Genomic DNA, 121,896 nt, shown 5'->3' on the forward strand with positions numbered 1-121,896 from the left:
ACAAAGAAATTCCTCCCTCCTCCCAGCTCAGCATGATGGAAAACTTACTCTAAGTAGGTGAAACCAAGAACACAGGCTACTTCTTCCCCCAGCTCTATATTGTATATAGTTGAGGGCTACCTCTTCCCCCAGCTCTATATTGTAATTAGTTGAGGGCTATTATATCTCCTTGGAAGGGGTAAGTTGCCAGTGTTTCTCATGCCCTCCAGCTCCACGCTGTAAAAGCTCTACTTTGGGCAAGACTGGCTGATAAATCTAGGGCTCACTTCCTACAACCTAGCCCCCACCCATAGGGCAGAAACTCTGCCTCGGCCATGGCAGGCTGAAAATACTGGAGCCTGTGTTACTCTGGCCTCAACTTGCTCATGGGGAAGAGATTCTATACAGGAAAGGCAAGCCTAGCAGACCAAAAGCTACTGCCCTGTCCAGCACTCTGCTCGTAAAACAGAATTGTCATCCTGAGCTAAGGGGGCCACTATCTCTGCCTGAGTTTCCTGAGCTCCAGAGCAGTGGTACAGAGGTTTTGCCCAAGGGGAGAGGCAAGCCGTAGATACAGAGGCCTCTGACATTTTCTCCAAGAAAACACTTTATGTGGAACACACTGTGGGAACGTTCAAGAGGGCATTCTCAAAAACAATGAAGATTTCTTGGTTGGTAAGCAATTAAGAGGAGCCTGGGAACTCCATTCAAGCAACAAGCTGTACTGTAGACCAGCTAGAAGTGCGTGGTGGCTCACGCTTGTAATCCAAGCACTTTGGAGGCCAAGGCGGGGTGGATCACCTGAGGTCAGGAGTTCAAGACCAGCCTGACCAACACGGTGAAACGCCGTCTTAAAAAAAAAAAAGAAAGAAATGTCCTGGAGACGACCAGGGAAAGCATCAGCTAAAAGCCCTCTTGGTGTTAGACTAAGCCTCAAAGACTGTCCTGAAAGATTACCCTTGCAAAGGGGCCCAAATTTAATGTACAAGACCGGAGCAATTTATATCTTCAGGGCGCTGTCAAACAATCAGCCAGCAGTTGGTGGAGGTTAACAGCTGGATGTGACACCATAGCAGGCTGACAACTTAATAAAGAGAAAAGGTAAAGAGAAAACGAGACTTTTTTTTTTTTTTTTTTTTTTTTTTTTTTCAGATATAGTCTCACTCTGTCGCCCAGGCTGGAGTGCAGTGGCACAATCTCAACTCACCGCAGCCTCCCACTCCCGGATTCAAGTGATCCTACTGCCTCAGCCCCTCGAGTAGTTGGGATTACAGGTGTAAGCCACCACACCCTGCCTGAATTTGACTCTTGTAGGCACCTCGCATAAGTGGAATCATGTAGTATTTATCCTCCTGTGATTGGCTAATTTTACTTTACATAATGACTTCAAGTGTCATCCATATTGCAGCATGTGTCAGATTTTTTTTTTTTTTTTTTTTTTTTTTTGACAGGGTCTCAATCTGTCACCCTGGCTGGAGTACAGTGGCACGATCACAGTTCACTGCAACCTGACCTCCTGGGCTCAAGCAATCCTCCTACCTCAGCCTCCCAAGTAGCTGTGAGACTACAGGAGCATGCCACCATGCCCAGCTAATTTTTTTTTGAACTTTTTTGTAGAGACAGGGTCTCACTGTGTTGGCCACGCTGGTCTTGAACTCTTGGGCTCAAGCAATCCTCTTGCCTCTGCCTCCCAAAATGCTGGGATTACAAACACGAGCCACTGCACTGGCCAATTTCATCTCTTTTGAAAGCTGAATAGTATTCCATTATTTGTGCTTACCAATTTTATTTATCCATTCATCCATCAGTGGGTATTTGGGTTGTTTCCCTCTTTTGGCTATTATGAATAATGCTACCATGAACATTGGCGTACAGATATCTTGAATCCAATTTAACTTAAATACCATGTCTGCATTGTGGATGGTATAAGAGATAATTATAGAGTAGCACATGGGAGAACAGTAAAAAATGTAATAGTTGGCCAGGTGCAGTGGCTCAAGCCTATAATCCCAGCACTTTGGGAGGTCGAGGCAGGTGGATCACTTGAGGTCAAGAGTTCAAGACCAGCCTGGCCAACATGGTGAAACCTCATCTCCACTAAAAAAACACCCACACAAAATTAACCAGGCATAGTGGTGCATGCCTGTAATCCTAACTACTCGGGAGGCCAAGGTGGGAGGATCCTTTGAACCCAGGAAGTGGAGGTTGCAGTGAGCCAAGATCATGCCACTATGCTCCAGCCTGGGCAACAGGGCAAGACTCTGTCTCAAAAAATAAACAAAAAAATGTAATCCTTATGAAATGATTTTAATGTCATTAGAATAACTATAATCACACTTCAAGCCTGAGATATCACAGATATTATTGCTTTGGTCCACAGGGTTTCTCAACCTGGCACTACTGACATTCAGAATAATTCTTTGTTGTGAGGCTGTCCTGGGCACTGGAGGGTGGTTAGCAGCATCTCCAGCCTCTACCCACTAGATGGCAACAGTACCCCTGTGGTCGTGACAACCACAGACATTGTCAAGTGTCTCCTGGGGGATGAAACTACCCCCAGTTGAGAACCACTGGTTTGGGATGGGACTGAATAAGGTATTTAATTTTAAAAGTTGAGTCAATTTAAGGAAATTATTAAGTAAATAATAAAGCAGAGAGTACAGAGATAGGATCAAAATTATCAGTGTGGTTTGCAGATGCCTGGAGTTGGGAATGTTTGCTCTGCAACTATGCAAGGATATCCAAATACCCAAGGGCTGAGATGAAGCCATTAACTAAGACTGTAGAAATTCACTCAAGGTGGGGGCAAAAATACTAAGGGAAGAATAGTAGAGAAAGTTATAGTATAGAGTGTCAAACCCTTTCTAGTATTAGATGTCTTGCTGAGTAAAAAGTGTTTACTGTCTTGTAAATTAATTTAAATATATGATAAAACAAAATAGGGGTCTCTGGAAAGATGGAAAAAAATTTTTTTTTTTTGAGACAGAGTCTTGCTCTGTCACCCAAGCTGGAGTTCAGTGACACGATCTCAGCTCACTGCAACCTCCGCCTCCTGGGTTCAAGCCATTCTCCTGCCTCAGTTTCCCAAGTAGCTGGAACTACAGGCGGTTGCCACCATGGTAGGCTAACTTTCGTATTTTTAGTAGATACGTGGTTTTGCCATGTTAGCCAGGCTGGTCTCAAACTCCTAACCTCAAGTGACCCGCCAGCCTGGGCCTCCCAAAGTGCTGGGATTACAGGTGTGAAACACTGTGCGTTGCCTGTTTTTTTTTTTATTTTTATTTTTTATGCTGCCTCTTGCCTTCTCCAGAAATTGTTTTAAAATTGCCCAATAACATAAAATTATGTAGGAAAGGGTATATGATGTGCTTATTTAATGCACAAGTTTTATTGACTCCTTTGCAATGAATAGCATGAAGGACTCAATTTTTTTTTTTTTTTTAGACGGAGTTTCACTCTTGTTACCCAGGCTGGAGTGCAATGGTACGATCTCGGCTCACCGCAACCTCCGCCTCCTGGGTTCAGGCAATTCTCCTGCCTCAGCCTCCTGAGTAGCTGGGATTACAGGCACAAGCCACCATGCCCAGCTAATTTTTTGTATTTTTAGTAGAGACGGGGTTTCACCATGTTGACCAGGATGGTCTCGATCTCTCGACCTCGTGATCCTCCCGCCTTGGCCTCCCAAAGTGCTGGGATTACAAGCTTGAGCCACCGCCCCCGGCCATGGACTCAATTTTTATTGCTGCAATTAAGGATGACATCAGGAAGAGGAATGCATAGTGACTAAGAAGAAGTCATCGTTAGCCAGACACCTGTCAGACACTCTGCAAGTATCTGATTACAAGACTAGAACACCTTTTCATCTGTGTGTATATGTGTGCATGTGTAATGTGCGCATGTGTGTGTGTGCGCGTGTATTTCACGAGCACTTTTAGTGCTGGGTCCTATATATGTAAGTATAAATATTACCATAAAATGTGTCTTCCAAATTGGGACTATTTGGAGTCACCTGGTGGGAGGGAGGGCACTATTAAAATTTTGCCAGGACAATAGGCATAAGCCAGGACTGTTCATCTTATGATTTCACTATGGACAACTCACATGTAGCTTAAAAAAGCAGCCCAAGCCGGGCGCGGTGGCTCAAGCCTGTAATCCCAGCACTTTGGGAGGCCGAGGCAGGTGGATCACGAGGTCAAGAGATCGAGACCATCCTGGTCAACATGGTGAAACCCCGTCTCTACTAAAAATACAAAAAATTAGCTGGGCATTGTGGTGCATGCCTGTAATCCCAGCTACTCAGGAGGCTGAGGCAGGAGAATTGCCTGAACCCAGGACGCAGAGGTTGCAGTGAGCTGAGATCGCGCCATTGCACTCCAGCCTGGGTAACAAGAGCGAAACTCTGTCTCAAAAAAAAAAAAAAAAGCCGGGTGCGGTGGCTCAAGCCTGTAATCCCAGCACTTTGGGAGGCCGAGGCGGGTGGATCACAAGGTCAAGAGATTGAGACCATCCTGGTCAACATGGTGAAACCCCGTCTCTACCAACAATACAAAACATTAGCTGGGCCTGGTGGCGCATGCCTGTAATCCCAGCTACTCAGGAGGTTGAGGCAGGAGAATTGCCTGAACCCAGGAGGCGGAGGTTTCGGTGAGCCGAGATCGCGCCATTGCACTCCAGCCTGGGTAACAAGAGTGAAACTCCGTCTCAAAAAAAAAAAAAAAAAAAAAGCAGCCCAAATCACAGACAAGTTTATTTTCCATGATTGTTTTCACTGGCTAGCAGAAAGCCTTTCCTAATAACAAAAGGACCAAATTTTTGAATTTCATCATAGTTTGTCCTCATGGAACTCTTGCATGATGGAACTTAAAGCCTCTAAACAAACTTTGTCTCCGTTACCAATAAGAAGCCAGACAGTAGACCTGGTTACAGGGCATTTGAACCCCCTGCCTAGACTGCACGCAGACTGCCCTGCGTGTGACAATAAAGACACAACATCAGATCCTTCAGACTGTACCATGTCGTGACTGCAGGGATACTTAATGAACATCCAGCCTGCAGCTTTCAGTGTTATTCTCTTGGTCCCATCCTTTCCATTTCCCTTACAATGATTACACTCATGAAGTCTCATCTCAAAAGCCTTAAATCCATCCTCAAAACATTTTTGGTAATGATATTCCACAGGAAAAGCTTCTTGCACCAGGTGTTGAGATTTTGCTAGAAAAAAAAAATCCTGCATGTGTTGGAGAGTGTGTGTATAGGAACTCTCTGTACTTTTCACTTAATTTTGTTATAAACCTAAAACTGCTTTATTTATTTATTTATTGACAGAGTCTCTCTGTTGCCAAGGCTGGAGTGCAGTGGTGCAACCTTGGATCTTGGTTTACTGTAACCACTGCCTCCGAGGATTAAGCAATTCCCCTGTCTCAGCCTCCCGAGTAGCTGGGATTACAGATGCAAATCACCACGTCCTACTAATTTTTATATTTTCCTTAGAGACAGGGTTTCAACATTTGGCCAGGCTGGTCTCGAACTCCTGGCTTCAAGTGATCTTCTCAGCTTGGCCTCCCAAAGTGCTGGGATTATTGGCATGAGCCATGGCGACTGGACCTAAAACAGTTTAAAAAATAAAATATATGTTTTCTAAAAATCCTGAATCCCATGATCACTACTTCTGAGGGCTAGAAAATGAGTGAGGACCTTACAGGAAGGTTCTGAAATGGGCTCCTATCATTGCTATGGCAAGCATTTATTACACATTCTTAGGTATGTGCCAGACTCTGTTTGATGGACTTTGCATCTGTGAACTCATCTGCCACTCAAAGGAGCCCATGAGACAAGCACATTACCGTCCTCTGCACTTTACAGAAGAAAGTGGGGCACAGAGATGTGCTGTAGTTGCCCAAGGTCACACGGCCAGGAAGGATGGAACCAGGATTCAAGCCCCAGCAGCAGAGGTTCCAAATCCCGTTCCTCTGAACCATCCCTCAAGGACACAGAATAACGAAAGTGACAAACTGAGTGAATTGCTGATTTTCTCTAAAAAGAATAAACAGAGCACATTATCTGCTCCAACCGCTGCTTCCTGCTGTCTCCCAGAATACCCTGGGGACTTTCTCAGGTTAGGAAATCCTGCAGAGGCCTCAGTTGAGTTAGAAGCACTTCTATTTTAATCAAGTCCTGCAGCTTTAGCCATCCCAGAAGGTGACTGGGGTGTATCCTCTCCCTTGCCCTTTTTTTTTTTTCTTTTTGAGACGGAGTCTCACTCTGTTGCTTAGGCTGGAGTGCAGTGGTGCAATCTCGGCTCACTGCAACTTCTGCCTCCCAGGTTCAAGTGATTCTCCTGCCTCAGCCTCAAGAGAAGCTGGGACTACAGGCGCCCGCCACCACACTTAGCTAGTTTTTGTATTTTTAGTAGAGACGGGGTTTCACCATGTTGACCAGGATGGTCTTGATCTCCTGACCTCGTGATCTACCCACCTCTTCGGCCTCCCAAAGTGCTGGGATTACAGGCATGAGCCACCGCGCCCGGCCTGCTCTTTTTGTAAGATGGTACTGCCATAGTTTTGGAAATTCACTTTACAGCCACAGCTCAAGCCAACATATCTCAGGCCAAGGCTCACCAAATCCTCGATCCAATGGGCCACTAAAAGGCAAAAATAAGTCCATTTGGTCGCCAAAATGGCCTCCCTCAGAAATGATTATAGAATGAAATAATACGATTAAACAGAATATGGCAAGACTGCAAGCAGAGGGGAGGAAACAGAAACCAGAGACAATTAAGAAACAGTTCTGCATGCTGGAAAATGATAATGGATCATTCTTTCATTCTTTTTTTTTCTTTTTCATCTCAGTCTGTGATTCAGTCTTTCTGGTAATAGATCATTCTTTAAGCCTGCCAGAGCTGCAGAGAAGATGCCCATGTCCTTTCGCTCTTCCTCCTCTTCCTAGGCTCAGTCTGCACCTCTTTTCGAGCCTCTGTGACACAGTTATGTTTTAGAATTCCTGAAGTAGATAGACATCCTTTTCTAGAACTGTTGGCTGAACCTGTGTTCCTGAGATGGGAGAAAAGAGCCATTTCCACAATGGTGAGCCCATCTGCAGTCTGCTCCTAACAGCTGCTTTTCGTGGCTCTGAATCAAGTTGGAGAAATCATCCTGGATCTCTGGAGCCATTCCAAGCTTTTCAGGGCCTAGCAAGACATGGCAGTCTCCCTTAGCAAACAAAGGCAGGAGCAAACCAGTATTGGGCTGGGCCTATTTCCCTAGCATGCATGCAGCCACGTGTATGGCTAACAAGCAGCACTGTTTAAAGACAAGAACCAGAAAACTGTGGATCATACCAAATGTGTGCATAGGTATGTGTACGCACCTTCCCACAACTAGTAACAAATCTTTTTCTTTTTTTCTGAGATGGAGTCTCACTCTGTCATCCAAGCTGGAGGGCAGTGGCACTATCTCGGCTCACTGCAACCTCTGCTTCCTGGGTTCAGCCTCCTGAGTCGCTGGGATTACAAGCGTGTGCCACCACACCTGGCTAATTTTTGTATTTTTAGTAGCGATGGGTTTTCACCATGTTGGCCGGGCTGGTCTGGAACTCCTGACCTCAGGTGATCCTCCCATGCTGGCATCCCAAAGTACTGGGATTACAGGCTTGAGCCACCATGCCCTGCCTATTTTTTAAATTATTAATAATTTTTAATTGACAATATTTGTTTATATTTATGATGTACAACATGCTTTATTAATTTATTTATGTTTGTTTATTTGTCAAACAGGGTCTCACTCTGTGGCCCAGGCTGGAGTGCAGTTGTGCAATCACAGCTCTCTGAAGCCTCAACTTCCTGGGCTCAAACAACCCTCCTGCCTCAGCTTCCCCACTAGCTGGGACTACAGGCATGCACCACCACATTGGGCTAATTTTCAAATTTTTTGTAGAGATGCGGGTCTCACTATGTCACCCAGGCTCCACCTCAGTCTCCCAAAGTGTTGGATTATGGGCATGAACCACTGCGCTGGTCCATGTTTTGATGCATGTATACATTGTGGGATGGCTAAACCAAGCTAGTTAACATACGCATTATCTTACATACTTATCCAGTGATAAATCTAAAGCTCTTGTGTCGGAAGTCCAAACTGTTGTAAGTCAGAGGCAAGATGATGCGGTTCATCACTCATGGAGTTTGCTACTGAAGCCTGGGTTTTTCTTTTCCAACATAAAAGAGAATACAGAGGAATACATAAACACTGAGATGAAACCTTTTATTTTTCAAGGTAACATGACAACTGAATGAACAGAGCAACAGCAAAAGATTCTTCCTTCTCCTTCACTCTGATGTACTATGAGTGTGAGTTCATTCAAGGGCAGACACAAGGGTCTGGGGCTACATTCAGGCCTGAAAGGCTATTTCTGTCCACACTGTGTGATGTCTACAGCTTCAGAATGGGGAATGGGCTTCAGGGGTCTCTGACAGATGTATCTCATGCAGTGATTTCTGGTACAGTGCTGATCAGTCTTCAAAGGCTGTTATTTGGTCACGCTCCATAAAACTTGAGCCAGCCCATTTTTCCTTGTCACAATCCTGAAATATGTTGGGAAAAATTTACATGGCAACAAACATCACTTCCCTTCTTGGCTAAGTCGCTCCTCTCATTTCATCTCCTGCCCTATAGGGCCTTGGTAGGCTGGCCTTGCCTGCCCGACAGGGTTTGCATTTCAAGTCGCTTAAGTGTTCTATTCTTGGTACACGGCATGCCATTGCAAAAGCAGTTTCAGGCTCATAGAATTTTAGAAATGGGCCTAGTTTCCCAGCCGGATGGGGTGAGTGGGTGAAGAATCAGCCTTGATTGAATGCCTTTTGAGTGCCAGGAACTGTTAGCATCTACCGGAGTTTATTTAATCTTCTCATCAGCTACTATTGTTACCCTCGGTTGCCAAGTGAAGAAATCAGGGAGCATGCAAAAAGCTTTAGTGACTTGCCCAAGGGCACAACAACCGGTAGGAGCTTCAATTCCAACCCTAGTTCAAAGGCTACCTGCTTCCAGGCGGCCTCCAACTGGGTTGGTTAAGGGCTGAAAGGGCCGTGGGACAGTAACTGAGGCCCATACTGCCCAGGGCGTCCCCATCCCCCATTTGGGGCTGGAAGAGGCCAGACACCGCTGCCTCCACGACTTTTCCTCGCCTTCGGGTTTGGTGACTCACGACCCTTCTTCGTCTCTCCCAGGACATGACCTCAAATTTCACCCCCTGTGAAATTTGAGTACATGTGAATCAATCAGTCGGCCTGGACCCACCAGAGCCCCGCAGCTGAGCTACCAGATGACCTCCTTCCTCTGCGCCCCAGTCGACAACTGACCTTATCCAGCCCTCTAAAGCAGCTTGCGGTCACAATTACCCCTCTCTTCACCCGCCCCCACAACATCACACACGACTCATCTTGTAGCCCTCCTCTCCTCTCCCCGCCCACTCCGCCGTGGCTTTATCCAATGGCGTCTGGGTCCCCGGACTAAAGACGTCAAGTGTAACTAATTGCTGAGGAGCTCTTCTCAAAGACTCCCGCCTTTATTCTGAGGAGCAGCTTCGTTGACCAATGGATTCTCTTCTAGAGGCAATAAGCGCGCGGGGCAAGTAGAGAAGCGGCTCAACTGCCCAATGAACAGGCGGTTTCCGTGGTTGGGGGCGTGGCAGAGGCGGTCGTCAGGGGCGTGGCAGCAGTTGCTTGGGCGGGGCCGGTAGCGGCGGGAGCTGCACTGGCCAGGGGTTCCGGCTGTATATCCATGAGCGCCGCCGGCAGCCGCGGAGATTCAGGGACCGGACTGGAGGCGAGCTGAGCATCTGTAGTCAATAACACGCAGGTAAAGTCACGGCCGAGCGAGCTCCGCGGAGTCGGGATAGCACCTCGGACCCGGCGAACCGAATCCTCGAGCCCCGAGGTTCCCGGCGCAGCTCGGCCCATCACGCCGCAGCCTGAGGGGATCCTCGGATTCTGGGGTGAGGTCCTCGGGGGCCTGTTCTCTGGCGCCGCGGGGGTCCCCAGGGCTGGCTTGCCCAGGGGCGGGGGCAGCCCAGATCGCGGCAGGGGATACGCCTTCCTGAGCCCTTTGTCCCCTCCTGCCCGAGGAACCGAGGTTGGGGACAGCTCCGACCGCGGCCTCTCTGGCTGCCATCCCCCACTTGGTGCCCACCCTTGGGGCGTCTGGGGTTTGGGGAGGGGTCTGTCAGTTCAGGCTTGGGAAAGAAAGTCCGGGATCCGCCCCTGGAAGGAGAGGGCCGAGGAGCCTGATTACAGCCCCTGATACCCGATAGGCCTCTGCGTTTCGGGGCTCCAGGGGCACACCCAGTGCCGGTGGGTTTAAGTTCTGGGGAGGCAGCTTTTGACCTACTTGCAAGCATATTTGCAGAGTTCGGTCCGGCGCCCGGCACTGTTCTAGGCACTTCGTGGGCTTTTCCCACAGCTAAAGCTGTCCAGCAGCGCAGGAGGCCGCCTGCCAGGCCAGGCAGCTGGCGCCTCGACCTTGGTAATGTCCAAGCAGTGGCGGATGACAGCTACCTGTGCGAGATGCTTAGAAAGGAAGGACTCCCAGTGGAGGACCGCATGGCGTGTCTGTAAGGCCCTTCTCTCTTCCCACAGGTGCACTCTAGGTGACCTTTAATGCCTAGCTAGAGAAGAGTATTTCTGGGGGTCCATTAGGTTCCAAGTGGCTGTTGAATTCACCCACCATGAATTTTGAGGTTTCAGCTCTCAAGAGTGGGCGTTAGCAAAGAGACTGGATTATACAAAAAGAGGTTTATTTAGCCACTAGGAAACGTAATTTGAACTGCCATGGACCTCTCTCTCTTACTCCTCCCGATTCCTCTATTCTGGTGGCTGGACATCCAGTTTGTCAGTTTCACCTGCATTCCGGTAACCAAATCCAAACGCAGCTTCCAAGAACAGGCTCCGCAGAGGGACCTGGAGAGTGCAGGTTTGGCAGAGTCAACGAGATCTGTTTCCAGAGCTTTTCGAAGGCCATTTCCTTACAGCCACATTAAGCAGATCCAAAAGAGAAACCCAAACCCTTCACTACCCTCTGTCATTTGCCTGAATAGAGAGAACATAATAATCTTCTAAAGGTCAGGAAGCAGAGCAAGAATCTTAGCACAACTTGCTCTGCATTTTAGGATGAATTAATCTTTGAATAGCTACTCAGAAAGCAGACCAGTCCGTATACTGCTGGTAGCCAGCATAGACTTGTGACATTTTAGAACTGAAGGCCCCTTAGATACAGCTCATCTCTGTATCTAATTAGATAGACTCTAATTCAGTCTCTTCAATGCACAGGTGAAGAAACTGAGGCCTGGGGTGGTCACAAGGCTGATTGGTCATCACAGACCAATGACTAAGGGTTGATCTCTTTACTTTAGATCTAGCCAGTGCATGACTTATTTCACTCCAAGCTTAGTTAGCTCATTCTCAGTGTTTTAAGTTCTATGGCAGCCCAGAGAGGTTGGGAGGATAGATTTTGGTGCCTGAGGGCCTGAATCCTAGTCCTGCCTCTTACTGGGTATGCAACGTTGGGCAAGCTACCTAACCTCTCTGTGCGTCTGTTTCCTCACCTCTAAAACAGAAATAATAATGATACATTAGAAGGTTGTTTTGAGTTACTATACCTGAAGAATTTAGAACAGTACCTGACACAGGGTTAGCACTATAGATTTGCTAGATATGATATTCTTTTTCCTTTTTATATATATTTTTTCATATCCACCATCCAGTATTTCCTATCAGGAGCTAATTCTCCCCCCAGTCCCCTTCTCCCAACCCCCCAATTCATTAATCATATTCCAGATTTCATTTTAACACAGACATCAGCAGGGGTTTCCAAGTCAGGTTGCATTTTATATCTTACTTATTTATCTGATTCAGGTAATTCAGTTTCTATGTTAGCTCCCCCCTTGCAGTTACATTCTTCTTAGGCTCTGAACCTTTTTAAACTCTTCTTAAAAGCAGGCAGTGAGTGGGGTGGGAATCCCTCAAAATGGTGAAGTCCTGGATGATACCAGTGTCCGTGGTGTCCTTCCAAATATGTATTCCCTCTCTTCAGCCCTCCTCCCCAGTGATCAGCGTGATGCAGCTTGATTCTAAATGGATGAACATTTTTAGATTAAGATTTTATGAGCCACCGTATAAAGTGCTTTCCGGAAGTTCAGGGATCATGTGTCAACTGCATTTAAGCAAGTTACTTAGTCATTCGAGTAGGGGAAGCACCAGCAGCGCCTGCCTGGCCTGGCAGAAGCAGAAGTGTGTGACTGATCCGTGCTGGCAATCTAGCTTGTTCACTGGTTTATCTGCGTTTTTCCTGTTCTTTTCCAGAGCTTGAAATAAACCAGACAGCAAGTACAATGGAATGGTCTTTTTCCTCTCATTTTACGGGGGTCATTGGCTTTCTTCCTTTTTTACTTTCACCTTCATTTCCTTTATTGTCTTCATGGGTCTGACAAATAGCTACTACCACTGTGCCGGCCAATTCCCTTTTGATGAAAAGATGCCTGCCACTTCCATTTTTTGCAGGAATCCAGTGAGTTACCTTTGATTTTTCTCTCCTGTTTTTACTTGTTTTCTAGATTGAACCAAGATTATTACTTCATTAAATGGCACCTTCTTATGCTTTATTTTTCTTGAGTTGATTCTGAATTTGGTTTTTGTTTAGGCTTTTCTAGAGATCAGCCATTTTAGAATAATAGTTTTCATTTCTTTGCTTGTATGTTAATATGCTTGTGTGTTAATATGGGCCCCTTTCTTTCTCACTCTCACTCTGTTTTCTCAACATTTTGGTGGAAGGGCTTCTCATTCGCTGTTACTCATTGCTTTGAGCATGAACACCTTCTCCTGGTAATCTCTGGCAGGACCCATAACCTCTGTAGTGGTTCCCACGGCCCTTGTTCAGAGCTCCTGGCCTGAGCAGGAAATAATTTCTTTGGTCTTATTGGAGACGGGGTAGAGTCTGTCTTATTTTTGGCCTAAAATCTGGCTCTTTTAAAAGCCCCGGCAGAGAGACATTTCCAATATAATGGAATTTCGTGTGACAGAATTTCTGCTATGACCTATAGCTTAGTATAGTCAAAAATAGTATTCCCATTTTTATTACGTTATGAGTTTTGAGTACTCCCTGACCAGTTTCAGAGTAAAGACGATGTGGGGCATGAGGTGTTTAAGCCTTTCTGTTTCATCTTGGGCTAAGCTATCCCCAGCAACAGAGCAATGAGAAGTTCAGGGTGCCTCTTAAATGTCTGGTGTTAGGATTTTATAGCAGCTTTGCATGGTTCAGCATTTTGGCCTGTGCATGATTAGGACATTTTTAAGCCCTGTGCTGCTGTTTCTTTGTTGATACCACACAGGTGCTAACGTTACCTCCTTTCAAGATTATTTTCATATCTGCAGATTTCTTTTTTTTTTTTTTTGAGACGGAGTTTCGCTCTTGTTACCCAGGCTGGAGTGCAATGGCGCGATCTTGGCTCACCGCAACCTCCACCTCCTGGGTTCAGGCAATTCTCCTGCCTCAGCCTCCTGAGTAGCTGGGATTACAGGCACGCACCACCATACCCAGCTAATTTTTTGTATTTTTAGTAGAGACGGGGTTTCACCATGTTGACCAGGATGGTCTCGATCTCTCGACCTCGTGATCCACCCGCCTCGGCCTCCCAGACTGCTGGGATTACAGGCTTGAGCCACCGCGACCGGCCCAGATTTCTTTTTTGTTGTCTTGTCCAGGCATCATGTTTTTGGATTAAACGTTTTCTGTTTGTAAAATGGTTGGTGTGGACAGATGATAAGCCCCACTGTTACCCCTGAGGCTTGTGGACTGGGCCCAGTTGGGTGAGCGGCATGTTACATACCGACCCATCGCCTGATCTTTTGCAATAGTTAAATAGCAGACAAGTGAAGAGCTTTGCGAGAAGTGGAACATTGACACCCTTGGGTCTGCCTGATTTCTGATTTTCTTTTGTGGTCTTTAAGTGGAGTTTCATTAAGTTCAACAAATTGAGCATCTGTTATGTGCCAGGAACACAGTTGACCAGATTAACAAATGTGTTTGGTTTGTTTCATAAAAACTATTTTGTTTTTAAATGGTTTTAATTAGAAATTTAAAAAAAAAGGCCGTGTGTGGTGGCTCAAGCCTGTAATCCCAGCACTTTGGGAGTCGGAGGCGGGTGGATCGCGAGGTCAAGAGATCAAGACCAGCCTGACCAACATGGTGAAACCCTGTCTCTACTAAAAAATACAAAATTTAGCCGTGGTGGCGGGCGCCTGTAGTCCCAGCTACTTGGGAGGCTGAGGCAGGAGAATTGCTTGAACCCAGGAGGCAGAGATTGCAGTGAGCCGAGACTGCACCACTGCACTCCAGCCTGGAACCTGGCAACAGAGTGAGACTCTGTGTCAAAAAAAAAAAAAAAAAAAAAAAGAGATCGAGACCATCCTGGTCAACATGGTGAAACCCCATCTCAACCAAAAATACAAAAAATTAGCTGGGCATGGTGGCGCGTGCCTGTAATCCCAGCTACTCAGGAGGCTGAGGCAGGAGAATTGCCTGAACCCAGGAGGCGGAGGTTGCGGTGAGCCGAGATTGCGCCATTGCACTCCAGCCTGGGTAACAAGAGCGGAACTCTGTCTCAAAACAAACAAACAAACAAAAAACAAAAAAAAAACCCCAACATATTCTGCACACCACCCCTTTTTGCAGAAATAGTAGCGCACTGTATACATGCTATTTGGAACCTTGCCTTTTTCACTTAATATTTCTTGGCAGTGTGAAAAGAGCTTCCACGTCATTTTTTATGAAGGCCGTCTATTTTAGATATCTGTTTTCTGTTTCTAAGGATGCTAAAAAACAGTCTTATTTAGGGAGCAACGTTGCTGGAAATCTTAAAGATCTTGTGGATATTTGGAGGCAATTTTTTTTTCCTATGTCCTCCAGCCCTAAGCCTTAGAAGAGGCTGGGGGAGGTGGAGGGTAGCCTCTGAAGCTCAGCTGTGAAGGGAGAGCTGGGGCTTTGGTAAGTGAGGAATGCATTGGTCCTTGGGCCCTTCGCCTTGCCCTCTGTGCAGAATGTGATAGAATTTCCAAGGGAAGTTTGCTGTTTGCTCTCTGTTCTCCAGAGTAGTGTCCTGGCCTCCCTAAGTCACATTTCCAGCATCTTTTTTTTTTTTTTGAGACAGAGTTTCACTCTTGTTACCCAGGCTGGAGTGCAATGGCGCGATCTCGGCTCACCGCAACCTCCGCCTCCTCGGTTCAGGCAATTCTCCTGCCTCAGCCTCCTGAGTAGCTGGGATTACAGGCACACACCACCATGCTCAGCTAATTTTTTGTATTTTAAGTAGAGACGGGGTTTCACCATGTTGACCAGGATGGTCTCGATCTTTTGACCTCGTGATCCACCTGCCTTGGCCTCCCAAAGTGCTGGGATTACAGGCTTGAGCCACCGTGCCCGGCTCCAGCATCTTTTTTTTTTTTTTTTTTTTTTTTGAGACGGAGTCTCTCTCTTGTCGCCCAGGCTGGAGTGCAGTGGCACGATCTCAGCTCACTGCAACCTCTGCCTCACAGGTTCAAACAAATCCCCTGCCTCAGCCTCCCAAGTAGCTGGGATTACAGGTGCATGCCATCATACCCTGCTAATTTTGTATTTTTAATAGAGACAGGTTTTACCATGTTGACCAGGCTGGTCTCGAACTCCTGACCTGGGTGATCCTTCTGCCTTGGCCTCCCAAAGTGCTGGGATTACAGGCATAAGCCACCATGTCAGGCCACATTTCCAGCATCTCTGTTGCATGTCATCCTGTCTCCTGCACCACAGCATCACTCCACTTGTCCTGCCTTTGGGCATCCAAGAGGAAGCCTGCTCTTTGTCACAGCACTTTCTATTTGAGTAGCTTTAAGTGTTTCACTCCTTTTCTCTCACCCCAGGAAAAACTAGCTCTCACACCTGCTCCTCTGTAAAGTGTCTTCCCCAAACCAATACATATTTTTTGTTGCTCTCCTTGAAAGTATTTCGCAAGATCTCTAAACCACTTTAAACTTCTAAGGTCTGAGCCTAACCTGGCCTCACTAATGAAGGCTTCCACTGTTGTTGACACTAAGCAGAAGTTTTCAAGGTTCTTCATATTTGAACTTTCTATGGCTAGGCTTGTGTTTTAAATAACCACACTGTTTTAAACATGTTCTTATAGTCTTCACTGGCTCCCAGGTCTTGCCTTTTGGGTTTTTTTCCTCTCTCCTTTGAATGTGCCTTAACCTTCATCATCCTTATATTTACCTCTGAGTCTGGTTTAGAGCCACCTGGAAATTGAATGAAATCTTCAGTCTATTAGTCAGTCAGCCTAATCTAGAGTCCTTACTTTCTGGTCTTTGCTCATTGCTGAGTACCCACATTATTAGTCAATTGTACCACAGATACTGTGTTACATAAAGTGAGGAGAGGGAGGTGGCGTAATCAGTTCCACTTTTTCCAGTCTTCCTTGGATAAAAGAGAAGCTTTGAAAGGTTGCCTCTCTGTGTGCACAGTCACGTTGGGATGTGTTTGTGTAGTGTTTAGTCATGTCAATGAAGGCACTAAAAAACAAAAATCAGGAAGTCCAACATGAATTGCTAAAGTTTGATTCTTTCAAGTAAAGAAACACAGCTGGGTGCAGTGGCTCATGCCTGTAGTCCCAACACTTTGGGAGGTTGAGGCAGGTGGATCACCTGAAGTTAGGAATTCGAGACCAGCCTGGCCAACATGGGGAAACCCCATCTCTACTAAAAATATAAAAATTAGCTGGGCATGATGGTGTGTGTCTGTAATCCCAGGTACTTGGGAAGCTGAGACAGGAGAATCGCTTGAACCCAGTAGACAGAGGTTGCCATGAGTCAAGGTCGCACCACTGCACTCCAACCTGAGTGACAGAACGAGACTCTACAACACCAATAAAACAGATAAGGAAATAAAAAAGCCCTGTCATCTAAAAAGAGATATTTTAGCCTGGGCGTGGCTCACACCTATAATCCCAGCACTTTGGGAGGTGGAGGCAGGTGGATCACTTGAAACCAAGAGTTCGAGATCAGCCTGGCTAATGTGATGAAACCCCGTCTCCACTAAAAATACAAAATATTAGCTGGGCATGGTGGTGCACACCTGCAATCCCAGCCATTCGAGAAGCTGAAGCAGGAGAATTGCTTGAACCTGTGAGGCAAAGGTTACAGTGAGCCAAGATGACATCACTGTACTCTAGCCTGGGTGACAGAGCAAGACTCTGTCTCAGAAAAAAAAAAAAGGAGATATTTTCGCACCAAAAATGTTAGAAGATCAGTATCTCAGTAAAGAACACTTTCTAACCAGAACATATTTAGCTTACGAAAAAGGTTGAGTTAATGACCATTGAATTGTGGCGGTTGGGACGGCCTAAAGTAGAGCATTCTACTCAAGGAAAGGTTCCTCTTTTGCAGTTTCCTTAAACAATGCTGGTTACTCTTTTGCTGGGAAACCAGGCCATTGATTTAGTTTAGTTAACCTAGCAGCAGCAGCATTTGCTGGCGCTTTGTGCCCAGTGTTTTAGGTGACACAGACTACACAATGTGGATATGCAATTGTAGCACCTTATACTGATGTGAACCGATGCTGGAAATTGTTCTTTGACTCCTGAAGTCTGAATTTGTCATGTGTGAAGTGCCACGTTTTAGTTCTTAAGGACTGAGGAGTGGGAGGGGACTGAAGTGAGACCTCAGCAACTCATTGGAACTAAATAAGGCTCTTCAGTGGTATTTACACATCAGTTCTTTGGAAGCATGTAGTTAAACTTACTAAATCCATGATTTATTATGCCAGGTAATGGCCCAGATGGCTTCTGAGATACAGTGTGACTTCTCCTCTGAGTCCCCACCACACTTTTTCCTCCTGTAGCCCCGCCACATTCACTTTGTACTGTGGGTTTTCCAATCCAGGGCTGAGGATGTGTCCTTGAGGCTCCTTAGGTTCTCATTAGATGACGAACACCGGCTTTTTGGTTTCATGTTAATGATAATTGGAAATGTTTTACTTGCCTGTCCTGGAATGTTGGGATACTAATTATAATATCAAGGTCCACCCACACAGTCTCAGTGCTTCCCCCATTTGTATATGACTTTCTAATGAATTGAAGGCAGCTAACCCTGCTATAGAGAAAAATACAGAGATGGAATTGGTGCAGAAAAGATGTGATAGCATCAAGTGAAGTCAAATGATACCACACAGCACTGTGTAAATGAAGGCTGTAGCAGGGGTCCCAGCAAGAAAAGGGGTGTGAGAATGGACTTGTCACACTGTACCTGGCAGTGTAGGCTCTCAGGACCTGAAGGACCCGCTCAGGAAATACTGACATTGTCTGCAGGTATTTCAGGCCTGAAAAATGGCATTCATCTCATTACATTAATGTAGCTCATCTGAATTTTACTGTTTGAGTAATTTTGTGTTTTTATAAATGTGGTTGGATCTCTGTAATTGTAAAACTGCTAAAGAAAGTGTATGCTCTGTACTGAGTACTATTTGTACTGTTCATGCATTTTAAGAAATAGTATAAAGCCGGGCACAGTGGGTCATGCCTGTAATCTTAGCACTTTGGGAGGCCGAGGTGGGTGGATCACCTGAGGTCAGGAGTTCAAGACCAGCCTGGCCATCATGGTGAAACCCCATCTTTAAAAAAAAAAAAAAGAGGAGAAAAGAAATAGTATAATTAATAGTTGGATAAAATTAGTTCAATTTAAATTTAAGAATCGAACACAAAGTAATTTAATCAGGGGCATCTGGCAGGACTAGTTATTTCCCTCAGAGGAAGCCATGTGGTACCTGAGTTTGAAAGACCGCAGTGCAGGAATCTAAGCTCTGGGAGGCAGACAGAGGTTTCCAGTCATGTTTGTGTCATTCATAGGGCTCCTTTCCATGTGTTGAACAGTTTAGAAATATTAGCTGAGTTCAAAAGTTAGTTGACATAATTGATTTTCTGCCTTGAGATCCTGGAAGTGATAAACTCATTTGGAGAACTTAAAAAACACTCCCAAGGAGAGTGACAAAAATTATGGGTTTGGGGAAGACACTTTACAGGGGAGCAGATACAAGTCATCACATCTGTTTGTACGTGCTGCCAACACTTAACCTTCCACATTAATGAAAGGAGGCCTTCCAAAACTAATTTCTCTGGTTCTTTTTGTATGTTTATTTTTGGAGTGAGTGATAAAGTTTTCTTGTTGATATTTGTGTGACCTAAACACTTGCCAGAATTGTGGCAGCTGGCAGCAGCCTGAAGTTTATTTTTTACAGGTGACTCCTCAGCTCAGGGACAGTAGAGGCTTGATTACAGCGGAAAGTTGGGGTGAGCTTGGGCCTTAGTGACTAGTAGGACAGTTTGTCATATTGCTAAGTAATCACTGATTCATTTATTAGCTTTTTATTCTGGGAATTTTAAAGACACACAGAAGTAGAAAGAATCATGTAGTGAACCTCCATGCCACACAAAACTCACCACCAGCTTTAACAAGAGTCAACTCATAACCATGCACATTTACTTGGTCCTCCAAGCTACTTCTCCCATCTTACATTAATTTTGAAATAGATCCCAAACATCATATAGTTGCATGTATAAATATTTCTATGATAGTTCTTTTTTTTTTTTTTTTTTTTTGAGATGGAGTTTCGCTCTTGTTACCCAGGCTGGAGTGCAATGGCCGCGATCTCGGCTCACCGCAACCTCCGCCTCCCGGGTTCAGACAATTCTCCTGCCTCAGTCTCCTGAGTAGCTGGGATTACAGGCACGCGCCACCATGCCCAGCTGATTTTTTGTATTTTTAGTAGAGACGGGGTTTCACCATGTTGACCAGGATGGTCTCGATCTCTTGACCTCGTGATCCACCCGCCCCGGCCTCCCAAAGTGCTGGGATTACAGGCTTGAGCCACCGCGCCCGGCCTCTATGATAGTTCTTAAACATAAAGACTCCTTTATTAAACAGCCATTATTTCTCTTTGAAAAATTAACAGTAGTCCTTTAATATCATTATCATCATTGTTCAAATTTCCGATTGTTTAAAAATGGCATAAGTGTTTTCCTCCTTAAGCTTAATTTCTTTGAATTACGATTCAAGTAAGGATTAGACATAATGATTGATTGCTCTACCATTTATGTCTCTTTTAAGCTACAGATCTCCTTCCTTTTCTTCTTTTCCCTGTAATTTGTTGGAGAAACTGGGTAGTTTGTCCATTAGAGGTATTTATTTACTTTTGAACAGATAGTACATTCATGTGGTATGGCATTCACAAGGTAAACAGAGTGGAAAACCTTCCTCCCAAGAAGCAGTCAATGGTATTAGTATCTTGTTTTTTTTTTTTTTTTTTTTTTTCTGAGACGGAGTTTCGCTCTTGTTACCCAGGCTGGAGTGCAATGGCGCGATCTCGGCTCACCGCAACCTCCGCCTCCTGGGCTCAGGCAATTCTCCTGCCTCAGCCTCCTAAGTAGCTGGGATTACAGGCACGCGCCACCACGCCCAGCTAGTTTTTTGTATTTTTAGTAGAGACGGGGTTTCACTATGTTGACCAGGATGGTCTCGATCTCTCGACCTCGTGATCCACCCGCCTCGGCCTCCCAAAGTGCTGGGATTACAGGCTGAGCCACTGCGCCCGGCCTGTTTTTGTTTTTTTGAGACAGAGTCTCACTCTGTTGCCAGGCGCTAGGCTGGAGTGCAGTGGCACAATCTTGGCTCACTGCAACCTCCGCCTCCCGGGTTCAAGCAATTCTCCTGCCTCAGCCTCCCGAGTAGCTGGGACTACAGGCGCACGCCACCGTGCCCAGCTAATTTTTGTATTTTTAGTAGAGACAGGGTTTCACTGTGTTGGCCAGAATGGTCTTGATCTCTTGACCTCGTGATCTGCCTGCCTCGGCCTCCCAAAGTGCTGGGATTACAGGCTTGAGCCACTGCATCCGGCCATATCTTGTATATTTTTTCAGACATCTTTTATGTGTGTATCTATATCTCTTTTCGTTCTTTTTTATATAACTGGTAGCATATTGTACATGTTGTTCTGCTCCTTGTTTTAGTCACTTAACATGGAATTATACATGTTAGCAAATTTCTTTTTTTTTTTTTTTCTTTTTTGAGACAGTCTCACTCTGTCGCACAGGCTGGATTGCAGTGGCAGGATCTGGGCTCCACCTCCTCATTTGATCCTCCTACCCCAGCCTTCCCAGTAGCGGGGACTACACCACACCCTGCTAATTTTTATGTTTTTTTTTTTTGTTTTTTTTTTTTGTAGAGATGGGGCTTCACCATGTTGCCGAGGCTGGTCTCAAATTTCTGAGCTCAAGTGATCCATCCACCTCAGCCTCCCTAAGTGCTGGGATTACAGGTGTGCACTATGGCACCCAACCAAATTTTAGCAAATTTCTACATATATTATTTGGCATCCTGTTACTTTTTCTCATGTATCCAATTATGTCAGTACTATTTTCTAAAATTGAGGGACATACATTATTCCTAGGATTATGTGATTGCACTAAAGCTCTCACAGCTGAGAAATGTTCTTTTTTCTCATTTGTTCAGGAGGCATTTATTAAGCCCTTTCTCTGCTGGATACTGTGCCAGACTCTGCCCTGAGGAGCCTCCCTGGGGCCTGGACACCATGTGCCCCACTATGGGCCACAGAAGGGGCTTTCTACAGTACTAGCTGAGCTTCCAGCCCCTTACAGCTCCTTGTGTGGCCTGAACTGTATTCACCCTGTAGACATTAGCTTCTCAGGTTCCAAATATCCTGGTTGCAGTTTTCTCCTCTATTCTGATCATGTAAATAAAGTGCTTGCTCATTCCTGTCAGTGATGTTGACAAATGTACCCTTCTAAATAGTGAGATAGGAAATGCCAAGTAGATTATAGCCAAGGATATTTTTCCCAATTTAGAAAACATAGTTGCTTTTCCTCCGTCTATCATTAATATCACTTATCAGTCTATTTATTGACTCTACATAGAAATTCTGGATGTTGCACTGAAATTGCAAGAGAAATCAGCACTTTGCCACAAAAGAGCTTATAAGGGGAATGCAGATTTCTTTAAGTCTCTCTATGGATGGGCAGAGAGGCCTTATAGAGCTTCTGTAAGACTAGAATATCAAGTCTGAAGTGGTCAGAATCTATCCAGCTCTGCAAACAGCCTATAAGATGGGTGGGTGCTTTGCTTCCCTGTATTCCTAGAGCCTTACCAGGGCCTGGCACAGGGAGGGCCCCTGGGCCTCAGTTTCCTTGCTTGCATTAATAGTAACTGACAGCTGTTGTGAGCACCAGATGAGGTGGATGTACTTTGTCAGTAAACTAGGCCCTTAGTGTCCACTGTCGACACAAATGCATTCTGTGACATGTTTGAGGAGTAAATGAGGTAATGTATTAAAATCACAAACACTTTATAAACTATAGAGCTATACAAATAGGACAGTTTATTGTTATCTAGCTTTGTTCCTTCATTTAAAATTACCATGATTTAACCAGGCTTAGCGACTCATATCTATGATTCCAACACTGCGGGAGGCTAAGGTAGAAGGATCACTTGAGGCCAGTAGTTTGAGATCAGCCTTGAAAACCTAGTGAGACTCTGCAACAACAACAACAAAAAATTTAATTAGCCAGATGTGGTGGTACATACCTGCAGTCCCAGTTACTCGGGAAGCTGAGGCAGGAGGATCACTAGAACCCAGGAGTTCAGGGTTGCAGTGAGCTATGCTTGCACCAGTGCACTCCAGCCTGGGTGACAGAGCAAGAGTTTGTCTCTATAAATTTAAAAAAGTAAAAATAAAAGGCTGGGTTCAGTGACTCATCCTTTAATCCCAACACTTTGGGAGGCCGAGGCAGGTGGATCACTTGAGGCCAGGAGTTCAAGACCATCCTGGCCAACATGGTGAAAAATACAAAACGAAGCTGGGTGTGGTAGCACATACCTGTAATCCCAGCTACTTGGGAGGCTGAGGCACTAGGATAGAATTGCTTGAACCTGGGAGGCAGAGGTTGCAGTGAGCCGAGATCACTCCACTGTACTCCAGCCTGGGCAACTGAGCGAGACCCTGTCTCAAAAAAAAAAAAAAAAGAATAAATAAAAAATAAAGACACAGTGATTTAAAGATAACAGTATCAGAGCCAAAAAGCAATACTAGATCCTAGGATGCGAGTCTTTGATCCCTAACTTACGGTTCACAGATTTAGTATTTTGTCTGGGCAAGCTAGTAGAGGAAATAATGGTCTGTAATGGGAGAAGGAATGTGTGTGTGATCCATATGTTTATCTGTAGAAGATACTTAAATTAGCATTGGTCATGATTGCTCATGGGCAAGGCAAGACCAGACTAACCAGGCTTGAGGATCTAGACATTTGGCTCTGGACTGGGATCTTCCAGCCTTGGTGAATGAAGTCTCTCCTTTGTCTTCTCTGGTGAGCATACCACTGCCAAGTTCACATTGTGTTGTTAATTTTTTTTTTTTTTTTTTAAGAGACAGAGTTACCCAGGCTGAATACAGTAGTGCAATCATAGCTCACCGTAGCCTCCAACTCCTGTGCTCAAGCAATCCTCCCACTTGCCCAAAGTCACGTGACTAGTAAAAAGTGTAGCTACAGTTCAGGTCAATACTGTCTGTCTCCAGTAGCCTCTCTACCCCACCACCAATGCAGACCCACAGAAAGCATCTCAATGAAGCAGAAATCTTTGTGGAAATATTTTTCCATTTTCCTTAGATGTTAAAAAGGAATCTTATTGGGCCGGGCGCGGTGGCTCAAGCCTGTAATCCCAGCACTTTGGGAGGCCGAGGCAGGTGGATCACGAGGTCAAGAGATCGAGACCATCCTGGTCAACATGGTGAAACCCCGTCTCTACTAAAAATACAAAAAATCAGCTGGGCATGGTGGCACATGCCTGTAATCCAGCTACTCAGGAGGCTGAGGCAGGAGAATTGCCTGAACCCAGGAGGCGGAGGTTGCGGTGAGCCGAGATCGCACCATTGCACTCCAGCCTGGAAACTCCATCTCAAAAAAAAAAAAAAAAAAAAAAAAGGAATCTTATTTTATAATTTTACCAACCTCTTAATCTATGTTAAACTACAGTTAATTGTATTAAAATTTATATTTTCTGGACCAAATAAGCTTATGTCAGTTGGAAAATACCACAGACAATTTTGTTGCATTGTATCTGGAGAGAACAGCAGAAATCATGAGTCTTCTAATAGTATTTCAGTATTTATCTGAATGTCAACAATCAATGGGTAGATTTCCATGTACCTTCTCTCTGGGGGCCTTTCCTTTCCTCTGCTTCCTCCAACATCTTGTTTTATCTTTGAATATATTTCCTTATTGGTGAGACAGCAGTTTCTGTGGTAGATCTGTATGTAACTCTTTGAGCCCGGTGAGATGTTCTTGAGAAAGTATGAAAGAAATATGCCTTGGGACAGTAACTCCTCTGAGCAATGGAAAGGGAAAACTTTCATTTTTGGATGGATAATTATCTGCCTGAACTTTGAGATGTTTTTTAAATATCCAAAAGCTGCTGACAGCTCAGGCCACAGTGAACTTCTCTCCTGATGTACAGTGGTGTAGCAATTACTCATAAAGGCCTGTACCTCTCCGCCTCATGTAATACTCTCCTGGTAAGAAACTTCTGAGCTGGGCGCGGTGGCTCAAGCCTGTAATCCCAGCACTTTGGGAGGCCGAGGCGGGTGGATCACGAGGTCAAGAGATCAAGACCATCCTGGTCAACATGGTGAAACCCCGTCTCTACTAAAAATACTAAAAATTAGCTGGGCATGGTGGTATGTGCCTGTAATCCCAGCTACTCAGGAGGCTGAGGTAGGAGAATTGCCTGAACCCAGGAGGCAGAGGTTGCGGTGAGCCGAGATCGCGCCATTGCACTCCAGCCTGGGTAACAAGAGCGAAACTCCGTCTCAAAAAAAAAAAAAAAAAAAGAAACTTCTGTTCAGAGAACCACAATGGTGATGTTTTAGGCTAATGCCACAGACATAGTCAATCAGTAAATATTTACAGAGTGCCTAGTATGTACTCAACACCCTAAATTTAAATTTGTGTAGAACTTAGACATGAGGATTGTATTACAAGTGCATAGAACAGAAACCCCAACAGAGACATGAATCATCACTTTTACGTGGAGATGAGACTAGCAAATTTTCTAGTTACGAAAAGGTAGTTACATGGCATGAAGGTGAGAAATGGTATGATTTTTAGAGCCTGGAAGAGTTGGGCCCCCAGTGAATATCCTCGTATAGTTCAGCAGATTGTACAAAACCAGTTGGATGCCATCAAAGGCTTACATTGGGGCTCAAATGGTGAAAGCCAGGGCTGGTCCAACATCGCCATGAGTCAGGTTACATGTAGCCAGATAAATGCTTCTCACACCTATGGCCTCACGTCAGTCCCTCACATGAACAACAGTGCACAGCCCTACGCACATAGCCAGGCAGCACCTATGGGGCATCGTCTTCCAGACTGACATCTGGAATCCCCATTGTAAGTAAAGCGCTGAAGCTTCATTCCACAATGACTCACTGCCACTGCTCCCAAACACATCCCTCTTGTCCGTCTGCCTATTTCCTGACAGCCCAACATTCTTGGGCCCTGGCTTAAATGTGAGCCCAGCCTGATGTATGCATCCACCCTTCCTTCTCACCTTCTCTGTTCCATCTCTTCCAGTGGTTCTCAGCTACGAGTCTACCTCCTCCTTCTTTCTGCCTGCTTTGCTTGAATTCCTCCAGTGTTTGTAGTTGGTATTTCAGAGTACTTTAGTACTTCGTTGATACTTTGATGCAACCTAAAGTTGGTACTTTAGTACTTCATTATATACAGATGTGTTGTACTATTTTCCAATCATTTTATGGATGCTGTATATTATACTTCTTTCATAGCCCCCATGGAGGTTAGAGTCATATCTTTGGTCCCTATGGGGAGTGAGGTGGAATGTCAGGAGGGCATAGTTTACAAAACACCCTCCCAGTGGGACTGATGCCTTTTCAGCGGATTCTGTCATCTTCATTTGCAAGCCACTGCTTGATCTATGAGGGTGCTTCCTTCTTATGCCAGTGAATTAATTTTTGGTAAGCGGGGTAATTTTCTTTCCCAGTCTCAGAGAAACACTTCTGCCATTTGTGATGAAATCATCTTCCTGGATGGCCAGTTCCTTGCCTCCCAGGAAACTGATGAGGAGGCAAGACAAATGTATTAGGAAAGCCCAGCAGAGGAAAAGCTCCTGTGGAGTGAGCGGCATAGCTGTCTGCTTCATGTAGGGCACTCCTGCTCTGTAGTGTAGAATATTTTTTAGGTGGACTAGAGGTGGACTCAGAGCAAATGCCTGCCTGATACAGGCAAAGTTCACACGAAAAACAAAGAAGGCTGCTGTAGAAGTTGGGACTACAGGTGCACGCCACCACACCCAGCTAATTTTTGTATTTTTAATAGAGATGGGGTTTCACCATGTTGGCCAGGATAGTCTTGATCTCTTTTTTTTTTTTTGAGACGGAGTTTTGCTCTTGTTACCCAGGCTGGAGTGCAATGGCGCGATCTCGGCTCACCGCAACCTCCGCCTCCTGGGTTCAAGCAATTCTCCTGCCTCAGCCTCCTGAGTAGCTGGGATTACAGGCAAACGCCACCATGCCCAGCTAATTTTTTGTATTTTTAGTAGAGACGGGGTTTCACCATGTTGACCAGGATGGTCTCGATCTCTTGACCTCGTGATCCACCCGCCTCGGCCTCCCAAAGTGCTGGGATTACAGGCTTGAGCCACCGCGCCCGGCTAGTCTTGATCTCTTGACCTTGTGATCCACCGGCTTCGGCCTCCCAAAGTGCTGGGATTACAGGCGTAAGCCACTGCTCCTGGCCTACTCTTTTTTATAAGAAGGTACTGCCATGGTTTTGGAAATTCACTTTACAGCCACATCTCAAGCCAACATATCTCAGGTCAAGGCTCACCAAATCCTCGATCCAATGGGCCACTAAAAGGCAAAAATAAGTCCATTTGGTCGCCAAAATGGCCTTCCCCAGAAATGATTGTAGGATGAAATAATACGATTAAACAGAATATGGCAAGACTGCAAGCAGAGGGGAGGAAACAGAAACCAGAGACAATTAAGAAACAGTTCTGCATGCTGGAAAATGATAATGGATCATTCTTTCATTCTTTTTTTTTCTTTTTCATCTCAGTCTGTGATTCAGTCTTTCTGGTAATAGATCATTCTTTAAGCCTGCCAGAGCTGCAGAGAAGATGCCCATGTCCTTTCGCTCTTCCTCCTCTTCCTGGGCTCAGTCTGCACCTCTTTTCGAGCCTCTGTGACACAGTTATGTTTTAGAATTCCTGAAGTAGATAGACATCCTTTTCTAGAACTGTTGGCTGAACCTGTGTTCCTGAGATGGGAGAAAAGAGCCATTTCCACAATGGTGAGCCCATCTGCAGTCTGCTCCTAACAGCTGCTTTTCGTGGCTCTGAATCAAGTTGGAGAAATCATCCTGGATCTCTGGAGCCATTCCAAGCTTTTCAGGGCCTAGCAAGACATCGCAGTCTCCCTTAGCAAACAAAGGCAGAAGCAAACCAGTATTGGGCTGGGCCCATTTCCCTAGCATGCATGCAGCCACGTGTATGGCTAACAAGCAGCACTGTTTAAAGACAAGAACCAGAAAACTGTGGATTATACCAAATGTGTGCATAGGTATGTGTACGCACCTTCCCACAACTAGTAACAAATCTTTTTCTTTTTTTCTGAGATGGAGTCTCACTCTGTCATCCAAGCTGGAGGGCAGTCGCACTATCTCGGCTCACTGCAACCTCTGCTTCCTGGGTTCAGCCTCCTGAGTCGCTGGGATTACAAGCGTGTGCCACCACACCTGGCTAATTTTTGTATTTTTAGTAGCGATGGGTTTTCACCATGTTGGCCGGGCTGGTCTGGAACTCCTGACCTCAGGTGATCCTCCCACGCTGGCCTCCCAAAGTGCTGGGATTACAGGCTTGAGCCACCATGCCCTGCCTATTTTTTAAATTATTAATAATTTTTAATTGACAAAATTTGTTTATATTTACGATGTACAGCATGCTTTATTAATTTATGTTTGTTTATTTGTCAAACAGGGTCTCGCTCTGTGGCCCAGGCTGCAGTGCAATTGTGCAGTCACAGCTCGCTGAAGCCTCAACTTCCTGGGCTCAAACAACCCTCCTGCCTCAGCCTTGCCGCCAGCTGGGGCTACAGGCAGGCACCACCACACTGGGCTAATTTTCAAATATTTTGTAGAGATGGCGGTCTCACTATGTCGGGAGGGCATAGTTTACAAAACACCCTCCCAGTGGGATTGATGCCTTTTCAGCGGGTTCTGTCATCTTCATTTGCAAGACACTGCTTGATCTATGAGGGTGCTCCCTTTTTATGCCAGTGAATTAATTTTTGGTAAGTGGGGTAATTTTCTTTCCCAGTCTCAGAGAAACACTTCTGCCATTTGTGATGAAATCATCTTCCTGGATAGCCAGTTCTTTGCCTCCCAGGAAACTGATGAGGAGGCAAGACAAATGTATTAGGAAAGCCCAGCAGAGGAAAAGCTCCTGTGGAGTGAGCGGCATAGCTGTCTGCTTCATGTAGGGCACTCCTGCTCTGTAGTGTAGAGTATTTTTTAGGTGGACTAGAGGTGGACTCAGAGCAAATGCCTGCCTGATACAGGCAAAGTTCACACAAAAAAAGAAAGAAAGAAGGCTACTGGTGGGCTGGGGTGGCAGGTGAGATTGCCCTTGTGCTTTAAAGAAGGCTGAGGAAACTTAGTCCACAGTGGGAGGCAGGAGTGAGGCCTGGAGCGACCCTGGAGTATTTGTGTTGGACGATGGGAGAGAGGAGCATTTGAGGGCATGACCTTACTTCTGCCCTTGAAAAAGCAATCCACTGAACCCTAAAACACGTCAACCCAGAGGGCTTCCTTTTGAGTTTTTATTTTTTAGATCATTCAGTAACCTTAGTGCAAAGATGTCATAAAGCCAAGCTCAGGACTACTTGGGGACCAATTCCCATGCTCCTCATGTGTAAAATTCCTTAGCAGTTGCTTTGAAACTAATGTTTTTCTAATCTTGAAATATTTAATAAAGCAGCTTTCTGCTAAAGAGCCCAAAGCATTTTACAAACCTTATCTTGAGGATATCTGCATATTTTATCATTATAAGTCATTTTTTTAGCCTACAGAATTTCACCTTCTTTCCTTCAGTAACATGTAATATATCCTCCCTTCTCCCATTTTATAGAAGAAAAACCAAACCTTTGTAATGTTTAGATAATTCACCCAGGGTCACTTGGCAGAACCGGGAATCAAATGCAGGTTCTCTAGTTCCAAAACCTTCATCCCTGTGTCATTCAGTTATATTACATGGACTCTTAAACTGAGCCTCAAAATCCTCCAAAAGTGCAAGTGACCTGCCCAGAGCTGTACAGCACAGAATGTTCAGAGGGGTGGGGGGTGTAATAACTCCAGATGTCACTGGAGACAAGTAGTGTAGACACATAAATGGGATCCCCGCCCCTTCTGACATCCAGAATCCAGAATCTCTGGGTCTTTCCACTTGAGTTGTGACCTACGAGTAGGGGGCAAAGCTCTTTAGCTCTCGTAGCAGGACTGATGGCAGAGGCTGGGCAGAGCTCCTTGGAGGCCCAGTGTTGAGGCTGGCATGTTCAGTACCAGATCGGTGCCTATCTCACAATACCCCTTCCTCATGTCAAGCACAAATCAGTCCTTCATCTTTGTCTGCATTTAGTTGGTAGCATTTGTCTCCTAAGACTTGGTCACAAAGGAATCCATGTGACCTTCAGGACTTCTGTTCTAAACTGGAAAAAGATGCTGTATCTACTTAGTGTCTGAGGTATTTATAAAACAGAAATAAGTAAAGCCTGCCTTGAAATGCTGTGCATACCAGGTACTGTTGCCCCCAGAACCTTCTCTCAGGCTTGGAAGGGCAAGAAGCACAGAGCTTTTCCTGCTGTCTATCCCTGTGTAACAGGCCGAGCCCTGAGAGGTGCTCTTGCTCCCAGGTGGCAGAATTTAGCATCAGAGAGCCGCACAACTGAGAGAGATGGGTGGATGAGTGACCTCAACTCTAGCCAGCTGGGGTGAGTGGGCCAAGCAAGTCTCTCCTTTGGCAGGTAAGGAGAGGGGCTTGGCCGGTTGGTCGTTGGTCGGATTTCCTCAGTATGCCTGCCATGGTGAAATGCAAGATTGTTAGAGTTATAATGGGCCGCTCGTGTTAATGCTCTCTCATTGAGAGCCCCAGAGTGTGTTTTAGCCAAGTCTTCGGGGCACTGGGAGGCTTGGGAAGCCAGAACAGGAAGAGGGAGTCCCAGTTATTTTTGTTTTCTCATTACCTGAGAGTAGCTGTAAGTCCTTTTCTGTTGCAACTCTGGGTGAAACGTTCTTTGCCTGCCTGAGGGCGTTCCCTGGGGTGAGTGGTTCTTCAGGTAAGGGTTTCACCAGGCACTGGGTCTTGCCTTCCCACCCACCTCTCCATTTCCTCCTTCCGGAAGCTTGTTTCCAGATGTAGAAGAGTGGGTGGCATCTGTACTATTCCCAGGACATGCCCAGGACAATCAATCTGGAGATGCCCTCTTCTTCCGTTGTATCCTTCTCTTAAAAATTCCGGTAAACTAGGCGCTTGAGTTCATTGGGTTCTGATAAACTGTGATTTTGCTTTTGATATTACAGTATTTAATTATGGTACAGATTTTTAAAAATACAATGTTTAGGACAAATGTCACTATTCAAGTGCCTGTTCTCTTAGAAAGTCTGGAACCTCCCTAGAGGAAACATCTGGCTTAGGATTTTTTTGTTTGTTCTCAGGTATGGATTGATGGTTTCTCAGTATAAGAGAAAATTTTGGCTGTGATTTTACTAAGTGCTTTACCCATTTGTTCTCTCGTAGACAGTACTATTCTTTCAGCAGGGTTATTTGCTATTGGGAGAGGCCAGCCTCCCTTCAGTATTTTAGTAAGGGCACAGGAAAGTGCCCAATTAAATGCTCATGTTTAACTGGTGACTCAGTCTTCAGATATTTTTAGTTTGGCAGCTTGCTTTTGTGGAAGCTCAGGGCTTAGTAGCCATTTCTGATATTTAAATGTGAGATTCCTGTTTTCCTGCATTGGATAATTTTACTCCTCCTGAGAACTGGTAGACCATTTTCTGAAATTCCAACCGATTGAGTGTGTGACTTTATGACTTTGTGGAACTGTTTATGGGACATGATGATCACCACTTATTATCCGGTGATTTATTAAGTCTAACATGGTTCCATTTTGGAAGAATCAAGAAGAATGTGTCCTGGGTTTAATTTAAAACTCACTGGTGGAGGCCCAAGCAGTCAATCAGCCAGAGAGTTCATTGCTAATGAGACCTGTGTTAGTTAGGAAGGAGTATGTTTTGTAGTCGTTTCTACCTGTCAACTTAGGTTATTTACCGAGGCAAAATGGAGGAAAATTTAATAGTGAAGATGGTAATAGCGAATATTTTGGGGTACTTACTGTATGTCAGGCATTGTTTTAAAATGCTCTTTTTTTTTTTTTTTTTTTTTTTTGAGACAGAGTTTCGCTCTTGTTACCCAGGCTGGAGTGCAATGGTGCGATCTCGGCTCACCGCAACCTCCGCCTCCTGGGTTCAGGCAATTCTTCTGCCTCAGCCTCCGGAGTAGCTGGGATTACAGGCACGAGCCACCATGCCCAGCTGATTTTTTGTATTTTTAGTAGAGACGGGGTTTCACCATGTTGACCAGGATGGTCTCGATCTCTCGACCTCGTGATCCACCCGCCTCGGCCTCCCAAAGTGCTGGGATTACAGGCTTGAGCCACCGCACCCGGCTAAAATGCTCTTTATGTATTAACATGTTCAGTTTACAGATGATGTTGAGAAGGATTAAGGAACTTGCCCCAGGACAAACACTGTAGCTGGATTTGCCACTGGCTGTCTACCGCAGGACTGTACCCTAAACGAAATTTACTTCTTCAGCCAGATGGAATTGGAACAGAGAAATCCTTTAGGGGTTTGGTTTGGTTTTCCTTGAGAGGTATTTGCCTTAGGACCCATAAGTATCAAAGCTTATTATGTTAGGTCCTTTTGGGTTGCAAGAAAGAGAGATCTTCCCCTTTCCCAGATGTCTGGGTCTCTGAGCTCCCTCACTTTGCTGATAGCTGAGAGGAAAGAATGGTTCTGACAGCTGAATCACAGGGACAAGACAAACCACTAAGTATTTGTTCGCAGAATGCAATTTGTATTGTGTTCACGAGTCATCTGTGGGTGTTCGTGTCAGTTAGCTATCATCTGAATTGATTGGAGCTTGTCTGAGTAACAAGGGGCCTTACAGAAGAATGTGGTAAACAGTCCGTTCACTCTTTAAGGACAGGAACGTGGAACTCCTGAGTCATGAGAGGTGATTTGGGCATATTCTTTAACCATTCTAGAAGCTAGAAGTTTGAAAACGAGGTGTTGCGAAGTTAGTTTCCTTAGGCTCTGAAGGCAAGGCTATCCCCGCCTGCCTCTTGACTTCTGATGGCTGCCAGCCATCCTTGGCATTCCCTGCTGTAGATACACGGCTCCAGTCTCTACCTCTCTCTTCACATGGCCTTCTCCCCTATGTATCTGTGTCCAAATTTCCCTTCTTCCAAGGACACCAGTCATGGGGTTAGGACCCTCTCCAACCAGTACGACGCCATCTTCACTTGATGATATCTGCAAAGACCCAATTCCCAAATAAGGTCACATTCACTGGTTTCAGGTGGATGTGAATTTTGGGGGTTACTGTTCCGTTTGCTACACCAGATAACGGGTTTCCTGTGTTTGAGGTCTCTCTGCTCAGTTTGTTCTTTCTTTCTGGACTATGAGTTATGTACTGTCAGTGAATATTGGTATTCCAAGGCTGAAAGCATCACCATGCAGGTGGAATGAATATGATGAAATTGTTGGCACAGCTGAAAGAAAAAATATAACTGTTTAATTTATTTGAAGAAAGAACAAAGGCCCTGAGCATCATTAGTTCTTATGAATTTTACTATGAAGTAGGCTGGCGCATGGCCGTTTTTCTGTTACAAAGTACAGTGATAGTACAGTGATAGTTTTTTCCTGTGCTCTTTAGCCAACGACTGCAATTCTATCCCTAGAATCTCAGACATTTCTAGCTAAAAGAGACCTTTGGCATCATCTACTTTTTTTTTTTGAAAGTTCTTTTTTTTTTTTTTTGAGACGGAGTTTTCGCTCTTGTTACCCAGGCTGGAGTGCAATGGCACCATCTTGGCTCACCGCAACCTCTGTCTCCTGGGTTCAGGCAATTCTCCTGCCTCAGCCTCCTGAGTAGCTGGGATTACAGGCACGCGCCACCATGCCCAGCTAATTTTTTGTATTTTTAGTAGAGACGGGGTTTCACCATGTTGACCAGGATGGCCTCGATCTCTTGACCTCGTGATCCACCCACCTCGGCCTCCCAAAGTGCTGGGATTACAGGCTTGAGCCACCGCGCCCGGCGGCATCATCTACTTTTAATCTAACCTTCTCATTTTACAGATGGTCTTTAGGGCCCAAAAGGATTAAGTGCCTTGGTTCAAGGTCATCAGCCAGGAAGGGGCAGAGCAGACACCGGGACCCAGGTCTCAGAGCCCCAAGACTGGAGCTTTTCCTAGTGCAGTGGTGATTTCTCGCTCTATCTGCGCCTCCATCTTAAAATAATGCTTTTAGCCGGAGGAGAGTAGAAAGAGGCGAGGGAAACACAGCTCAGGTGGAAATACCAGTCAAGCTTGTCTTAGAGACCAGGGTGACACTGGGATTTCCTTTAGTGACTAGATGCTGGGCTTATGGCAGCACCTTGGTTTTTTCTTTATTAATGCAGAGACTGTAAATGGAATTCTGACTACCATTTACAGCACCTAAATCCCATTCATAAAATGCAGGGGAGGTGTGGGCCAGCCAACAGTGGAGGGATTGTCGTATGTACACAGGAAGCCCAGCCTATCATGGAGGTGGAGCTGGGTTTGGGGTGGTGGTAGGGAGATGCTTCCCTTTCATCTGCAACCTACCAGCCCTTCAGCTGTTCTCTGTGACTTCTTTTCCCTATCTAGGCTGCCTGGTGTTCATTTTAACGGGATTTCACCTGCCTGGAAAGTGGGGCGGGGCACACGAAATAATACCATGGGATCAGAGTTTGCTGTGTCTAGACCAAGTTTAGAATATTAAAATTTAGTTGCAAGTCAAACTTGGAAAAAAAGAATATCATAAAATAAAATACAGCAAGACAAAGTAAATGTGAAAATTTTTCTTCTAAAATTACTTAACTCCTCATTTAATACCTTTGTATATGCACTGTACACACACACTCATACTAACACATGCTTCTACATTTTATACGGTTGTCCATGGGGGATATCCATGGGGGATAGTTCCAGGTCCCCTGCAGATGCCGAATCCACAGATGATCAAGTCCGATATAAGCTATGCGTGTCCTCCTCTGTACATTCTAGATTACTTATAAGACCTATTTCAAAGTAAATGATGTATAAATAATTGTTATACTGTATTGCTTTTATTTAAAATTTTTATTTTTTTTCTTTTCATATTATCTTTTTTTTGAGACAGATTCTCACTCTGTCACCCAGGCTGGAGTGCAGTGGTAAGATCTTGGCTCATGGCAACCTCTGCCTCTTGGGTTCAAGCAATTCTCCTGCCTCAGCCTGGGATTACAGGCACGTGCCACCATATCTGGCTAATTTTTTTGTAATTTTTGGTAGAGATGGGGTGTCGCCATATTGGCTAGGCTCATCTCAAACTCCTGGCCTCAAGTGGTCCATGCATCTCGGCCTCCGAAAGTGCTGGGATTACAGGTGTGAGCCACCGCACCCAGCCTTATTGTTGTCTTTTTTTTTTTCTTTTTGCAAATATTCTTCATCTGTGGTTGGTTGAATCTGCAGTTAAGGAGGGACAGCTATACTTCATTAACTAAAGCTGGGTTCTAGATCTCGCTGCTCCATGAGTCCTTCCTTGCTTAATTTTTTTCCTGGACCAATGATTCTTTTTTTTTTTTTTGACAGAGTCTCGTTATGTTGCCCAGGCTGGAGTGCAGAGGCACAGTCTGGGCTCACTGTAACCTCTACCTCCTGGGTTCAAGCAGTTCTCTTGCCTCAGCTTCTCGAGTAGTTGGGACTATAGGCACACACTGCCACAGCTGGCTAGTTTTTTATGTTTTAGTAGAGACAGCATTTCACCGTGTTGCCCAGGCTGGTCTCGAACTCCTGAGCTCAGGCAAACCACCTGCTGCAGCCTCCCGAAGTGCTGGAATTACAAGCATGAGCCACCACACCTGGCCAGATTATTCTTATCTAAGTTTCTAAAGTACATACAGCCTTAGCATAAATTTCTTTTCTTCCTGGTTAAAATGAGAATTTACTTAACTGCCATCCTGCGAAATGCTAGGTGCACAGGAGGTAGTCAGGTACTTAATTAAGCCTGCTGAAACTCAAGGGGGTGTCCCCAGGGACGTGCAGAAGTGACCTGTTCCTCAGGACTTCAAGCAGAAGCCTTGGATCGAGGCTGTGGGGTTGGACCACAATAATTATAAATCTCTCATAGGATTGCCTTCCCTGAATTGAATTGAATTTTAAAACCTTCGAATTTTTTGAGGGTTGAGGAAATTAATTCTCTACTGCATTTTTAAAAAAAAGTTGTGGGAGGACATTGTCTATCAAATCACTCAAGGTCCCCTTACATAAAGTCCCACATTTTTTTTTTTTTTTAATAATTTTTTGCCAGATAAGCCTTGTTTCTAGTGAGTATCTGTTATGCCCCTGGGTGTAAGAGCACAATATATGTTAACTCTCTTTCCATTTTGGAAACTATAGGTCTGACTGGGTTCCCCCCCACCCCCACCTACACTCCCCTGAAGTCAGAAAGCTCAGATAAATTAAAAGTATCATCACAGCCAGGTGTGGTGACTCATGTCTGTAATCCCAGCACTTTGGGAGGCTGAGGTGGTTAGATCACAAGGTCAGGAATTCAAGACCAGCCTGGCCAACACGGTGAAACTGAATCTCTACTAAAAATACAAAAATTAGCTGGGTGTGGTGGTGGGTGTCTGTAATCCCAACTAGACAGGGGCCTGAGGCAGAGAATTGCTGGTCTTGTGTTGCCACATCTTCTGATTTTATTTCCAAGAGAAACCTGGGAGGCAGAGGTTGGAGTGAGCCAAGATCACACCACTGCACTCCAGCTTGGGTGACAGAGCGAGACTATGTCTCAAAAACAACAAAAAAAATTAAAGCATGATCACATGCATTAAAGCTTTATCACATACATAATTATGTGTGTTGACATATGTATTTTCTAGTTTTAAAAAATTTCTTAGATTTTCTTAGTTGCTATTTTAAAGCTTTGTTCTAATAATAAAAAATATTTATAGTTATGAATTCTGGGAAATAAATTGCGAACACTTATAACCAATGATTTTAGTTTTCATAAAGATTGAGTATATCATATTTCCTTCTGTATCTTTAGAAATTGCCAACTAAAAGAGTCTAGAAGTCACAGTGACTTCAACTGTTGATTCTCTCATGTAAAAGAAGTCCTAAGATAGGCAGTCTGGGTCTGATATGGGGGCTCCATTAAGTTGTCAGGAACCCAGATTTCTGTCTCTCTGCTCTGCTGTCCTCTTCATGGGGCTCCTAGAGTGACCTCAAGGTCACGTCATGGCCCAAGAGGGCTGTTAGAGTTGCAGCCATGTTTTCTGCATTCCAGGGACACAGGAAGGGAAAAAGGCAGACAAAGGGTGCACTCCCTGCCCTTTAAGGAGCCTTTTCAGAAATTAGATCAACCCCTCCAGAGCTGACCAGAATTTAGTTACATGGACTCACCTAGGTAAGGGAAGCTGGGGTATGTAGTATTTTTCAGCTGGGCACATTTCACAGGTTTTTGCTAGTATGGATGAAGGGGACACTTACATTTGGAAAGGAGTCAGCGGTCTAACACATTGTCAGATCTTTTACTATGCATAAAGATTCAGTAAGGGTGTTTTCTTGAAGCTGTCTCAAATAGTTTGTGGAAGATCGAGAGATCGAGACCATCCTGGTCAACATGGTGAAACCCCGTCTCTACTAAAAAAAAAAACACAAAAAATTAGCTGGGCATGGTGGTGCATGCCTGTAATCCCAGCTACTCAGGAGGCTGAGGCAGGAGAATTGCCTGAACCCAGGAGGCGGAGGTTGCGGTGAGCCGAGATCGCGCCATTGCACTCCAGCCTGGGTAACAAGCGAAACTCTGTCTCAAAAAAAAAAAAAAATAGTTTGTGGAAAGAGTTCAGGTATAAATAAACCTCAGTGAAAATATCAGTCAATAAAAGGCGCTACATCTCGTTATCATATCAGCTTTGCCACTGCCTTTGCATCATTTTTTCTAGGACTTTTTTATTTATACATATACTGATTGTTTACTTCTAAAATACTAAGTCAGTACAGACCTATTCAGGGCTAGAAGGGACCTTAGATGCTTTTCTCCAAGGGTTGCATGTTCAGATGCTTACGGGGACCATTCTGGCACCATATATGATGAAAGCAGGCGGGGTCTGTGGTGGGGAAGTTGTGGGGACTGTGGCTACCTGGAGAGAGCTCACCAGGTCTGAAAGGGGCAGCCCTGCTCAGCTCTGTCCATTGTTGCCTTGTGAGAATGCTGGCCCTGTGTTGGCACATCTTCTGATTTTATTTACAAGAGAAACCAGAAATGTAGATTTTTTTTTTTTTTTTTTTTTGAGATGGAGTTTTGCTCTTGTTACCCAGGCTGGAGTGCAGTGGCGTGATCTCGGCTCACCGCAACCTCCGCCTCCTGGGTTCAGGCAATTCTCCTGCCTCAGCCTCCTGAGTAGCTGGGATTACAGGCACGTGCCACCATGCCCAGCTAATTTTTTGTATTTTTAGTAGAGATGGGGTTTCACCATGTTGACCAGGATGGTCTCGATCTCTTGACCTCGTGATCCACTCGCCTCGGCCTCCCAAAGTGCTGGGATTACAGGCTTGAGCCACCACGCCCGGCCCAGAAATGTAGATTTTTATCTGAAATCTCCTGGTGTTAATAATTTGGCAACAAAAAATTGATTTTTTTTTTTTTTTTTTTTTTTTTTGAGACGGAGTTTCGCTCTTGTTACCCAGGCTGGAGTGCAATGGCGCGATCTCGGCTCACTGCAACCTCTGACTCCTGGGTTCAGGCAATTCTCCTGCGTCAGCCTCCTGAGGAGCTGGGATTACAGGCATGCGCCACCATGCCCAGCTAATTTTTTGTATTTTTAGTAGAGACAAGGTTTCACCATGTTGACCAGGATGGTCTCGATCTCTTGACCTCGTGATCCACCCGCCTCGGCCTCCCAAACTGCTAGGATTACAGGCGTGAGCCACCGCACCTGTCGAAAATTAATTTTTTTAAAATGCCAGCTGAATGCAACACCACCCCATGGGCTCCAGTTTAGGATCTTTGATCTGGCTCATGCCCTGTTTTTCATTTGTCAGCCAAGCCTGTGGGGTCAGGTGGCCTGTGATGTGGCTGGAGACTTTGCTCTTCTAGCCCCACCTCGCCACAGCCTGGCCCTCTATGACTAATTTGTTTCAGAATAGGGACAGATAATAAAAGTTGGAAGTTGAGCATGACTGTTCTGATGGTTAATTGATTATTTCCTTCACCTGGCTTTGATATTCTTCTGAAGTTATTTTGGTGTGGTGGAATCAGAAAAAAAACTGGGCTTGAATCCCAGCCCTGCTGTTTAAAGCTGTCTGACTTTGGGCAAGCCTCTGGTGTCTCGTGTATCTCCCATACCACCCATTTTCTTACTTGCCTCTCTTCCTCTCTTGCTTACCTGCCTTCTAGTAGCACAGCATGGTGATTAAAAGGAGGGTCTCTGGGGCCAGATATGAAACTGGCTTTTCTACCTACCAGCTATATGACACTAGACAAGTGACTTAAACTTTGTATGCCTCAGTTACCTTGTCTATAAAATGGGGTAATAATAGCATGTACTTCATAGAGTATGGGAAGGATTAAATGAGCTAGCATATGTCAGGTGTGAAGAACAGAGCTCAGCACATAGATAGTGCTGCATCGACATTGGCTGTTTCCCCCAAGTTCTTTCTTTTGCTTCTGCTGCTTTAGAAGCCATAGATCTTTTAGCAACTTCTAACAGTAGTTAGAAGTTCTGCTGGGGGGGGCCCATCTCAGCAAACACTTAGCTTCTGGTGCTTCTCAGCAGCCAGCCTCTGGCCCCACCCTGAACAGAGGCCCTCCAAGCGATGCAGTCCCCTTCCCATTGCTTTTGGCTCTGTTCAGTTTCTGGTACCTTGTTTTTGAGCCCATCTGTGCCCTGTTACTTTTCTCAGCTCATATTTTTTTTTTTTCTGTCCTTGCTGTATATTTGGAAAAGAACAAATAAGTCGACTGGCTGTGCTGTCTTGATCTCAAGCCTTGCTAAGTTATTTCATTTGTCACACGGAGATGATAGCTGTCCTGTTAGGCGTTTCTGGAGATTATGTATGAGAAAAGGTTCAAAGCAATGTAAATTGCCATTAGCCAGAATCAGGAACACAGCAGAAAACTTGTCCTGGAAACCAGAGAGAGCCTGTCAGTCTTGGTGGATTCACAAAGCCTTCCTGCAGCAGGCTTGTTAAAAAGGCCAGTCGTTCAAGAGGGTGGCATACATGTTAATGAAAGAAATTGTCTTTTCTCTAAATACTTTAAATGCAGAGAAACTTAGACTGTGCTTACGTTTCATTTCAGTTGCTTCTTTTTCATTCATTAAAACATTACCGCCGGGCGCGGTGGCTCAAGCCTGTAATCCCAGCACTTTGGGAGGCCGAGGCGGGTGGATCACGAGGTCAAGAGATTGAGACCATCCTGGTCAACATGGTGAAACCCCGTCTCTACTAAAAATACAAAAAAAATTAGCTGGGCATGGTGGCACGTGTCTGTAATCCCAGCTACTCAGGAGGCTGAGGCAGGAGAATTGCCTGAACCCAGGAGGCGGAGGTTGCGGTGAGCCGAGATCGCGCCATTGCACTCCAGCCTGGGAAACAAGAGTGAAACTCTGTCTCAAAAAAAAAAAAAAAAAAAAAAAATTACCATCCAATCTTTTTAACTTTTAGGTTAGTTTGAATGAGAGATCTGACTGACCAGCCCAACTATACAACTCTTCAAGGAAAATCGTATTTGCAGTGAGAAGAATAAATAACATTGGTATGTATTGCTGAGACTCTTATTTTTGCTTCTCCTCCCCTTAAGTTAGGAAGCAGTGAGTAGAAGTCGGAAGGGAAGGATTTCTTTTTTAATTCAGTAAGCCCACCCCAGACCAATAAGGAAACTAGTAAAAACTACGTGTTGCATTACCCTGTTCTCTTTCCAACAAAGGTGATGAGGAAGAACTTCCACCTCGGTTCCACATTAGCGACATGTAGTCAGAGAATTTCTGGTGGGTTTTACTTTTGGCCCTCCACTAGAATGTGGAGACTTCAAAGCCTATATTAACAAGCTGCATCATCTTGGACATTGTTTGGCCTCAGTTTGGCATCTGTGGGAGGGCTCCAACAAGGTGAGGAATGGGAGCCGCAGATGAAACTCCTGAGCATCTCAGTGCAGTGCTATTAAAGTTTCAAACCCTCTCCCCAGAAAACTGCTCATGTGCACAAACTTTCATATGATTTCAGCGGGTTCTTAGATCCTAGGATTCCATAGGGAACCCACGGAACTGAAGTTAAGGATCCTTTTTTTAGGGGTTTATAGATAGCTTTCAGTAGATATGACTCCAGGAGAAAGGGGGCATGTCACCAGAAGTTTTTTGTTTGTTTGTTTTTTGTTTTGAGATGGAGTTTCGCTCTTGTCCCCAGGCTGGAGTACAATGGCACAATCTTGGCTTCCTACAAGCTATGCTTTCTGGGTTCAAGAGATTCTCTTGCCTCAGGCTCCCAAGGAGTTGGGGTTACAGGCATTCGCCACCATACCCAGCTAATTTTTGTATTTTTGGTAGAGTCGGGACTTCACCATGTTGGCCAGGCTGGTCTCAAACTTCTGACCTCAAGTGATTTGCCTGCCTCAGCCTTTCAAAGTGCTACAATTACAGGCGTGAGCCACCACGCCCAGCCCAGAAGTTAAGTTTTAAGAAAACTGTCTCCTCACAGAAGTTCAGCGTAGCTGAGAGTGTATTTATAGTCTAGCCTGGATTTGAAATTGTGTCAGGTAAGTTTTAAAAAATCCTTGTCTTTGCCAGGTGTGGCTCACACCTGTAATACCAGCACTTTGGGAGGCTGAGGTGTGCGAATCAAGAGGTCAAGAGATTGAGAGCATCCTGGTCAACTCGGTGAAACCACATCTCTACTAAAAATGCTAAAATTAGCTGGGTGTGGTGGTACATGCCTATAGTCCCAGCCAGCTGGGAGGCTGAAGCAGGAGAATTACTTGAACCTGGGAGGCAGAGGTTGCAATGAGCCGAGGTAACACCGCTGCACTCCAGCCTGGTGAAAGAACGATACTCCGTCTCAAAAAAAAAAAAAAAGAAAAAGAAAAATCCTTGTCTTGCCCTGATGGTGGAAGTCTAGTTACGGAGTTGTGGTCTTAGATTTTCTTTCATTATTGAATTGGGAATCCCTGCCAGAGAGTGTCTGCCAAAGTGACTATGAGTTTAGAAAAGAGTTTTTGAGTCTTCTCTGGACTTGCTGTAGGTCTCAGGATAGTTTGGTCGGTTACGCTCCTAACACAGTTTTTGGAAATTGTTTTGTCCTGCCAATTCTGTGTCTATCACTGGCTACCAGAGCTCTCATGGTAACTGTTTTTAGCAGAGGCTACTTGAAACCATTTCAGGGTTAGCTGTTGCCATAGCTACCTTGGCTGTGAGAGTTACCATTTTCTCTTTTTTGTTAGCTTGTGGTTTCCCTGATTTTTAAGTTAACAGCTGATGTCCTGTTTTTCTGCCAAGCAGCAAGGAAAATACTGGATTTTTGTTGCTGTTACTTTTGTTGTTGTTGATGTTTCATTTTATATGTTTGGAGGTGTGTGTGTGTGTGTGTGTGTGTGTGTGTGTGTGTTGTATATAAGGTAAAGTTACTTCAAAAGATGAAATATTGGGAGAGCTTGGGAAAAGCGAGATAAGCTTATACATTTTCTGTACTCCAATTTTAGATTTTGGCCTAGTGGTCCAATTTGCTCTACTTTTAACCTAATTTTGGACTAATTACCTTTAACCTAAATTTGGACAGTTAAATAGCCTCTGCAGGGAAAAAACAAAAGCAAAAACAACAACAACAACAAAACTAGCCAAGCTGCATTTCACACCTGAAACCCTTAGAAGCCAAAACTACTGTGACCTGGGCTGAGTCTGACGCAGACTCCAGCACTGGGGAGGTTGTGGGAGCAGATGGCTGAGTCAGGCCGAGGTTGCTTCATCTCAGCCTGTTGTGCAAATAAAGGGGTGAGGCCAGCAGGCAATACAACCACACCTGGTGGCACCAGTAGTCTCATCCGCGTTTCTGTTCAACGCTGTAAACATAACACACACACACCTGGGGCACCAGGTACAGGTTAAGTCTACAGAGAGGAAAAAAAAATGACCTGTCAACAACAATCAAAGTGCTACCCCTGTCCTGTTTCTGCCTCTTTGACTGATCTTATTTTTCCCCCTCTGAGGAAAGACACTATTCTCAGCATTTTTCCATTTGCTCATCTTAGAAATGCTCATCAGAGTATAAAAAGAAAAACACATAGTCCTCCGTTTTTCTGTGCTCAGAACTGTTGGTGATTTGGATTATGGCCAGTTGATTAGGAGCTGTAAGGTGCAGGCAGTGTCTGCCTGGGAGGACCCTGTGGATACGTCTGAATATGGCACACCATTGCAGTGTCTCTTAGCACACCATGTGTCTGTAGTGCGGTGGACACCACCCCTCCTCACTGTGCTTATAAACTCAGACCTGTGCCTCTGCTCCCCAGATCAAGATGAATGCCATGCTGGAGACCCCCGAGCTCCCCGCTGTGTTTGATGGAATGAAGCTAGCAGCAGTGGCTGCTGTGCTGTACGTGATCGTCCGGTGCTTGAACCTGAAGAGCCCAACAGCCCCGCCTGACCTCTACTTCCAGGACTCAGGGCTCTCACGCTTCCTGCTCAAGTCCTGTCCTCTTCTGACCAAAGAGTGAGTAGACCTCATGCCCTGTATATGCTCACCTGCAGATGTATTTGGCTTTGTGTGATGTTCAAAGAAGAATCTACTCCCAACATGTCCTTAAGGCATCAGTGGATATGGCGTCACTGGTGTTAAAATAGCCACAGTCTGAATGCAGTCTAGTGTTTGAATCTGGAAGGGCAGGAGAGAATCAGATCTTTGTTGCCTGAAACACCCTTTCCTCACAGTGTGATGTGATTATCCGTGACAGGAACTTTGCAGAAAATTGTTGTCATTTGTAGGTAGATATGGAGAAGTTGGACAACATTCTAGTCCTTTAGCAAATGCTTTGCTGCCAGTTCTAGGATGGAGAAACTATCCTAACCCAAAATAATTAATAAGCAAAAAAGCACAGATCCATTAGTTGAGTTTTCTCCATCTGCCTCGTTGAAAAATGTACCAAGCATTAGCTAAGAGAATGCACTTAAAGAGAGTGCTTTGTCTCAGTGAACCAGGTTTCCCTATAGAAGCCCAGATCTGTGTTTTGTTTGTTTGTTTTGAGATAGAGTCTCACTCTGTCGTGTTTGCAGTTAAAAATCAACTCTGTAAAGGATGTGCACAATATATGTTTTGAAAATCATCTGGTATTTTCATACTTGTATTTTGAATGTTTCTTTTTTCTTTTGTTTTATTTATTTATTTGTTTATTTTTATAAACAGGATCTTACTGTAGCCAGGGCTGGAGTGCAGTGGCATGATCTCGGCTCACTGTAACCTCTGCCTCCCAGGTTCAAGCGATTCTTCTACCTCAGCCTCCCCAGTAGCTGGGACTACAGGCATGCGCCACCACACCCAGCTAATTTTTGTATTTTTTGGTAGAGGCGGGGTTTCACCATGTTGGCCAGGCTGGTCTTGAACTCCTGACCTCAGGTGATCTGGCTGTCTCGGCCTCGCAAAGTGCTGGGATTACAGGCATCAGCCACCATACCCAGGCTGCATTTTAAAAAATAAACTTAATTTAGGCCGGGCGCGGTGGCTCAAGCCTGTAATCCCAGCACTTTGGGAGGTCGAGGCGGGTGGATCACGAGGTCAAGAGATCGAGACCATCCTGGTCAACATGGTGAAACCCCGTCTCTACTAAAAAACAAACAAACAAACAAACAAAAAAATCAGCTGGGCATGGTGGTGCGTGCCTGTAATTCCAGTTACTCAGGAGGCTGAGGCAGGAGAATTGCCTGAACCCAGGAGGCGGAGGTTGCGGTGAGCCGAGATCACGCCATTGCACTCCAGCCTGGGTAACAAGAGCAAAACTCGGTCTCAGAAAAAAAAAAAACAAAACTTAATTTAGATAAATCAATAATTCGGACTGGCTACTGTCATTTGCACCCACTTTGAGCTTTCAATTTGGGTAGGACTCCTAGGCCCAGTTCTTTTGTCATCTCATTTTAGAGAGCTCTTAAAATCCAAAGTATTTAAAGCCCTGCAAGTTTCTGTGCAGATGAGTGCAAATTTCCACCCAGCACTGGTTCCTGGGTCATTAGAGGGAGGAGGCCATGCAAAAGCTGCTGTTGCCCAGGCTCCAGAAAAACATCATGTAACGTTTGATTCCGTACTAATTGTTCGTAGTGTAAAGGAAAGCTGATTGTGGCAGTTGGTTTATCTCCTTTACTTTTTTTCCTTAAAAAAAATCATCCGGAGACATTAAGCCCATCGGTTTCTCTTTGCTTTTTTCCTTCTCTGGCACATTTTCTTGGTGAGTCTAAGTTGTGACCTTGAAATGGCTCCCACCCACCTCCTGTTATGGAAGTGCATCCCCAGCCCTATCTCCTTGGACCTGGTGGCTGTGTTGAGAAAATTAGCATTAGCCTGATCCACGGGCATCAGCACAGAGTCCCCTGGTCATTAGCTGATTGCCACCCTCTCTCCTGGTACCTTAACTAGGGAGGGGTGGAGGTCAGCCTAGGTTAAAGGCAGACCTGGTGATTGTTTAGGAGTTAGCTATGGTTTGAAGGTGTATGTGAAGGAACAAATAATCCAGAACCAATTTATTTCCAAAACCTCTCCCTCATCTCTCTTAGGGCATGTTGGAGAATTGCTTAAGCAGCTAAATTCTAACCACCTGAGTAGTCTGACTTGAACTTGACAATTAAAGGGCAGAAAGATTCACTTTATTGCCCCTCCATCCTTCCACTCACCTCTTATTTCTGATTTAGATTCTAATTTTAGGAATCCCTGTATCCTACGTCCATGTCTCATATCACCAAAATATTTTCACGTTACTACTCTCTTTTGTCTACATTACTACTGCATTTGAAATTTGTTGAGTACCTTTCATAGACATTATACCATTTAGTCTTACCAACCTTGAGGTTGGATGCATTTTTCCTTTCATTTTAAGGACGAGGACACTGGGAATAGCAGAGAGGGAAACTGAACCCAAACTGGAGTGTGACACCAGGGTGGTTGCCGTCCTATCTGTGGGGAAGTGAACGGGGACTTTTCTTGGGTACAGGTGAGAGAATCGAGGCAGAGGCCAACCCCTGACTAGAGTCTCTGGGTGGCCTTTAATTCCCATCTGACCCTCTATTTCTGTGTCTCCATCAGAAGCTACTGTCCCCCGTGGTCTTTTTTTGTGTTACATGTCTGTAACAACCTCCCATGTGTTGGAAGCTGAGGGCAGGAAACACATCTGTTGGCAGGGAAAGTGCTTCTCCTGGGACTGTGAAGATTTTCTTCCTACAAGGAAGCCTATCTACAGCCTTCCCAAGCACTCGCCTGGGCTAGAAAGTTCTGTTAACTGATTTACAACAAGCTGTCTGTTTCAAAATAAAAAAAAAAAAGAGAGAGATAGCACTTACAGATAATGTTTGTGTGCTCTACCTTTTCCATTTAAAAAAATGAATATACATTAAAGTTTTTATTCAGAAAAAAGATTTGTGTCATGATCTAGATTTTTGTTATAATTCTGAACTGAGCTTTCGTCAGCTTGTTTCACTAAGAGCAAACACTTCGTGAGAACCAAAAATGAATCACTAGGTAAATATTGATCTGTTTCTAAGTGAACAAGAGACAAGGCATTCCATTAAAGCAAAGTTTTCCTCCAGACATTAAAAGATTAATTTATAATGTACTTTTGGGTAAATAATCGTAAAACAGATTTTCGAATTGACCTTAATGCTAAGAGGGGAAAACAATAATCCCTGCTCCCATAGCATGCTTCCGATGTTCACCTTTCATCAGTATTTTTTCTATACCAGAACCAAGAGGAAGGACAAGTCCTAATTCTGCACGTCATAATAACCAGCTACCTGCAGTCAGAATTACTGAATAATACTGACAGCTCTATCACCGAGGCTGGAGTGCAGTGGCACCATCTCAGCTCACTGTAACCTCCACCTCCTGGGTTCAAGCGATTCTCCTGCCTCAGCCTCCTGAGTAGCTGGAACTACAGATGCCCACCACCACACCAGGCTAATTTTTGTATTTTTAGTAGAGACGGGGTTTCACCATGTTAGTCAGGCTGGTCTCAAACTCCTAATCTCGTCATCTACCCCTCAACCTCCCAAAGTGCTAGGATAACAGGCATGAGACACTGTGCCTGGCCCTATAGCTCTTTTAGAATTTGTCTAACAAGCTTTTTTTCAGTTTTTACCAGAAAACCTCCCACATGAAAAAAAAATTATAATTCTACCTGGGGATAATGCACTATTAATATGTGGGCGATCATCCCTGTGGCTTTCCTTTTGTTTATACTTGCCCCCACAAAATCATGGTGATACATATTGTTTGGTAACCTGCTGTCACCAAACCATGATAAACACTACCATGAACATTCACCCATGCTGCTACCTATCTGCTTACGTTTGATTTTGTATAGCTTCAGAATCCTGTCATTCATTCAAATTTCCTGATGGCTGCTGGCAGCAGTTGGGTAGAGAAAGAGCTTTGAATTGAAATTTGGACTAGGATGCAAATCTTGGTCTTCTGTCTCTAAACCAGCCACCGAACCCTGGACAAAATGATAGCCCCTCTAGTCCTTGGTTTCCTTCTGTGTAAAATGAAACAGGCATGTCTCCCACTGTGCCCTTCAGCACTGACATCTTCTGATTCTGGTACCCTTGCTTTGTAAGCAAGCATCAGAGTGGTCTTTTAGGGGAAGGACCCTGGGAGAGGATCCCAGACTGTAGGGTAAAGAGACTGGTTTTCTTGTGTGTTTGTCCTCTTCTAGCTATTCCCAGCCCCTGTACTGCTGGACAGGCTGGCCCTGTTTCCCTTCGGCTTTTTTTTAAAGTACTTTTTAAAGCTATCATTTATATACAGTAAAATGTACAAATCTTAAGTATATAGCTCAAGGACTTTTACATATGTATTCAGCTGTGTAACTACCAGTCCCTTGGGTGTTTTACAAAGATGTACCATGACCTCCCTGCCTGTGACCCACCCATCTACCTACAACTCAAGTAGCCAATACTACTTGAGTTGGCTTCCTCAAGCAGGCTAGCAGCTGAGGCAGGCCTACCTGTCCAGCCTCATTACTCATAGCATTCTCTCATTGCCCATGAATTACCTGACCCTTGGGCTATTGTCCCCCCACTATCCCAAATCCCCTGTTTTCTCAGCACCAAAATGCCTCTTATCCTATAAGAAAACTTAAATAGCATCAATTCTGTTTTTAAGACACAGGGTTGTCTGCTGCCCAGGCTGGAGTGCAGTAGTATAATCATAACTCACTGTACCCTCAAACTCCCAAGGTTAAGCTATCCTCCTGCCTCAGTCTCCCAAGTAGCTGGTACTACAAGTGTGCACCGCCATGCCCAGCTAATTTTTAAAGTTTTTTTGTAGAAATAGAGTCTCACTATGTTGCCCAGTCTGGTCTCAAACTCCTGGCCTTTAAGCCATCATTCCACCTTGGCCTTCCAGAGCACAGGATTTCAGGTGTAAGCCTCTGTTTCCTGCCTTAAATAGCATTAATTCTGAGATCCTATTCTCTAACTTGCCCCTCTAGTCCTCTTTAGCCAGAATGAGCCCCTCTTCCATCTTCCCACCATGTTTCCCCAGCTTGTAACTTCTGTGTCCATTTAGAGTGTTCCATCTTGTTTTATGAGAATTTGTGTCTCTTTTCTTTATCACTGGAATATATACCCCAAATCAAGAGCTGCATACTTGGGGAGACAGAATAGGATTCCTGGTGGGTCCAGATCTCATGTACAGTGCCATTCTGTATCTTGTTTTCCGTAAACTGGTGTTAAGTGACAGATGTTCTCCTTCTGGCAGATGCCATGTGTGCCTGCCCAGGAGAAACAAACTGCAGTGTCTCCAGCTTGTTCAGTGGTGCTCCAGGGAATCAGCTGTACTTTCAGCTCTCACAGAGCTTTGTTGATTGGGGAAGGCTCTACTCTGTTTCTGGAAGATTGTTTTATCAGTCTTAGATTAAGGCAGAACAAACCCAGGCATATGCATAGGGCAGTTCGCAGCCTCTCCTTCCCGATGGGCCTGGCTGAAGTTTTCATCACCTGGTCCCTGTTGGAAAGTAGAGACAGGCAGCAGGTGCCCTGTCTCTGGAAGCCTGCTATTAAAATGTGTACACTCCCCTGCGGGAAGCCAGGCTGCTGCTTTTCACTCATTAGCAAGCTTACCAGTGTGGGCTGCCTTGTAGCTAAAGATGAAGGCATTTAGGAGGAGTGTGATGGAGGGCTTAGCTAATAGGCCTAAAAACAGAGAGTTGAGTTGTTATTATAATTATAAAAAATTATAATTATAAAATATAAAATTATAAAATTATATAAAATAAAAAATTATATAATTATTATAAAAAAATATAATTCTACCCATATTAATATGTGGGCGATCATCACTGTGGTTTTCCTTTTGTTTATACTTGCCCCCACAAAATCATGGTGATACATATTGTTTGGTAACCTGCTGTCACCAAACCATGATAAACACTGCCATGAACATTCACCCATGCTGCTACCTATCTGCTTACGTTTGCATCCATCTTCACTGGATGCAAGAGACATCTAGAAGCCCCTGCAGAGTCCAGAGAAGGGAGGCAGTATGATGAAAACCACAGCCACATGTCTGTAGGTACTTCCTTCCCCAGAGATGAACGTATAATCACTTTCTTCTGCAACCAGCTGCCACCTGTATTAATAACTGGACATTATTGTTCTTTGTGGATTTGAGAAACACCTGACGCTTAGGGATGAGAGGCACCCACTAAACACCAAGCCAGAAATAACAGTTGATTATCCTATGCCGTGGGACCCTCTCTGAATGGTCCTCCTGGAAACTGCTTCAGGTAATCGTAAGAGAAGGCAGGAGCCCTGTGGCCCTTCCACAGACCATAATGGACTCATCTCTTGTGGTTTTCCCCTTTTCTCTCTTCATTCACCAGCAAACTTCAAACAGGAATCCTATTGGAATGCTGTTCTCATCATAATGTGTCCAAACCTTTAATTCCCTGCCGGTAGTCATCCATCAATCTTGGTTAATGTACATTTGAGGATCTACTTCTCTGAGATTCGTTGTGGGGAGGGGTTTTTAAAAGATCATTTTTTTCAAGATTTTTCTTTATGAAAATTTTCTAGAGGCACTTTTTAAAATCAGTTTCCTTACAAATGTGGTTCCTAATTTTTTTTTTTTTTTTTTTTTTGAGACAGTGTCTCACTCTGTTACCCAAGCTGGAGTGCAGTGGCACACTCATGGCTCATGGCAGGCTCAACCTCTGGGCTCAAGAGATCCTCCCACCTCAGGCTCCCAAGTGTCTGGACCCAAAGGTGCACACCACCATGCCTGGCTAATTTTTAAAAGTATTTTTGGGGCCGGGCGCGGTGGCTCAAGCTTGTAATCCCAGCACTTTGGGAGGCCGAGGCGGGTGGATCATGAGGTCAAGAGATCGAGACCATCCTGGTCAACATGGTGAAACCCCGTCTCTACTAAAAATACAAAAAATTAGCTGGGCATGGTGGCGCGTGCCTGTAATCCCAGCTACTCAGGAGGCTGAGACAGGAGAATTGCCTGAACCCAGGAGGCGGAGGTTGCGGTGAGCCGAGATCGCGCCATTGCACTCTAGCCTGGGTAACAAGAAGGAAACTCCGTCTCTCAAAAAAAAAAAAAAAAAAAAAAAGTATTTTTGGGCCGGGCGCGGTGGCTCACGCCTGTAATCCCAGCACTTTGGGAGGCCAAGGTGGGTGGATCACGAGGTCAAGAGATCGAGATCATAGTCTCGATCAAATTAGCTGGGCATGGTGGTGCGTGCCTGTAATCCCAGCTACTGAGGAGGCTGAGGCAGGAGAATCGCCTGAACCCAGGAGGCAGAGGTTGCGGTGAGCCGAGATCGCGTTATTGCACTCCAGCCTGGGTAACAAGAGCGAAACTCGGTCTCAAAAAAAAAAAAAAAGAAAAGAAAAAGTATTTTTGTAGAGACAGAGTCTCACCGTGTTGCACAGGCTGGTCTCAATCCCCTGGGCTAGGGATCCTCCAGCCTCAACTCCCAAAGTGCTGGGATTACAGGTGTGAGCCACCACACCCAGCCCCTAATTATTTCTAATAAAGCAGAGCAAATCTGCTTTTGATTATTCGCTCAAACCCTACCAACTCCCTCTTGCTGTGGTACATACTTCTCAATAGTAAATATCCATTTTTCATCTGCCCCAAATAAAAGCTCAGTTTTGTGTGCACAAATACTGTATTTGTCATAGATATATAAAATATGCTATTTTTGTCCTAGTGTACCAAGGAAGTATTAAATAATTAGAAGTACACTACAGAAAAGCACTAATTCATATCTCTCTCTGATAGTGCAATATATGGAGTTATTTTCTAGATCTAAAGAGCATGGGACTCCACATATGAAACGGCTACTCTATCCATTTTCTTCTCTGCTTCCTTGTTATAAAGCTGTTTCTTTGCGGAGGCAGTACCAATACAGAGGCTGGGGTTAGGAGCTTTGAGATGGACAGTTGGTGTTTTCTCAATCTTAAAGCATCAGTCAAACGCAATTCACACACTCCCTTTCAGTCAGATTGCCACCCTAGCCCCCTCCTAGGTAAAAATTCTGGAGCCAGCACAGCTTATTTATTTATAGCAAGTGAAAGCTGAGAAGAATTTCATTATCTTGGACTTAAATTTCTTTTAATTCCCTCTTGCTCACAGACATTCCACATCAGATTTAGATCCTTTCCTTCTTGGCTGAGTACCAAAGCTTTGTCCTTTTCACAGGATAAACTCCTAATTGCCAAGAGTCTTAATTCCATTGACCTGATTTTATCCGTTTTAAGAGTTGTGCAAATATTTCTGTGGATATTTCTGGTGAACTATTAACAATTGATTGGCAGAACTCTAGTGTTCTGATGTGCTTATTCTGTAGCCACCAGACCTTCAGAGCACATTCACCTGCAAACTTATATTGTTAGAAAATTCCTGAAAAATGAAAGACCCAAAATCATCTTGATTGAGGCTGAGTATTAAGGACTAGCCTCAATAAGTCAGAATTTCAGGCAATTTCATCTTAAAATTCTCATGTTTCTGGTGAAATAGCCCAAACCAAAACTGTCAAAGTAAGAAAATTAAACTGCTGACCCTGGGACATTCTCTTTTATTACTTGGCTGACCAGACCATTCCAATTTGCTCAAGACCGGAGCATGGGACTGTCAGTGCTAATATCAGGGAATTCCAGGGGAAACAGGGATGAGTTGTTCACCCTCTTGACTACCCACTATCTTGGATGTTGCCTGCCTGCCTTGTGGCTGCACTAGCAGGTCATTTATGCAAGAGACCAGCCACACCGGGAAGAAAAGTGCCGCCATCTTTGAGTTCTTTTGTACCAAATCAAGATAATCAAGTCTGAGTCTGCTACAGAATTCATCCACCTTCTCTAACCTAGATACAGATTGTAGCTTCTTCTTAAAGACTTTATGCCTTCTTATAGGAATTGCTGAAGGCTGAAAGATCTTAAAAAAAAAAAAAAAAGTTTCAGAATCCGAAATAGTCGAGACTCCCTTGATTTAGTTCAGATGGAAAAAGGCTCATCTCTCCTGTGCTGTACATTCTTTAAAACAATCAATTCCAGTGTCCAAAAATGTATGACCCTTATACTGCACTATTCATCATACCGAGTTGATTCTTCAGGGCCCAACTATGTCTCCAAAAGAGCAAAGGAAGTATATGCAACTGATCCCATCACATGGTGCCAGATCCAGCACATGTGAATGGCGAGTGGGCCTTGGCTCCACATGTAAGTTCCTGTTTGGGGTCACCCCTCCGTGTCAGTCCTTCCCAGGCTTGACTTCAGAATCCACCTGGGTCCAACCATTCATCCTTACCTTTTAACTTAAACCTAATTCGCTTTATAGGACTTTCATGGAATCAGATCTACTTTTATACTCCTTCTCAATGTGTGGTTGACTGAAAATTGCTCCAATCTCCAGGAGCAGGAAATGGATCTTGTTTCCTAGAAAGTGTAACCAACTTTTATCAGCCTCTCATGTTTTACTGACCCTGTGAATACAGAATTTGCCAATTTTGATCTCAAATCTTCTTTTTCTCAGCCTGCTTCTCAGCATGCCCCCCTTCACTATTATAGCACACTTTGTACTACAAAATAGTATACACTTCGTTGGTAAAATATAATTAAGACAGTAAACTGACTTGGAAAGTATATTCTGGAGGGTAAATAAGAATTCTTCCTAAACTCTCAGTGCCAGTGTTGCCATCCGGCGATGTGGAGAGTTAAGAGCTTACTACTGGCGAGGTGTGGTGGCTCAAGCCTGTAATCCCAGCACTTTGGGAGGCCGAGGCGAATGGATCACTAGGTCAAGAGATCGAGACCATCCCGGTCAACAAGGTGAAACCCCATCTCTACTAAAAATACAAAAAATTAGCTGGGCATGGTGGCGCGTGCCTGTGATCCCAGCCACTCAGGAGGCTGAGGCAGGAGAATTGCCTGAACCCAGGAGGCGGAGGTTGCGGTGAGCCGAGATCGCACCATTGCACTCCAGCCTGGGTAACAAGCGAAACTCCGCCTCAAAAAAAAAAAAAAAAAAAAAAGAGCTTACTACTGTTTATACTTTTCTTTGAAGCAGCAGTGAGTGAAGTGACTGGCTTTAGAAGCCCAGTCTTCTTCAGCAGCATCAAGAATACTTCTCTGCAAATGGAGTCTCCTTGGGAGCCTGAGCTTTAGGGTCAGAATTTATTAGATGGTGTAATGTTTACTTAGGGAAAGTATTTTCCTGAGTTTATAATGAAATCTTCCCCTCCATGAAAATCTTGAAAGCTGTCACTCATACAGAAAGCTGTAGTCCTTGAAGACTTGATTTTATGCATGATTGGATGAGAATGAGAAGCCAGTGCTGTTGCTACCCCCTGACTGTTGGTATTCAGGCTGAGAAGTACCCTCTACCAAGTACCAAGGGCTGGGTACTCCTCAGAGGCCTCCATATGCTGGAGGTAGCTGCCTGCAATGTAGTACCACGGTGAGCCATGCAAATGAGCCAGCATCGTGGCAGCTTGTGAACCACCCTAAGGCTACCTGGCTTCACTTTCTAATCCTGGAGTGAGGGCTCTGGGTCTGCGTGGGTGCATGGCATCAAGCCAGACGGCTTAACTTCTGAGGTAGCCATTATAAGAGTCTGTAATCTGAAACATTTGGGAACCCTGCCTGGAGGTCAGTGGCTGATCCAGAACCATCTGTGGCCTCCCAGGAAGGGAGAGATTTGTGAGAAACAGCAGGTTATATGTTTTTCCACCCTTCCACTAAGTACTAATGCCGTTGCCATGACCAAACTGACTTTCCTGTGATATGTAGCACCAAATCCTCCCGCTGGCAAAACCCTGAAATGGTGTTTGCAGCCAGATCACAAAAGCTTGAACAGTTTGCTTTACAGGACTTGCATGGAATCAGATCTACTTGTATTATACCCAGAAACTCCTTAAATGCTTTTATTAATGTAAAGCGAGAAACTCCATAAATGCTTTTTAAAATATTGAAGCCTGCCAAGCCACGATAGTATGGACTTTCCCTTCCTTGGGATTTGAATAAAGGAAGATTCTTCTCCGTGAATGTGTGTACATAGAAAATTAGTCAAGTAGTAATACTTAGTAACCGGCTCTTCCAGTCTGTTTACCATCTGTATACCATACTCAGCCCCTCCTATATCACTCATAGTACTTGTTCTCACATTTTCATCTTCTCTACGGAATCCTCAGGCCTTCCCAAATCGTAGCTCTTGAAGCATCCCTGACTTTTACCTGTTTCTGTTTCATTGGCTCTTACCAAAAGACAGGGGTGGAAACTATAACTTTCCACATGTGTATCTCTTGTCACGCCTCAACTGTATTCTAGAGGCTTAAGGACAGAGACTGTCTAAAAATTTTCTGTCTTCCCTGTGGGTGCTGCTTCTCATAGAATCAGTACATACTAACTTTAGTAGAGTCTTTTGGTAGGAACATGTGATTGACAGAGTAACTCAGGTAAGTGATAAAGGAGTTCAAAGAAAGAGGAGATATAACTGTGGTGGCTTGGATGATGAGGTCTTGCATAATCCTGAAAGATTAGTTGGCTTTGGATAGATGGGACAGTAGGAGACAAGGCACAGATGTGGGTGTGAACATAAACCAGTAAAATCAGTTATTTAAACAAGCACTCACAGCAGAAAACCGGCTTTGCTGCCCAAGCCAGCACTTTCACCCATTCACCTTTGTCCTTTTGTCCTGTGGGCCTTCCACCCAGGCAGCAAGATAAGAAGGTGGCAGAGGCCTTGCTGTCATTGGCACATAATTACATTGTCACTGCTTTGCCCTGACCACAGACGCTCTGTTCTTATCTCCCAGTTCCATGGATCTTCATTTGGCTGGACTTTGATTATCTCTCTTGTAATTCCCAAAAGTGACCTTGGTGCTGCTTGCATCGTGTTTGGCCCTGCCACCCAGTCTGTCCTTTGCTAACAGTGCCCTTTGATTTTGTTTGCTAATGGGCTTTGGGCCCCATCTCTGGTCTGGTCTCTACAGTTGCTTCCTGGCCAGCTCCTCGCAAGGTCCCTATGCCATGATCTGGTGAGCTGAGAGCTGTCTGATTGTATCAGAGAGCCCTAGGGTCTATGGGCGGAGGAAGAGGAGATCAGATCATGAGGAGTCTCAAATTCCTGGAGAGGAACAGTTTGGGCTTGATCCTGTGAACACTGGTGGTAGGTGGTAGGAAAGAAAGGGAAGCATGGGACAAATTCCAGAGGTGTTCTGAGGTAGAATCAGTGGTATCCGTGGAAAATGGAATGGCCTTGGGCATCAGAGGAAAGGGCCGAATCACAGATTATGCTGAGGTTACTGAGTGGTTGAGAGAATAGAGTCATTGACAGAAATAGAGAAGTCAAATGGGGAAGCTGCTTTCTCAGGGAAAGCTGTTTACTTTGGGGCTTGTCCACAGGATGTGCACATGGGCATGTACATACAGCTGTGGCATTAGAACTCAGGTGAGAGCTCGATGTGCAGATTCCAGATCAGCTGCAGGTAGGGGACGTTGTGGGGGTGGGCAGAGAGACACACTGAGGACTGATGGCTGAGGCAGGCCATGACTAGGACGGGACGAAGAGCCAGGGACAGGCAGTCAGAAAGGTGAGGGAGAAGCAGGAGCCTTGAATGTCGTGACAGCCAGAGAAGGAAAACATTGAAGAAGGTGTCAGAAACTCAGGAAGGATGAGTGCTGACCAAAGCCTTTGGCCAGAAAGGACCAGGGATTTTTAAGAATGTGTTTTCAGGAGTGAGGTGAATAAACAGGTCAGCACAATAGCAACCAAAGAAGTGAGTGAGGAAACAAACATCAGGAAAGGAAGGAGAAAAAAATAGCAACTGGAGGAGAAAACCAAATTGAATGAAGGTTTTCCCCCTAAGATTGAGAGGGTAAATCCAGAGGCCCAAGTGAGAGGGTGAAGTTAATGAGCCATTGCCCCCACTGGGGATCCAGAGCCCCTGTCTGCAGTGAGACCCACCTGGGCTCAGCTGCCAGCCCTGCCGTCTGCTGGCCAGTGGCTTCACCTTGCTGAGCTTCTGTTTCCTCATTTGTAAGATGGGTATAGTAGCACTTACTTCATAGGTTCAGTATTCTGATTTAAAAAAAGAACAGAGCATGTAAGATGATTTATAGCATACTTGGCATGTATAAGAGTTCGGTAAATACAGCTGCTATTAGTGTAGCTATTTTTTTTTTTTTTTGAGACGTAGTTTCGCTCTTGTTACCCAGGCTGGAGTGCAATGGCGCGATCTCGGCTCACCGCAAACTCCGCCTCCTGGGTTCAGGCAATTCTCCTGCCTCAGCCTCCTGAGTAGCTGGGATTACAGGCACGCACCACCATGCCCAGCTAATTTTTGTATTTTTAGTAGAGACGGGGTTTCACCTTGTTGACCAGGATGGTCTCGATCTCTTGACCTCGTGATCCACCCGCCTCGGCCTCCCAAAGTGCTGGGATTACAGGCTTGAGCCACCGCGCCCGGCTAGCTATTTTAATATTACTAGCTAGATCAGTTGTACAAATAGCAAAAGACATAATGTACATAAAGGTCACACAAGCACATCTGAATGTCAGTAGAACATCAGTAGGTAGGTGGGAAAAGATGTGCCTTGATAAATTCCACAAAAGGAAATACGTGTAATAAGTACCACATGTTAAGACTTGGTAACAGTGAAGCTTTAAAATATGAAATATTATTTGATACTCAGAGGAAAATATGGCAGTATTGTTAAAATTATATTAAATTGGATGTCGTATTAGTCAAGGTAGACTAGTTGATGTTATGGTAACTAATTACCTCTAAACCTGCGCATCTTAAAACTACAAACTCATGCTGCATGTTTATTTCAATAGGCAGGAGGGCTCTGCTGATTTATCATCCCACCAGGACCCCAGCTGATGGAGGTGCCATCTTAACACGTGTTTCCGTGATCACCACCAAACCAGGAAGAGCAATGTCACACCTCACACACTGGCTCTTAAAGGCTGCTACTGGAAATGGCACTTGGGCATTTCCTTTCCCATTTCATTGGTTTGGGTGTCCAAGGGAGAGAATATAGTCATGGGTTCTTAGTTTCTGTTCTTTTAGGGTCTCGACAATAAAGCCCCTTCCTCATCCCTCTCTTTCACTTATCACTAGAGACAGAAACTAAAAATCATGGCTTCAGGCTAAAAGCATAAAACAGAAGAAACAGAACCATAACAACAAAATAAGGCAAGTTGGACAAGCTTGCAAGCTTCTCCAGCCCATAGCCCACAGGCTCCATGTGGCCCAGGACAGCCTTGAATGCAGCCCAACACAAATCTGTAAACTTTCTTAAAATATCATGAGTTCTTTTTGTGATTTGCTTTTTTGTTCAGCCCATCAGCTGTCATTAGTGTTAGTGTATTTTATGTGTGGCCCAAGTCAATTCTTCCAGTGTGGCCCAGGGAAGCCGAAAGATTGGACACCATTGACTTAAAGCAAGGTTCATGCCCATGCCTAACTTCAGAAGCAGCACACACTTACCTATGTCCAGGACCTATAATCAAGGGCACAGGCAGCCTGTGTCACTTGGACCCCCTTCCTTCTGTACTTCAGTCCATCTCTTCTCGTCGTTCAGTGCCTTTGTCTTACCTCAGGACATCATCAGCTTTCACTTGGAAGAATGCAATAGCTTTACCTCCATTCTCTACCATTTCTAATTGATCTTGCAGACCACCAAATTATCTCCTTAATGCACAAATTGATAATGCCATGCCCCTGCTTTAAACCACAGTGGCTCCTCACTGCCTGTGGGGCAAGGTCCAGCATCAGCCCTCACCCCTTCTTCCCCATATTCCTTGTGGTCTAGGCACATCAGATCTCTCCACATTTTCCCATGCTGTGTGTTCTCTCTTGCCTGTGTCTTATCCTCGCAATGACTTCTCCCTGGAATCCCTTCATACATCTACACAGCCTCTTTATTTGAGAGAACATAATCACCCGCTCTCTGATTAATGCTTCCTGGACATTTGTGGTCTTGTTCTCTGTTGTCTGATAGCATCTGGTGTGGCCTTGGGATCTAGGACGCAGCAGAGAGGTGAAGGGACAGGATGGGAAGCCCTTCCAGAGGGGAGCAGGCACAGGGGCTCCTCAGCGGTGTGTCCAGGAGAAAGCAAAACTGGTTTCTGACTCTTGAGATACTCACAGGTTCCCTAGAGTTCGGAGACAAACGGATGATTGGCACATAGAAAACTAAGCCAATGAGGAAATGATAAAAGTGATAACTTGAGAGAAAATAAAAAATTTCACAAAAAAGAATACAACATATGACTTCTTTGTGGCTAATACCTCCATAATTGTAATTTTATAAACACTGAAAATTAGCCAAAAGTGTTGCTAGAACAGTGTTGAAAAGAATGGGGGAGGAGAAAACGTACATCTTAGGGGAGCTGTAAGAAAGCTAGCACCTTCCAGAGGAGGAAGCTCAACAAGTTCGATTGAAAACTGAAATCGAAGAATGGGCATAAGCAGGATAAGCATGGCATTGAGAAGTAGAGGCAAGTGTGGGGTGATAGGGACAACTCAAGGAGTTAAAAATAGTCATCTCTCAGGGGCAGGAGTCACGAGACAGATGTGGCATCCTGTTGGACTTTTTAAACAGAAGCTGAAAAAAATGAAAAAAAAAAAAAAAGAAAGGTGAAAGCAAAATAAGTAAAGATATTTTGCTGTCATTGTTTATTCTAGCAAAAATCAGGAATAGTAGCATCCAGCAATGGAGGCAGCAGCAATTTAATGCAGGGGAAGGAAAGTGAGCTGTCAGGTCAAACACAGAGTTCAAATACAGGGTTGGCTGTGCAGTAGACTGTTGGATACTCCGTTTCTTGTCTGTAAAGGGGTTCCTAATAATAAGAATTGCCATAAGGGATAAATTGAATGATGTAGCATGCCCATAGAAAAGGCTAAGTAAATGTTTGCTCCCTCCCTTAACTATAGCTAATAAGCAGGATAGAGTTTTATGCAGACATTCAGAATTTAGTGTACTAATTATCTATAAAAACAGGGGATAAGTGAAAAAAGCAGAAGACAATTATATATCTCTGCCTGAGCACCACTGCTACAACTATGTAAATACTCTGTTTTCGGATAGATACAGATGAAACCAAAATGAGAATATTTTTATAAGGCTTGTGAGGATATGGGTGGTTTTTAAACTTCTGATTTCTTAAGCTATTTCAGATTGTTATGAAATTAAGAGGACTCTGAATGTGCATTTCATCCTTCATAGTTTTGAAAGCTGTTATGTTGTTTATTCGTGATAATAAGTATAAGCAGTGACACCAGCAATGTCCTTTGCATTTGTCCTTTATATGTAAAGAGAGGTGGACTTTGCTTTAGTAGAACTTTCTAGAATATGCTTATCTGTATGGTTTTGTGGCACTCTCACTGTGTGGACAAGGTGAAGTTCTGGTGCTTAAGCTGGCTTTTCTCAAAGATGGAGTTGTTGACCATTTGAGAAAATGTTTTTCTGTACTCACATGCCATAGGGGAGGGGAGGGCTGCCATTACTACAGGGCTAACCTGCAGCCATCAACAGTGGCTTCTGTCAGCTTTTTGTAACTGTGTTCCTCTGATGGAAAACTCTAGGGCAGCTGCATCATTTCCTTCCTCTTACATTTCTGCTCAAAGCTCACTCTGCTCAAGAGGCCTAGCTGCGTTTCCTAGTAGTTCTTTCAGCCAGTAGAACCTGTGACCTTGTACCCTCCTTCTGTGTTACCCTTGCTGTCAGTAGGCTCTTGTTTATCCTTCCATCTTTTTTTTTTTTTTTTTTTTTTCTGTAGACGGAGTTTCGCTCTTGTTACCCAGGCTGGAGTGCAATGGCGTGATCTCAGCTCACCCGCAACCTCCGCCTCCTGGGTTCAGGCAATTCTCCTGCCTCAGCCTCCTGAGTAGCTGGGATTACAGGCATGTGCCACCATGCCCAGCTAATTTTTTGTATTTTTAGTAGAGATGGGGTTTCACCATGTCGACCAGGATGATCTCGATCTCTTGACCTCGTGATCCACCCGCCTCGGCCTCCTAAAGTGCTGGGATTACAGGCTTGAGCCACCGCGCCCGGCCCCATCTTTTTTTTGTGAAATATCACTCAGAGTTGTCCAAGGGAGTTATGAAAGAGCTTCCTCCATTTATGTCTTGGCTGCTTAGTATTCCATAAGCAAACATAGTTTGTTTACCCAGTCTCCTAGATGGAGGTTTCCTTTATTTGTAATCTTTTGCTTTCACAATGTTGCACTGAATGTTTTTGTATTTTAATCACCATGTGATGCACACATATCAGTGTAGGATAAACTCCTAGAAGCAGAATTGCTGGGTCAATGGGGATGTGCATGGAAAATTTTGTTAGCTGTTGCCCTCAAGCCTCTCCCCTTGGGAGTATTACACTTTTTGATATTTGCCAATCTGACAGGTGAAAAATGTTTTCTCACTGTGGTTTTAATTAGGCTTTCTTTGATTAAAGAGACTGTGTGTCTTTTTATATTTTAGAACTCTTTTTATTTCCTTTTCTGTTCACTGCTTGTTGGTAGCCTCTGACTGTTTTTCTGATGGTCATTGGTCTTTTTCCTAATCATTTGAGAGAGCTCTTTATGTGCTAGGGAAATTAGCCCTTTGTGGTATGAATTGCAAATATTTGTTCTTGGTTTGTCATTTGTCTTTTGACTTTGCCCATAGTGATATTTGCCATGCATAATTTTTTTAAATGTTTGAGTAATTAAATTTTTCTGTTGTTTCTTTTGCGGCTTCTGGGATTTCTGGTTTCCTTAGAAATGTCTTATTCACTACAAGATTATTTTTAAAAACCTAGAATTTCTTCTAGCATATGAATGATTTCATTTTTGTTTTGAAATGTTTGATCCTTGCAGAATTTATCCCAGGGTGAGGTGTGGCTCCAACATAATTATTTTTAAGGTGACTACCCTTTGTCTAACACTATTTATTAAACAATCTATCTTTACCCCATTATTCAAATGCCACCTTTTTCACCAACTAAATTTCCTGGATGTATTTAGGCATATGTCCAGTCTTTTGTGTTCTGCTAATGATCCTGAATACGTCCCATCAGCAGACTACAGCTTTGTACTGTGTTTTGCTGTGGGCAGTGGTGTGGTGCTCATACCCCAGTATTTACTTGTTTTCATACTTTTCTTGGCTATTATAGCTGGTTCCATTTTCCAAATAAATTTTAGAATGCTTGTTTAATTCCAAATATAAACATCTTATTATTTTTATTGTGTATCTGTTAAGTTTATAGGTAATTTAGGGAAAATTGACATGTTTGTGGTGCTGAACTTTCCAGTGCAAGTTCATTTATTTAAGTCTTTTGAGCCCAAAAGAGCATTATAAAGGTTTCTTACCTCCTTTTCATGATTGTGAATTTCCTGGGAGCAAGAATGGAGTCAGATTTTCAGTATGGCTTATTAGTAATGATCTATGTAATTACTGACAAACAATTTTTATTAAATATTTTTAGAACCCATTTTTTTCTAACATCATTGCTTGCCATTTTTTGTGGTGTTTTCTGCACATCAAAGAAAGGCAAGATGTAGTACAGATGCTGATGTCAAAAGTCAGCATTTTAATTCTTACAGTCATCTCTTGATTAGTGTGTTTTTATTTTTAATAAAAAATTGTATTTGCTTAGAAGCATTTAGAATGTCAACAAAACAGCTGCAGCTTTTTTTTTTTTTTTTTTTTTTTTGCAATTACAGAGTGGTATTCAGTTAAGAGAAAAACAATTATTTTTTATAAGCTGCAATGGAGACAACTGAAGATGAAAAACTACCATCCCCATAGATAATTAATTTGTGCTGTGTACCAACAAGAACCTGCTTTAAATTTCCATGCCAATTTACAACACCTATACTGTACGAGGCAAGGTTAGTGGCTATTGAAAATACCATCAGGACAGGGATATCTAAAGACACATTCAGTAGTGTGTTAACTGTACAAAAAAGACACTGTACTATTTAAAAATGTTATACAGCCTTGCATTTCAATTTTTTCCTTTAAAAGGAGTGAGTTATATACAAGGGGGTTAAATGCTTTATAGACAAGAATAAAAACTGCACTAGCACCAACTTATTCATCATCATCGTCTTATCTTCCTCCTCCCTCCTCATCCTCTTCATCTTCCTTCTCTTCCTTCTTTTTCTTGCATTTTTCAGCCTTGAAAATTCACTCCCGTTTTTGCTGCAGCAGGCTTTCCTTTAGCTCAACATACAGCAATATTCTTTTCATATTTTTCCTTCAGTTCACAGCCTTTTCTTTTCTTAAGGCTACTTGTCATCTTCGGCAGTGTTACATCACTAGTGGACAGGCCAGGATGTTCTCCTTTGATTTTGGGCGATATCAGGAAGAAGGCCGAAGGAGCCCTCTTGGGTGCATTGTGATCCTTGAACTTCTTTTTTGTCTCCCCTTTAGGAAAGGTATAGGTTTTCATTTCTCTTTCATAATGGGCCTTGTCCCCCTTTGCCATATCTTCAAATTTTCCTTTCTCTTTAGCAGACATGGTCTTCCACCTCTCTGATCTCTTCTTAGAAAACTTTGAGGCATTGACTGAAACATCTGGGTGCTTCTTCTTATGCTCCTCTCGACAAGTTTGCACAAAAAAATGCATATAATGACATTTTCCCTCTTGGCTTCTTAGGGTCTCCTTTTCCTCAGTGAGGCAGAGTCACCCAGTGCCCATCTGGCCTCCACCTGCCCCGGTGCTGTCTCTATGGAGCTCAATACACTGCAGTGGCTGTGAGAGCGGGAGCCAGGTGCAGCGTCCTCACTCCCTCCGCTCTCTGACATTACTCTCCAGACAGCACAGCTCCTGTTCAATTAGCGTGTTCTTAAAAGAGCATTTCGTGTAGATAATCCAGGGGCTTCACATTTAGACATTTGACTTTTTCCCCACTAAGAATAGTGACAAATATAATGTGATTTTCCAGCTGTGACTTTCCCTCCCCCATAACCCTGGCACAGATTTTGAGGTAGCCTTGGGCTGAGAAGTAGCCAAAAGGCAACACTGGGTTGGGGAAAGAGCAGACCGTTGACATCTATGTGTGTGTCCTCCAGACAGGAGAGAGGTGACCAGGCAGGTGGGGACAAGGTCCGGGCGTTCTTTGTGCTGAGTGTCAGCGTGCGTCCTGTATGGTCAGTGTGGAGCGAGTCTGGGAGCTTTGCACTTAGCACTTTGTCAGCTCAGGTCTGGAAACGGTGATGCCTTATCCTAAAGTTGGGTCAATAACATTTGGCTCTTTGCAGGATTAGTTCTCTAATGATGGCATTTGTCAAGTGGAACGCTGGAGCTTCTTAATAAAACCTCCCCACTTAAAGCATGGTGTCAAAACTGGGCTGAAATGGGATGGGAGGAGAGAGGACTGTGCTTTATTCTGTGTAGGGAGGGGTGTGGCAGTCCTGCATGCTGTTTATGGAACAGGAAGATGGTGGGATCAGTTGCATTTAACATGTGGATACAGTTCTGAGGGATGTTAACTGGTTTTCTTTGAACTTTAGAAAAACACGTTAATTTTTCCTTCGAGCAAAAAAGTACGGTTTCTTTTTAAGTGGTTTTATTGTAACTTATGGGCCTGTTCTCCTAACATTTATGCTTTATAGCTTGCATGATATGCACAAAAGGTCATAGATGTGCCAGCTTGGCCCAGTGGCCTCCCTCCTGAATCTGGAAACCAGTTACAGGAATGGAAGAGGATTGCTCTTTTGTGTCCTCAGGCCACTTTTGGTCATTTCAGGCAGAATCAGTCTCTGCATTGGAATTTTCCTCTGTAGATCCTGCAATTCAGGAATAGAGCATTTAGCAACAACAGTGAAAACGTGATGTGTGACAGCTGTGGAGAAGAATTTGCCTCCAGTGAGAGGAAAATGCTGTGTTCAAAGCGGATTTCTGATGAGCCTATTAATGGGTGTTTGGGAAGCTGAATATGCCGTTGCCATTTTGAGATAAAAGGTCCAAGGTGTTTGTTCCTGAAGATAATGGGGAAGCCCTTTCCCGGCCTCAGGCTCGCCTCCCCAGCAGGACTGGTGAGATTGCATGCAGGGTCTATGCCACATCTGGCCTTCTGAAAAGAAGGGGCTTCCAGTGGGGGTGGTGTCCTAGTGGAGAAGGATGAGGCCCGGTGGGGTGGGCTCACGGAAGACCTGCTGTTGATCTGCTGGCTTCAGGTCAGCCAGGCTGGGGGCTAAACAGAGAGGCCAGAAAGGAAACCAGAGGTGCCTGTGGTGGCAGCAGCAGCAGCCCTGGCTTCCAGGCCTGTGAAGCGGGAAGGCTCTGGCAGTTCAGGATCTGGGATAGGAACTGACAAAATGTTCTCCTAAACTCGCCCTTCCTGGCTGTCCCGCCTTCCCTGTGTGCACACACATGCCTGCACATATGCACACACAGGAGGCCCAGAGCTCAGTTTTCAGACTCGTGGAGCTGACACAAAGCTTCACTCCCAGAGTTTCCCCCACCACTAATACCTGTCCTTACCCACGAAAGTAGGGTAAAAATGTGTCCCCAAATCAAATACCTGTCACTTTTCTAGAAGCACTTCCATTCTCTCTTGCTCTTGCTGTCTTTGCTCTCCTGGATCTCATTATCTTTGGAGAGATATTCAGTATGATTTTATTAATATTCTGGCTTCATCTTAGAAATAATTAAATGTGAATATTCAAATTAATTAGCCCCTAGGTATATCTTCTGCAGAAAAAAACTCCACCAACAAGAAGTCAGTTATAATTGTGAACAACATGTAGAATGAAAGCAGTGTTTTTTGTCAAAGACCTGTGAAGACCGAAGTAGAGAAGCTCCAACAAATTCAGTTATCAATTTGGAGAAACATTATTTAATATAGAATATGTTGACAGTTGATCAGAGAGGAGAAAATAGGTACAAAGCTGTTATTTTAACTTCTGGTTGGGGAGTTGATGAGGCTTGAGTGTGATAAAGTAAGAAAAGCTTTGGACTGAATCAGAGACCTGTCCTATAATCCTAGCTTTTTTTTTTTTTTTGGTCCTCATCTTTAAAATGGGGATGATACCATTGCTCCAAATTGGGAAGATGAAGGTAGAAGTTCCAGGCAAGATGGCTCACTTCTATAATCCCAGCACTCTGGGAAGCTGAGGTGGGTGATCGCTTGAGCCCAGGAGTTCAAGACCAACCCTGACAGCATAGCAAGACGCTGTCTCTACAGAAAAAAGAAAAAAATTAACCGGGCATGTTGGCATGTGCCGGTGGACCCAGCTACTCAGGAGGCTGAGATAGGAGGATTGCTTGAGCCTGGGAGGTCAATGAGCCATAGTTGTACCGCTAACTCCAGCCTAGGTGACAGAGTAAGACCTTGTTTCTTTTTTTTTTTTTTGAGACGGAGTTTCGCTCTTGTTACCCAGGCTGGAGTGCAATGGCGCGTATCTCGGCTCACCACAACCTCTGCCTCCTGGGTTCAGGCAATTCTCCTTCCTCAGCCTCCCGAGTAGCTGGGATTACAGGCAGGCGTCACCATGCCTAGCTAATTTTTTGTATTTTTAGTAGAGACGGAGTTTCACCATGTTGACCAGGATGGTCTCGATCTCTTGACCTTGTGATCCACCCGCCTCGGCCTCCCAAAGTACTGGGATTACAGGCTTGAGCCACCGCGCCCAGCCAAGACCTTGTTTTTTTTTTTTTTTTTTTTTTTTTGAGACGGGGTTTCGCTCTTGTTACCCAGGCTGGAGTGCAATGGCACGATCTCGGCTCACCGCAACCTCCGCCCCCTGGGTTCAAGCAATTCTCCTGCCTCAGCCTCCCTAGTAGCTGGGACTACAGGCGTGCGCCACCATGCCCAGCTAATTTTTGTATTTTTAGTAGAGACGGGGTTTCACCATGTTGACCAGGATGGTCTCGATCTCTTGACCTCGTGATCCACCCGCCTCGGCCTCCCAAAGTGCTGGGATTACAGGCTTGAGCCACCGCGCCCGGCCTAAGACCTTGTTTCTAAAAATAAAGAAATAAATAAATAAACCATAGACATGACTCACCCAGCTCCTAGAGCAGAGATTTGGTGCTCAGAAATGTCCCTACTCTCTGAGATCATGGCACTGAGTGAAACTGGTACTTCTCAGCCTTGTGATTGTCTTCCCGTGGTATCGTCCGCTTCTGTCCCTCTGACCCATTGTCCACTCCTCTTGTCTGTGACAGTAGCTGCCTGTGTATTCATCATGCATCCTACCTTCAGATTACGAAAGCTATCGAGGGGGCACTGCGTCCTGCTCTAATCTCTGTATGCCTCACAGCACTCGTATTTGTTGAATTTTATTAAACCAATATGTAAGAGCCAAAAGAAAATATAGGTAGAGGCAGCTTAGTTCTGACAACATCTTTGGTTTGCCCCAGGTGCCGGCAACACACTCATGGTTGGGTAAGCACAGTCCGTGCTGTCACTTTCGAAACAAATCTGTTTGTCAGAGTAAAGGTCACCTTTTTCTCTCGGTGGACAAAATATTTTTTTCTGAGATGAAAAATTTGCTTTTCTTCCCTTGAATGTGTGTATTCAAGTAAGCAGAGTGGAGGGCCTGTGGAGATGAGCATTCTCTCTGGAAACTGAGGAAACATCCATCTTAGCCCCTGACTTGAATATGGCCAGAGTATCGGTATGCAGCCAGCAAAAGACATCACTAGCTGCCTGAGTGTACAGTTATCTTGGGGGACCATGTGGCAGGACTCTGTAGACCAGATGGAGAGCGTTTTGTTCTTGGGAGGGCTTCCCAGGATGATGTGACTCCTCTGTGTTTTGCCTCTGTCGCCAAAGAGTCCCTTTGGACTTGGGTTTTGCAGAAAGAGAGGGGAGTCTGCAGGCAGAGTGTAAAGGGACACAGCTGGGTTTGCAGAGCTGAGCAGCCTGTGTTAGGAACAGTCAGGACCTGTGGACTTGTGAGGCTTCCACTCACATGCTATGTGAGCAGTTCTCTTCCTCAAGTTCTAGGGAAAGACCTGTGGTACTGACATGTTAAACTCACGAGCCCTGGAGGAGACAGCCATTCATTCTGCTGGATGACCTTTTAAATAAACCTCTGGAGTGATTTCCAGGCAAATACCAGAGGTGGCTGTGGATGCCTAACAGAATCTGGCAAAAACACTCCTCGGTGCTGGAAGTTCCCTCGGCAGGGGATAAAAATGCATTTCTTTCTTTCTTTTTAACATTACAATATAGTTAGCTATTACCTTGATATGCTTTCTAATATATAATGGAGTTACATATGTACATTTAACTTTTGCAAATTCAAGTCTACACGTTAAGAGAGAGACCCCACACATACACACATGTACATACACCACCTTATTTGTGCTGACCCTTCTGCCACCTCTCCATTCAAAGCCTCAGCATCACCTCCAGTAGTACTGGGGCCTGTGTGTCTCTCCTGCAAGAGGGAACATCTGGCTGTATCCCGTGTGTCTCTCCTGCAAGAGGGAACATCTGGCTGTATCTTCACATTTAAAGATGTGTTTTTGTTTTCCATTTCCTTTGTTCCAAAACATGGCCTTTACTTCAAGCCACCAGTGCCTTCTTTGCTTACCCTCACCCCAGCCATCTTCCGAGCACTGGAGGAGGACTGCTTTGGCTCCCCTTGCTTAGAGACAGTGTGTCCGTCTAAGGGATGCTCAGGTCATAACTTGATTATAGTTGATAGTTTAGTTTGACCTTTTTTTTGTTGAACAGAGTCACACTCTGTCACCCATGTTGGAGTGCAGTGGCGATCATAACTCACTGCAGCCTCGACCTCCTGGGCTCAAGTGATCCTCCTACCTTAGTTTCCCAAGTAGCTGGGACCACAGGCATGCGCCACCACACCCAGTTAATTAAAAAAAAAATTTTTTTTTTGCATAGGTGAGGTCTTTCTGTGTCACTCAGGATAGTCTCGAACTCCTGGCCTCAAGCAACCTCCCACTTGGCCTCCCAATTTGCTGGGATTATAGGCATGAGCTACCACACCCAGTCTGATAATTTCACCTTTTAATTTGAGAACCAAGCTGCGGGTGACATGTGACCCTGCTATAAAAACAGAATGGCCAGGTGCAGTGGCTTACGTCTGTAATCCTAACACTTTGGGAGGCTGAGGCAGGTGGATCTCTTGAAGTCAGGCATTCAAGACCAGCCTGGCCAACATGGTGAAACCCCATCTCTACTAAACATACAAAAACTAGCCAGGTGTGGTGGCGTGTGCCTGTATCCCCAGCTACTCAGGAGGCTGAGGCGCGAGAATCACTTGAACCTGGCAGATAGAGGCTGCAGTGAGCAGAGATCATGCCATTTTACTCCAGATTGGGCAACTCTGTCTTAAAAAAAAAAAAAAAAATTTAAAGCAGGAAGAGAGAGTTTCTCCTGAGTGATTCCTCTTTGTGGTGACTACTGTGAGTTTTTACTTGCCTGAGCCCCAGAACTTGGTCTCTTTACCCCTTCTCCTGTTTAGTGCCAGCTTCTGGCTTGGAAGCCCATGTTCACCAGCTCCTCAATAAATAGATCTCTATCAGGAATATCTACCAGGGAGCTCCATGCTTCTGAAAAGCCCCTAGTTCAAGATGACCTTTAAAATGGCTAGCACCAGAATAGATACATGCTAATTTGATATATTTTTAAAGGCAAAGACTGGCTGTTGACTACTCCAGATATGTTCAGTCTCATTACATTGGTTCTAGATAACTAATATATTTAAAGATGACTAATAGACTCATAGGAGTCTCTGGAATGAAAGCATCTATCTGTCCTCATGATGTCTGTTTTATCATCCAAGTAAGACCAGGACAGAGTGGTGAAGGCCCCACTTGAAGTCTCAACCCTGCTCTCGACTAGCGGTGTGAATGTGGCCAAGCCATGAACTCCCTGGCCTCAGGGTCCCTGTGGGAAAATGGGGTTAACAATATCTGCTCATTTCACAAAATTGTCATTGAAGGCAAGTGAGATCGTGTAAAAAAATACTTTGAAAAACTATGAAGTGCTGTATAGATAAATAAAATAAGTTTTATTTATTACGCTGTGTTCAAAGAAAAAAGATAAATTCTTTTTTCTTTTTTTGAGACGAAGTTTCACTCTTCTTACCCAGGCTGGAGTGCAATGGCGCGATCTCGGCTCACTGCAACCTCCACCTCCTGGGTTCAGGCAATTCTCCTGCCTCAGCCTCCTGAATAGCTGGGATTACAGGCACGCGCCACCATGCCCCGCTAATTTTTTGTATTTTTAGTAGAGACGGGGTTTCACCATGTGGACCAGGACGATCTCGATCTCTTGACCTCGTGATCCATTCGCCTCGGCCTCCCAAAGTGCTGGGATTGCAGGCTTGAGCCACCGCGCCCGGCAAGATAAATTCTTAATGCTAGAGCCACTGAGATTAGTTCCTCAAACATCTTTGACTTCCTTTGTTAAAGAGCTTGGGAGAACATCCTCAATGTGTCTTAAGTTGCAAAGGGAGAGGCCCCAGGTTTTACTCTAGGTAACATAATTTATTTGCTGTAGTGAGATTCCAGTAACATTTGCCTTAGCATGTATCTATTCTTGCAGCCAAATTAGAGCATGGCAACTATTTCCTCCCATTCTTTTTTTCTCTGTGAAAGCATGAGCCTTATTCTTGCCTTGTTATGGAGAAGCCAGACTATTCAGAGGACCTCCACGGAGCTCCTCAGCAAGTGGCCTGCCCAGCCTTCCCCTCCACAGCCCCTGAGCCATCACCGCTTTTGAGATCTTCTTCCCCATCCACTTCATTACTTTTTAGCTCATATCATTGCAATTATTGGTCTCAAGTCTCTTGTCTTGGGTTGGGCTTGGTAGGAGGAGCATGCAGGAATGGAGTACCAGTCGGATTCTAGCCACTTGCATTTCCATTGAATGCAGGAGGGGTTGAACCCAGTGACATTTTGAATATAAATATTTTCATCAGAGTTAGGCTAACACGAAAGAATTTTCTCTGAGAAAATATTTTCTGAAACAAGTCTACTGAGCCAGTTTGATTACATGATGAGTTTTTTTTTTAATACAACACAGTTAAATTTTATCTTCATCAGGGTTTTCATTTAAATTTACTACAAAGACTTGAGTCATTAATCTTTTTTTTTTTTTTGTCCATGTCATGTATTATAACCATAGCTTCTGCTATAGCAGGTTCTCTTGTGGCAATTAATTCTACCTTATCCAATTCTCTAAGTTAAATTTTACAGATCTAAATGTTTTTAGACCTAGATTCTTTTGTCAATTTTTAGACAATCCCAGTACTCAGTGATACCACATGCAGTTTTAACTATTGCCGGTTTTATTATGAGTTGATTCATTGAACGAGCCTTTGGGAGATAAACAGGAGACTGACTTTTGAGTGGGGTTTGTAAGTGGGGTGGGGAGACACTGCTCCTGATGGTGTAAAAATCACATCTCTGGAGCAGCCCCTGGGTTCTTTCTTGGATCCTGCGCTTGTTTCAAGCCTGGTTCTTCAGTCTCTTTTCCACTTAGTGGACACCCCAGCAACCTTCTGTGTACCGTTTTAGTAAGTTAGTCAGAGTTGGGTTTGGTTGCTTTAAGCAATGCATCCTATCTGATAGAAACTTAAAATGCTAAGGAATAGCTGCTGATGGGCATTCGGTTCACTGGAAAGGACTTGCTGCAACTTGCTGAGAGGTGAGTACTCAATCTCAGACAACAGATCGTAAACATCTATTGTGTGCCAAGTCCCATGCTAATTTGGTAGAGAAGTACTAGGGAGAACCAAAGGAAATAACAGTGAAGTCTGAGTTTAATCACTAGTATAAGATAGTTTGCTTTATAGCCAAGGGACTTAGATACTGTAAGGAAGAATTGATCACCCACTGATTTAAGGCAAAGATGAGCATCAGTCAACTTTATTTTTTCAACTCTCTTTTTATTTTTTTAAATTTTTTTAATTGTACTTTAGGTTCCGGGGTACATGTGCGGATCATGCAGGATTGTTGCATAGGTACATACATGGCAAGGTGGTTTGCTGCCTTCCTGCCTTCCTCCCCCCATGACCTATATCTGGTATTTCTCCCCATGTTATCAACTCTCTTTTTAAAACACCAGCAACTATCTGTCCTTGCCTACGTGAGCTTCATCTGCTTAAAGACGTGTGTGTGTGTCTGTGTGTGTGTGTACATACGTATATATGTATGGAGGGCCAGACCCTTGTGGTCTTTCTCACTGAGCAGTTCTGTTAGTAAGCCAGATGTTGATTATAAATAGATTCAGAAGGCTGGGTGTGCTGACTCATGCCCATAATCCCAGCACTTTGGGAGGCCAGGGTGGGCAGATGAAGAGGTCAGGAGATCAAGATCATCTTGGCCAACATGGTGAAAGCCCATCTCTACTAAAATATAAAAGATTAGCTGGGCATGATGATACACACCTGTAGTCCCAGCTACTCGGGAGGCTCAGCAGGGGGAATCACTTGAACCTGGGAGGTATAGATTGCAGTGAGCTGAGATTGCGACACTGCACTCCAGCCTGGCGACAGAGCAAGACTCTGTCTCAAAAAAAAAAAAAAAAAAAAAAGGCTCAGAAGATAAGGACAGGGTGGCCTCTATATTTTGTTGTGGCCCAGCTTGTTTGTTAGTAACAAACATTTATTAGCCACTGGCCACAGCACAACATTGGACACAATACCGCGTGGATTAGTAAAGAAGTGGAAGATGTTGTTCCTACTTTCAGGGAGTTAAGGGTAAAACTTGCCCGGATGTATCAACTCAAGAATAGCTTTTAAAAATACAGACAGAAAGACATGTAAATTAGGGTAGTAAAAATGGAATATCCTGTAAAACATGAAGAAAGCAATAAAGTTTTACTATGGAATTTAATGGAGAGAGATTTTTTTGGATGGGACACATCAGTATTTTAAAGGTGTCAGTTATCTCCTAGGTAATATCTATTTGGTGTGTTTCCAATCAAAAATACAAAAATTTTTATGGAACTAAACAAGCTAATTCTGTAATTCATCTGGAAAATAAAATGCTGAAACCTGACAAGAAAATTTTGAAAAACAACAAAGGCAGCCTGCACTATCAACGATGACAGTATCTCATAAAGCTTTATTACTTAAAGCAGTGTCATACTGGCATATGAATAGACAAATAGATCAGTGAGCTAGAATTGAGAATATAGAATTAAACCCAAATATTTAATTGAGAATATGGTATCTATTTAAAGATGTCAACTGAAATCTATAGGGAAAGGATAGACCATTTATTGTGCAAGGAGAATAAACTAATCTGTCTGGAAAAAAATGAATTATATCTTCCTTTCACATCATTTTATGAAAGTAAGTGGATTTAAGGTTAATATGTTTTTTAAAACTATAGAAGCAATAGAAGGAAACATTGGGAAGTATGTTTATAATTGGGTAGTGCGATAGCTCTTTTTTTTTTTTTTTTTGAGACGGAGTTTCGCTCTTGTTACCCAGGCTGGAGTGCAATGGCGCGATCTCAGCTCACTGCAATCTCCGCCTCCTGGGTTCAGGCAATTCTCCTGCCTCAGCCTCCTGAGCAGCTGGGATTACAGGCACGCGCCACCATGCCCAGCTAATTTTTTTTTTTTGCATTTTTAGTAGTGACGGGATTTCACCATGTTGACCAGGATGGTCTCGATCTCATGACCTCGTGATCCACCCACCTCGGTCTCCCAAAGTGCTGGGATTACAGGTGTGAGTCACTGCACCCGGCCCCAGCAACTTTTTTTCAACCATAGATTGGATCCACCTTAAACACAGGTTGAAACAAGATACCCATTTTTTGCCTATCAAAGTGGCCAGAATGTGAAAGATTAATAATGCCAGTGGTTAATGAGGGTGAGGAAGATAGGCACTTTCATTAATATAAATGGACCTATCATTTTTAGAGGGCAACCTGGCAGTATCTACAAAATGTAAAATACACACACCTCTCAGTTCCATCACAGTGTCTTCTGTATGCCCTCTCATCAGGCTACCTAGGAGGAGAGAGCAAAAACTGCCATGTTTCTTAAGGACCAGGCCTAAATTGGCATGGCAGTCCTTCTGCCACCTTCTGTAACTCCAGACAAGCCACAGGCCAGTCCAGATCACAGGGAGGGAATCTGGCTACTAGCGGAAGATGGAATATGCGGAATGATTAGCAGCTATGTTTTCAGAAAAACTGCCTCATAGATAGAAACAGCATATTCCTTCATGTACCATTTTAGCAGCATTTCTTCTGTGTTTGTTTATATAAATTTCAAAATACTCTTGTTTTGATCCATATTTCCTTCTGAACCTAAACCATGCGACTGGGCACCTATTCATTGTTTTTTAATTTTTGTTTCTTGTGGTCTGTGGATGAGTTATATAAACAAACAACTATACATTGAACCCCACCATAGTATATGCAGTCTAAAAATTCAGTTTCATAAACTCTGGTATTGTATTATTAAGTTAATTAAAAACGGTGTTTTATCAATAGGTGGTATTATAAAATTAAACCTTGTGAGACTTCCACTGTTTATAATTGACCTTACATTGAACTGAGAAAGTCCCAAGTGATTCTGAGGCAATTGATCCCTAACACACACACACACACACACACACACACACATACACTCACACACACACACACACACACACTCTCTCTCTCTCTCGAAAAATATTGCACCCCATCCTGAGAACGGGGTTAGGTAGACTGGAAAGTGGACAGTAGCCAAACGCCAATCATGTAATAGCTGAATTCACATTATTATGGCACATAATATTTTTATTTTTATTTTTTATTTTTGTTTATTTTTTTTTTTTGAGATGGAGTTTCGCTCTTGTTACCCAGACTGGAGTGCAATGGCACGATCTCGGCTCACCGCAACCTCCGCCTCTTGGGTTCAAGCAATTCTTCTGCCTCAGCCTCCCGAGTAGTGGGGATTACAGGCGCGGGCCACCATACCCAGCTAATTTTTGTATTTTTGGTAGAGACGGGGTTTCACCTTGTTGCTCAGGATGGTCTCAATCTCTTGACCTCGTGATCCACCCGCCTCGGCCTCCCAAAGTGCTGGGATTACAGGCTTGAGCCACCGTGCCTGGCCCACATATTATTTTTAAATATATATTTGTGTATTTTAAAAACATTTGTCCTTTTAGATTTACTAAGTGTGTCTATATTCTGTTCATTGAAGCAAATCTCCCCGAGGTGTGTAATATATGTCCAGTGCTCTGGGGATAGAGCTGGAGGTGAATGAGCAGCGGGAGGGGTTTGCTTGAAAAGAGCTTCTAAAGTAATCCAGCCACCTGGGTGCTAGGACAGAGCTGTGCACGAACAGGGGGCAACTCCCCCAGCAACCTGGCTGGAAGTGAGTCCTGAAAGACAAGTAAAAGCCTGGTCCAAAGAAACACTGGGTGTTAGAGACCATTCCAGTCAAAGGAGACAGCTTGAGCAAAGACTTCTCAGATAAAAGTAGTTCCACACCATGTGCACCTGTTCTGGGTGAAGTTGGGGCTGGTGGTTTAGGTTCGTTTGAGCTTAGGCAGAAAGTGAAATGCGTACAAGGGTGTAGATGGCCTCCTAGGCCAAGTGAGGACCTATGTAGTGCAGGGCAGGGGCCAGGCTTGTGTGCTGAGATCATCCCTCCATTGGCGGGTGGTTGATGGATTAGGTGAGAGCAAGACTAGAGACTAGGAGGCTGCCAAGACGCTGAGGAGATGACTAGACCCTAAACTGGGAATGTGGCATCAGGACGGTCACATGTGTCATTATGTGTGAAATCTGTGAATAGCCAAAAGGTAATTTTACTTTATTCTTTTGTTCTATTTTCTGAGATTGTATTCTAAACATGATCAGAAGGTAGGCATATGAAATTTACTCATTCTTCTGACATTTTTAAGCTCAGCATATTTATATTTTTAATTTATTTTATAAACAAAATTTTCTTTAAATGTTCCTCCAGGAGTGATCAAAAGTTTGATTTCTTGGATAGTCCTCCCTCTGTGCAAATCTTATTATCTAACTTGGTAGTCTGAAATCCTGTATAAATTCTGTAACTAAATCTTACATAGTGTTCAGTTGTCCAGTTGACATTTTTATAAGCTTGCTTTTTGTTACTGTCATAATCCACTCAGCTCTTATAAATGCCTTCGCCTGCTTTCCAAATGCCATGGCTTCTACAGTGATATTTGCACCTGTGGTGTTATGCTGGCAAGTGGCTTCATGTCTTTAAGGTCTTAAAATACCTCTCCTCTCTCCTTCCCTCCCCTGAAAAGGAAGCTTCTCTGGGAACTGGTTTACTTAAGGTGGTAGCTTCACTTCTCTTAATTTTGTGTAGACGTAATTAATTATACACACATACAAGGAGTAAATCAAAAAAGGGTTTTGGGCATCATTGGTTCTGAGAGAAATGATAGGCAGGAATTGACAAGTAAGTTAAGGTAATTGTTAATAAAACACTCACCACTGCCATATAGTACAGAGGGAAATGATGCCACTACCATTTTATATTATATAACTCCAGTTTATGTAGGATACGAATCCTGGACAACCATAAAGCTTAGGCCAAAAGCCATGGAAGAGAAACCAACAGCAGTTTCAGTAAATGGAGTCATCTTGTACTGTGGTTGTAAACCATAATCATTTCTTAGTTGTAATTGGAACATCTTCTTTTCCCTATAATTAACTATTTGTGATTCTTGCATTTCCTACCAACGCCTAGAGTCACTCTGTGTTTTTACAATGGACGATTGTTAGCAAGGCTTCATGCCTTGCTTAGGCTAACAAGCCTTTATCCTTAATCAATCCAGCAAATATTTACACTGCACTGCCCTTACAGCACATTCGCCAGAGCATACAGTGGTGCCCTCACCCCACAAGGCATCTTTAGGCTCTTAGAAGAGTTTGCAGCCCTTCCCAGCATAACTGAGAACAGCAGGTTTGGCTGATGGAGTAACCACTGTAGCTGTGGCCTGTCTTGTTAGGGAAAGAAGTGAGCAGTTCATGAGTATAGGTGCTGTGCTATTTCACATACATCCACTCATTTAATAATAAGCTAACCTGTGAAGTTAGAATGTGTTCCAAATGTATCACTTGCTTTTTATTCTATATTATGGAAATAACCCATGTTGAATTACTTAACAGTTACCCTAAATTGAAATGTTCTCTTTATATACATGTCCTGGTTGATTTCTAAAGCTAATCTGATTCAGAGTATGTTAGTAAATGGGGAAAGGTGTAAATCATGGCATGGATGTAACGTAATAAAAACCTCATGTTTATGTTTTGTGTGCAGAATTTGCGAGGAAAAAACTTAAATAGGTTGAAAGACTTTTGCTAAAAGAGTTTTCAGAACATTGCTCAAGGAATGTACAGAAAATTAACTTCCCTTGTCCTTTCTTTAGATATATTCCACCGTTGATCTGGGGGAAAAGTGGACACATCCAGACAGCCTTGTATGGGAAGATGGGAAGGGTGAGGTCACCACATCCTTATGGGCACCGGAAGTTCATCACCATGTCTGATGGAGCCACTTCTACATTCGACCTCTTCGAGCCCTTGGCTGAGCAGTGTGTTGGAGGTGAGCTGCTTTAGGTTGTGTAATTGGGCCATCACTCGGAGGAGGAGCCCTAGTTGGTGGAGAGCACAGCACGGTGTGAATATTCATGCCACTGATTTGGCCCATGGCGTCGGGGAGCTGTTGGACAGCATAGCATGAATGCTCGTGCCACTGACTCCACCTGTGGCATCTGGGGCTGTTGGGAAGTCTGCCTGGATTCAGCTTTTAGGAGCCGCTCCCAGTTAGCTTCAGCATGTATTTGCCAGTCACCATGTAAAGCTCTTCAGAACTCACTGTAGAATAGTTTTTAATCCTCTTGTGAAATACAGAAATTTGATGTAAGGGAATTAGGGAGTGCTTGGAGCCCAGGCACCGCAGGACCAAGCCTCTGGGTTGATGATGGCAACAGAGGCCAGACCATTCTCAGTGGTTCATATATACTGTTACCTCATTTAATCCTCACCACTGTGAGGCTGCTATTTACCATCACTGCTTTACTGATGAGGAAAGTGAAGCTCGGAGATGCAGTATAGGCTGGCGTTTGTTGGATAGCAGTAGATAAAGAGGATGTCCAGATCCCTTTGCTTAGCTTTCACTGGACAAAAAGACACATTAAGGTCATTATCTGTCATGCAATGGTCTAGGACACCTAATTTCTGAGAAACAACTGAAATTTTAATTGCTGCTGGAATTTGGCATTGTTCTGTCTAGCCTGTACAGTAAGCATTCATTATAAAATTCTTCATAATGAAGACTTTTGAGGAAGTGGGGTTAGGTGCATGCATCCATTTGAATGCTGTTTCTACCAGAAGAGAACATGTCTTTTGCATTCTGTAGTATTCAAAAGCACCTAGTTTGTGTGTGTGTGTTGTTTTTGTTGTTGTTGTTTTAATAGGAGCTCAGTATTTATTTATGGGTAAACTCCAGGAAACATATTAGATATTTAAAGTGGCTAGAACTGCTGAGTAGCTGGTGAAGAAGATTTAATTGATATTTCCTCTGCCTGGAATGCTGGTCCCCAGACCTTCATATGGCAGCCTCCTCCTGTCATTCATGTCTCAGCTCAAATGCCACCTCCTCAGAGGGTCCGTCCCTAACTCCCCTAACTAGTGTCTCCTCAGTAAATTCATCTTGCCTTCCTGCTCTAATTCTTCATGGTAGCTTCTACTCTGTAAACCTATTTGTATGCTTGTGTATTGTTTATCTGCTAGAATGTAGGAATCCCTGGAGTCCAGAATAGCTGGCTTCTAATAAATGGTCATGGAAGCGATGAATAAATGAATAGGCGAGGAGCTCACATTGTGTTTATAAATCTGTAGCTGGTCTTTCCAATATTTATTTATCCACCATACCCAGTTAAATATTTTCCTTCCCTTATTTCTAATGCTTTTTCTTCTGCCACTAAAGTACAGATTTTAGTTGGACCATCTGTTCTTCCTACCAAGACCAATATGGGAAGTTGAAAAGGGCAGAACAGTGATTCTCCCTTTTACTTGCTCATGATTTTCCGTCACTCCTGCCCTCAGAAGTGATTGTCAAAGGTGCTTCTGGAGAAGGCAGTAGTTATACCTAAGACATACGCTAAGAAAACAGCCCTTTTTCCCCTTTTCTGATTTTTTTCTGACTATAGAAGTAATAAGAAAATTCACATTTTCTCATTTTAGAAAACATGGATAATACATTTAAAAAATAAGAATCACCCACAATTTTACCATCCAACATATATTGTTAATGTTTTGCTCCATTTTCTTACAGTTCTATGCATTGTTTTTCCAAAATTTGAATTATCATACATTATATTATAAAGACTTTCCCATGTCATTAAAACTGTAAAAGTCTTCAAAAACACAATTTTAATGGTTACTTAATATTCTACAATGTAGTCATACCTTAATTTAACCATTCTTCTGTATTTGGGCATTTAACTTATTTACAGCTTTGTCACTATCAATAATTCTATCATCCTTCATCAGAAAATTCTAGGCAGGATTTCAAGAATTGGAATTTACTAGGTCAGAGTTTATTCATTTTATAAAGAGGTGGAGTCTTACTGTGTTGCCCAGGTTAGAGTAAAGTGACTGTTCACGGATACAGTCATTGTGTTCTACAACCTTAAACTATGGACCTCAAGTGATCCTCCTGCCTCAGCCTTTCAAATAGTTGGAATACAGATATGTCCCACCACATCCAGCTATTTACAAAATTTTTAAGGTTCTTTATGCATATTGCAAAATTGCTTACTAATTCCTATTTCCCTACCAGCATTAAGAATTTCTAAATTTTAAAAAATCTTAATTTGAAGAAAAATAATGATCAAATTTAATGACCTAAACACCCCTTTTTTTAAAAAAAAAAGAAAAATATAGGCTGGGCTTAGTGGCTCATGCCTTTAATCCCAGCACTTTGGGAGGCCAAGGCGGGTAGATCACGAGGTCAAGAGTTCAAGACCAGCCTGGCCAAGATGGTGAAACCCCATCTCTACTAAAAATACAAAAATTAGCTGGGTGTGGTGGCAAGTGCCTATAATGCCAGCTATTCAGGAGACTGAGGCAGAGAATTGCTTGAACTGGGAGGCAGAGGTTGCAGTGAGCCGAGATCGCACCACTGCATTCCAGCCTGAGCAACAGAGTGAGACTCCATCTCAAAAATAAAAAAAAGAAAGAAAAGAAAAATATAGACCGGGCGCAGTGACTCACACTTGTAATCTCAGCACTTTGGGAAGCCGAGGTGGGCGGATTGCGAGGTCAGCATATCGAGACCATTCTGGCCAACGAGGTACAGGTATGGTGGCACACACCTATAGTACCAGCTACTCAGGAGGCTAAGGCAGGAGAATCTCTTAAACCTGGGAGGCAGAGGTTGCAGTGAGCCAAGATTGCACCACTGCACTCCTGCCTGGCAACAGAGCAAGACCCTGTCGCAAAAAAAAAGAAAGAAAAGAAAAATAAATATTCATATTTTGAAGTAGGCAATTCATAGTCATGATAGAAACTTCACAAGGTACTAACAATATACAGTGAAAGTGTCTCTCTCTTTGTCCTCTACTCTCATCCGTACACTCCCTCAGTGGTACCCACTGTCAAGGTTCTTGTGTGTGATTCCAAAGATAGTGGATGCATTGATAAATATAGACATCTTATTTCTTCTCCACACAAAAAGCAACATTATTATAACCCTTTTCTGCATTTAGCATTTTTTCACTTAATTTTTGGAAGAGCTTGCCACATTAGTGAATATAAAAATGTCTCATTATTTTTAAGGGCTTTATAATATTTCATCACTTAGATATGCAATAATTTAACCAACCAGACCCCTATTTCTGGACATTCACATTATATTCAATCATTTGCAAAAGAATATGTATTCTATGATTGAACACAGCCTAATACATATATGTACATTATATATCTGTAGGACATTATTTTACATATGTACAATCATGTACATATGTACAATCATGTATCTGTAGGACAAATACTGAAAGTAAAATTGCTGGGTCAAAGAGGTCTGTGTAAACACCACTTTTTATTTTTTCATTTATTCATTCACATAGAGTTACAGAAATTAAGAGTAATGTTCAGGAACTTCTATAGAAAGGTGAGAGAATAATTTTATATTTGTCAAATCTTATAATAGAAATTTGAGGTTTATATATTTTTCATTTCATTTTTCTAGTAATTAATTTTCATTGTCTTTTTCAAAAGTATCTGTTCCTGATTTACTGGACGTTTTCAAAACCAACCCTTCACTATAAATGGCTTTAGAAGCACTGATATAGACAGCTCCAGCTAGAATGGAAAGATTCTTTCCCAGAGAATTGAATGAAAAGATGTATATTGAATGAAAAGATGTATGTTGAAGTCCCTCCCCCTGTTTTCTAAGCCACTGAACCGTAATTGTGTCCATTTATCATGTCACGTTTATTGGATACATCAGGATCTCTTTCTCCACCCTACAGATGATGTCACCATGGTCATCTGCCCTGGAATTGCCAATCACAGTGAGAAGCAATACATCCGCACTTTCGTTGACTATGCCCAGAAAAATGGCTATCGGTGTGCCGTGCTGAACCACCTGGGTGCCCTGCCCAACATTGAACTGACCTCGCCACGCATGTTCACCTATGGTAAGCATGGCTCAGTGGAGTCCTTCCTTTTTCTGCAAGTGTGCTGCTACTTCTGCTTCTGCCTTGTTTTCTTAAGTTTTAAATCTATGCCCATCTACAAGATATGGTAGATCACACAGTTATATCAACAGCCGACTTGTAGTAGGCATTGATGATGCCATACCTCACATCAGCCTTTGAGGTAGGCACTGTAACCACCCTATCTCACAGAGGCAGAAACCGAAGCTCACAGGAGAAGGTCTTGCCCAAGTTCCCTAGCTAGTAAGAGTCACAGCAGGGCTGGGAGCCAGGTAGATTAGGTAGCAGAGCTCATGTCCTTCAGGACTGTGCTATTCTGAAGCTCATTCCTCAGGACTCTTATGACTGGCAGGCAAGGGTGTGATGAGGCCTGTGAATGTCAGTGAGAAGGGAACCTGGCACGGTAGAAACTCATTGGATTTTAGGTTCCTAGGGGACAGAAACCAGATCTCGTATTTAGACAAATGCTTCTTGATTTGAATTAAAATTGTGTGTTAGCGGGGCCAGGTGTGGTGGCTCATGCCTGTAGTCCCTTCTCTAGTGATTAATTTTTATTGTGTTTTTCAAAACTATCTGTTCATGACTTACTGGACATTTTCAAAACCAACTCTTCACCATAAATAGTGCACTTTGGGTGGCTAAGGCAGGTGGATCACTTGAGGCTAGGAGTTCAAGACAAGCCTGGTCATGATGGCAAAACTCCGTCTCTTACTAAAAATAGAAAAATTAGCTGGCACATGCCTGTAATCCCAGCTATTCAGGAGGCTGAGGCACAAGGATCACTTGAACTTGGGAGGCAGAGGTCACATCACTACACTCCAGCCTGGTCAACAGAGCGAGACTCTGTCTCAAAAAAGAAAAAAAAAATCCTGTGTTAGCTAAGTTCTGGCTTCTGGACTGCTCATTCTTGATTCTTATTAGCTCTCTCTTTAGGTTATATATGCACACATAAATAATAAGCACATAAAATATGCATCTGTATATGCACAAATGTTTGGGATATTATAAGCAAATACATTGTAATACGTTTTAATGGGAAATAACCAAAAATTATATCTGTCATCTCACCATAACTATAATTTTCTACTTCTTCTAACTACCCTTTTGTTTTTATCAATGTATGCATAGTTTTTATTTATTGCAGTCATAGCATTTATATCTATGGCGATTTTTAAAAATAACTTTATATTCACCAACATAAAGATGTTTAATCTTTTTAAGAGCCACATTGCTGTTACTGCTCTGTTATAGTTTAACCATTTATCTTTGTAGGACATATGGGTTATTTAAAGTTCTTTGCATTTTAGATAACAACACTATAAATACTATATCTTGTACATAGAATTATTTTTTCTTAATGACCTTGGAGTAAATTCCTACTAGAATTGTGGAGTCAACATTTTTTAATGCATATTTGTTGTACATCTTGTCAGGTTGACCTCCAGCAAGGTCATTCCATTTACATTGCCATTAGTAATGTGCAATGGCGCCGTCTCCATAAGGGCAGGAAAGGGAAGGTCACAGACATGGAAGCATGAACACGTTCACCTGCTTTGTGCCAAGCAGGATGCCAGGCACTCTGAGTTCATTTCCTCTTCTGTATTCACACCCACAACTGAAGATACCCATTTTATAGACTCCGTTGTGTTCAGCAGTTTGGTCAGTAGCTTGAAAATAGAGGTGAATATCCAGATTTACAGATAGCACAGGCGCATGGGGAATAGTGAGTACATGGGAGACGGAATTGAACCCAAAAGTCAGAAATAGGCCAAGTTAAACACAAAGGAAACAGTGGGGAATAATGATAAGGTCTTGCATTTGGATATTTAGATCGTCTATACAAGTAGAAGATGGAGAGGCATGGCTTGGCTGCCGGGCCAGGATGGAGTTTTGGGAGCATTAACGGTACAGTGTGCCAACAGTAATACAAGAAACGCCAGTGAGAATACTTAATGTACACCGGACACAGTGCTGATGTCACATATAGTACGCACAATCTCTTATCTCCACAGCAACCCATGGGACAGTAAAATTCTGTTGGAAAAACTGAGGCACAAAGATGTGAAGTGATGCGGGCAGGGGCATAGAGCCAGTAAGGAGAATAACTGAGGAGCTGGAATCTGGCTGCCAGAAGCGTCTCAGAGATAGCAGAGTAGCTGGGTCTGTATGGTCTATTGGAAGGCATTACCACACCTGGTCAGGGGAGTCCAGCAGCCGAAGCAGCAGCAAGGAGTAGGCTAAGTGCAGCCCATGCTCACAGAGAGTACCCAGGTCAGGAGACAGGCTCTGGATCCGATACCCCAGCCCTGCCACTGACGCTGTGTGGCCTCGAGCAGTTTCTTAAACTCAGTTGCAGATTCTTCAGCTTTGTAAGGTAGAGCTACAATTAAATGCGGGTTACTGAGGATTTGGCAAGCGGTTGATTAACATATAATAAACATTTGTTATATGTTAGGTTCATTCTTTTGTTTTTTTTTTTTTTGAGACAGGGTCTCACTCTGTCACCCAGGAGGGAGTGAAGTGGAGCAGTTGTGGCTCATTGCAGCCTCAATCTCTCAGATTCAAGCGATCCTTCTGCCTCATTTTAAAATTTTTTGTAGAGACAAGTTCTCACTATGTTGTCCAGGCTGGTCTTGAACTCCTGAGCTCAAGCAGTCCACCCACTTTCCCCTCCCAAAGTGCTGGGATTACAGACCTGAGCCATGGTGCCAGCCAGGTTTATTTTTATTCAAATACTTGAAGGTGTATTGATGTTGGTGAGAGATTAGCCATGCTGTTTGTGACCCAGATAAGTAATATGTGTTCCACGGGGGAGAGTATCATTAAAGAATTACAGTACAAGGCTGGGCGCGGTGGCTCACACCTATCATCCCAGCACTTTGGGAGGCCAAGGCAAGCAGATTACCTGAGGTCAGGAGTTGGAGAATTAGCCAGGTGTGGTGGCAGGCACCTGTAATCCCAGCTACTTGGGAGGCTGAGGCAGGAGAATCACTTGAACCCAGGAGGCAGAGGATGCAATGAGCCAAGATCTCACCACTGCACTTCAGCCTGGATGACAGAAGGAGACTCTGTCTCAAAAAAAAAAAAAATTAAAAAATTACAATGCAGTGTGCTGAGTGGACTAATAGTGCGGGCCTAGGGAATGTGCTGCAGTGGAATGGAGAAACCAGCCTGGCACTGTGGGTGAGGAGTCAAGCTGTGGGAGGAAGAATTCTCCTAGGAAAGGCATTTGATCTGGGTCCTCAAAGATGAGCTCCTAAATAGAGGTACTCGTAAACAGTTGGAGTTATAGACAGAGGGGAGTGGGTTATGGGAGGGCACTCCATGTGGAGGAGCAGCGTGCACCACTGCCTTAAGAGCACTGTATGTTTGGAGCATGAACAACCCTTGAGATGAGGCAAATACATCAGCGGAGAGCTTCAGGCCCCCAATTTTGAAAATTAACTATTTCCTTTAGTTTGTGGATAGTGTTGTTACATTTTATGTCATCAGAACTTTAGAAGTAAATTTTTTTTTTTTTTTTAAAGACAGAGTTTCGCTCCTGTTACCCAGGCTGGAGTGCAATGGCGCAATCTCGGCTCACCGCAACCTCCGCCTCCTGGGTTCAGGCAATTCTCCTGCCTCAGCCTCCTGAGTAGCTGGGATTACAGGCACGTGCCACCATGCCCAGCTAATTTTTTGTATTTTTTTAGTAGAGACGGGGTTGCACCATGTTGACCAGGATGGTCTTGATCTCTTGACCTTGTGATCCACCCACCTCGGCCTCCCAAAGTGCTGGGATTACAGGCTTGAGCCACCGCATCCGGCAGAAGTAAATTTTTATAGTTTGTTATACTTTAGAAATTTTCTAGAAAGACAGGTGACCTAGAAAAAAATGGGTGTTTTCTTCTAGCCATACTATTTGTGTTTTTGTGTGTATTCATACACCTTTTACCTGTTGATAGTTTCTTTTAGCTATTGGAGATAAGATCAAACAAATATGACCTTATAAAGGTCAGAAATCCAGAATTTGGATGCTTTGTTGAAATGTAAAAATTAAAACATTTTTGGTAGCTTTAGTTTTATTTTTTGGTTTTTGCTTTTTTACTTTTTATTACAGACATTTCAAATTATACAGAACTAGGGAGAATAGTAGAATAAATCACAGTATACCCTTTACCCAACCTCAACAATTATTCAATTCATGGCCAATCTTGTTTCCTTTATAAATCACTGCTTTCTTCATCTCCTCTCAAATATTATCTTGTTTTGTTTTATTTTAGTTATTTATTTTAAGACAGGGTCTTAATCTGTTGCCCAGGCTGGAGGGCAATGGCACGATCTCAGCTCTCTGCAACCTCTGCCTCCAGCATTCAAGTGATTCTCCTGCCTTAGTCTTCCTAGCAGCTGCCACCACACCCAGCTAATTTTTGTATTTTTAGTAGAGATGGGGTTTCACCATCTTGGCCAGGCTGGCCTCGAACTCCTGACCTCAGATGATCCACCCATCTTGGCCTCCGACAGTGCTGGGATTACAGGCATGAGCCACTGTGTCCGGCCTCAAAGATTATTTTGAAGCAAGCCCCAGACTACCTGTCCAGTTTCATCTGTGACTATTTCCAGTGTGTATCACTAAGATACACAGGATCTTTGTAATCTCTCTTCATTTGTTAGTACTGCTTATCAAAATACTACAATGGGGGTGGCTTATACAAGAGCAATTTATTTTCTCACAGTTCTGCAGGCTGGAAGTCCAAGATCAAGGTGTCAGCAGCATTGATTTCTTCTGAGACCTCTCTTCTTGGCTTGTAAATGACTGTTTACTTGCTATGGATTTACACTACAGTCACCTGTGTCTCTGTCTGGTGTCTCTCTGTGTCTTAATCTCCTTGTCTTAAAAGGAGAATTGCTTGAGCCCAGGAGGCAGAGGCTGCAGTAAGCCAAGATCGCACCACTGTACTCCAGCTTGGGCAACAGAGGCTGACCTGTCTTTAAGAAAAGAAAAAAAAAAAAAAAGCCAGCAATAATATAAAAGTACATGGCGTAGACTCCAACAAATGATAACGGTTGTCATCTTCATTGGCCCTTCACTCTAACTTTGTGTTTTTTGTGAGCCACCTTAGAGGAGAAAAGACAAACATTTACTTGAACTGTAAAACGACCTTGCCCCTGCATCCACTTGATACAGTTGACCTCATTTGAATTTTGGAATTTCTGCAAGGATCAGTTTAAGAACCTGCTCATGTTGAGCATAAAATTCTTTCTTTTTTGAGCTTGGTCTCAGTTATGGCTCTGTGTACAGGGATGCTTGCCGTGGTGATTATTCTGCAGGATGCAATGCTTGCTTTCCAGCTGGACAACCTTCAGTATTGGCCTCCTGGCCAGACCTGTGCGGCCACACACATCTAGCTCAAAGCTACTGGCTTCTGTATTCAGAGCCAGCTTTTTTTGTTGTTTTTTTTATTTTCACATACATCGTTTGACTTCATTCTTTTTTTTTTTTTTTTAATTATACTTTAGTTCTGGGGTACATGTGCAGATTGTGCAGGTTTGTTACATAGGTATACACATGCTATGGTGGTGGTCTGCTGCATCCATTGCCCCCAGAGCCAGCTCTTAAAATCAGTACTGGAAAGATGTTTTCATTGTAGTATGTGCTACGTTTCAACCTTCTAAAAGATGTTTATTTTATTTTATTTTTTTTTTTTTGAGGTGGATTTTCACTCTTGTCACCCAGGCTGGAGTGCAGTGGTGCCATTTCAGCTAACTGCAACCTCTGACTCCTGGGTACCAGCGATTATGCCTCCTCATCCTCCCAAGTAGCTGGGATTACAGGCACACACCACCATGCCCAGCTAATTTTTGTATTTTTAGTAGAGACAAGGTTTCACCATGTTGGCCAGGCTGTTCTCAAACTCCTGACCTCAAGTGATCCTCCAGCCTTGGCCTCCCAAAGCACTGGGATTACAGGCATGAGCTATGGTGCCTGGCCAAAATGTTTATACTTTAAAAAAAATTCCTCACTACTTACTTTTGTATAGTTCATAAATTCTTTAAACTGGAAAATATTAAATATGTCTCTTTTGATAGATTCATGATATTAGCTAACCTGAGCAAAAATAAACGTGAAGAGCACTCACAAGAGTAAAGTTTATCAAACTGTCTTAAATTTCTTCTTGTGCCAAGCGAGGTGGCAGGTGCCTGTAATCTCAGCTACTTGGGAGACTAAGGCAGGAGGATAGCTTGTGGGTAGGAGTTCAAGACCAGCCTGGGCAACATAGCAAAGCCTCATCTCTAAAAGAAATTTTTTTTAAGAAATAGGTTACTCTACTGAGTCAGGCCAGGTAAACAACCTTGTCGTGTGGTGAGGTCAATAACACTTGGAAATAAAGGAAGATGGAGAAGTCATAAAGATTTTCTTGAAGCATATTTATTGTAAAGAGCCTAATCTTTAATTGGAGCACTACAGCCATGACATGTTGGCTTACTCTTTATTGACTTAGCTGATTTTCTAAATTAGACAATATTGGCAACGTGAATGTTTTTGTCAGTGATTCTATAGGAGACCAGTGAATTCAGGAAGCATTCTGCTTCTTCTGTCTCTCTTTGGCCAAGTGCCTTATCCCGACAGTCCAGTATTCACGTTCAGAGCAAAGTAGAGGTATATCAAATCTACTAGCCAAGGTATAAACTGAAAACCAGAATTTCCAAGCTTGTGGTTATTCTGGCCTCCATATCGTACCTTTATATCTTGAAGTTTTATGATCAGAAAGTTAAGAGCCAAGTAACAAGGATCTTATGAATTTGACCTTGATTTAAAGAGATTTTAAAAATAGGATTAAAAATAATATCTTCAGGGCCGGGCGCGGTGGCTCAAGCCTGTAATCCCAGCACTTTGGGAGGCCGAGGCGGGTGGATCACAAGGTCAAGAGATCGAGACCATCCTGGTCAACATGGTGAAACCCCATCTCTACCAAAAATACAAAAAATTAGCTGGGCATGGTGGCATGTGCCTGTAATCCCAGCTACTCAGGAGGCTGAGGCAGGAGAATTGCCTGAACCCAGGAGGCGGAGGTTGCGGTGAGCCGAGATCACGCCATTGCACTCCAGCCTGGGTAACAAGAGCAAAACTCCGTCTCAAAAATAATAATAATAATAATAATAATAATAATAATATCTTCTATGTCAAGTGAAAGGAATAAAAATAACCTGGCTTTGGCCCCTCTGAGGTAACTGAGTCCCTTAGGATCATGAACCTCCTAAGAACTTAGCACCCGTCTCCCACCAAAACACCAAGCTGAGGCATTTGCATTGAAAATGGCCTTGAATATTTAAATTGCTTTTTCCTCTTGACTCTCTGTCACTAGACATCAAGCTGTAAGGAAGTACCTGAAATCACAGCATTGCATTCTCTTGCTTAGAGGAGGAACTCTTTAATGTCCAACTAGGTTTAATACAGGAACTTTTTTGTTTTTTAAACTATCTTTTGGATTAAGGCTGCAGTGAACCGTGATCGTGCCACTACACTCTAGCCTCGGCGACAGAGTGAGACCCTGTCTCAAAAACAAAACAAAAATTATTTTTTGGGCTGGATACAGTGGCTCACGCCTTTAATTGCAGTGAGAGCCCATTTCTACAAAAATAAATAAATAAATAAATAAATTATCTGGGCACGGTGGCACATTTCTGTAGTCCCAGCTACTCCAGAAGCTGTGCCCGGGAGTTCAAGGCTGCATTGAGCTGTGATCATGCCATTGCACAACCTGAGCTACAGAGTGAGACCCTGTCTCTTAAAACAAACAAACATGCATACAAACAATCTTTTGGAAGCTCAAGGTCAGGTCAGAAACCTGGTCTTGCTTAGAGGATGGCACTTCAGTCTTAGAAGGGAGGGAGAACCTGTACCCAGGCCTCCATGTAACTTCACATTCCAATTGAGACACTTTTGAGAGTAAAAAGGGACTTTATCAATAACTGTATCAGAACAGCAAATTCCAGGACTCTCTGGGAGAGACTAGGATGCAGGGTTACCCTCCTTTAGCGTGCTGTGGAGACCACCCAGGATCCAAGACATCTCACTGGAAGAGTTTCAGGCAGTGATTTTTAAGGAACTTCAATTTTGTTTTTACTACTTACTTACAATGTTCTATTAGATTGTAAACAGACATGTTTTGATAAGCTTCTCATATCTACCCTTTTCATTGCTGCAGACTCAATTTTGGATTGTATTCATAGTTACGAATTGCGTTGCCTGTGCATTAAACTGCTGAGTTTTGTAGTGGCAGAAGGGCACCATGGGAAGGGAGGAGGAAGAGAGGGGTGAAGAGAGAAAGAGATTGTGAAAGTGAAGGTAATGAGTTTGCAGAAGCTCAGATATCATAGTAAAACACCCGGCAAGTCATCTGCTGAGAGCCAGGGGCCAGGAGCTTTAGGAAGTATGTCAGGGAGTCATATCCAAAGCAGAACAGTGGCCAGGCAGTGATGAGTTCCACACTTTCAGGATCATATCTGAACACTTAAACTTTTAGCCATAAGAGGGCAGTTTTAGGCATTCTATACCTTGGGAAACAAAGCTGATAACACGCATTTTTTAAAATCCTTATTTCGAGATAAGGGCAAGGCCAACTAATTTGATAGCACAGAGGGGCCCTAACTTTATTTCTGCAGCTGTTGTTTTCCTGGGTGACTCAACTTTACAGTAGTTTCCCCTTGACTTCAAGAAATGACCCACATAAGGCTGGGCGTGGTGGCTCACGCCTGTAATTCCAGCACTTTGGGATGCCAAGGTGGGCGGATCACAAGATCAGGAGTTCAAGAACAGCCTGGCCAACATGGCGAAACCCCGTCTTTACTAAAAATACAAAAATTAGCCAGGCTTGGTGGCTGGCACCTATAATCCCAGCTATTTGGGAGGTCGAGGCAGGAGAATTCACTTAAACTCAGGAGGCGGAGGTTGCAGTGAGCCAAGATTGCACCATTGTACTATCATTGTACTCCAGCCTGGGCAACAGAGCAGGACTCTGCCTCAAAAAAAAAAGAAAAGAAAAGAAAAAGAAATGATTCACATCTTTTACTATGGAAGTGACAGGGTCTGCTAGGCCCCTAACCGCCCACCTGCCAGCGAGCCATGTTGTTAGCCAAACTATATTTTTCTCTTAGGTTAAACTTAGTGGGAAAGATATTCAAGTACTTCTTTCATGTCCCCTGCATACTCATGCTGGCTAGTACCACATGCCTTCATTCCTCATGACTCAAACTTCCTTCTTATCCACCTGACATTTTGTGGCACGCCCACAGGTGCCAGGCCCATGCCTGGCACGGAACATACAGAGATGACTCAGAGTCTTCATCCACAAGGAACACAAAGTCTCTGGGTCCCTATATTTTAGCCTACTTAGTCATGCCGGTGTCATCTGGGGAAGTGACTGTTGAAATAGTAGCTTTCAGGCAGCCTTTGCTTTATCTCTCTTTAGGTGTAGGGGCTTGAGAAAAAAGGTAAGGGGTCTTTCCTGTTCCCAGCAGGTTGCCTTTCCAAAATGGCCGTGTAATACTCATCTCTCTAAGGCCAGGCTAGTGTTTCAGATTTCATCTTGTCTTTAAAAAGCTGCAGCAAGATGATATATCTAAATCTTGTTACCTAGTGCTAATCCCATAAGGATTAAGTACATAGAACCTCATTTAAAAACAGATTCATGTAGCTGTTAGTAATAACAGGCCAGGGAGAGGCTCCTAGCCACTAAAGGTGTTTGGTAACTGACATCAGGGGAGATCTCAGGAGGATCTTTCAGAAATCTGATCCTGGAACTGGGCACCATGTCTTTGCCCTTCCCTTACATGGGAGAGGTGGCATCTCTTCACAGAACTTTGAACGGTCTGACATCAAGCAGGTCTGGCTCTTTATCCAGATCAGATGTGTTTGGATTTAATTAAATTGAGGCTCCCAAAATGCTACATAATTAGCTATAATTGCTCCTCAGTAGTGTAGCAAATCTGAGTTTTGGAACTGTCCCAAAGACATCTGAACATCTGCTTTAAGTCTCAAATAATTAGTCTCAAACCTGAGTGATGATAGATGGGTCTACAAGGAATCAAGGCTGGGTGCAGTGGCTCACACCTGTAACCCCAGCACTTTGGGAAAGGAAGCCAAGGTGGGCAGGTTGCTTGAGCTTAGAAGTTTGAGACCAGCCTGGGCAACATAGTGAGACCCCCATCTCTAAAAAATTAAAAATTAGCTGGGTTTGGTGGCATGCACCTGTAATCCTAGCTACTCCAGAGGCTGAAGTGGCAGGATGTCTTAAGCCTGGGGAGATCGAGGCCACAGTGAGCCATGATCTCTCCTGCCTAGGGAGACAGAGCAAGACTGTGTCTCAAAAATAAGAATTAAAAAAATAGGCCGGGCGCGGTGGCTCAAGCCTGTAATCCGAGCACTTTGGGAGGCCGAGGCAGGTGGATCACGAGGTCAAGAGATTGAGACCATCCTGGTCAACATGGTGAAACCCCGTCTCTACTAAAAATACAAAAAAATCAGCTGGGCATGGTGGTGCGTGCCTGTAATCCCAGCTACTCAGGAGGCTGAGGCAGGAGAATTGCCTGAACCCAGGAGGTAGAGGTTGCGGTGAGCCAAGATCACGCCATTGCACTCCAGCCTGGGTAACAAGAGCAAAACTCCGTCTCAAAAAAAAAAAAAAGAATTAAAAAAATAAAAATATTAAAAGGAGTCAAATGGTTAAGGGGAGTAAGATGTTTAATAATTAAAACGTAAATCTCTGTAGTACTATTATTTAAGTAGATTTGTGATAATAAGGCAAGGGGCTTGGGCTTTGGGGTTAGACGTGGTCTAGAGTCCAGCTTTGGACTTTGGGTAGACATGGTCCTATTCACTATGTGAAGGTGGACAAGTCATTTTATGTCTTTAAATCTATCTCCTTGTCTGTGTTTAAGTTCCTAGCAGAGAGGCTGAACATTGTCCATCTGTTCTTTCATCCATTCATTTAGGTAGCACTGATTGAGTGCCCATCAAGTATCTGGCCTCACAGATACAATGGTCAACAAGACCCAGAATATCTTTGCTTCATGGAGTTCATAATCTAATAGAGGCTCATTCAGTGTTAGAACAAAACATAAAGATATAATTAGCCAAGAGATGACAGAATTAGGCAGAAACCTTAGGAAGTGGTGGGGAAGTAAGTATTTTAGTAACAATTTAAACTAACTTTCTGAGTACTGTTTCTTATGCAGGCAGATAATGTCCCCAGCACAAACCATTGTTCCAGCGTGAGTGTTATGTTGGGTGTCTTTAGCATAATCGAAACTGGCCCATGGAAGTTTAAACATCTTTTTTTCCCCCTTATTTTTTTGCTAGATTTTAAAACTGGCTTGATTCATATGTAAAAAGAAATGAATACGCATGGGAAAAACAGTCAGACAGTCCCAAAGGCTACAATACAATGAGTGAAACTAAATCTCTTTCCTACCCTAGCCCCCCCACCCCCGTTTTCCTCCCCCAGAAATCAATGTCTGCTGCAATTTTCCAGTGAATATTCAATCAGATATGTAGGTATGTAATCCCTTAAAACCCAAGCAAACACAGGAGAGGGTGCCAGCCCCCTGCTTCGCCCCTTGTTTTTGTCCCTTAAGATGGCTCAGAGCCATTCCATGTCAGATTAGGTTGAATCTTTTTTTCTTTTTTGAGACAGTATTTCACTCTGTCACCCAGGCTGGAGTGTAGTAGCACGATCTCAGTTCACTGCAACCTCCGCTTCCCAGGCTCAAGTGATTCTCTTGCCTCAGCCTCCTAAGTACCTGGTACTACAGGCACATGCCACCACTGCCTGGCTAATTTTGTATTTTTAGTAGAGATGGGGTTTCACCATGTTGGCCAGGCTGATCTTGAACTCCTGACCTCAAATGATCCACCCACCTCAGCCTCCCAAAGTGTTGGGATTACAGGTGTGAGTCACTGCTCCTGCCATAATTACCCTTTTTCACAGCAGTGTAGTGCTTCATTTAACCAGTTCTCTACTGATGGAAATTTAGGTTGTTTTCAAACCTTTGCTGCTACAAACAGCAAAATGCTGCAATGAACATTCTTGCATGTGCATGTTTACATACATATGCAATAAAAAGTCCCCAGAGGCAGAAGTCCCCAAACCAAAGGTTTGTACTTTTGAAAACATTAATAGATGTTACCACATTGCCTTCCAAGACCTAACCAGTGTGTTTTCCCTCATCAATGGATGGACCACAGGGCCTGTTACTCATACTCCTTCCAGTCCTGGGTATCGGCAAACTTCATCTTTTCTAACATAGGCTGTGGAAAATGATTTCTAAATGTCATTTTTAACTTGCATTTATTTAACCGTGAGTGACATGAAGTGTCTTTTTGAGCTGCACTTTTAAAAGACAAAAGAAGCCGGGCACGGTGGCTCACGCCTGTGATCCCAGCACTTTGGGAGGCCAAGGTGGGTGGATCACCAAAGTCGGGAGTTTTCAACCAACCTGGCCAACATGTCTCTGCTAAAAAAAAAAAAAAAATTACAGCTACTCGGGAGGCTGAGGCAGGAGAATCGCTTGAGCCTGGGAGGTGGAGGTTGCAGTGAACTGAGATCATGCCACTGTACTCCAGCGTGGGAGACAGAGTGAGACTCTGTCTCATGAAAAGAAAAGAAAAGAAACAGAAAATTAAAGATTTCACCTAGCTTTCCTGTCAGTTAGGACAATGGTTCTCAAAGTGTGGTCTCTGGACCAACATCAGCATCACCTGAGAACTTGTTAGAAATGCAAATTCCCAGCCCAATCAGACCAATGGAATCAGAATCTCTGCAAGCTCATTTTAGCAAGCCCTCTGTTTAGGCACCACCCCTTGAGTTTCTGATTCCATGGGTTCAGGGTGAGGCCCAGGAATGTGCATTTGAGTAAGTTCCCAGGCAATGCTGTGATGCTTGTTCGGGGCCACACTTTGAGAACCACTGAGCTAGAGCATCATTCTTGCAGTGATACTTAACCTGCGTGCAACTTTTCCAGTTCGCTGTTTAAAAGAAAGATTACCAGAAAGCAATTACATATGTTTAAAGGATTTAAAGTTTGTTTTTGTTAGGGATTAGTGGATCCACAGGAAGCGCCTAGTTGTGTTGAACATGCACTTTACCTGTGGAAGCCTTGCTTTGAGGAAATGTTTGGAAAGCTGCTACCAGGCTAAGCTTCCAAGAGGCTAAGCAGCACCCTCATCTGTGAAGGTTGCTTACTGCAAGTAGAAAGGAAAGGGAATATGAAAACGGGTGGCCCAGAGAGAGGCAGGTGAGAGGGTGACTCAAAGAATGCCTTCTCATACTGGTCTGAGCTGGAGAGATTCTTGTTCCTTAGAGCAGTGCTCTACAGTCCTGGTTGCACCTGAAGGCTTGTAAAAGAACACCCAAGCCCAGATCCCACCCCAAACATTCTGATTTAATTATGCTGGGGAAGGCCCAGGCATTAGTATGGTGGTTTGAGAAGGTCCCCAGGTGTTTGGCTTGGAGGCTACGTCTTTAACTCTCTCAGTGATTCTGTAAGCCATTAAATACCCTATAATAAATATTTTTCCTGCTTAAAAAAAAAATTCCCAGATTATTCTAACGTACAATCAGATTGAAGAACATTACTTTAGAGAAAACCCTAAAATGTAGATAAGCTACATTCTTGTTTATTTTTTTAAATTGTGATAAAATGTACGTAACACAAAATTTACCATCCTAACCATTTTTTAAGGGTACAGTTCAGTAGTGTGAAGTATATTCATCATTTTGCAGCCAATCTCCAGAAGTTTTCATCTTGCAAAACAAACTATACCCATTAAACAAAATCCCTATCCCCTCTCCCTAGCCCCTGGCAACCACCATTCTATGTTCCATCTGTAAATTTGACTAGTCCAGTTATGTCACATAAGTAGATCCTACAGTATTTGTCCTTCTGCGACTGATTTATTTCACTTAGCGTAATGTCCCCAGGGTTCTTCCATGCTGTAGCATGTGAGGGATGGCCTTCCTTTTTAAAGCTGAGTAATACTGCATTGTATACACGTACCACATTGCGCTTATCCGTTCATCCATCAAGGCACACTTGGGCTGGTTCCACTTTTTGGCTATTGTGAATAATGCTGCTGTAAACATGGATATACTTACATATTTTTAACAGAAAAAATAATTAGAGTCAATTATAGCCATTAACAATGCTTATTATGCTGTGGACCCTGATCTAAGCTGTTTATGTATATCCCTTTATGCAGATCTCTGAACGACTCTTTGGAGTCCTTACTGTTATTACCTCCATTTTACAGATGATGAAACAGACCTCGGAGAGTTTGGTAACTTACCCAGGGTAACAATATTTTGCACAGTTTCCTCACTATAAAAATTGCCTGGGCTGTTTGTTGGAAGTTTCCGTTCCCAGGCCTCATCCTGTTCCTGTGGGCTGCAAGCCTCCAGGAGGGAGCCTGAAAGCTATAGATTTTCCTTGTATACAGACAGGAGTTACTTGTCATCAAAGAGAAGCTGGGGACATTTGGAGCCACTAAGTGGTAGACCCAAGCCGTCTGGCCACAGAGCCTTTTCCCTTAGCCATGAGGCCAGGCTGCTCCTTTAAGGCCCGGTTTTCAGGGTCTGTAATGGCCCAAGGGAGGTGAACAAATGTCTCCAATGGGATTTCTAAACTTTTTATTTGTTGCATGGTGTAGAAGCTAATATCAGCTAATTGCTCATTGTGATCTCAGCTATTTGTCTGTACATCCCCTTTTTTACATCACAGCTTCATTTTGAAATCCAGCATTCCCTGGAGGCATAATATTCCTTCCACTGCTACCTTCTTAAAAAGAGAAACTGGGCCTGGCACGGTGGCTCACACCTGTAATCCCAGCACTTTGGGAGGCCAAGGCGGGCAGATCACCTGAAGTCAGGAGTTCAAGACCAGCCGGGCCAATAAGGTGAAACCCTGTCCCTATTAAAAATATAAAAATTAGCCAGGCATGATGATATACACCCGTAATCCCAGCTACTCAGGAGGCTGAAGCAGGAGGATCACTTCAACCCGGGAAGCAGAGGTTGTAGTGAGCCAAGATTGCACCACTGCACACCAGCCTGGGTGACAGAGCAAGACTCTGTCTCAAAAAAAAAAGAAAAGAGAAACTTGAATGAATCCGACTTCAGTGGGGACAACAGTCTGGCATTTCACATTCCAAAGTGAAGAGTTCAAGGTCCCTCCTGACCAGCTTTTTGTTCTTCCCTGTCTTCAGAACTCATTCAGGGGCCTTGTCATCAGAATCCACTCACTTCAGCAACTCTTTATTGAAGGCTGTAAACTGCCCCAGCATCTGCTGGGTGCAAGAGGGAGAAAAATAGGCAACTGGATCCTCTACTGTATCACTGGAGAGGGAGACAGCTGCTTCTCAGAGTTGGTGCCTGGGTCCTGCTGTTTAGGAGGAAGCAGCTCTTGGCTCAGTTGTTTCCCTTCGTTTTAAGCTCTTTTGCTTAAGCCCTTTCTAAGCCTTGGGGAGCCCCCAGCACTTCCAGATTGTGCTTACTAGTCAAAAGCATAGGGGTTGTTGTCTGAGAGCAGACATGAGGAGGCCGCCAGGGGTGTCAGAAATATTCTGCATCTTCATCTGGGCAGTACTTCCATGGGTATAAATGTGTAAAACTTCATTGATTTTGCATTTTCCTGTAGGCATTTTATACCCCATTTAAAATAAAAATAAAAAGAATAGGGCAGCTTCAAGTGTATGGATGCATAATATTGCAAGACACATTTTAAAGGGAAAAATGAGTTACCACTGGTATTTTTAAAAAGAATATTGGAGACTTACCTTTTACTCCATCTTCTACATCATTTGAACTTTCTATCATGGGCATGAATTACTCAAAAACAAATTCACTGTAGATTCGTGGGCTTGGCCCCCATCTTACAGAATCAGCTTCTCTGGGGTTGAAGCCCAGGAATGCTCATTTCTAACGCCCTCTCCAGATGATGCTATGCACACTGCATCTTCAGAACTGCATGGGGTTGTGCCGGCCTGGTTTAGGCTACATCCTACTACAAAAGGAAGACGGGTCTAAAGGGAGTTTACCCCAGGTTCAAATGATAGTGTCCCCCATGCCTTGATGGTTAGGGAAGGAGCTGTTCAACTCTATTAGGGATGCCAAAGTCGGCAACTCCTGTTTCCATTGTGAATCCGTGCTCTTCTCATACCGGTCTATTGTGTATGTGTTTTGTGTCGACATCCCTAACATTCCCTGTGAGATTTTAAATTGGCTCCCTACAGAGTTTGGGGTTGGGCCTTAGAAGGATGTGATGAATCCCTTCACTTGTATATGCCCATTCACCTCCTCCTCTTAGCAAAAGTTGCTGAGACATAACATGGCTTCAGTAACTTCCCAAGGGTACACCAGCTGAGATCATCCCTCCTGGGCAAACAAGGCCCAAACACCCGCTCTGTTCAGAGTTCTTCTCTGTGTATTTTTGAATGAGCCTGCCTCCCTTGGTACCCTGTCCCTACGTCACCAAGAACGTTTTACCCTAATCCTCAGAGCATCCTGGCAATCTCTCTGGACTGAAGTTCATCTTTCCTCTCCTTTCCAGCACTGACAAGAAGATCCTGTAAATAACATCCACTTGCTACTTTTCTTAACACCATGAATCATCATACACGTGGGTATAACATCCCAATTTATAGCCTAGAAAGCTAATCTCAAAGGATTTTGCTCTTGCATTTGTTTATTTATTTACCTACTTTTTTTTTTTTTTTTTTTTTTTTTTTGAGCCTGAGCCTCACTCTGTCACCCAGGCTGGAGTACAGGGATGCGATCATAGCTCATTGTAGCCTCTGTCTCCCCGGCTCAGGGGATCCTCTTGCCTCAGCCTCCTGAGTAGTGGGGACTACAGGGACATACCACTGTCCCCAGCTAATTTTTTTATTTTTGTAGAGACGAGGTCTCGCCATTTTGCCCAGGCTGCTCTTGCTTTTATTTAAATCTGTGTGCACATATGTGCTCCTGCATACCCTGAAATCTGCTCTGATATCCTTAAGTATTTAGACAGGGTTCTTGTGACCTACCTTTTAAGAAGTGTTGTACATTCGATACATAGTACCTCTGCTCTTGGGCACTGCTGAGGCCATTTCCTCTTATCCCAAGGGGCATCTGGGAAGCCCTCTCTGGAGAGCCAGAGCAGTGTCTGAGTGTCTCTGTCTCTCTCTCCCCTCCTACGCATACACATGGATATATACACATACATATTTTTCTCTCTCTTAGCATACTGGCACCCATTTAGTAACCTTCCAGCTTGAATTTTCTCCAGATACACTGCACCTGAAATGATTGAGCAACCTCACCCTTTTGCCCATAGGCTGCACTTGGGAATTTGGAGCCATGGTGAACTACATCAAGAAGACATATCCCCTGACCCAGCTGGTCGTCGTGGGCTTCAGCCTGGGTGGTAACATCGTGTGCAAATACTTGGGGGAGACTCAGGCAAACCAAGAGAAGGTCCTGTGCTGCGTCAGCGTGTGCCAGGGGTACAGCGCACTGAGGTGAGTCATCTCTGCCTTCCATCAGGGCCTGCACAGCACACTGATCTGTGGAGACCAGGAAAAACTGTGGCCAACTGAGTGGAAGTTTCTGAGTCTTGGACTCACCTTGTTGTGTTTGCATATCATGCATTGGAGTTGTCCCATCAGACCCTGTAAGCCCTGGATGTGCAGCTGCATTTTGGGATCAGATCTGTAATTGGAGAAGTCAAAACCCCCTTTGATAGTTGCTGTTTCCCTAGGGAATCTCTGTGAGGTGACTTAATTTGTTCAGGCTTCAGGAGTTTTATAGAACCGTGGGTTAATGAAAGAGCACAGGAGACTGGCAAGCTGGGATCTGAAAGCTGGGCTTGGTGATCCCAGATTTCTCCTTCCTGAGGAAGAGCTGAGTCTCAGGTGGCACCTGGAAGGGGTCTGTAGAAATCATTTATTGCTTGTCTCTCTTAGGCATCCCAAACATCATCACAAAGGAACTGACCTACGAAATCAAGCTTTCTCCCACCCCTTAGTCTCCTGCCGTAGATACCCCACAGGATGAGTCCTAGGAGGGGCGTGGTCATCTGCTCTGATTCCCTTCAAGATCACTGCTGTCCCAGGTCTCTCGAGAGTCACCACACTCACACCATATACACACACCTCTCCAGGCTCTTCAAATGCATTCATATTTTATTCTGTACTCTTCATGGTGTCTTATATTACAAATGAGTATAACCAGTTATTTAAAATCTTCTGAAAAAATTCTAAAATTAAATTTTAAACACAAGAAAGTTTAAAAACACCTCCCTATCGATCCAGCCTAATGCCAAACAGTTATTATCGTTATTCAAAGAATCTTTCCTTTTTGCCTCACCTATACATCTCATGCTGCAGTTTAAACATACCTTGTTGTTTTCTGATGGATAGAGGCTATCTATATTATTGCTAAAAATACGTATTACTGGATCTTAGAGCCAGCATACCCAAAAGGCACATGTGGGCCCAGGATTCAGCCTCTCCCTATGAGGCTGAAAGCTGGCCAAAAAAGATGAACTAAATGTACCCACAATAGACAGAAACATCTCTGACGAAACCCTTCCTGAGTCCCAGAGCCAAGGTCTGGGTTCCGGTTTTCCTTGCCAGCAATATGGGCATGATGATAATAAGGGATACCTACTTCATAGCACCACTGAGAGTCCAGTGAGTTAATGCATATGAAGTGCTTAGAACGGTGCCCAGCACACAGAACATAAGCCACTCTTTTTCATTACTGTCATCATCATCATTCGCTGTAAAATGAAGGAGGTGGGTTAGATCCGCAGATCACAAAGACCGGTCCCGTGAACTAGTGACTGACTGCCTCACTTCAGAAGGAATCACTGGAGGATCATGTTAGAAAGAAATTCCGTTTCTTGGGCTACCCTTCAAAATTTTGATTTATGAAGTTGGAGGACTGGAACCCCAGAAATCTCCATTTTGGACACATTTCATAGGTGACTTTTGATGTTTAGCCACATTTAGCAGTCCCTGGGGTTAGTGATCTCAGTGGTCTCTCCAGCTCTCGTGTTCCAGGACCAGCATAGTCCCCCATCTTCCTACCAGGAATCTTCCTTCACTCCTCTGGACCCTGGGGAGTCAGCTGAGAGGACATGTGCCTTTATCTTGGTGTGACTAGAAATGTCCAACTCCCAGCTCATAGCCATATGTAACCAGAATTAACCAAAGTCCTATTGGGCCCAGTTACTTGGATAAGAAAGACATGAGCAAGGGGGCCTACCCCAGGATCCAAGGGAGCTTGGACCTTTATTTTCTTTTTTCAATGCACAAAATCTGAATGACAATGGCTTCATCTCATTTTGCTACAGTAGCGCCATCTGCTGTCAGCAAGAGCACATGATTGACACCGCAAACTAAAGTGTTTGAACTAAGGTAAAGAAGGCTCAAGAAGCTAGGAAACTAAAATCTGTGAGGTGCTTTACATTTTGCAGACATAGCCTACACAGCCTCTTCCTTGAGACCTCAGAGGGCTTCATACACATAACTAACTATTGGCTCACCAGCCTCACGCACCGAGGAGCAAGTTTCAACTTTATTCCCTGGAGCACAGAGAACTAACGTCCAGGCTGATCATGCGGCCCTGCATATGGGAACTGGCAGCAGGTCAGAGACACCCCGCTAGCCTGTGTGTGCCAGTGCAAGGCTCAGGTGCCCTCAGCATTTAAACCAGGTCTATGGAACAGATGGAACACAGTCCCTTACTTTAAACCAGTATAACTTTTTTTTTCCTGCCAAGGCTTGAGGGCGGTGAGCCTTTCGGCATTGGGATGGTGACAGCTGCGTAAGTGATTCCCATCACACCGAGGTGGAGCTGGGAGGCCTGTCTGCCTCTGCAGGGGCTACACGAGAATTCATGCATCTGGTAAATCTCTCCTAGCTGAGCCTGGAGTCCTGCTTCCTCAGTAATCCCCTCCCTCTGGCTTCTCCTCCTGTAGTTCACCTCCCATCCAGCCAGAGCCCACTGAAGGTGCAAAGAGAAGCCAGCTACCTGCTTGCTGTAGTTAGCAAAGTCTAGCTGCTGCTAAACTAGCTCACCTTTTACCATGTGCTGAACCACTGAAGGAGGAACACAAATGCCCTGAAATCACCTGGCATCCAGCAGGCTTTAACCTGTTCCCTCAGCAGAAACAGCTGCCAACCTGCCTGGGGACTCTGTGTGGTCCGACATCCTCCTAGGTAATGGGGACACAGCCCTGAGCAAGGCAGACTAAATTCGCTCCCTCATGGAGCTTAAAGAAAATGGGGAGGGAAGCATTTTTGGTCTGGTTTCAGGTAAAATAAATTCTTCTTTCCCAAGAAAGCCCTTAACAATGTTATGTTGCAGAATTGACCAAAAATAAAACTAAAAAGCATTTTATTGCAGTTGGGTATAAAAGATAGTCTCTGTATCTGAGGATGTCACAGCACTTAAGATAATAGAGTGATAGCTACAAAGCCACAAACCAACAAATGCGTGTTACTAACATATTACACATTAGCCATATGAGTGCCAAGGAGGTCCTCAGTCAAGTTGGGGGGTCAGTGAGGAGGGATTTCTGAAGGAGGTGAGGGTGAGGAGGGATTTCAGAAGGAGGTGAGGGTGAGGAGGACAGTAGCACAGGGCCCAGACCAGGGGCAGAAGCCCCTTAACAGCAAGGGTCTCAAACCACTATTAGGAACTGGGCTATGCAGCAGGAGGTGAGTGGTGGGCAGGTCACAGTGGGGAAGTAATGGGTGAAGCTTCATCTGCATTTACTGCTCCTCACCATCGCTCACATGATGGCCTGAGCTCCGTCTCCTGTCAGATCAGCCGTGGCATTGGATTCTCATAGGAAGGTGAACCTTACTGTGAACCACGCATGTGAGGGATCGAGGTTGCACCCACCTTATGGGAATCTAATGCCTGATGATCTGTCATTGTCTCCCATCACCCCCAGATGGGACTGTCTAGTTGCAGGAAAATAAGCTCAGGGATCCCACTGATTCTACATTATAGTAAGTTGTATAATTATTTCATTATGTATTATAATATAATAATAGGGGAAAAGTGCATTATAAATATAATATGCTTGAATCATCCTGAAGCCATCTTCCACAAAACCAATCCCAAGGACCCCTGCCTTACAGGACAGTAGAGGAATTATCAGAGGAGCATTTCAAACCTCCTCAAAAGCTCTTGCGGCCTGCGGGCCATAGTTTTGGGACGCCTGATGTAGAGCAATTATCAGAGGAGCATTTAGAATCCCCTGAAAAGCACTTATCCTCCTGGCTAAGTGAATGTGTTGGGTCAAACCTCCGGAAAGGCACTTAGGCTCCTGGCTGAGTGAATGTGTTGGGTCACTAAGACTTGGCCACCTGAATATCCTAGAGTTCTTTGAACAAGGCCTTCTTGCCTGAGGCAGAGGCGGGTACCACTTTTCCTGACAAATATGGGGGGTATTGTCTCTTTTGCTTTTGATGGGCAAATTCCAGGCTAGAAATGAGTTAATGACAAAAGCAAATGTTATCATTTGTAAAGTTCCCCCAGAGACTGGGACTTTCCTAAAGTTTGTTTTTATAGTTGAAGAGCTGTAAAATACAGTCACTTTGTGCCGTCAGTGACTTTGAATCACAATCAAACCGAGAGGGGGAAACCGCAGCATTTAAGTGAGACTCTGTGAACAGAACTTCAACCTGGGAAACAGCTCAACTTCCCAGCACTGGCTTGTGATGTCGACCTGACCCCATGGTTGCCCTTAGTGCCTCAGGGCTTTTTGTTTATTTTGTTGTTAATTTTGTATCAGAATAATGAGGCGCCATATGCTTACTCTTTCATACTCTTTGACTCTAACTGATTCCTGTGAAAGTACATCCTGTAAAAGGGGAAAGATTCTGTTAAGTAAGAAAGGGGCTTGGTAGGTGGCCATCCCTACCCTAGTCTGAAGTCCATCTTTCTGCCCCATTCTTCCACCCCAGTGGAACTCTCAAAGCCTAGGCTGGCAGGTACCGAAAACTCATGGCCCATCTCTTGTGTGGTACAAACCTGGTTTTCTTGTGCTCACACTCTTAAGCTGAACTAGCTGGAGGTGATGACCTCTCTACAGATTGGCTCTGTCCCTGAAGGGCAACCAACTACCAGCCCAGAACCTTCTGGCTAGGTCCTTTGGGTCCAGAGGCTCCACCATCCCTCTTCCCAGAGGCCTGACTGTTGAAGGCGGGAGCCCTGTCCTGGGCTTGGCCAGCCTACCTAGGAACGTGCCCCCTTCCTCTCTCTAGGGGCTGGTCTGGTCCTGGTTTTGCCCCACTGGAGGATTACTCTCTTACAGTGCCAAGTTAGAAATAATCCACATGTCCAGCATGGGAGATAGTTAAATAAACTAATAAAACTGGTGTTTGTTCACCTGCCGTGTGGGCATGGCAGTCTGGCTGGGGAAGCACATGGACAGGGCTGGTGGTGCTGCCTCCCCTCCTCCTGCTCCATGGACTGCTGCAGAACCTGGGCTCTGGAAAACAGGGATAACATTACCTGCCAAGTGCCACCACTCAAGGGTCAGAGGGTGGCCCTCACAGCCACCTGGCATGTACCAGTCACACACTAGCCCAGTAGGCAGGCATGCTTCTAGACCAGCCCGCCAGCCATGCCTGGAACTCCTGGCACTTCAGTTTCCTTGCCTCTTCAATGACATAAACCTAATTAAAACATAGTTTTACTTGGAGGAGATCCCAGTTAATGGTTTTCCTTTACCTCTTGATCAGCAAGACAGAAGTTTTTTTAGGTTTCCCCTTCACACCCACTCTCCCCTTCCATGTGCCTGTCATTAGACCAAAAAATTGGCCTGCCAGGTAGGAAGCTAAATACAGAAAGTGTTCACCTGACAATTGAAGCAGACTTGATCTGGCAGGCTCAGTGACTAAGAGAAGGCCTGGGTGCTAGAAGAGAATGTCGGGAGGACCCTAACAAAGCCTCTGGTGCTAGAGAGGGCCTTTCCCGGGATCCCCTTCTGCTGCGCTGTCTTGGTGTTGCCATAGATTTCTCCACAGATGTTTGAGCTCTGCACATTAGAGCCTCTGTTTTAATACAGAGGCCACAGCCTGAGAGCTGGCCCTCTCCACACAAGCACCTTGCCCCATGGCCAGAGCCCACTCCCCACTGCTCACCCATACCCCCACACTGCAGTCGCCCTCACTTGCTGTGGTTCTTCCAGGGCCCAGGAAACCTTCATGCAGTGGGATCAGTGCCGGCGGTTCTACAACTTTCTCATGGCTGACAACATGAAGAAGATCATCCTCTCACACAGGTAGGTCACCTTCTGTGCTCTCTCAGGAGATAGTTCCTTCTTAAACTCATCTGGGAGCCATGGAAAGCCAGGACTCCTGTTCCTTCAGGGAAAAAAAAAATGCAGGGGTGCTACAGATTCTGCTTCCTGCATTTGTGACTTGATTAGAAACAAACTTGTCTTGGCCAGGTGTGGTGGCTCACGCCTGTAATTCTAGAACTTTGGGAGGATGAGGCAGGCAGATCACGTGAGACCAGGAGTTTAAGATCAGCCTGGCCAACATGGTGAAACCCTGTCTCTATCAAAAATTAGCCAGACGTGATGGTGGCACCTGTAATCCCAGCTACTCAGGAGGCTAAAGCAGGAGAATCGCTTGAACCCAGGTGGTGGAGGTTGCAGTGAGCCAAGATTGCACCACTGCACTCCAGCCTGAGTGACAGAGCAAGAACCTATCTGAAAAAAAAAGAAAAATTTGTCCCAAGCTACTGAATTTGCCAAATTGCCTTATGCTTTTGTAATTCCCAGTAAATCTAAGACAAGGAACCATTTCTACACTCTTTTTTTCCCAAATTAGAGCAATCCCAAGGTGGCTGTCATTGTTGAAGAGACCTTCCCCGTAGGATGCTTCTGTACCTGGGTGATCAGGACTCTTTCTTGCCTGGCCCCTGGGCCTCTGACCAAGCATCAGGGGGACAGGAGGCTCGGAGTGTGGTATGGGCGCCTCCCTGCTTGGATTTGGAGCCTCTGCGTAGTCTTCATGCTAGTCCTGTCTCTCCAGCTCAGAATCCTGCGGTGGGTTAACCTGTCAAGTGCTGAGAGCACTGCTGGTGTGCAGAGCACCAGATAAGTATTAGTAATGACTTTTTCATTATGATGATTATTATAGCTGACATTTTTGCCTCCTCCCCCTATGTCTCTGATCCCCTGTAGCTGGACTAGGCTACTGAGAGGCTCCCATGCCCCCTGGCCTCTCCCAAACTACTTACTGCCCTTGCTGAGAATACATTCCCATTTCTCTGCTGGTGGGAACCCAGCCCATCCTTTAAAGTCCATCTCAATTCTTCTGTTTCTGTGAAGCCAACTCGTCCATGCCCAAGTTGCTTTTCTGTTGCTTCCCCTCTGTATATCCTATGTCTAGAACCAAACTGGAGAGCACTGGAGGGCTTAAGAATGTTTTGATTGCTCCCAGCGCCTGAGACACATGCGCACTCAAAAAAAATCTGGGGGATTTTTGTACCATTCTAGGAAAAGCAATCTGACTAAATTATCAGTTGCTTATTCTCTTTATTCCAGTGGTTAAAGCAGGCCTCACACTCCAGGTTGGGCTTCCTATGGGTGGGCATTCACATGGCACTTAAGCAAGGCTGGGCTCGAAGGCCCCATCAGGCTGCCACGTTGCCAGACATGACCTTGTGCCCTCATGTCAGGAAGGAGAGCAGAGGGAGACTTATGTCCCCTGTGCTGGCTGGAAAATCAGCTGCTCCCACTCGGCTCGTGTTTGAGATTAAGCCGTGCGTTGGGCACAGAGGTACGTGGGGCTCAGCTAAGGTTTGGTTGGACCTGGAGGCTGCAGAGATTTTGTAGCCTGAAGCGGAAAGGGGTGGGTCCAGGCCTTTGACACCAAGTCCAAGTCCTCTGTCTGCCTTTTTACACCTCTGGAGTTGAAAGTGATTCCTCACAGGGAACATATGTTTTGCTAAAGGACCCAGTCTTGTTAGTAATCAGTACAGAAGGTTCAAATTATGAGAGTCTTTTGAGTATACTCTTAAGTATTTACATTTTTCAAATTTCCTACAGAAAGCCAAACATTTAGAAATTTTAGGGTAACTTTGAATTTTTGAATTCTATCCAATAGGTATATAATCTTCCTAATATTCTTCTAAAAAAATAAATGCTACGGAAATGTGTTCTTTTGGAGAGGTTGTGAGTGGAAGCAGAATATCGAGTTACCATAATAACTCCTTCCCACCGCAGGGTCATCCTCAGCGAACTCATTCCACCTTCAGGTGTGTGACTGAGAGCCCTTGGCTGGGAAGGGAGGCCAGAAGTGTACATTCTGACCCTGACCTCTAACGTCATCCTCTCAAGATAGATTGTTTCCGGTGGCTCAAGCCTGTAATCCCAGCACTTTGGGAGGCCGAGGCGGGTGGATCACGAGGTCGAGAGATCGAGACCATCCTGGTCAACATGGTGAAACCCCGTCTCTACTAAAAATACAAAAAACTAGCTGGGCGTGGTGGCGCGTGCCTGTAATCCCAGCTACTTAGGAGGCTGAGACAGGAGAATTGCCTGAGCCCAGGAGGCGGAGGTTGCGGTGAGCCGAGATCGCGCCATTGCACTCCAGCCTGGGTAACAAGAGCGAAACTCCGTCTCAAAAAAAAAAAAAAAAAGATAGATTGTTTCATAATAGAAATGCTGGTTCCACTTGGAGGTTGAGGGAAAAAAAAGAAATGATTGCTCTCCTGAATAGATCTTAGCTTTTATCTAAGACACTGGAAAGCTGTTGATTTGCCAAACGCTAAATGGGTTAACCCTTGTCTTCCTTGGTTTTTGTTTGTTTTCCTCTCCTTTCTGCACACTGAGTCTTCCTTGTTAAGCAACACAAACAGCTCATTAAGGGGAAGGGTCTCTGCCAAGAGGACATTGTCGACATAGTGGAAGGACGAGGCCCCTATGCCTTGGCCCACAGCCCACCATTCACCACAGGGCCCATCTTGAGCCCCCCACCCCTGAGCTGAAGGTTTTTAATATTCATCTAGGCTCAAACCCAATCTTTAGTTTGTCTGGGCACCCCTGAAAAGGGAAATAAGGTTTTGACATTCATCTTTCTGCACTTACTCATAAATCAACAGCACCAGCTCATCTTCTGCGACGTTCCAAGGGCTAAAGTTCTATTTGTAACTGACCACATTGCTCTGTCTTCTGGCTATTCATCCTCCACATCTTAGTCTCTGTTTGCTTTTGTGTTTGCTCTAGGCAAGCTCTTTTTGGAGACCATGTTAAGAAACCCCAAAACCTGGAGGACACGGACTTGAGCCGGCTCTACACAGCAACATCCCTGATGCAGATTGACGACAATGTGATGAGGTGTGTCCCCGCAGACAGGAAAGGGACAGGCTGGGGCCGGGTGCCAGGCCGGAGGCTTCAGGCCAGCTCTTCCCAGTACTGGTGCTTTGCTCTGCTCACTTCAGTGTTAAGGGTGTTGTTTTTTTTTTCTTTGAGTAGTGTCTAGTGTTTAAAAACACAAGATTGTACAGAAAAATTTAAATTTCTGGTTTCTCCTGAAAAATAGGAAGAAGATCTGACTGCTCATTCTGTATTCCTCCATAGCATAGTTAGCTTGGTTCAGGAAGCTGGGGTGTACAGGCTGAGCTTGGGCCATCTTCACCCACCTGTCTAGCCTCAACACTGGGGCAAGTGTCAGGTGCCATATCAGTCTGCATTCTGCTGTGGAGCAAAAGGCAAATGAAATATTTCTTGTACTTCTCTATGTCTCTAACAAGAGTAGAAAAACTGGCTAGGGGCAGTGTCTCACGCCTGTAATCCTAACACTTTGGGAGGCCACAGCAGGAAGATCACTTGAGCCCAGGAGGTCAAGGCTGCAGTGAGCCATGTTCATGCCATTGCACTCCAGCCAGGGTGACAGAGCAAGACTTTTCTCAAAATTAACAACAACAACAACAACAACAAAAAGCGTAGAAAGCCGGGCGTGGTGGCTCAAGCCTGTAATCCCAGCACTTTGGGAGGCTGAGGCGGGTGGATCACAAGGTCAAGAGATCGAGACCAACCTTGGTCAACAAGGGGAAACCCCGTCTCTACTAAAAATGCAAAAAATTAGCTGGGCATGGTGGTGCATGCCTGTAATCCCAGCTACTCAGGAGGCTGAGGCAGGAGAATTGCCTGAACCCAGGAGGCGGAGGTTGCGGTGAGCCGAGATCGCGCCATTGCACTCCAGCCTGGGTAACAAGAGCGAAACTCCGTCTCAAGAAAAAAAAAAAAAAAAGCGTAGAAAAACGGAAGATAGACCAAGAAGGCTGTGTGTTTCAAGCAAAATGGACATAATCTCTCTGGGGCCTAAAGACTCCCCTCTGGGTGAAAGATGCAAATACTGCTCACTTCATTCATCTATTCATTCACCTGCCTGGCTCCTCCAGGCACCCAAGGTTGCAGCCTTGACAGTATCCTCTTTCCTGGCACCAGTAGTTTCTGATTGAGGTTAGCCTTAGCTGAAAAAGGTAAAGTTGACCTCTGACCTCATCATTCTCTTTACGTGATCCTTTTCATTTAACAATCATTTGAGGCCGGGAACAGTGGCTCACATCTGCAGTCCCAGCACTTTGGGAGGTCCAGGCTGGAGGATCACATGAGATGAGGAGTTTGAGACCAGCCTGGGCAATATAGCAAGTCCCTGTCTCTATAAAAAAATTGAAAAATAAAAATAGCCAAACATAGTGGCACACACCTGTAGTCTCAGCTGTTTGGGAGGCTGAGACAGGAGGATCACTTGAGCTCATAAGTTTGAGGTTACAGTGAGCTATGATCCCAGCACTGAGGTTACAGTGAGCTGTGATACACTGCACTGCAGCCCAGCCTGGGCAACAGAGCAAGGCCCTGTCCCTTAAAAATAAAAAGTAAATTATTTGATATCTTTAGATGTGGTTTAAAGCAAGCAATTATTCTTCATCTAATAGATAGGCAGATATTGACCTGAGGGTATAGGATCTCTACTTTTCTTCCTTATGAGAATTTAGTGGCCTTCTTACACCAAGTAACCTTGAAATATGCCTGCTAAGTGTTTCTCAAAGGAAATGAAAACTAGGAAATTGCTAGTATGTTCAGAAGGTGAAACATGAATCGTACTCACCCTCACTTCAGATGAGGTATGTGACTTTATTGTGTTGTCTGGTAAGAAAAAACAAATTAAATTTCCCATTTATCTCCTAAATTGTTTAAGCCCATAAGAGAATGTTTCTCAACACTCTCTGAAGTCCTTCCTCTTTAATAGCGATTGATAGGAGCAGTTTTATGATCATGACCAGTCTTGTGGCTTCCTCATAGATCCATCCCAGTAATACTGGAGGGATGGATTGCTTTCCCTCCCTGCTGATTCCACAAAGGAACTGATTTCACAAGGACAGGCCTCTTAGAGATGATCTCTACACTTGGCCTCCTCCCTGTTAAGAGGGCCCTAATAGTCCAGCCTGAGTTTTCCAGGTCATTCCCAGGCAGAGATGTCGAAAGAGACTGGTAATAGAAGAGATCCACAGCTTCAGGGGAGGCAAGATAGCTTAGAGATGCATCCGAACAGAAAGACCCACCACTCAGAAGCCAGAAGCCCTAAACTGTGTCAGAAAGAAAGAAAGGTTTTGAAATCCTCTGGCCTAGGCCTCCTGGTGTCGGAGCTCCAGGTTGAACCTTGCTGGGCCTCTGGGAGCACAGAGCAGAGCAGAGCTACAGCTCCTCATCCATGCCGAGCACCAGTGGTTTTGTTACATGCCAGTTTAGCTCTGACTATTGCTCCGTAGTCAGAGATACAGAGAGTAGTCAGAGGTCAATGGACAGAATTGGTAACTTTGAACGACAGTCTTGTTTCTGTTCTCTAATACATATTCTCTTCCAATTCACAGTGGTCCTGTACTCCACCAAGAACTCTGTTGAAAGTTCTAGGAAATGCCCTTGAATTTCAGTTTTTCTGTATCTATAGTGACATCTGGTTTTATGCTGTCTCAAGAGATGTAACATATACTAATAATTGCTATAGATAACAATTACTACAGGGTCATTACTCTGGGTCGGTCACAATGCTAGTAAGCACTTTAACATCATAAGTCTCACAGTTCCATTGAGTAAGGCCCTGTCTTTAGATTCATTTATACAGGAGAAGCTGAGGCTCAGAGAAGTTGAACCATTTGTCCAAGGTCCCATAGCCAGTAAATGACCGAAGCAGGACTTGAACCGAGATGCCAAAGCCAGTGCTCTTAGCCTCAAACCCTGCTACCTACATACATTGCATCGATATGGTGAGTTAGTGCAGGATCTGGAACAGTGATAAAAATCAGTTCAGCATTCAGGCCTAGCTCCTGCCTCTGTCTGCTCTACCAATGCCACATGTTAGTGTGAGGAACTGGAGCCCCAATTGGCTCAGCATTCTGATCTTATGACAAATGTTTTGTCCTTTCCCTTTTTTTTCTTTTTCTGGCATGTTCAGGAAGTTTCATGGCTATAACTCCCTGAAGGAATACTATGAGGAAGAAAGCTGCATGCGGTACCTGCACAGGGTGAGTGGCCGTCACCGTCACTCCATCAGCTTCACACACAACACAATAAATAGCCCTCCTACATTTTCCTGGTGGAAGCTTAGTGGGACTCTGCCTCCAGCCAGTAGTTTTTAGCTTGGATTTGTTTATGGAACCAGATTCTCTCCCTCTGTAACTACCATACATTAATCCCATAGCTGCCCGGAGACTGGAGTGCTCCCATGGCTGTGTGAGAGCCCTTAAAATTGCTCCAACACCCACTTTTTTCTTAGTCTTCCTTTGACAGTATAATCCTGTCTGGTTTCTGCCAGACCAGTGAGATCTGTCTGGGTTTCTCACCATCCTGGACCCTCTTCTGGCCATTCTGTATTTTGTTACCATGGTGCCCGAGACTGAACTCAGAATTCCTGCCATGATCTGGTAAGCGCAGAGTAAGACGGATGTGTTTTTGCATCAAAGTAATGAGGAGCATGTCTGTTAATGAGGTAAACTGGTTTGTATTAATGCCATTTTTAGCAGCTACAATAAACGTTGTGTGTATTAAGTTTCTGGCCAACCAAAATCTCCATATGTTTGTTTTACCTGAATGACCAACAAGCCAGTCCCTCTCGTTCTGTCTTTGCGCACTTGACTTATTCACACACAGGACTTCCCATTTCTCCTTGTCAGTGGTCACCTATAGATTTGGCGCACCTTTCCCTTGTAAAGCAGATCACTAGGAACTGGAGTTGTGCTGTTTGACCGGCCAGCCCTCCGAGTTTAGCAGCATCAGGCCTTTGGTGTCGTCATTTAAGCCATTACAGGAATGTTGAGCTGTCTAGAGCCAACATCAGAGACTTGCAGGGTAGCACAATCGTTCACTGCCTCAATATGACTGTTCACCGACGTCTGATTCTCCCCATCAGTACCACCTCCACTAAAATGAAAAAGTGGATGTTGAATGCAACCCTGCCAATGGTTTTCCAGTATCCACCAGCCTACTCCTATTTTCAACCTTGAGATTCTTCTTTTCTTTTCTTTTTTTTTTTTTTTGAGACGGAGTTTCACTCTTGTTACCCAGGCTGGAGTGCAATGGCGCAATCTCGGCTCACCGCAACCTCCGCCTCCTGGGTTCAGGCAATTCTCCTGCCTCAGCCTCCTGAGTAGCTCGGATTACAGGCATGTGCCACCATGCCCAGCTACTTTTTTGTATTTTTAGTAGAGACGGGGTTTCACCATATTGACCAGGATGGTCTCGATCTCTTGACCTCGTGATCCACCCGCCTCAGCCTCCCAAAGTGCTGGGATTACAGGCTTGAGCCACCGCGCCCGGCTTCTTCTTTTCTTTTTGACAGAGTCTCTTGCTTTGTTGCCCAGGCTAGAGTGCTGTGGTGTGATCATAGTTCTCTGCAGCTTTGGAATGCTGAGCTCAAGTGATCCTCCCGCCTCAGCCTCCTGAGTAGCTGGGACTATAGGTATGAGCCACCACGCCTGACCTAGATTCTTTTGATTTGTTCTGTTTTTGTTTTTGTGTTTTAAATAGACATGGGGGTACAGGTCTCGCTATGTTTCCCAGGCTGATCTCAAACTCCTGGTCTCAAGCAGTCCTCCCACCTCAGCCTCCCAAAGTGCTGGGATTCCAGGCATGAACCACTGTGTCTAGCCTTGGCCTAGATTTCTCTAGAAAATCTCTTTTTCCTAATGTGGAGTACACTTCATTTTTCCCTCCCGCGATATAAACTGAATACATACGTAATTCATTGTAAAGTCATTTCCTAAAAGGCATGGCTAATCTGAAACACTGTGATGATCATCAGGAAGCTTTACTTTTGCACTTGCCTGCTGTCAGAGCAGCAGTCACAGCAGCAGATGGAACTCGTCACACTGCCAGAGTATACCAGGCACCCTTACTCCACCCGTTGAGCTGTGACCATCTTTCCTTTGCTTCAGAAATATGTCTAGCAGTGAGTTTGATTGAGCCTTCAATCGATGGGGTCTGAAAATGGGAATCGGTAATTTAATTCTGCTTTATTTTCTTATTGCAGATTTACGTGCCTCTCATGCTGGTTAATGCAGCTGATGATCCCTTGGTGCATGAAAGTCTTCTAACCATTCCAAAATCTCTTTCAGGTAAGTGTTTCTTCCTACTGCCCTCTCAACAGCTCAGCAAATTGCCACAGTAAACTCTGCCACTTCACCATGCTGTCATTTCCTGGAGGCCAGCCTCTGTGGGGAAAGACATCTCATTGCAGTCAGTGTTTTGTGTGGTCTGAAAGTCCTCGGGCTGTGACGGGGCCTGGTCATCAGGTCCCCCTCGTGTCGCTCCCAGGGCATTAGACAGGACTGTCATGTATATCCATAGCCAGTGGGCTCTGGGGAGCCACCTGATGTTCTGTGAAATTATCTCAGGGTTAGGTTTCCCTTAAGTGTGAAAGTTCAACATAAAGAGATATTTAGATTTAAAATTTGAGACTAGGCTCACACCTATAATCCCAGCACTTTCTGAGGCTGCAATGGGAGGATCACTTGAGGCTAGGAGTTTGAGACAAGCCTGGGCAACATAGTAAGACCCTATCTCTAAAAAAGAAAAACACACACACACTAAAAAATTGGTTGGGCATGGTGGTACATGCCTGTGGTCCTAGCTACTTGGGAGGCTGAGGCAGGAAGATCACTTGAGTCTAGGAGTTTGAGGCTATAGCAAGCTATCTGGGCAACCGAGCAAGACCCTATCTCTAAAAACAAATAAATGGCTAAATAAAATAAAGTAAAATTTGACTTGAAAAGCAAAAAAAAAACAAAACAACAACAAAAAAAAAAACAGATTCTGCTATCTTTTGTGACAGCTTCTCCATCTGCTTTAAAGATAGAAGCAACTGGGTCAGGTGTGGTGGCTCACGCCTTTAAATCCCAGCACTTTGGGAGGCCGAGGTAGGTTGATCACTTGAGGTCAAGAGTTTGAGATCAGTCTGGCCAACGTGGTGAAACCCATCTCTACTAAAAATACAAAAATTAGCCGGACGTGGTGGTACACGCTACTAGAGAGGCTAAGGCACAAAAATCACTTGAACCCGGGAGGTGGAGGTTGCAGTGAGCCAAGACTCTGTCTCAAAAAAATAAAAAGTAAAGTCAAGCTCCAGGTTATTAATTCTCAGTACGGCCGCTTAGCATGTGATGTTGAGAGCTTGGGCATCTTTTAACACAACTTGCAGCTTTAAGAATTTTTAAGATAAGCCGGGCGCGGTGGCTCAAGCCTGTAATCCCAGCACTTTGGGAGGCCGAGGCGGGTGGATCACGAGGTTGAGAGATCGAGACCATCCTGGTCAACGTGGTGAAACCCCGTCTCTACTAAAAATACAAAAAATTAGCTGGGCATGGTGGCGCGTGCCTGTAGTCCCAGCTACTCAGGAGGCTGAGGCAGGAGAATTGCTTGAACCCAGGAGGCGGAGGTTGCGGTGAGCCGAGATCGTGCCATTGCACTCCAGCCTGGGTAACAAGAGCGACACTCTGTCTCAAAAAAAAAGAATTTTGAAGATAAATGTCTAGTGAAAAATCACTGACTTTATTGAATTCTCCTTGTTCTCTAGTAAATAATACTGTAAATGCTGTGAATCCCTAATCAGAGCCTGACCCCTACCACTAGCATGGATATCACCTGGGAGCTTTTCAGAAATGCAGCATCTCAGCTCTTCCTTCAGGCTTAAAATCAAAATGTGCATTCTATCCTAAGTGATTCCAATGCACAAAGTTAGGAAGCACATTGAACCACCTGGGGAGCTGAAGTAATACCAATGCTCGGGAATTCTCCTCCCTCACACCTCCCCACCTTCCATACCCAGAGATTTTGATTTCATTCATCTGGGCCAGCCTGGGCTTAAGGAGCTTTAAGAACTTCCCAAGTGATTCTAATATGCAGCCAAGTTTGAGAACCCCTTAGAGTTCTAAGGCCTTCTTAAACTGGTGCCCATTCAGCTCCAAAGCCAGGCTGTATTCTAAAACCTGCTAGATGCCCCTGTCTTGCCTGCCCCCCACTTCGGTGAACAAGGCAGAGTGAGTGGAGGTTGGTGACCTTTCCCCACTTAGGTGACCCCTCTGTGGGGAAAGCCCAGGCTACCCTAGCCAGCATCCTGGAGCAAACTGGAGAACAGTAACTCACTCAGCTGCCTTTCCCCTGCAGAGAAACGGGAGAACGTCATGTTTGTGCTGCCTCTGCACGGGGGCCACCTGGGCTTCTTTGAGGGCTCTGTGCTGTTCCCCGAGCCCCTGACGTGGATGGATAAGCTGGTGGTGGAGTATGCCAACGCCATTTGCCAATGGGAGCGTAACAAGTCGCAGTGCTCCGACACGGAGCAGGTGGAGGCCGACCTGGAGTGAGGCCTCTGGACTCTGGCACACTCCAGCAGCCCTCCTCCGGAAGCTGCGTCCCCTCGCCCCGTTTCAGGTCTCCCATATCCCTGAGTGACCTGGATCTGACCTCACACCATCAGCAGGGGGCACCCACCATGCACACCTGTCTCTGAGTAGGCAGCTCTTCCTGGGAGCTCCAGGCTATTCTTGTGCTTAGTTACTGGTTTTCTCCATTGCATTGTTAGCCATGGTGACAAGTGACAGAGTTCTTGCCCTCTGTCCAGTTTCAGCACCAGGTTGCTTTTAAGCCAAGTACATCTAGTTTCTCTACTTAAAAATGTGTCTGAATAGCAATTTTGCTTTGCCATCAAAAGGCTTTTCCCTGAGAACAGTGAAGGATATATGTCATTTTGTGATGGTTTTATGTGTCCTTACATAGACCTTAAAAAGAGCTCACCCTTCCAGGCCAATGCTGAGGACACAGCTCAGCTTGGAAGCCTGAGAAGCTGGGCTTCCCAGGCCAGAGTGTGGCTTCTTAAATGGCAGACGAAATTCCTTTGAGTCACAGGCCGAGTTTTTACCCTGTCTTCTAAAACCATTTCCCCTACACTTTGCTGCTGCTGCTGAGAGTTACGTGGGGCACTTGTTAAAAATTCAGCCTCCCAGGTCCCTCCCCTCGGAGAGGCTGATTCATTGGATCTGGGAAGGAGCCTGGGGATTTTAATTTTTGACAGCTGCCCCAGGTGATTCTCATCACCAGGCAGACTTTGAAAATGGTGTTCAATGGCGCCCTTAAATTGGAAACATCTTCGTAGCTCGTTTTATTGAAATTTGTAATCCCAAGGCCTCCAGAGCAGCAAGGCCGGCCATGGAGCTGCCATTGTGTGACCACAGTGTGATGTCTCAGAAGGGCTCTGGGTGGCTGAGCATATGGGCTGTGCCTGGGCTCTGCTTTTCACCCTGGACAAAGTCCCTGTGGACTTTGATTTCTTTGCCTCTAAAATGGGGGACTTGGACCAGGTAGATTTCTGAGCACACTACCAGGTCCAAAGTTCAATGACAAACTCAGTTTACTGAGATTTGAGAGAACATCCCTCCAGAGGAACCCGGGAGCTGTTCTCCCAGTCTAAGCATGTAGATATCAGCATTCACCTTTTTTTTTATCCCTTATTTGATAAAAAGATGTTTTGAGGTTGTTTTTTTTTTTAAGCACTCAATTGTCATTTTAGTTTTTAAACCCAAGTCCTTTTAACTTTGGCTTTTGATACCAAACAATTCAAAAGCTGGATCTGAGTTTGGAGAAAGATATTTCCAACCTAAGAGGGTGTTACTCTGAAACCAGATTTTTAACTTAATAGCCTATATTTGCAGTCTTTTGGATAGATCTTTCCAAAGTGTGTCTTCTCAAGCGAAAATGCAACTCTAGGCTTCAAGTACTCCTTTTCTCCAATCCTGTGGTACTTGAATATCTAAAAACCCTGCACTTTGAAAAATCATTAGTTGCTCTCTGGAACTAAACAGAACTATGAGTAAAATTGCCTGGATACTTTAAAAAGAGATTTTTCCCTCCTTCATCTCCTTTGACTCCAGGACAGACTGGAATATAAATAGTGGGTCTGCATGGATGTTTCAGGGATCAAGGAAGCCACCTGGTCACCTGAATGTCAACCCTCTGGCCCACAGGTGGGTGTGGTTTGGGCATGGGTTCAAGTGACTGTGACTGTAATGTCTGTAACCTGAAGAAGTTGTTTTCTCTGACAATCACCAGATCATCCGAATAACATCAAAACCAGCCCTTATCTCAGAAGATTGAGATTTCTGTGGTCTCAACTTTGCTTTGGTATAATTCCTGACACTCCTTAACTTCTATCATTATGACTTCCCCCACAATGTATTATTTCTCTAATACATTTCCTTTTTGTGTTCTTTTAGCACAGATGGGCACTTTACCGCTCAGTTTGGAAGCTAGTCCCTCTCCTCTGTTACTTTTCCCTTCACCCAAGCACAGCTGTGATCTAGAAGATTTCATAGTCATCTTTTCTGCTACTACTGCCTTCATTTCTCAAGAGTTTTTATGAGAATAGGTAAACCAAGCAATAACTTTCTGGGATTGAATCACCACCCCAGAGGAGCGAGAGGCTCCTTTTTTTTGCCTGAGGCCACACCCCTTAGCCTATCTGACAAAACAGGGGCTGGCCCAGGTGCCAGCTCCATTCAGAAATTGGAGAGGAGAAAAGACAGCCCTGTTGTCACACAAACCAGTGTGGGGGAGGGTGTCCTTGGGGTCTGGTCTGCATGGCAGCCCCGGTGGCCCCTGTGGAGGACAGGCAGGGCTGGCAGCATAGCCTTTGTTGCCACACAACCGGAATTTGCTCCCCCACAACTGTAGGAGCCAGTGTCCCAGCTGAAATCTTTTTAGTGTGTGACTCTGAATGGCACTCACATTCCATTTTGGCTCACATGAAATCAACTGAAGCCCTTTGTTCAAGCTCCAGGCTCTCAGGCATGGAAATGAGAATGTGACTGTGGCTGTCTTACAAGAAAATTCTTGTTTGTCCCTGAATGAGAGCACAGAGCCATTGAATTTACAGAGACACAAACTTGACTGATAAATGTGGGAGCAGCAGTTTACAGATAGGTCATCTTTTTCCCTTCCTCCAGGTGTCCTCGCCTTTCTTCCACAAATCATTCATTTCTGATGATGATATGAATGCCTCTCTTGCCACTAAGGTTCTATCTGGGCTAAAACAAGGCTGAATTTTTAAAGAGTGATTGAATATTATATTTGAAAATCAAATTGAGGCTATAAGTTACATCAATCTGGACAATTCCATTTTAGGAATAATGTGTTAAAACCAATGGAGAGAAGCATCCACATCTCTCCTTTGGGACTGTGTCTCCTCAGCAATTTGAAGACACTTGAAGGTAACTGATTCCTGTCAAATTAGGATTAAGTGACGTATCCCCTTTCTGTAATGTATTTATGTTAGAAGTGAGTTTAACAGACTTAAAGAAAACTATTATCTTTTCCTGCTGTGAGTTTACACAAATGATTCCAGAGCAGAATGAAAGCAGAAAGCTGTTGGTTACGATATTCTTTTAAGCTCTCTGCAGCACATCATACTTACTGGGAACCTTACGAGTCACCATAAGAGTGGAAATATACCTGGGTTCTTTTCCTAACTGTCTCTAATTCACAGTGGATCGTGGGCAAATCACCTTACTTTTCTAAGCCTGTTCCCTTCTCCTAGACCACGTCTAAGACCACTTCGTCTATTTACACGTCGTTTGCTTGAGCGTTGCTGAACATCTGCGTGAGCTTGGCTTTTGCAGCCCTCGCAGGTGGAAACGGCTGTGTCAGGGCTAATGGCTCATGGCTCACGCTGAGGGGACTTGGAGGGAGGGGGCGTCTGTATTCTGGTGAAGACCCTTGATCTTGTCCAACACCCTATGTCTTTGACTGGCTTCTCTTCAGAGTCCCCATTGTCATAAAATCCTTGCTGTTCTGAGGGTGGTCTTGTGACTGTAGCAGGTGCTGGCCCCTGGAATGAGGAGCCTCCAGTGTGACTCAGGCAGAGCACTGAGAATTCCCAGGGCAGAAATCCTTCCTGCTCAGGCTTTCTTTCTAAAACCACAGCCTTCATTAAAGCTGGACTTTCTGGGTAGCTGAGCTTATATGCCCGGCATCTGAATGAGAGCTCTCTTTGTAACTGTGTGACTTGAGATCTGTTTTGCCAGCTCCAGGGAAACAATACATGTGTTCTTGTTTGTGTTTGCTAGGCAAGCAGATGTCTGAGATGTAAGAGGCTTTTCTTTGCCTGTGGCATTGATTCTGACTTAGAGCTGAAGGAAAGATCAGTGAAACATCACGTCAAGTTGAAGTCACTCATAGGTCTTTGTCCTTCAGGCAGGACAGGAGAATCATGAGGGAGCATGTCACTGCAGCATTCTGTCACAGTATCGTCTGGAATTGTTTCCTTTGCCCAGAAAGCCTTAACTTGCCTCTAGAGAATCCCTGGGATTACAACAATATTGTGGCATTTGAATTCAAATTCTTCTGTTGTGGAAATTTGAAGTGAGGCCACAGCAAAACCAGAGAATTTCGTCAAGTGGCCTGTGGGCTCCTTGTCATCTTATGCCCCGCACCCCCCCCTCAACAATCTGAGTGATCCAGATCTGGCCCAAACACCTCAGCTCTGGCCCCTTTTCACGCTTCTTGGCCTTACTCTGTAGTTCAAAGCCACCTTGGATTGCTTGGGTGCTTCGAAAAGCCATGGAAAGTAGCCTGCCTGTGGCATTTAGGGCCAAGCAATTGACAGAAGGGGGTTCTTCTACCTGTGTTATCATAAGCAGAGGGAAGTAAGCCCCCTTGCCTCCCCTCCACCCCCGATTAAACTAGAATTGCTTTTGCCAAATTGTAGTTGAAACTAAGGAAGTGGGGACTGGCCCCTGCTGGCAGAGGGAGCTGGAATGCCACCCAAGGCAAGGCCCCGCTTCCTTCCCGTCTCTGCTGCTACTGCTGCCCCCGATGTTGCAGGCCAGGCAGGCATCCTCCTGCAGTGGCCCTTGGAGGCAGGCTGTGGAGTAGACCGATGCTCCTTTTTGAAGTCAGTGCCCACGTTTTCTGAACTGTTTTTCCTAGCATGATTGTGGGTAGAGCTTTCATGCACCTCTAGTAATAATAAGCTGAAGTTAATTTCTAACTGGTGGATTAAGTGTAACATTCTGAGTTCCATGAAGTTGTCAGCTTTTAACTAGACTCCTGTCAATTAGTAATAAAATCTATAACCTACCATCTCTCGCTTTTCGTCCCCAATAGCCAAGAAATCTGTTGCCATAAGCTGGGGACAGTCCGCTGAGAGCACCTGCAGAAATGCCCTTTCTCTCTGTGGGCGTACACCTTCTAGATCACCATGCTGTGCAGTTAGATGAGCTGCTGACCCCCGAGGTCCTAGCGCCAACCACTCTCTCTCTCAGGCTGTTCATGTGGGTGGACAGAGTTCCTGGGTGTAGGAGTTAGGTTTTGTCTGGTTTTCATTTAGGCCTCTTTAGTTTTCCTAAAGCACAAGTCCACATAGAATCCTGTCACCTCTCCACACCAGTTCCAGATGATCTGGGTCTCTCCCACTGCCTCAGGAAGACCTTCACTGTACCTGAGCTTCTGACTTCTGCCGCTGCAGCTGCCTTAGTGATGCCAGGGCTGGGGGGAGGGGGGAGGGGAGTGAGTTGGCAACTCTCCTTTTCCTGGTTAGACTCTGTTCAACCACATTCTTCTGTTGGCAGATCTGCTTCCAGATTGATTTTTGAGAACCATCACTTTCACATTCCTAATTCTGATTTTGTTTTGTTCTGTTTTGTTTGGGTTTTCTGAAACTTAAAATGCTGCCCTGAAAATACTGTATTTTTGAGTTTGTGTTCTGAAAACCTCTGTGCTGCTGGATCTTTGGGGGGAAGTACAGGATCCTTCAGCACTGAGGTGTTTAAGATTTGCAACTAGCAATGCAATTTTTTCTAAATATGGGGATATTACCTTTATTAAGAAATTATACTAAAAAAATGATGTCTTTGATCATTTGATGTTCTCACATTACTTTTGATTCTACTATGATTGTGTGGTGGTGAACGAAGATCATTACAAACAAAAACTGTAATTTTGTTATATTTGATTCAGTGGAATTTCTTTACTTAAAAAATAAAGACTAAAAATGTGGTGTGGCTGTGTGTCCTCTGTATAATGGCAGTTTTCTATCTAATAGGGTTCTTCCTGTGTCTTCACCAAAGCTGAGATGGAAATACACAAAACAACATTTTTGCACCACAGTTGATGTTAGTCCATCCTATCTTCTCCAGGCAAGAAAGCCAAGAACTAAAATCAGGGAAATATCTGTTTTTTACTTTTTTATTTTTTAGAGACAGGGTCTTGCTCTCTGGCCCAGGCTGAGTACAGTGGTCTGATCACAAGCTCACTCCAGCCTTGGATCTCCTGGGCTCAAGCAATCCTCGTGCCTCAGCCTCCCGAGTAGCTGGAACTATGGGGGTCACCACTGTACCTGGCTAATTTTTTAGTTTTTAGTTTTATGTGGTGTTGCCCAGGCTGATCTCAAACTTGAGTTCAAGCAGTCCTCCCACCTTGGCCTACCAAAGTGTTGGGATTACAGCTGTGAGCAACCGTGCCTGGCCTGTGTTTTAACTTCATAAAGTGAACTATATAGGCATTAAAATGCAAGGCAAGATATAAATGGTGCTTGCCATGTGCGATGTGTGTGCTTTTCCAATAATGTTCTTTGAAAAGACTAGGTGAACATTTCCTAAGTGAAGATTATATTGGGTTGGTTGGGTGGTGGTGGTGTTTTCTTCTTTGAATCTGTCTCAACCCAAGCTAAGGGTGTCCCAGGAGCAGGCACTGGCTCAGCCAGGAGAGTTGTACCAGCCCCAAGAGACTTAGGCTCACAGCTCCCTTCCCTCCTTGGCCACACAAAACCTTTGTCAAGTTAGGCAGGATCTGGAGTGTTAGCTTTAGAGGTTGTGCATTAACAAGATCTAGAAATCGCCAATGCCAAATTTCAAAATTCATCCCTCTCTGGTAAGCAAGCTTCCCCTCGATTCCTATCCCCTACAAAATAACCAGACTATTTTGGCCCAAGAAAACCAACTTGCAAAGAATACTACCTATGAAAAGACTACATGGAAGAGATTTCAGGTGTGGGGCGTGAGGCAGGTCAGTGCCAGCCACATGCTAATGCAGTCAGGTAGGGCCAGTAGCACACAGCTGGCCTCTCGTGAGGCAGCCCCACAGCATTTGTGTTCACTGACCCCTCACTCACCGCCCCAGTCATGCTGTTTGTTAATTATGTCTTTCATTAACAGGCTTCTCTGCTCTAGTCTCTGCTCTAGATCCTCACTTTCCCATGGTGAGGATCAAACACCTAACTGGATGATCCTTTATATGACAGCCTCCCCTCCTTACTTCTCTCTTGGATGTCTTTAGAGGGAGGACATAAAAGTGCTACCATATATCTGAGTGGTTGAAAGACATAACAGGCAATTTGGCTTTGAACTGGCAAACCCCTCCCCAAAGAGGATAAATTAAACACTTCTCTCCATGTGGCTGTGTGCCACCCACAGCTTTTTTTTGATTCATGTTCTCTACCACATTTATCCCCGCATCTCTACTGAAGACTGGTTTCCTCCTAAAGTCATTGCCTCCTCATCTGATGATAGTTGGTGA

The 121,896-nt window shown here is 44.3% G+C and overlaps 1 protein-coding gene and 1 pseudogene across 4 annotated transcripts; both read left to right on the forward strand.

Moving 5' to 3' along the window:
- The first annotated feature begins 9,700 nt into the window (after window positions 1-9,700).
- Window positions 9,701-120,378, forward strand: ABHD2 (abhydrolase domain containing 2, acylglycerol lipase). Of its 4 annotated transcripts, none has more exons than XM_010349828.3 (11): window positions 9,701-9,827; window positions 40,134-40,224; window positions 42,964-43,163; window positions 76,489-76,664; window positions 80,602-80,769; window positions 98,137-98,320; window positions 104,014-104,106; window positions 107,062-107,172; window positions 110,294-110,363; window positions 112,367-112,451; window positions 114,499-120,378. In XM_010349828.3, the coding sequence occupies exons 3-11, from the start codon at window positions 42,970-42,972 to the stop codon at window positions 114,693-114,695; spliced, it is 1,278 nt and encodes a 425-aa protein (XP_010348130.1). In that variant the 5' UTR covers window positions 9,701-9,827; window positions 40,134-40,224; window positions 42,964-42,969; the 3' UTR covers window positions 114,696-120,378. The 4 variants fall into 4 exon arrangements, with proteins under 4 accessions (XP_010348130.1, XP_074256104.1, XP_003921681.1 ...); XM_003921632.4 differs by lacking the exon at window positions 9,701-9,827 and adding an exon at window positions 9,844-9,963; XM_074400003.1 differs by lacking the exon at window positions 40,134-40,224.
- Window positions 46,733-46,798, forward strand: LOC120368130 (U7 small nuclear RNA; annotated as a pseudogene).
- Window positions 120,379-121,896: the final 1,518 nt, after the last annotated feature.

This window comes from Saimiri boliviensis, chromosome 5 (genome assembly GCF_048565385.1).
Source record: "Saimiri boliviensis isolate mSaiBol1 chromosome 5, mSaiBol1.pri, whole genome shotgun sequence".
Classification (NCBI taxonomy): Eukaryota; Metazoa; Chordata; class Mammalia; order Primates; family Cebidae; genus Saimiri; species Saimiri boliviensis.

What these genes read in the sequence shown, in the direction of transcription:
- ABHD2 (XM_010349828.3), top strand. Translation starts at nt 42,970, where the DNA reads ATGAATGCCATGCTGGAGACCCCCGAGCTCCCCGCTGTGTTTGATGGA. An exon ending in ATTGACGACAATGTGATGAG is followed by an intron (nt 107,173 to 110,293) that starts GTGTGTCCCCGC and finishes TGGCATGTTCAG; the next exon opens with GAAGTTTCATGGCTATAACT. An exon ending in CATTCCAAAATCTCTTTCAG is followed by an intron (nt 112,452 to 114,498) that starts GTAAGTGTTTCT and finishes TTTCCCCTGCAG; the next exon opens with AGAAACGGGAGAACGTCATG.